This window comes from Schistocerca nitens, chromosome 9 (genome assembly GCF_023898315.1).
Source record: "Schistocerca nitens isolate TAMUIC-IGC-003100 chromosome 9, iqSchNite1.1, whole genome shotgun sequence".
NCBI lineage: Eukaryota > Metazoa > Arthropoda > Insecta > Orthoptera > Acrididae > Schistocerca > Schistocerca nitens.
Genome location: NC_064622.1, coordinates 350042130 through 350186308, shown reverse-complemented (window position 1 = coordinate 350186308; position 144179 = coordinate 350042130). Strand labels below are relative to the sequence as shown.

Below are 144179 nucleotides of genomic sequence, written 5' to 3'. Positions count from 1 at the left end.
AGACAGAAACCGTGGGAAGGAACGAATGAGGTAGTAGCAGGAAGAGAGAGCAAGAGGGAGACACTGACAGGGTGAGGGGACATTAGTTGTAGGATAGAACGAAAGAGATTGTGGCTATGAGACAGGAGACAGTGGCAGTTCGAGAGACACAAAAAGTTAACGACAATGAATTAGACGGAATGAGTGAGAGAGAATGGGCAAGTGGGAATGGACGGGTATGAGTGACTTACAGCGATGGATTAGTGGGGTGTAGGCGAGTTCAGTTGGGTGTGACATCCGAGTTTCGTATTGAAAAGAGCGCGAATACATTCGCACGCAAAAATTTATGGGGGAAAAATGCTGCTGAGGAAGGTAGAATGAGGCAGCTGGTTCCCCACTTTCCAGTTAGAGTTTGACTGGAACAGTTGAACATAAAGAGCTCAGACGGAAAACCAGTCCTAAGCAAAGAAGGGAAAGCAGAAAGGTGGAGAGTGTTATAGAGGTTCTTTACAAGTGCGATGTACCTGAGGGCAATATTATGGAACTGGAACAGGATGTAAATGAAGATGAAATGGGAGATATGATACTGCGTGAAGAATTTGACAGACCTAAGTCAAAAAAAGGCCCCGGTAGTAGACAACATTCCATAGGAACTACTGATAGCCCTGGGAGAGTCAGCAATGACAGAACTCTTCCATCTGGTGAGCAAGACGTGAGACAAGTGAAATACCCTCAGACTACAAGAAGAATATAATAATTCCAATCCCAAAGAAAGCAGGTGTTGACAGGTGTGAAAATTACCGAACTATCAGTTTAATAAGTCACAGTTGCAAAATACTAACATGAATTGTTTACCGACGAATGGAAAAACTGGTAGAAGCCGACATCGGGGAATATCAGTTTGGATTCCGTAGAAATGTTGGAACATGTGAGGCAATACTGACCCTACGACTTATCTTAGAATATAGATTAAGGAAAGGCAAACCTACATTTCTAGCATTTGTAGATTTAGAGAAGGCTTTTGACAATGTTGACTGGAATACTCTCTTTCAAATTCTGAATGTAGCAGGGGTAAGATACCGGGAGCGAAAGGCTATTTACAATTTGTACAGAAAACAGATGGCAGTTATATGAGTCGGTGGATGTGAAAGGGTAGCAATGGTTGAGAAGGTAGTAAGAAAGGGTTGCAGCCTATCCCCGATTTTGTTAAATCTGTATACTGAGCAAGCAGTAAAGGAAACAAAAGAAAGGTTTGGAGTAGGAATTAAAATCCATGGGTGACGTTTGCCGATGACACTGTAATTGAGTCTCGGACAGCAAAGGACCTGGAAGAGCAGTTGAGCGGAATGGACAGTGTCTCGAAAGAAGGGTATAAAATGAACATCAATAAAAGCAAAACGAGAATAATGGAATGTAGTCGAATTAATTCAGGTGATGCTGAGGGCATGAGATTAGGAAATGAGACAGTAGTAGGTGAGTTATGCTATTTGGGGAGAAAAAAACCTGATGGTGATCGAAGTAGAGAGGATATAAAATGTAGACTGGTAATGGCAAGGAAAGCGTTTCTGAAGAAGAGAAATTTGTTAACATCATGTATAGATTTAAGTGTCAGGAAATCGTTTCTGAAAGTATTTGTATGGAGTGTAGCCATGTATGGAATTGAAATATGGACGATAAATAGTTTAGACAAGGAGAGAATAGAAGCTTTCGAAGTGTGGTGCTACAGAAGATGCTGAAGATTAGATGGGTAGATCACGTACTTAATCAGGAAGTACTAAATAGAATTAGGGAGAAGAGGAATTTGTGGCACAACTTGACTAAAGGAAGGGATCGATTGATAGTACACATTCTTACGCATCAAGGGATCACCAATTTAGTATTGGAGGGAAGCGTGGAGGGTAAAAATCATAGAAGGAGACCAAGAGATGAATACACTAAGCAGATTCAGAAGGATATATGTTGCAGTAGTTACTCGGAGATGACGAAGCTTGCCCAGGATAGAGTCGTATGGAGAACTGCATCCAATCAGTCTCTGGACTGAAGACTACAACAACAAACAAAACAGAAACATATTAGCATTTTCCAATATGAGCATTTTCCCGAAGGTTTTATATAATGCAACAATTTATGCATTGAGAAACAAAATTTAAACAAATAAACACCTTATGGATTCAGAGTATTTGTATTCATATGTTACACACTAGATTCTGTGATATGTGATTTGCTTCAAATTTCGTAAAATTCAAATTACTGAAACGCCAGAAATGTTCTTATCTTTTTCTTCCTCCTTGCCCTTTCTCGTTTCTCTACGGTGTCACCATCGTCACATGAGTTTTTGCAATGTCAGTGATGACGTGCACCAGGCTGTAGCCAGCCTCGTGTTTCATTCAGCTATTTACTCACAACCAAACCTTCAGATGTCAGGCACTGAGATCGACACCAAACGTTGTATGTCGATAGAATATTAACCAAAATTCCGATTTAGTTCGTACTATGTGTTGTCGTCCAGCAGAACGGGCGTAAACATTAATTAAAAGTAGCGCCAGAACTACGGAACACAGGAAAAGGTAACTGTGAATGACAAGTGGGAAAGTTGGTAGAGCGATAAATCATCGTACGAAGGGTCCTGGGTTCAAACCTAAATGATGTCTGAAGTGTTATATGGGACTATTAATACCTCCGCACGTGTAATGCAATTGTCTATTTATGTCTAGTCTGTAAAACTACAAATGCACTAGTTGCTTTCATCATGAATGATGACTGTTCTGTCGCACATGTCCGACAGAACACCACACCTATCTATACAAATTTAGTCTATAGGTTATTACTTTCAACTAACAAAGCCAAAAAGGAGACTGCCAAAACAACATTGCTAGGAAATCCGAAAAGTCCGTTTACATGCCAGATAAATGTTCTCCCATATAACGGTTCTACGTGTAAACAGTTAATGTCATCAGCGTTTTTTTAAATCTCACGTTGTTCGTTAGCGTTCGTTATATTTGTTTGGAGCGGACATACCATGACGCTTCTTCAAGTTCATCGGTGGCCCGTAACCTCAGTGCTTTTTTTTTTTTTTTTTTTTTTTTCAGAGGGCAGCTAACCCTCTGACCGAACACGCTGAGCTACCGTCCCGGCCTATATACACAGCAAATACACACATCAAAAAAAGTTTTGAATGTTTTGAATCGTTCAGGTTCCCAGAACTCCTGAAGATAGACGTTAACTGTGGATATTGCATGACAGACACAGTTCCTTTGACTGTTCAGAGATGTCACTAAAATCGCCCAAAGATGTAAACAACCATGCATGAGCAGCGCCTATTAGACGGAGGGAGTCCGACAGTCGATCAGTTCCGGTCATTCCACCAGGAAGGTGGTACACTGCTCGCGTTGTTTTTAGTTCAACCATGCCTAGACGGTCAATACCGCGGTTCGATAACATCGTCATTGTTACTTAGTGCCAGGAAGTGCTCTCAACAAGGGAAGTGTCCAGGCGTCTTGGAGTAAACTAAAGCAGTGTTGTTCAGACATAGAGGAGATACAGAGAGACAGGAACGGTCAGTGACATGCCTTGCTCAAGCCGCCCAAGGACTACTGCTGCAGTGGATGACCGCTACCTACGGATTATGGAGCGGAGGAACCCTGACATCAACGCTTTTTGTGCAGCCACAGGACTTCGTGTTGCGACTCAAACTGTGCGCAATAGGTTGCATGATGCGTAACTTCACTCCTGACGTCCATGGTGAGGTCCATTGTTGCAACCACGACACCATGCAGCACAGTACAGATGGGCCCAACAACATGCCGAATGGAATGCTCGGGATTGGCATCACGTTCTCTTCACTGATTAATGTCACATATGCCTTCAACCAGACAGTCGTCGGAGATGTGTTTGGAAACAACCTGGTCAGGCTGAACGCCTTAGGCACACTGTCCAGCGAGTGCAGCAAGGTGGAGGTTTCCTGATGCTTTGGGGTGGCACCATATCAGCAGCATATTAGCAATGAACCCTATCGAACATGTCTGGGATAGAGTGAAAAGGGCTGTTTATGGACAATGTGACTCACGAACCACTCTGAGGGATCTACGCTGAATCGCCGTTGATGAGTGGTACAATCTGGATCAACTGATGAACCTGTAGATAGTATGTCGCGACGAACACAGGCATGCATCAATGCAAGAGGACGTGCTACTGGGTATTAGAGGTACCGGTGTGTACAGCAGTCTCGACCACCACCTCTGAAGGTCCCGCTGTGTGGGGTACAACATGCAGTGTGTGGTTTTCATGAGCAATAAAAATGGCGGAAATGATGTTTATGTTGATCTCTATTCAAATTTTCTATAGAGATTGCGGAACTCTCGGAACCGAGAAGGAGCAAAAAAATTATTTTTATATGTGTAGAACACCAGAACTATCTATACAAATGTAGTCTATAGGTTGCTACTTTCAACTATTGAAGGTAAAGGAGACTGCCAAAACAACATTGCTACAAAATCCGAAAATTCCGTTTATATGTCAGGAAAATGTTTTCCTATATAATGGTTCCACACATGAACTGTTAAAACAAATTGTCATCAGTGGGGTTTTAACGTGGGACCATTGGAACGACGGTCTCACGCGCTACCAACTCATCGATGCGAGATCGACGAAACTAACACTCACTGATACGCGTTTCATGTGCTCCCTCGTTCTGGTGCTACGTTTAAATACCATTTACGCTTGTTCTACTGAACGACAGCAAGTAGCAGAAATTAAATCGGAGTTTTATTGATACTCTATCAAAAATGGCTCTGAGCACTATGGGACTCAACTTCTGAGGTCATTAGTCCCCTAGAACTTAGAACTAGTTAAACCTAACTAACCTAAGGACATCACAAACATCCATGCCCGAGGCAGGATTCGAACCTGCGACCGTAGCGGTCTTGCGGTTCCAGACTGCAGCGCCTTTAACCGCACGGCCACTTCGGCCGGCGATACTCTATCGACACACAATGTTTGGTACCGATCTGAGCGTCTGACATCTGGAGCCTCAGCCGTCAGGACACTTACATCAATTAGGTGGATGTAATTAATCAATCAGTTCCGGTGTGTATGCAAAAGAGCGGTATTGTCCTTGGGAGTGGGCGATGATTATAGAGAATTTCCTTTAACTTCTCTTAATTCAAAAGTGCATGCTGGATTCATTCTGGTGGTTAGCGAGGTGTGACAATATGGCCCATGCAGTTGGTGCCTGCCTTCAGCGGACGAATTGGCTGTAACACACGAAGGGGTGGTGGTTGGAGGGTTCAAATGGTTCAAATGGCTCTGAGCACTATGGGACTTAACTGCTGTGGTCATCAGTCCTCTAGAACTTAGAACTACTTAAACCTAACTAACCTAAGGACATCACACACATCCATGCCCGAGGCAGTATTCGAACCTGCGACCGTAGCGGTCACGCGGTTCCAGGCTGTAGCGTCTAGAACCGCACGGCCACTCTGGCCGGCGGTTGAAGGGGAGAAGTGGGAGGAACGGGGTATAATGCCGTCCACCTGTGAGCTGCCACACGCCGTCACATTTCCGCGCAGAGGACGGTGTGCGTCTCTGACAAAATTGGCCATGCTAGGGAAATAATGCATCTGCGTGCTGACTGCAGTGAACTCGCTCACTCCTCGACAGTTGGCGAACATAGATAGAGTTTCCTCCGAATTACAGACCACTCACGTAAATGGCGTGTCCGGTGCAATAACATTGCTATATTGTGCAGTAACCATGGGGTTAGGCAAAAAGGAGTACAAACGTCTCAAAAATGAGAACGACAGGAAGTGCAAAATGTCTAAGCAGGGATGGCTAGAGGACAAATGTAAGGATGTGGAGGCTTATCTCACGAGGGGTAAGATAGATACTGCCTACAGGAAAATTAGAGAAAGCTTTGGAGAAAAGAGAACCACTTGCATGAATATCAAGAGCTCAGATGGAAACCCAGTTCTAAGCAAAGAAGGGAAAGCAGAAAGGTGGAAGGAGTATACAGAGGGTCTATACAGGGCGATGTTCTTGAGGAAAATATTATGGAAATGGAAGAGGATGAAGATGAAGATGAAATGGGAGATATGATACTGCGTGAAGAGTTTGACAGAGCACTGAAAGACCTGAGTAGAAACAAGGCCCCCGGAGTAGACAACATTCCATTAGAACAACTGACAGCCTTGGGAGAGCCAGTCCTGACAAAACTCTACCATCTGCTGAGCAGGATGTATGAGACAGGCGAAATTCCCTCAGACTTCAAGAAGAATATAATAATTCCAATCCCAAAGAAAGCAGGTGTCGACAGATGTGAAAATTACCGAACTATCAGTTTAAAATACTAACTCGAATTCTTTACAGACGAATGGAAAAACTGGTAGAAGCCAACCTCGGGGAAGATCAGTTTGGAACACGTGAGGCAATACTGACCCTACAGCTTATCTTAAAAGAAAGATTAAGGAAAGGCAAACCTACGTTTCTAGCATTTGTAGACTTAGAGAAAGCTTTTGACAATATTGACTGGAATACTCTCTTTCAAATACAAGGAGCGAAAGGCTATTTACAATTTGTACAGAAAGCAGATGGCAGTTATAAGAGTCGAGGGGTATGAAAGGGAAGCAGTGGTTGGGAAGGGAGTGAGACAGGGCTGTAGCCTATCCCTGGTGTTATTCAATCTGTGTATTGAGCAAGAAATAAAGGACACAAAAGAAAAGTTCGGAGTAGGTATTAAAATCCATGGAGAAGAAATAAACACTTTGAGGTTCGCCGATGACATTGTAATTCTGTCAGAGACAGAAAAGGACTTGGAAGAGCAGTTGAACGTAATGGACAGTGCCTTGAAAGGAGGGTATAAGATGAACATCAACAAAAGCAAAACGAGGATAATGGAATGTAGTCGAATTAAGTCAGGTGATGCTGAGGGGATTAGATTAGGAAATGAGACACTTAAAGTAGTAAAGGAGTTTTGCTATTTGGGGAGCAAAATAACTGGTGATGGTCGAAGTAGAGAGGATATCAAATGTAGACTGGCAATGGCAAGGAAAGCGTTTCTGAAGAAGAGAAATTGGTTAACATCGAGTATAGGTTTAAATGTCAGGAAGTCGTTTCTGAAAGTATTTGTATAGAGTGTAGCCATGTATGGAAGTGAAACATGGACGAGAAATAGTTTGGACAAGAAGAGAATAGAAGCTTTCGAAATGTGGTGCTACGGAAGAATGCTGAAGATTAGATGGGTAGATCACATAACTAATGAGGAGGTATTGAATAGAATTGGGGAGGAGTTTATGGCACAACTTGATTAGAAGAAGGGATCGGTTGGTAGGGCATGTTCTGAGGCATCAAGGGATCACCAATTTAGTACTGGAGGGCAGCGTGGAGGGTAAAAGTCGTAGAGGGAGACCAAGAGATGAATACACTAAGCAGATTGAGAAGGATTGGGGTGGTTCCACAGGCAAGTTTTTAGTGTAGTGCCGATGGGCCGATGCCTTGAATGTAAACACTGAGATGACAGAGTTACGCGAAGTTTTTGGCGAGATGCTGTTTGATAGGTCGGCAATCGGAATCTTTAGGAACAGCCGCCACTTCCGAAACGCCCCTGCCTCTGGTCCGAATTCGTGTACCGTATCTGCTTCCGTACAGGGTGAATCTCATGTTCAAATGCAACAACATTTACTATATGTTTGCGTAGCATGTAGCTGAAGTGTTACGTGGGTGCTAGTCTGGTACTGACCTAGATGGATGTGGGAAACCACGTAAAAGTCACATTCAGGCTGGCCAGCTCACCAATCCTTGTCGTTAACCCGTGAGGCAGATTCAATCCCGGGAATGACGCATAACTCACTTGGCCTTGAGGATAGGTGCCAAAACTTTCATATATCAGGCACAAAAATGATAAATCACAATAAATACACACATTTGGGGTACATATTAAAACAATTCAGTTGCAACAGGAGTCAAGGCGCGTAGTCTGGTCGTAAAAAATAATATGTTAAAGAATAGTTATACTAATCTTCATAAATCTTCTCACCACATTTCAATAGCTTTTGTTGTCTTCTTATCAATACTGCATGTCATCCACATTTCACTTCCACACAAGGCTACATACTAGACACTTTCAGAAAACATTCGTAACATTTAAATTCGTATTTAAATGTTGAAATACACAGCTTGGCAAAAAAATGAAGCAACGCAAATACAATCGGATGTCAATATCTTTTCTTTGTACACATTCAGAGTGCACATGAAGTCCGAGAACACTTTCAATTATTTATTGCACAAGAATTAAACAAATGTCATACATATTGCATTTTGAAGAGAAACTCTGAGTCAATACGGTAATTGAATTCTTGCCACACCCTTCCCAGCATGGCATTGTCGACTGTGGCAGTCGCTTCCCATATTCTCTCCCAGAGCTCTGCTACATCACGTGGTAGTGGCGGTACGTACACCAGATCTTTAATGGGTCCTCACAGAAAAAAACCACACGGAGTGACATCTGGTAATCAGAGAGGCCATTTCATGAAACAGCTGTCCCCTTCTGTAGCACAGCCGATCCATCATGCGGCAGCTCCGTGTTCAGGTACCCACGAACTTCACGATGAAACTGGGGTGGAGCCCCATCCTGCTGAAAGATGAATGGAGAGTCCGATTGCATTTGAGGCGTAAGCCACTGCTGCAACATGTCTAAGTAGGAATATCCAGTGACAGTGCTCTCGGCGAAGAATAATGGCCCGCACAGTTTTCGACGTGACAAGTCACAAAAAACATTTACCTTTGGGGAATCACTCTCAAATTCAATGCATTCGTGTGGATGCTTTGTACCCCAGATTCGACAATTATGCCTGTTCACTTTCCCATTAGTGTGAAAAGTGGCTTCGTCGCTAAAAATTAAGCGATCAACAACGGCATTCACATCTTTATTCAATTGTTGCAACTGCGAACAAAACGCAAACGCTTGTCTTTGTCGTCGTCATTGAGCTTCTGCACTAGCTCCAATGTGAATGGTTTCATAGACAGCTTCTGTCACAGGACTTTCCACTCTGTCATTGGAGCCATTTTGAGTTCATGGACTGTACGACGCACCGATTTCTTTGTACTTCTTATGAATGTCTCTCGTACGCGCTCCACATTCACTTCACTCCCACTACGACGTCCGCTTCTCTTTGCCGGGCACAAGCAACCTGTCGTAACGAATTTGTTGTGCCAGTGGTAAATGGCCTCCCTTGTTGGTAACTTCTTACAGTACTTGGTTCTAAACATCTGTTGAAGAGCTGTAGCACACTTGTTTTTGTCGAACTCCAACACACAGAAAACTCGCTCCACACCTCAACTCGCCATGTTTGCGACTATCGGCAAATTACCAAACTACGCTGTGGCGGTATACATGAAAAAAAAAAAAACTTTCGAGGTTTCTCTTAAAAATAACATAGGCCTATGTATGATATCTGTACAATGTTTGGTTCTTGTGCAATAAATAATTGGATCAAACGGCTCTGAGCACCATGGGACTTAACAGCTGAGGTCATCAGTCCGCTAGAACTTAGAACTACTTAAACCTAACTAACCTACACACATCCATGCCTGAGGCAGGATTCGAACCTGCAACCATAGTTATCGCGCGGTTTCAGACTGAAGCGCCTAGAACCGCTCGGCCACCACGGCCGGCAATAAATAATTGAAAGTGTACCCGGACTTTATGTACACCCTGTATATATACACAACTGGCCATTAAAATTGTTACACCACGAAGATGACGTGCTAGAGACGGGAAATTTAACCGACAGGAGGAAGATGCTGTGATATGCAAATGATTAGCTTTTCAGAGCATTCACACAAGGTTGGCGCTGGTGGCGACACCTACAACGTGCTGACATGAGGAAAGTTTCCAACCGATTTCTCATACACAAACAGCAGTTGACCGGCGTTGCCTGGTGAAACGTTGTTGTGATTCCTCGTGTAAGGAGGAGAAATGCGTACCACCACGTTTCCGAGTTTGATAAAGGTCGGATTGTAGCCTATCGCGATTGTGGTTTATGGTATCGCGACATTGCTGCTCGCGTTGTTGTTGTTGGTGGTGGTGGTTAGTGTTTAACGTCCCGTCGACAACGAGGTCATTAGAGACGGAGCTCATGCTCGGGTTAGGGAAGGATTGGGAAGGAAATCGGCCGTGCCCTTTCATAGGAACCATCCCAGCATTTGCCTGAAGCGATTTAGGGAAACCTAAATCAGGATGGCTGGAGACGGGATTGAACCGTCGTCCTCGCGAATGCGATGCTCGCGTTGGTCGAGATCCAATGACTGTTAGCAGAATATGGAATCGGTGTGTTCAGGAGGGTAATACGGAACGCCGTGCTGGATCCCAACGGCCTCGTATCACAAGCAGTCGTGATGACAGGCATCTTATCCGCATGGCTGTAACAGATCGTGCAGCCACGCCTCGATCCCTGAGTCAACAGATGGGGACACTTGCAAGACAACAACCATCTGCACGAACAGTTCGACGACGTTTGCAGCAGCATGGACTATCAGCTCGGAGACCATGGCTGCAGTTACCCTTGACGGAGCATCACAGACAGGAGCGCCTGCGATGGTGCACTCAACGACGAACCTGGGTGCACGAATGGCAAAACGTCATTTTTTCGGATGAATCCAGGTTCTGTTTACAGCATCATGATGGTAGCATCCGTGTTTGGCGATATCGCGGTGAACGCATATTGGAAGAGTGTATTCGTCATCGCTATACTGGCGTATCACCCGGCGTGATGGTATCGGGTGCCATTGGTTACACGTCTCGGTCACCTCTTGTTCGCATTGACGGCACTTTGAACAGTGGACGCTACATTTCAGATGTGTCTCGACCCGTGGCTCTACCCTTCATTCGATCCCTGCGAAACCCTATATTTCAGCAGGATAATGCACGACCGCATGTTGCAGGTCCTGTACGGGCCATTCTGGATACAGAAAATGTTCGACTGCTGCCCTGGCCAGCACATTCTCCAGATCTCTCACCAATTGAAAACGTCTGGTCAATGGTGGCCGAGCAACTGGCTCGTCACAATACACCAGTCACTACTCTTGATGAACTGTGGTATCGTGTTGAAGTTGCATGGGCAGCTGTACCTGTACACGCCATCCAAGCTCTGTTTGACTCACTGCCCAGGTGTATCAAGGCCGTTATTACGGCCAGACGTGGTTGTTCTGGGTACTGATTTCTCAGGATCTATGCACCCAAATTGCGTGAAAATGTAATCACATATTTGTGCAATGAATACCCATTTATCATCTGCATTTCTTCTTGGTGTAGCAATTTTAATGGCCAGTAGTGTATGTACGTTCAGTGGGTATGTAAATGATTATAGAGCCGGATTTCTCTGTGACAAGTAGGAGTGCCACCAGACGACATTGGTGTTATTCGTATTTATTGTTGTTACCAGGTCTGATAGAGTTCACAAGGCGCCAACACAGTTTGAAAGTGGCCTCATTATGGGTCTTCATTTGGTCAACTGATCAAATCGTGCAATACACATGTGACAGAGGCCTACTGTTGGGCTGCAAGAGAGTGTGAAGGCAGGTATACTCGTCAAGACTCCAATCAGCCATATCTGACATATGTGCCTGACATCTGAGAACAAGTAATGGACTGCCTACAACATCCTGTGTTACCCTGCACCATTGATCAGAGATTAGTGGCAGTCATTGTGTTCAGTTATCAACTGTAGTTCCGCATTAGGCTGACCATCGTCAGCGAGTATGGTAACGATCTGAGGAGAGGTCGCATTCTTCAGGGTTTTGGAGAGCCACAGTGGTGTTTTTCCTGGTATCATGCTGTAAGAAGTGATTGGGTGTGAATTCGGGTCACAGCTGGTAGTGACTAGGAAGCTCTGACAGCACAACAGTAAGTCACGGACATCTCGCATCTTCACGTGTTACTTCTCATACGACTGTAATGTGGTGACATTTTTCATTGTTCGTCCATACACGACATGTGACTCTACAAAGTGTCTGTCTTACGTTGAGGTACTCCTGTGGCCAGCAAGATTCTTTGACCAGTCCCTGGCAGAATATGGCTAGGACCAATTCGGACATCAACACCATCCCAGTGCCAGTATCTAAGATATCAAGGACAAAGCTACAACAGTTGTGCACCACATTGCCTCACGAGATGGTACAATGGCTTTATGGTTCCATTCCCAAACGTATCAATACTTGCTTCCAGGCGAGAAGAGGTACAATGTCATACTGATAACTGCGGTCATACTGTTGAGTTTTTTGTAAATCAGACACGATTTCGTAATCACTGAAATTACAAGAGCCGCTCGATAAGTAACAGATTTTTTCTTGAAATCACCATATTATTCCCCACTCTTTTGGCTACAAAAAACAGTTTTGCAACATAACCTTTGTTCAGTGTGACAACCGTACGCCACCTTACTGGGAGAACCTGTACGCACGCCTGCATGATACCATTATGTTGGTGGACGTCTTGCTACATAAAGAACCTCCCCATCATCCATATGTCGCTTCCCATGAAGTGATTCCTCCACTGGACGAAACAGATGGAAGTTGGAAGGTGCGAGATCTTCATCTACATCTACATGGATACTCTGAAAATCACACTCAAGTGCCTGGCAGAGGGTTCATCTACCCAACTTCACAATAATTATCTGTTGGCCGGCCGGAGTGGCCGTGCGGTTCTAGGCGCTACAGTCTGGAGCCGCGTGACCGCTACGGTCGCAGGTTCGAAACCTGCCTCGGGCATGGATGTGTGTGATGTCCTTAGGTTGGTTAGGTTTAAGTAGTTCTAAGTTCTAGGGGATTTATGACCACAGCAGTTAAGTCCCATAGTGCTCAGAGCCATTTGAACCATATCTGTTGTTACATCCCTGAACATCGGTATCTTTCCGTGTGAGCTGTGCCTTCCCTTATTTTATTATGATTATCGTTTCTCCCTATGTCAACAAAATATTTTTGCATTCAGAAGAGAAAGCTGATGACTGAAATTTAGTGAGAAGATACCACTGCAAAGAGAAACACGTTCGTTTTAATGATGTCCCCCCCAAATTCTGTATCATATCTTTAGTTCGGCTTCCCCACAACATTTTCCGTGTTATTTCCAAATTAAGTTGTTCTTAATTGTAATTCCTAGGTATTTCGTTGAATTTAATGTCTTTAGATTCGATTGATTTATCCTTTAACCGAAGTTTAACGGATTCCTTTCAGCACTCATGTGGATGGCCTCGCTTTTCTAAATCTTTTTGCAGTTTGTTTTGATCTTCTGACGGCTTTACTAGGCGATAAACGACAGCATCATCTGCAAACAACATAAGACAGCTGCTCAGATTGTCTCCTAAACCGCACAGATAAGGAACAGCAGAGGGCCTATAACACTACTTTGGGGAACGCCAGAAATCACCTCCGTTTTACTCGATGACTTTCCACAAGTTACTACGAATTGTGATCCCTCTGACAGGAAATCACGGAACCAGTCACATAGCTGAGACGATATTCCATAAGCATGCAATTTGATCACCAACCACTGGTGAGGTACAGTGTAAAAAGCCTTCTGGAAATGTAGAAATACGGTATCAATTTTATATCCCTTGTCGATAGCACTCAGCACTTCATATGAGTAAAGAGCTAGTTATGATTCACAAGAACGTCGGCCGCGGTGGTCTAGCGGTTCTAGGCGCTCAGTCCGGAACCGCGCGACTGCTACGGTCGCAGGTTCGAATCCTGCCTCGGTCATGGATGTGTGTGATGTCCTTAGGTTAGTTAGGTTTTAGTAGTTCTAAGTTCTAGGGGACTAATGACCACAGATGTTAAGTCCCATAGTGCTCAGAGCCATTTTTGATTCACAAGAACGATGTTTTCTAAATCCGTGTTGACTGTGTGTCAATAGATGGTTCTCTTCAAGGTACTTCATAAAAGTATTGGGACAACCTGAATACGAGTCCACATGTATCCAAGATGGCGGCGATGGCTCAAATGGTTCAAATGACTCTGAGCACTATGGGACTCAACTGCTGAGGTCATTAGTCCCCTAGAACTTAGAACTAGTTTAACCTAACTAACCTAAGGACATCACAAACATCCATGCCCGAGGCAGGATTCGAACCTGCGACCGTAGCGGTCTTGCGGTTCCAGGCTGTAGCGCCTTTAACCGCACGGCCACTTCGGCTGTGGCGGCGATGACGTCATCCAAGATGGCGTCGTGTAGACTTGGCAACACCACATGACATCATCCAAGATGGCGGCCATGACGTCATTCAAGATGGCGGGAAGTTTGAATTTTGGCGGGAATGTGCCACGTCGCCCCTCCCCTAGAAAAATGGCGCGAATTTCAAATTCCAAAAGGATAATGCACCACACCTCGGTTATCTCTACTAAGCAAAGAAAATGGCGGGAAGAAAGGTCACTTGGGCAAACCTAACTCACTCGATCGCCACTTCATCCTACGAACTTGCGCCAAGTTTGAATTTTGGTGGGAAAAAAGGACCTGTCTTTATTATTTTACCAATTGTGTTCGCCACTGGGTCTGGACTCCAGCTGGCTTTGTACACATGGCCACCAGCACACGGCACTCTCATGACGCCAGGTAATGACGCAAGTACCGTAATCCAAGATGGCGGCAGTGTGTTCACCACGATGTCCAGACCCCAACTGGCTTAGTTCATATCGTGCCACTAGATGTGCTACCATGATGTCAGGTGATGATGCAAGTACTGTTATTCAAGATTGGTGCATACATTTTGTTGTCCATGTGCTCTAGGACATACCCACTGCACGATCCCATTACGTAATACAAGGTCGCCTGTTTTCTCTCACACGTTTATAATGGGATACGCGAAGCGTGTACGGTCAGCGAACGCGTGACTGATGACGTCACAGCCTCCAGCCAGCACGTTCATACTCATGTCACAGATAGTCTTCTGCAAATACCCTAACGAATGTAACTGAACACGTGACACCCACAGAGTGCACCTAACGTATCAATTACCTAAGTACTTATTTCCAATTCAATTTTAATTATATTCCATAAATGAATGTACGATTTCGATACTCATTATGAAATGAGAATTTTCGCCTTTTCCCACTAGGAGCGCAATGTTCATTTATTCATGACGTAGCACGCCCCCCCCCCCACACTAGAATGCTGCACTCCTATTGGCTACTGCATTAGTCACGCGATTCTGTGTCACAGATGGTGGTCTGTAAGGGGAAAATGGCGCGACAGTGACTCAGGTTGCGCTGGGCTGCTGGGGTGAGTAAGGAAGGAGTGCACTCTATTTATTTTTGAACATTTTATTTATCAAATGGTTCAAATGGCTCTGAGCACTATCGGACTTAACATCTGAGGTCATCAGCCCCCTAGAACTTAGAACTACTTAAACCCAACTAACCTAAGGACATCACACACATCCATGCCCGAGGTAGGATTCGAACCTGCGACCATAGTGGTCGCGCGGTTCCAGACTGAAGCACCTAGAACCACTCGGCCGCAACGGCCGGCTTTTATTTATCACACTGATACAAAATAAATGCTTGGGGCCATCTCACACAGCCCACAGACCTGTAAATTACTTCTAAATAACGCTCTCCAGACACGCAAACAACTCCTAATTTTCGGAAATAATTTCATTACACACTTGCAGAGTCCTCCTAAATAATGCAGCACAGGGATGTGTAGACACGCGCAGTACTCGTAAACTGTCCAAATACGGATAGCATAGCCTACAGACCTGCTCGCAGAATAATGAAATCAACCCACGCAAGCACCTTCCGCCAACCCAGTCCAGTAGAGTGCACGGGCAACCCCAATGAAGTGGCGCTTCCGTCAGCTGTCAAACTATACACAGGTGCGCTCAGGCATGAGGTGGCCACATCCCTTTTCATACTTAACGCCAGAGAAATTCCTATCGCAATACGTGGTCACCTGGACGCCGATGATGATGTGATTGGGCAGGAGTGAAGACTTATTTACAGAGTGCAGACGTTCCAAACTGAGCCGCATGTGCGTGTGGTTGACACGGCCGTTGTGAACGGGCGGGAGCCCAGACCCGAGCTGCCGCCGTACACAGGTGAAAGTTGCTTCTACACTCCTGGAAATTGAAATACACTCCTGGAAATGGAAAAAAGAACACATTGACACCGGTGTGTCAGACCCACCATACTTGCTCCGGACACTGCGAGAGGGCTGTACAAGCAATGATCACACGCACGGCACAGCGGACACACCAGGAACCGCGGTGTTGGCCGTCGAATGGCGCTAGCTGCGCAGCATTTGTGCACCGCCGCCGTCAGTGTCAGCCAGTTTGCCGTGGCATACGGAGCTCCATAGCAGTCTTTAACACTGGTAGCATGCCGCGACAGCGTGGACGTGAACCGTATGTGCAGTTGACAGACTTTGAGCGAGGGCGTATAGTGGGCATGCGGGAGGCCGGGTGGACGTACCGCCGAATTGCTCAACACGTGGCGCGTGAGGTCTCCACAGTACATCGATGTTGTCGCCAGTGGTCGGCGGAAGGTGCACGTGCCCGTCGACCTGGGACCGGACCGCAGCGACGCACGGATGCACGCCAAGACCGTAGGATCCTACGCAGTGCCGTAGGGGACCGCACCGCCACTTCCCAGCAAATTAGGGACACTGTTGCTCCTGGGGTATCGGCGAGGACCATTCGCAACCGTCTCCATGAAGCTGGGCTACGGTCCCGCACACCGTTAGGCAGTCTTCCGCTCACGCCCCAACATCGTGCAGCCCGCCTCCAGTGGTGTCGCGACAGGCGTGAATGGAGGGACGAATGGAGACGTGTCGTCTTCAGCGATGAGAGTCGCTTCTGCCTTGGTGCCAATGATGGTCGTATGCGTGTTTGGCGCCGTGCAGGTGAGCGCCACAATCAGGACTGCATACGACCGAGGCACACAGGGCCAACACCCGGCATCATGGTGTGGGGAGCGATCTCCTACACTGGCCGTACACCACTGGTGATCGTCGAGGGGACACTGAATAGTGCACGGTACATCCAAACCGTCATTGAACCCATCGTTCTACCATTCCTAGACCGGCAAGGGAACTTGCTGTTCCAACAGGACAATGCACGTCCGCATGTATCCCGTGCCACCCAACGTGCTCTAGAAGGTGTAAGTCAACCACCCTGGCCAGCAAGATCTCCGGATCTGTCCCCCATTGAGCATGTTTGGGACTGGATGAAGCGTCGTCTCACGCGGTCTGCACGTCCAGCACGAACGCTGGTCCAACTGAGGCGCCAGGTGGAAATGGCATGGCAAGCCGTTCCACAGGACTACATCCAGCATCTCTACGATCGTCTCCATGGGAGAATAGCAGCCTGCATTGCTGCGAAAGGTGGATATACACTGTACTAGTGCCGACATTGTGCATGCTCTGTTGCCTGTGTCTATGTGCCTGTGGTTCTGTCAGTGTGATCATGTGATGTATCTGACCCCAGGAATGTGTCAATAAAGTTTCCCCTTCCTGGGACAATGAATTCACGGTGTTCTTATTTCAATTTCCAGGAGTGTAAGAACACCGTGAATTCATTGTCCCAGGAAGGGGAAACTTTATTGACACATTCCTGGGGTCAGATACATCACATGATCACACTGACAGAACCACAGGCACATAGACACAGGCAACAGAGCATGCACAATGTCGGCACTAGTACAGTGTATATCCACCTTTCGCAGCAATGCAGGCTGCTATTCTCCCATGGAGACGATCGTAGAGACGCTGGATGTAGTCCTGTGGAACGGCTTGCCATGCCATTTCCACCTGGCGCCTCAGTTGGACCAGCGTTCGTGCCGGACGTGCAGACCGCGTGAGACGACGCTTCATCCAGTCCCAAACATGCTCAATGGGGGACAGATCCGGAGATCTTGCTGGCCAGGGTAGTTGACTTACACCTTCTAGAGCACATTGGGTGGCACGGGATACATGCGGACGTGCACTGTCCTGTTGGAACAGCAAGTTCCCTTGCCGGTCTAGGAATGGTAGAACGATGGGTTCGATGACGGTTTGGATGTACCGTGCACTATTCAGTGTCCCCTCGACGATCACCAGTGGTGTACGGCCAGTGTAGGAGATCGCTCCCCACACCATGATGCCGGGTGTTGGCCCTGTGTGCCTCGGTCGTATGCAGTCCTGATTGTGGCGCTCACCTGCACGGCGCCAAACACGCATACGACCATCATTGGCACCAAGGCAGAAGCGACTCTCATCGCTGAAGACGACACGTCTCCATTCGTCCCTCCATTCACGCCTGTCGCGACACCACTGGAGGCGGGCTGCACGATGTTGGGGCGTGAGCGGAAGACGGCCTAACGGTGTGCGGGACCGTAGCCCAGCTTCATGGAGACGGTTGCGAATGGTCCTCGCCGATACCCCAGGAGCAACAGTGTCCCTAATTTGCTGGGAAGTGGCGGTGCGGTCCCCTACGGCACTGCGTAGGATCCTACGGTCTTGGCGTGCATCCGTGCGTCGCTGCGGTCCGGTCCCAGGTCGACGGGCACGTGCACCTTCCGCCGACCACTGGCGACAACATCGATGTACTGTGGAGACCTCACGCCCCACGTGTTGAGCAATTCGGCGGTACGTCCACCTGGCCTCCCGCATGCCCACTATACGCCCTCGCTCAAAGTCCGTCAACTGCACATACGGTTCACGTCCACGCTGTCGCGGCATGCTACCAGTGTTAAAGACTGCGATGGAGCTCCGTATGCCACGGCAAACTGGCTGACACTGACGGCGGCGGTGCACAAATGCTGCGCAGCTAGCGCCATTCGACGGCCAACACCGCGGTTCCTGGTGTGTCCGCTGTGCCGTGCGTGTGATCATTGCTTGTACAGCCCTCTCGCAGTGTCCGGAGCAAGTATGGTGGGTCTGACACACCGGTGTCAATGTGTTCTTTTTTCCATTTCCAGGAGTGTATTTTCGAGTTTACATTTATTGTTATATACCGACGTCACAGAACTCCAAGGTGCAGACCCAATATGCGAGACAACTCAGGGCAGCACGTGTCTTTACCACTGATGATAGAACAGCACAGCCTGCTCTCCCCATAACGGAACATAAGAGATTCATACCCGCCCCAATGTCACTGACACCTTGATGCGAAACGTCCGCGTGGTGACTCGCCATCTAAAACGCTCCCAATGTTACTCTTATATCACATGGCTATTTTTAAAAAATCAGACCCAAGACGACCTCTCGGGAATTTTATAGTGTCCCAGAAATAGTTAACGCTCGCTTTCTAAACGCCTCAGCTTGCATGCACAAAAATTCTTATCCTAACAGAACTTGTTTTCGAAAATAGCGCCGAATGCAGTCTTCCTCGTGGGCCTAACGTGGTACCCAGTCCACCACTTGTTACCCTTCATGTTTCCAACATACGCAGATGCTCCCTCCGCTATATAGAGGCTCCTATATCCCAGCACAAATGATGTGAATGAATCGAGCATTTTGATTGGCTGTTATCGAATTTACCCACCGATTTACTGATACCGCCAATATCGAAGCACTGTCTGCCTTTTTTTCCTTCTGCAGACGAGACTTTCAGCGGTTATTTTACACAGATCGTCATATTGCACTGTCAATTAAATCATACAAACTACCATACATATCGTCAAATATGGAAATACTCTTATCATAGGACACACTCGTCCTCTCTAGTCGTGCCATAACATAAACCATATTAACTTTACAATGCAATATATACACATTTTACACGTTAGCCACACTAACTTTACAATACAATATATACACATTTTACACAACCAGTCCAGTTATGTTTTATATCTCTACAACACCAGAAAAAATTATCTTATGCATACACTCACGCCGGCTGTACATCACAATGCTACCCAGTCCTAGAGAAGTGCCGTCTGCACCGACAACTAAACTTTGCAAACTGTCATACATATCGCCAAATACGGAAAGACTCTTACTCAACTACACTGTTCTCCCACTGAGTACAGGAGCTACTTGAATTACAACAGATACATGATAGAATGAGCTCCAAGGGGAGAGTGTCACATACATTAATGTACATTAACGTGTACTAACGTGCACTCGTTTACCCTCGGCACAAATGCGTTACTGCTCATGCGTCCTTGCTTGCTCGCTTTTTCCTGCACACATCTCCAGACTCGGGGATTACAAGAACACGCATATTGTCGCCATAATATTATATCATTTTCGCGGTACTTCTCGGTATCAAGCATCAGACAGCACCCTACCGATTAATAGCACAACATATTGCCCAAGATATAAACAGCAAATTATTTCTCTACAACCCCAAACTTCAACGAGGTGCAGCATGCGGTAAACCACTGAGTAACTAGAAACAAATAGAGGAAACTTATTTCCCCTCTCGAATACTGATGTCGGTAATGTAACAGGTCCCAAATCAGCCCTATAATTTACAAGCCAACTAAGCTCTTTCCCATGTCTAGAGAAGAGGCAAACGTGTCTTCCATACATCACAATTTATCTTCTCTCAACTAAACAAAGGCGCGAAATGTGCAGAAGCAGTCAACCGAACAAATTACATGGGAGGGAATAAGGGTCCAATGCAAAAGCAGCATCTTCTCAAATTTCCACGTGATCACGAAAGCCTCCCAACACATACTAACTTTTAATTCACTATTCGGACGTCTAGAGGACTGCAAAGTTAACACAGATACATTCCTACACTCCCACAGGCCTATGCATTCGGACGGATGCTGCCGTTATGGGGAAACCTGAATCATTAATATGGCTCTGAGCACTATGGGACTTAACATCTTAGGTCATCAGACCCCTAGAACTTACAACAACTTAAACCTAACTAACCTAAGGACATCACACACAACTATGCCCTTTGTTATCACAGTACTCCAAATCAAATCCATACCATCCTTAACACAATACATAGTCATTTCCTTCCCACAAACACATACTTTATAAGACCTGATACTCAAATGTGAACATATGACGCATCCCTTACTACTAAGCATAATACTCCGTCAATCACTGATTGCCTACGATTCCCACAAACACATACTTTATAACACCTGATACTCAAATGCGAACATATGACGCATCCCTTACTACTAAGCATAATACTCCGTCAAAAACTGATTGCCTAGGATTCCCACAAACACATACTTTATAACACCTGATACTCAAATGCGAACATATGACGCATCCCTTACTACTAAGCATAATACTCCGTCAATAACTGATTGCCTACGATTCCCACAAACACATACTTTATAAGACCTGATACTCAAATGCAAACATATGACGTACCCCTTACTACTAAGCATAATACTCCGTCAATAACTGATTGCCTACGATTCCCACAAACACATACTTTATAAGACCTGATACTCAAATGCGAACATATGACTCGTCCATTACTACTAAGCATAATACTCCGTCAATAACTGATTGCCTACGATTCCCACAAACACATACTTTATAAGACCTGATACTCAAATGCGAACATAAGACGCATCCCTTACTACTAAGCATAATACTCCGTCAATAACTGATTGCCTACGATTCCCACAAACACATACTTTATAAGACCTGATACTCAAATGCGAACATATGACGCATCCCTTACTACTAAGCATAGTACTCCGTCAATAACTGATTGCCTACGATTCCCACAAACACATACTTTATAAGACCTGATACTCAAATGCGAACATATGACGCATCCCTTACTACTAAGCATAATACTCCGTCAATAACTGATTGCCTACGATTCCCACAAACACATACTTTTTAACACCTGATACTCAAATGCGAACATATGACGCATCCCTTACTACTAAGCATAATACTCCGTCAATAACTGAGTGCCTAGGATTCCCACGAACACATACTTTATAAGACCTGATACTCAAATGCGAACATATGACGCATCCCGTACTACTAAGCATAATACTCCGTCAATAACTGATTGCCTACGATTCCCACAAACACATACTTTATAAGACCTGATACTCAAATGCGAACATATGATGCATCCCGTACTACTAAGCATAATACTCCGTCAATAACAGATTGCCTAGGATTCCCACAAACACATACTTTATAAGACCAGATACTCAAATGCGAACATATGACGCATCCCTTACTACTAAGCATAATACTCCGTCAATAACTGATTGCCTACGATTCCCACAAACACATACTTTATAAGACCTGATACTCAAATGCGAACATATGACTCGTCCATTACTACTAAGCATAATACTCCGTCAATAACTGATTGCCTACTATTCCCACAAACACATACTTTATAAGACCTGATACTCAAATGCGAACATCTGACTTGTCCCTTACTACTAAGCATAATACTCCGTCAATAACTGACTGCCTACGATTTCCACAAACACATACTTTATAAGACCTGATACTCAAATGCGAACATCTGACTCGTCCGTTACTACTAAGCATAATACTCCGTCAATAACTGATTGCCTACGATTCCCACAAACACATACTTTATAAGACCTGATACTCAAATGCGAACATAAGACGCATCCCTTACTACTAAGCATAGTACTCCGTCAATAACTGATTGCCTACGATTCCCACAAACACATACATTATAAGACCTGATACTCAAATGCGAACATATGACGCATCCCTTACTACTAAGCATAGTACTCCGTCAATAACTGATTGCCTACGATTCCCACAAACACATACTTTATAAGACCTGATACTCAAATGCGAACGTATGACGCATCCCTTACTACTAAGCATAATACTCCGTCAATAACTGATTGCCTACGATTCCCACAAACACATACTTTTTAACACCTGATACTCAAATGCGAACATATGACGCATCCCTTACTACTAAGCATAATACTCCGTCAATAACTGAGTGCCTAGGATTCCCACGAACACATACTTTATAAGACCTGATACCAAATGCGAACATATGACGCATCCCGTACTACTAAGCATAATACTCCGTCAATAACTGATTGCCTACTATTCCCACAAACACATGCTTTATAAGACCTGATACCAAATGCGAACATATGACGCATCCCTTACTACTAAGCATAATACTCCGTCAATAACTGATTGCCTACGATTCCCACAAACACATGCTTTATAAGACCTGATACTCAAATGCAAACATATGACGTATCCCTTACTACTAAGCATAATACTCCGTCAATAACTGATTGCCTACGATTCCCACAAACACATACTTTATAAGACCTGATACTCAAATGCGAACATATGACTCGTCCATTACTACTAAGCATAATACTCCGTCAATAACTGATTGCCTACGATTCCCACAAACACATACTTTATAAGACCTGATACTCAAATGCGAACATCTGACTCGTCCCTTACTACTAAGCATAATACTCCGTCAATAACTGACTGCCTACGATTTCCACAAACACATACTTTATAAGACCTGATACTCAAATGCGAACATCTGACTCGTCCGTTACTACTAAGCATAATACTCCGTCAATAGCTGATTGCCTACGATTCCCACAAACACATACATTATAAGACCTGATACTCAAATGCGAACATATGACGCATTCCTTACTACTAAGCATAACACTCCGTCAATAACTGATTGCCTACAATTCCCACAAACACATACTTTATAAGACCTGATACTCAAATGCGAACATATGACGCATCCCTTACTACTAAGCATAACACTCCATCAATAACTGATTGCCTACGATTCCCACAAACACATACTTTATAAGACCTGATACTCAAATGCGAACATATGACGCATCCCTTACTACTAAGCATAATACTCCGTCAATAACTGATTGCCTACGATTCCCACAAACACATACTTTTTAACACCTGATACTCAAATGCAAACATATGACGCATCCCTTACTACTAAGCATAATACTCCGTCAATAACTGAGTGCCTAGGATTCCCACGAACACATACTTTATAAGACCTGATACTCAAATGCGAACATATGACGCATCCCGTACTACTAAGCATAATACTCCGTCAATAACTGATTGCCTACTATTCCCACAAACACATGCTTTATAAGACCTGATACTCAAATGCGAACATATGACGCATCCCTTACTACTAAGCATAATACTCCGTCAATAACTGATTGCCTACGATTCCCACAAACACATGCTTTATAAGACCTGATACTCAAATGCAAACATATGACGTATCCCTTACTACTAAGCATAATACTCCGTCAATAACTGATTGCCTACGATTCCCACAAACACATACTTTATAAGACCTGATACTCAAATGCGAACATCTGACTCGTCCATTACTACTAAGCATAATACTCCGTCAATAACTGACTGCCTACGATTTCCACAAACACATACTTTATAAGACCTGATACTCAAATGCGAACATCTGACTCGTCCGTTACTACTAAGCATAATACTCCGTCAATAACTGATTGCCTACGATTCCCACAAACACATACTTTATAAGACCTGATACTCAAATGCGAACATATGACGCATTCCTTACTACTAAGCATAACACTCCGTCAATAACTGATTGCCTACGATTCCCACAAACACATACTTTATAAGACCTGATACTCAAATGCGAACATATGACGCATCCCTTACTACTAAGCATAACACTCCATCAATAACTGATTGCCTACGATTCTCACAAACACATACTTTATAAGACCTGATACTCAAATGCGAACATATGATGCATCCCGTACTACTAAGCATAATACTCCGTCAATAACAGATTGCCTAGGATTACCACAAACACATACTTTATAAGACCAGATACTCAAATGCGAACATATAATGCATCCCTTACTACTAAGGATAATACTCCGTCAATAACTGATTGCCTTCTATTCCCACAAACACATGCTTTATAAGACCTGATACTCAAATGCGAACATATGACGCATCCCTTACTACTAAGCATAATACTCCTTCAATAACTGATTGCCTACGATTCCCACAAACACATCCTTTATAAGACCTGATACTCAAATGCGAACATATGACGCATCCCTTACTACTAAGCATAACACTCCGTCAATAACTGATTGCCTACTATTCCCACAAACACATACTTTATAAGACCTGATACTCAAATGCGAACATATGACGCATCCCTTACTACTAAGCATAATACTCCGTCAATAACTGATTGCCTACGATTCCCACAAACACATACTTTTTAACACCTGATACTCAAATGCGAACATATGACGCATCCCTTACTACTAAGCATAATACTCCGTCAATAACTGAGTGCCTAGGATTCCCACGAACACATACTTTATAAGACCTGATACTCAAATGCGAACATATGACGCATCCCTTACTACTAAGCATAACACTCCGTCAATAACTGATTGCCTACGATTCCCACAAACACATACTTTATAACACCTGATACTCAAATGCGAACATATGATGCATCCCGTACTACTAAGCATAATACTCCGTCAATAACAGATTGCCTAGGATTCCCACAAACACATACTTTATAAGACCAGATACTCAAATGCGAACATATAATGCATCCCTTACTACTAAGGATAATACTCCGTCAATAACTGATTGCCTACTATTCCCACAAACACATGCTTTATAAGACCTGATACTCAAATGTGAACATATGACACATCCCTTACTACTAAGCATAATACTCCTTCAATAACTGATTGCCTACGATTCCCACAAACACATCCTTTATAAGACCTGATACTCAAATGCGAACATATGACGCATCCCTTACTACTAAGCATAACACTCCGTCAATAACTGATTGCCTACTATTCCCACAAACACATACTTTATAAGACCTGATACTCAAATGCGAACATATGACGCATCCCTTACTACTAAGCTTAATACTCCGTCAATAACTGATTGCCTACGATTCCCACAAACACATACTTTATAAGACCTGATACTCAAATGCGAACATATGACGCATCCCTTACTACTAAGCATAATACGCCGTCAATAACTGATTGCCTACGATTCCCACAAACACATACTTTTTAACACCTGATACTCAAATGCGAACATATGACGCATCCCTTACTACTAAGCATAATACTCCGTCAATAACTGAGTGCCTAGGATTCCCACGAACACATACTTTATAAGACCTGATACTCAAATGCGAACATATGACGCATCCCTTACTACTAAGCATAACACTCCGTCAATAACTGGTTGCCTACGATTCCCACAAACACATACTTTATAAGACCTGATACTCAAATGCGAACATCTGACTCGTCCGTTACTACTAAGCATAATACTCCGTCAATAACTGATTGCCTACGATTCCCAGAAACACATACTTTATAAGACCTGATACTCAAATGCGAACATATGATGCATCCCTTACTACTAAGCATAATACTCCATCAATAACTGATTGCCTACGATACGAAATAATATTGAACGAAAATCAACGATGAGTGTGCATGTCTCTTATGTTTTTCTTGCCAGTTCTAGCCATGTGTCTTAGAAAGAGAGACGTAACCGGCTAGATGTTAAAGAAAAAACCTATCGCATCAACTACTGCATGTTACTGTCACAAGCAGTCTTAGTTTTACAGGTGCACACAAGTATCCTTGTTAAAAGTTATACCCGCTTTACAAATCGAGGTACAACATGACCTCTGAATGAGATGGTTTTTTTTTTTCGGACAAATACTGTGACGGTGATCGTACGAATGCGTATTATCCGTCCACGATGCAACCTTGTGGTATAATCACTGAACTTTGAAAATGATTCGGCTAAGGACCGTCGTATGTAAGCGGTATCTGCGACTCCCTCACACCGCCCCAACTAGATAATTCTATAGTATTTGTATCGCATTCTCTCTTGATACCATATCAGAGCTTCGGTGATATATCGACTGATTGAGAAGGAGCACAAACAGTAGTAGTAAATGATGTGCCGACTGAGGTCTTAAGAAGAAAAATGTGCACTAGCTTCTCAGATCTCTAGTGTTACGCTATCTGCTGGAAATGATGTCAATGATTTGGAATCAGGTCTCTCGATTCAAGCACATACCTGCATCGGATCACACCCACAAGTGAATCATATTTCTCACTCTCTCATATCTCGAAACGAGTCACCTTCCTCGAACTTAGCTGCTATAGTAAAATTCCAACCTGGCTTCAGCCAGGTCCTACCCATCTTGCACCTGATCACATTTCTACAGCTGTGATCGTTCCATTTTAAGTCGGAACTGAGCAGAAGTCAGAGAAAATCATACCCACCACCTTCTGCAACCCGTGTAGAAACAGAACGACTTGAGTTAGTGCAACAGGACCGTGTTTTGACCATTCGACGGAAATGAGCGCATTGTGCTACTTCCCCAAACTACACCCATTCAAATCAATCAGCCCAACATGCTATCATCGTTATTCTCTATCCCCCAAACAGAGAAAAAATTACGAAGTATAGAACTTCCACTAACCTCATCCGATATATAAGTCACCTAGACACCGATAATGGCGCTATTACGCAAAGCTGCGGTGGGGCTCCAGCGCGGAGTAAGAGATTTCGCAACGCTCCCCCAGAAAACCGCAGCATGCAGCCATCCATGCATTCCTAACGGTTTACCAAGTCCATCATCTCAAACTGCTACTGCTACTGCCGCCTGTTAAATATACAGGCGCCGCAAAGGCCGCTTTGAAGTTTGATCACCTATACTCTAGGCGAATGATCGTATGAGACGTCCCCTCTGGTCGTGTTTAGGTGCTTCAAACACTGTTTTATAACACGCCTTTGTACAATGTCAAACATTTCCTTTTTTCTGCCACGACTTGGACACCTGGGCCAGATTCTAAACTGACATTAAGAAGTTCTGATCCACGGCCTCTCGCAGGAAACTAGACGTAGCACATTGTAAGTCATATTCTTACGGGGGATAGCATAACACTGGATGATTTTAAATAAAAGACAGTTACAACATTAGCAACCTGCAACTGTTTTACGGCGTTGACGTAGGTCACCAAACTACGGTCCGCAGTTGATTCATGAGCTACACATTTAGACTCGTCTCTCACACCGACGGAATAGCTGACGACTCTACGTTCCCTTTCGACTGATTCCTCATATTGCTATCATGTACATGATCACTGTTTCGCTGTTAGCAATTCCCCAGATGTTGCTGCCCATCCACCAAAACGTGTTCCCCAACTCAAACAAGCGATATCAGTCAATCATTATGTTGTAACCAGTGCACGGATGGAATGGAAAAGACACCATCGATGTACTTTAATAATAAACATCACATTTGATAGTGTGAAGAATTTTAAATTAACTTCAACAGCGGCCAATCATGTGACAGCAAGTTTCCCCAATTTCAGTATGTACTGACTTGGCAGAAAATCAAAGCGGTAGGTGGATCAAAACAAAATGTCTAGACACTCTGTGACCAAAATGGTACTGAAACATAGGGTGACAGACTAAAGGCCGAAATACTAAATGTCTTTTTCCAAAGCCGTTTCACAGAGGAAGACTGCACTGTAGTTCCTTCTCTAGATTGTCGCACAGATGACAAAATGGTAGCTATCGAAATAGACGACAGAGGGATAGAGAAACAATTAAAATCGCTCAAAAGAGGAATGGCCGCTGGACCTGATGGGATACCAGTTCGATTTTACACAGAGTACGCGAAAGAACTTGCCCCCCCCCCCCCCCCTTCTTGCAGAAGTGTACCGTAGGTCTCTAGAAGAGCGTAGCGTTCCAAAGGATTGGAAAAGGGCACAGGTGATCCCCGTTTTCAAGAAGGGACGTCGAACAGATGTGCAGAACTATAGACCTATATCTCTAACGTCGATCAGTTGTAGAATTTTGGAACACGTATTATGTTAGAGTATAATGACTTTTCTGGAGACTAGAAATCTACTCTGTAGGGACCAGCACGGGTTTCGAAAAAGACGATCGTGTGAAACCCAGCTCGCGCTATTCGTCCACGGGACTCAGAGGGCCATAGACACGGATTCACAGGTAGATGCCGTGTTTCTTGACTTCCGCAAGGCGTTCGATACAGTTCCCCACAGTCGTTTAATGAACAAAGTAAGAGCATATGGTCTATCAGACCAATCGTGTGATTGGATTGAAGAGTTCTTAGATAACAGAACGCAACATGTCATTCTCAATGGAGAGAAGTCTTCCGAAGTAAGAGGGATTTCAGGTGTGCCGCAGGGGAGTGTCGTAGGACCGTTCCTATTCACAATATACAGAAATGACCTTGTGGATAACATCGGAAGTTCACTGAGGCTTTTTGCGAATGATGCTGTGGTGTACCGAGAGGTTGTAACAATGGAGAATTGTACTGAAATGCAGGAGGATCTGCAGCGCATTGACGCATGGTGCAGGGAATGGCAATTGAATCTCAAAATAGACAAGTGTAATGTGCTGCGAATACATAGAAAGAAAGATCCTCAATCATTTAGCTACAATATGGCAGGTCAGCAACTGGAAGCAGTTATTTCCATAAATTATCTGGGAATAGGCATTAGGAGTGATTTAAAATGGAATGATCATATAAAGTTGATCGTTGGTAAAGCAGATGCCAGACTGAGATTCATTGGAAGAATCCTAAGGAAATGCAATCCGAAAACAAAGGAAGTAGGTTACAGTACACTTGTTCGCCCGATGCTTGAATACTGCTCAGCAGTGTGGGATCCATACTAAATAGGGTTGATAGAAGAGATAGAGAAGATCCAACGGAGAGCAGCGCGCTTCGTTACAGGATCATTAGTAATCGCGAAAGCGTTACGGAGACGATAGATAAACTCCAGTGGAAGACTCTGCAGGAGAGACGCTCAGTAGCTCGGTACGGGCTTTTGTTGAAGTTTCGAGAACATACCTTCACCGAGGAGTCAAGCAGTATATTGCTTCCTCCTATGTATATCTCGCGAAGAGACCATGAGGATAAAATCAGAGAGATTAGAGCCCACACAGAGGCATACCGACAATCTTTCTTTCCACGAACAATACGAGACTGGAATAGAAGGGAGAACCCATAGAGGTACTCACTCAAAGTACCTTTCGGCACACACCGTCAGCTGGCTTGCGGAATATGGATGTAGATTTACATGTAGATCATAGCTAAACCAGCCCCTCTCTACTTTGCAAGTGTGATTGCGAACATGGATAGATGACTGTGCAGTACGTCCATTTAGTGTTAATTATCGAACACATAAATCATCAAAGTATACCAGACAGCGGTCCACATATTTCTAACACCTCGAATATAGTGTTTAATTTACGACCTATCTGTCTGTGTATGGGAGGCACAGAGCATTCTCGCTGTCTTAGGGTAAAATTAGAGAGTGAAAGTCCCTCCTCACACTGTCATTGACCAACCAGCCATGTACCACCGTTACCGAATTAATCTCCAACCGTCCAGAAGAAGATCTCTACACTCCATGTCTCTTGAATGAATTGAGCTTTCCGAATCCTCACTGATCCAAGTCCATTAGATTTCTCGAGATGCGCCCATGTCGAGGAGCTTAGCACTCCTTATCGATGTATAGTAACAGATTTCAAAGTGCCGTGATTTAATAGCAGACAGTTACGAAGAACAAGAAAGGAATTATTTTTATAGGCGATGGAGCTCCAGACGGGTGGAGTTCGACGCATTTTTCCGTAAATCAACCAAACTATCAACTACAAAGTACTGTTCGAGAGTCTAGGATCGGTACCTGGAAGGTATTGGTGAGAAAGAACATAAACACATGCATGCTAAGGTTACAACGTTCTGCACCTAAAACGGGCCTATAATATTAGATCACATGCGTTTACGACCTATCAGACGTATGGAATGTAGCGTCGTTAATATTTCTTTGTGAGAAATTATCTCAAGCGCATGACGTACATCCTCCATCCCGGTTTCTCTACCAAAAACTATCGTATCGAACCGTAAAACACTTGCTCTGCTTGATACAAGCACAATATATCTTTCCGGAGACGTATCGTATCCACTGTTCACATCTGCACACTGTTCAGAAATTATACCATGCCTGCATGAGACCTATATAAAATGATCTTTAGTAGCGGGGGATACATCCTACAAGGAACCAAATAAACGAATAGCAGCAGCGTCCGACATGTGAGAATTACAAGTCATTCCATCACTAACTCTGTAAACAGCACATCTGTCGGACAAATGTGTACATGGAGATTGCAACGCCTCACAAGCTCTTATGCTAACTTAGTTATGACGCTGAAGTCTCGATTTTACACCCAGGATGCTATAGGGGGTATGGAATACATCACATAAATCAAAGTTCGTTTAGAGGAACGTGTCAAGTTTCATCACACATGAGATGGAAGTCCTCTGATGACCAACAGGTTTACCGTTAACGATCGCAAGTAGACAGTGCTTTGAACCGCATACAGAACACGAAGCTGTATACGGGTAGAACGCAGGCTATGTCACGTGACTGATGCATCCGGACAGAACACTGGAAAAAAATTGACCTGCAGCAACTTCTACTTCTCTAGAATGAATCAGTCAAGGATTAAATTGTACCTTGTTACAGCTATATCTCAGTCGATCACCCCATCCACTCCCAGTTATCCTTTAACGCAGATGCAAGTAAGTTTGGAGGTAAATGGTTCTCTCTCTTCCGGAAAAGCATCAAATACAGTAGTCAACTCGCTTGTATCGCTGATACCTCAACAGACATACAGTATAATACTGCCTCGAGGGAAAAAAATTGAATACCTCCCTGATTCCCTTCGTTTCGATGTCGACGTTTTCCTTGATTCCTCGTGTTGCCACATACTTGTTCCCATGTACAAACTGTTCTGTGTGAACCAGAAGATACGCAAGTACTTCCTCAATTTCACAGCATTTCGGCGTATATTCTGTCAATTTATACCTATTCCCTCGTCATTTTTCGCAATTCTATCGATTTTAGATTAGATCTATCCGTGCGATCACGATATAACATCTCGCTCTGTGTTCTAAAATTGCCTGTAAATGTAGCACAGCTGCCAACACATAGCCCGAATGCACTGATCGGGAGGCGTAACATAGCACTGTACTCGGCTGTATCCAGCCACCTCCACATTCGGAGGGCGTTTGCCGTGTTTTCTGTATGTCTGTGTATATGCACACCTCACAGAAGGCTCCCAGGACGCGCAGTAGTCCCAAGTTAGTGTTCGAATGTGGATCTGCCTCGTGTTATATCCAGATCGGTGTTGAGATGCGGATCCACAATATGCCACACATGGTGAACCATGATTTTATTTTCAAAGAATATACTTAAGAATTTACTTTATTTACTAGCGATTCATCAAGAACATTGACACATTTAATCACACTATGTGAGCGTGGAAGTAGTTGCCAGGGAGTAACTGATGAAATCAAAATCAAATTGCTTTTAACAAATGGGAATTTTATTCCTAAAAGCTTTTTCTTTTTTAGAAACAGATTAAAAATTATAAGCAGAAAGTACCCTCTAAATATCAAGTTACAATTTATTCAGAGGCAGAAATAAACAAATTTCTGAGTGTATGAGCTTTCGGGCTGAGAACCTTGCCGCTCCCTTTTGATCCGGCCGGAGTCATGACCGCTCACAACAACCTCTCAGAGACTACACAGGTGCAAATCTGCAACACACCGGATTACCTTAAAGTAAAAGTTTTAACAATTCACACAAGCATACAAACTATGCACCCCATAGGAGGGATGGAAATGGTACAAAACACTAAAATTAAAAGATTAACTTTGCCACCGTAGGTACAACTTGATTTTAACTTCTAAGAAAAGTCTTACGGTGAAAGTGTGGCAACTTTATGTACTAAAATGATCATTTAAATAAAAGCCCATAAAATGCAATTTTATATAAAATCCTACAAGGTTGGCCAAACAATTTAAAATGCTCTACAGTACACAGATACCGTCTCTCAAGGAAAGATCAAAACATATTTCAGGGATTAGGCCGTTACACTCCAAGCAATAAATTCGTTAACACGCCAGATCCGACAAACATGACAGAGGCGGCTACTAACGTACGGCAGACCGACAGACAGACACTAACTGCCTAACAAATGCGGACGAGAGACAGACGAGCAAGCTGGGGGCGAGAGACTGACCAGGAAAACAAGTAGAATTTAACAAGTAAATGAAACAACATGTCACCAATCACATAACTTCTAATAAATTGCGATTTCTGGAGAAGACCTGGCACAGCACCCCAAAATCACTCTCACGAACCGTCCGATGCCAGCCGCTTCAGTGGACGTAGGAAGGCGCGCCGATCTCCCGTCTCTCCTGGTCCTCACCAACCGACCGACTGCCCGCTGCTCCGTCCGCGACTGCTGTTCCGTAGCGACTGCACTGCTGGTGCATCTCCCACAACGGCGGACATACTGGCTCGGACCCAACCACGCAGAGGAAACACGCCCACTGGCAAAACGACAACCCTGCACCAGGAAAGGACCGAGCCAAGCTCCACAAGATGGTAACTGAAGGGGCCCAGAAGCGCCCAGAGAACCATTTACACCACGGCGTCGCCGCTCGCACCGGCCAGACCGATGTCGTGGGTTGACTCCTGTTGCTCACGTGTCGATCGCGAAGCCACTACCCCTCGCTATACGGCGCAGCCCACTGGACTCACGTGGCGTCCTCACATGCGCCGACGCTCAAGGCGGACAAGTCATCTTGTGTCTCAGTGCGCGACCGACCAACCGAACGATCCAACCGCCAATGACCGTTGCCTGAGCAACTCGAGCAGACTCGCGGCTTCACGCGCAGTCTCAGATGCAGGGACTAAGCCCCCGACCAGGCAGCCACTCGTTGAGTTCTCTCACTGCGCCACAAATTTGGTCGAGACAGACTAGCAAGCTGGGGACGAGAGACTGACCCCAGACTGACTCCAGACTCACCCAGACTAACTGAGACTCTCCACTTAGTGGCTCTGAGCACTATGGGACTTAACTTCTGAGGTCATCAGTCGCCTAGAACTTAGAACTAATTAAACCTAACTAACCTAAGGACATCACACACATCCATGCCCGAGGCAGGATTCGATCCTGCGACCGGAGCGGACGCTCGGCTCCAGAATGTACCGCCTAGAACCGCACGGCCACTCCGGCCGGCTGAGACTCTCCACTGGCGAGCTCATAGCGCCCCTTAAATGTGCATGAACAGGCAACCTTTCCCCTTTCCCACCAGAGGGAGACACCAAAGCTGCGATTGCCACAGCGGCGCCACCACCAGAAACGGAGGGCGACTGCTTCACACAAAGCGCTGCAGCGCGCTCTTCAGAAGAGCATGTTTTACCACAGCTTATACGGGATAGGGTTTGAAGGTGGATCCGTCGCGCACTATTTCCAGAGCAGTGTTGAGAAGCATATACACAATATGAGGCGCATGGGATGGGGTTTGGAGGTGTATTCGTCACACGCAATGTACGAAGCGGTATTGGGATGCAGTTCCACAATATACCACATCCAAGTTAGGGTTTGAGTGTGGATCTGCCACAGACTATATAGTACAGACCTAAGTTCGGATCCACCACAAGTCACATCTGCGATAGGGTTTGCAGGTGGACCAACCATGCGTTACGTCCGGACACGTATTCTATGTTTGAAGTTTGGTCCACCAGCGAACCCTATCGCAGATGTGGCATGTGGTGGATCCGTCTCCTAACATAGGTCTGTGTATATAGTCTGCTGCAGATCCACACTCGAACACTAACTCGTAGTGGTATATTGTGGATCTGCATCCCAACACCGCTTCGTATATGGCGCGTGACGGATCCACCTCCAAACCCTATCCCATGCTCATCATATTGTGGATCCGCATCTCAACACTGCTCCAGAAATAGTGCGGCCCAAGTCTAGTTGTTCTATGTAAGACCCCATCCTGCAGACAAAACTGTCATTGTGTCACATATCTTTTGCAATCTGCATCTGAAGCCAGTGCCTATTGCCATTCTTCTGCTTCGTGACCTACTGCTTCTAATATCACTATCTACTAAGACAATATGTGTTGGAATGTTTTTTCCCTGGCTTATGAATGACTTCAAAGTCCATTTTGGAGAGGTATAGGGACCAATGCGTCAGGGGATCTTTTAGCCCAAGTAACCAATTGAGAGTAGCATGGTCCATGAGTATCTTGAATTTATTCCCATACAGATAGCACATAGAAATCAGTATGCTGACAGTTCCTGCAGCGTTGACCACTGCTGTTCGAACAGGGCTGGTCTTTGTTCTCCTTGGAAGCATTGTCGGTCTGCTGGGTCACTGATCTGTTGAAGTGCTGACTGCTGCTGCGCAAACTCCGCTGCTCACCGGCCTTCTCACGTTGGGCAGAAACGTGACCAGTGTCACACATGTGCCAGCTTTCCTTGTTCGACTGCTGCCACTCCCGAATATTGTGGCTTAACATGTCAAAGTCTCTAAAATGTTCACTTTACGTGTAATAAGTCTTTATGTAATTTTCTGATTTGAACAACAATAAATAACACGTAATTATTTTGCATAATTATTACACACCCTACAGGAATAATGGTTGACCCCATGCCTCTTCATCAGCTCACTAAATTCTTTGTTGAAGAACTCTCTACCATTGTGTGTCTGTAAGTTTCTTGGTATTCTCACCATTCAAAGTTTGTTCTAAGGCGTCAGCCAGATTTTTGCCCGTTCTGTTCTTAACTGGGATGGCACGTGCAACGACAGTCAATAAATATTTGTACCCTTGGTTCATCTGAGAGATGCCCTACAACTTGGGTGAATGCATCTCTACTACATTTGGTTGCCGTAAATTGTCTACACAAATGGAAACAACACTCTTCTCTTGAAACCCTTTCTCATTGGCTTGTGTAGTTCATTGATGATCTCTTCTCAAATGTGTCCTGAAATATGAGTACACTTCCAGTGTACACATTCAGAAATTTTTTAAAACAAACTTACTATGGTTTGGCTTGTATACTGTGTATAGACCCTAAATCCCTTGTCTTCAATTTTTTGCAGTCATGCATTGAGGATGATGAGTGTCAGTAAATGTTTTGCACTTTGAACACAAAATATGATTGATGTTATGGATTTATATACATTAAATTCTCAATTTTTTATTCTAAATATTCAGTATTTCTATACCCTTTCCAACTTTTGTATATCACTGTCTGTTAATTTCTGGTCGAAATTCTTTGATTTTTGATTGAAAAGATTTCAGTTCCGTTTCTAGCATATTGACCCCATCTAATATATGCTCAAGACTCGTTTTCATATTATTTGTCTCTGTATTAAGCTCTTCATGACACCATCAGTAATTCCATTTTGTTTATTACAATTTTCTAGACATCTCTTAAATTCAGCTTTCGTGACACGATGCTTTACTTCTTTTTCTAGATCTTGCTTGTTGATATAGTAGCTGAATTGTGTGAGAATACTCGTATATTCTGCGCTCATGGTACGATTTTTTAGTTCTTTTTCTAAATATTTCTTTGTGATTGCATCATATCCACTTACTGGGTCACTCACTTATACTAACCTTAAACTGTTAAAAGTGACGTAATTATTTCCCAATTCCTTATAAAACTAATTAATCATGCCTTCAATTTTCAGTGTGCTTGTGCAGATCGACTGTGTTGCAACACACAGCACAGAAATATTTCGCTGTTTCCAGAACGAGATTTTCACTGTGCAGTGGAATGTGCACTGATATGAAACTTCCTGGCAGATTAAAACTGTGTGCCGGACTGAGACTCGAACTCGGGACCTTTGCCTTTCACAGGCAAGTGCTCTACCAACTGAGCTACCCAAGCACGACTTGGGACCTGACCTCACAGCTTCAATTCCGTCAGTACCTCGTCTCCTACCTTCCAAACATCACAGAAGCTCTTGTGCACAAAAGAGCTTCTGTGGAGTTTGGAAGGTAAGAGATGAGGTATTGGCAGAAATAAAGCTGTGAGGACGGGTCGGCAGTCGTGCTTGTGTAGCTCAGTTGGTAGATCACTTGCCCGCAAAAGGCAAAGGTCCCGAGTTCAAGTCTCGGTCCGACACACAGTTTTAATCTGCCAAGAACTTCATTAATTCCTTCTTAATTTTCGGTTCTAACGATACAAGATCATTGATTTTTCCTTCTAAAGCCGATTTTGTTTCTTCCAATTCTCCAGGCTTCGACTGCAATTCTTCAATTGTTATCTCTAATGACGGTAATATTGCCTCATTTTTCCCAATTCTGAGGTCAATTCCTTTTTAATTTTTGATTGAGTATCACGCATCATGCTCATGTCTTTAGAAACATCTCGAATTTTTGAATGAAAATCTTCGATTTTTGAAACTAATTCTTTCTTAATTTTTGCTTCAAACGATCTAATATCTTCGATTTTTACTTCCTATTCTTCTGACTTTTCTTTCATCTTTGTCTCTAGCGACTCTAATATTGGCCTTATTTTCTTCAGTTCAGAAGTCAATTCTTTCTTAATTTTCGGTTCAGCTGAAAGAAAAACTTCGATTTTTTAGGGGAAATCGTCGAGTTTGGAAGCTATTTCTCACTTAATTTTGATTCAAACTATAGAAAACTACTGATTATTTACAAAACCGTCCATTTACTAGGTTTGAAATTTCACAAAACTTGCAACCAACTGACAAAAGCTTCAGAACAAATACACACAAGTGACCACATATGGCTTTATCATTGTTTTGTATTATCTCAACGTTGTAGTACAGCTCACTTTAATCTAAGTAATCAACTAGTTCTCTTCCTATATGGCCACCAATCGAGTCGAACACAAATTTACTGTCGTAGGCCTTATCGAAACATACCCAGTTTGCGCCTGCATTGTCAGAAATGTCTAAATTTACTGCCTCACACTTGTGCTCCGTAGGATGAGTAGGTAGTTCATCAATGCTTGATTTTCAACTGTTTGACCGACTTTTCTACGTCAAAATGTGATAAAGATTTGTTATATTCTCCCGTTATTTCTTCGAATTTTTTTTTGTCTTCACTGTAGTTCCCTTCTTCTCTAGTGCAAGGTTATGTCTCTTCTGTTCCACTTCTTTATCTTTTTGTTTTTTGTTTATGAGAGCATTTACAACAGCAGTTACTCCAGCAGCAAATGACCAGCAACAGCCAAGTATGGTAGTGTAACTAATAGTAATGAAAGAAAACCATCTGATCCTTCCTTCTTCTTCATGAGATATTCTATATCTTTTTCACAACAGGTACACCTATTGTTATGAGTAGGTTTTCACCAGTTTTCTCAGCGTGTTTATATGTATGTGAGCGAGGTTTCTACGATTGCCGCCGACTCTCGCATCTCAATCTCCATCGTTCACGGTCATTTCAGTCCTCTTCATAAAGACCTCTCGCTGCCATTGCTTCGTTGATGTTCTTTCCAACATCTCGTAGGCCTACCACGCTTTCTTCTTTGATGTGGAGTCCATTCCCATACACGTTTTCGCCATCTTGTGTCTGGCATACGCTCTAAAGTGACCATACCAGAGTAGGCGCTTCCTTTATATGTAGTCTAGGACTGCGCTTTCGACATTAATAACCTCTCTGATCCTATCATTTCTAATGTGATCAAGCCTGGAATATCCACAACTCCGTCTCCAGAAATCCATCTCGATAGCCTGAGCATGTTTGTCTCTCCATATTTTGAGTGGTAGTGAAAATATTGTCGGTACTGTACAGTTGATCGTTATTGAGTTTAATTTTAATTGCTTTTGCCTTGGTCTTCCGTTAGGCAACACACACTGTAGTCAATCGTTAAACTGTTCATTTACAGAGAATAAAAATTTGATGAGGATGAATATACACTCCTGGAAATTGAAATAAGAACACCGTGAATTCATTGTCCCAGGAAGGGGAAACTTTATTGACACATTCCTGGGGTCAGATACATCACATGATCACACTGACAGAACCACAGGCACATAGACACAGGCAACAGAGCATGCACAATGTCGGCACTAGTACAGTGTATATCCACCTTTCGCAGCAATGCAGGCTGCTATTCTCCCATGGAGACGATCGTAGAGATGCTGGATGTAGTCCTGTGGAACGGCTTGCCATGCCATTTCCACCTGGCGCCTCAGTTGGACCAGCGTCCGTGTTGGACGTGCAGACCGCGTGAGACGACGCTTCATCCAGTCCCAAACATGCTCAATGGGGGACAGATCCGGAGATCTTGCTGGCCAGGGTAGTTGACTTACACCTTCTAGAGCACGTTGGGTGGCACGGGATACATGCGGACGTGCATTGTCCTGTTGGAACAGCAAGTTCCCTTGCCGGTCTAGGAATGGTAGAACGAGGGTTCGATGACGGTTTGGATGTACCGTGCACTATTCAGTGTCCCCTCGACGATCACCAGTGGTGTACGGCCAGTGTAGGAGATCGCTCCCCACACCATGATGCCGGGTGTTGGCCCTGTGTGCCTCGGTCGTATGCAGTCCTGATTGTGGCGCTCACCTGCACGGCGCCAAACACGCATACGACCATCATTGGCACCAAGGCAGAAGCGACTCTCATCGCTGAAGACGACACGTCTCCATTCGTCCCTCCATTCACGCCTCTCGCGACACCACTGGAGGCGGGCTGCACGATGTTGGGGCGTGAGCGGAAGACGGCCTAACGGTGTGCGGGACCGTAGCCCAGCTTCATGGAGACGGTTGCGAATGGTCCTCGCCGATACCCCAGGAGCAACAGTGTCCCTAATTTGCTGGGAAGTGGCGGTGCGGTCCCCTACGGCACTGCGTAGGATCCTACGGTCTTGGCGTGCATCCGTGCGTCGCTGCGGTCCGGTCACAGGTCGACGGGCACGTGCACCTTCCGCCGACCACTGGCGACAACATCGATGTACTGTGGAGACCTCACGCCCCACGTGTTGAGCAATTCGGCGGTACGTCCACCCGGCCTCCCGCATGCCCACTATACGCCCTCGCTCAAAGTCCGTCAACTGCACATACGGTTCACGTCCACGCTGTAGCGGCATGCTACCAACCAGTGTTAAAGACTGCGATGGAGCTCCGTATGCCATGGCAAACTGGCTGACACTGACGGCGGCGGTGCACAAATGCTGCGCAGCTAGCGCCATTCGACGGCCAACACCGCGGTTCCTGGTGTGTCCGCTGTGCCGTGCGTGTGATCATTGCTTGTACAGCCCTCTCGCAGTGTCCTGAGCAAGTATGGTAGGTCTGACACACCGGTGTCAATGTGTTCTTTTTTCCATTTCCAGGAGTGTATTTGTGTAGCATTGCAACGGAAATTTTTATAACCTCCAACCATTATCATCAATATTTGTGCCCATGCCCAGTTTTCTATATCCATACATAATTTCTCTTACTGCTGTTGCACCAATTTTTCGCCAAATGAAGCGACTTCTCCATGCATTCGTTCTCTGTGGCCAGTTGAAGTTCTTTGTCAGCTTCATGTCTTTTATCCAAATCTTTGTAGTCTCTGTAGACAATGTCATGTATTCTACGTGCTTCATCCAACGAATTTATTCCTTGGTCTCCTCGAGCTAGTCTTTCCCACGTTTTTCACTCGCCCAGACGTGTGAGGAAGATGCTTCAAACATCTGATCAAATATGCTATGCCCTTGGGATTGTTGATAATTAAGCCACTGGATTTATTCATCAGTTCCAGTGTTATGGGAACTTTTTTGTTGCCAGCCATCTCTTCACTGTGGATAATCATTAATCTGTCGATTATGTCACATACATCCCACTTCACACAGTCTCTCCAATGGCTGATCGGTTCTTTGCGCCAAGTTTGGAAAGTATATGCCAATGATTTCTTTTAACAAACAATTGTACTTGATGCCTACACTCGACTTGATTTTATAGGATTTTTATCGGAATACAGCACTTCTGAATGGTACTAAATATCTGCATAATTTGTAAATCTTGTGTTCACGTCATCCATAGTGATGCATTATTTGTCAAAAGATTCATCGATCCATCTGTTTCCTTGTATGTCCATTAACAAGCTGTGAGTCTGTAACCATAAAATTTTACTAGCAAATCATCCAACATATTTAAAGGTATCAATGGACCTTAACCCAAAAACTTTGTCTTCACTATGGTTGCTATACTCCAACATTTTTGAACTCTTCTTCATAATTCTTCAACAAATTGCCTATTTCCGATCCAATGTGAAGTCGTTTGGGACCCTCAAAGTGTTAAATTGCTCGTATGTTGTTACATTCTACATTTTCTTTTCAGCTTAATGATTTACTTCGAAGGCCTTCAGTACATTGTCACCAAGCACTTTATTCCTTGCTTCACTTGGTCGATGGCATCGATAACGCATTGATCTTCTTTATTGTACTTTTCGAATTCTGTTTGTGGTTGTTTCTTCCATGTTTGGAAGGCTTTCATCAACTCTTCCTTTTTTCTGCTTTGTTTGGCTTTTTCAACAGCCACAGGATCATACTTCACTAGCATTTAATTAGGATACAAAAACATAAATTTTTGTTAGATGCCTATGCTCAATGTGTTCAATGTCTATGTTCATATTGTCAAAAAAGTTTTGATTTTGTTGCTGTCCTTCCCATTGGTGGGCTTCCTTTTCATGTCTATCATCGAAAAACCAAACTGATCTCCATTCCAACATGTACTACATATTTCTTAAAGTCATTAAAATTTAGATCACTACCAACAAAGTCATGGCAGATATGATTTAAATTTGTGTCATCTTGCCTAAAGATGTTAAAAAAATTTAGGTTGTATCTCACGAGTTGATTTGGTATCTTCAAGTATGTTTAATCCAAACATAAACACTCTATCGCTTTTGTGTCGTCATCTAGTGAAATAATCTCTAACGATGTCTTGGTTTTCGAGGATGAAGTCATCAAACACAATGACTGAGTTTTCTTCACACTCATCTAACAGTATGATATCGTCATTATCAACAAAAATGGCAATTTTCTCATCATTTTTGTCTTCATGCAATTTTGTCATATGATGACCTGATGGAGTTCGTGGCTGTTGTTTGAAGACAAATGGTGATGATCTTGGTTCTTTGTATGTATCAAAACATGTAGTGCGTCGTAGCAATCGGTTCAGTGACAACTCTTAAGTGTTCAGTGAGAACAATTTACGTGTGCAACAATAAAAATGCGGTGGGAATGCATTTACATCTGTTGGACGGATTTTATGAAAACAAACACTCGAAACCGACGTTTCACGACAATTAATCTGTAAAAAACACACCACATGTCATAAAGAAAGCATGTAAACCGTCTGAGGATGAATCACAACGATTCGAAACTGGTAACGGTACCTTTTGAATAAAGGAACTGAAAGTAAATTTGTGGCTGGTTGCTGTCCTAACACCATCAACATTTTTGTCTTCAACCTTTTTACACATTTTCAAGAATTCTTCATATTTTGGCCGATCTAACTCCTACAATAAACATACAAAATACTGATTTTTTTCTCAGTTCAACCATCTTGGAGCTAGGACGTAGTTGTCTATCATTAATGTGTTTCTCTACATTTGCTTGGCCCTATGACTGCACATTGAATGGAGTTGGCCAAGAGTTGACCATGCTCGTTTTTTATTTTTTCTCAGGAATTTTCTCATTTGATTCTTAATTTGTTTTCATTCAATTAGCAAATTTTCTAGTAGTAGATGGATCGATTGTTTCAATTTAGTGGCAAGTCCTCAGTACTCAAGAAGAGACTGGCTGTGCCTATGATGTATAGAAACGTGCATGTTGCACTGGTAGATTTCTGTAGAACCTTTATAGCTCTAAATATCACAACAACAAAAAACACAAGGTGTATTGTGATAGACGAACATTAGTGATTCCTGTCAGACAGTATACCTTGAAGAGTTTGGCTGAATTTGTTCTTGCATGGAAGCCTAACAAACACATAGAATCCTTCATACAGTTGCTATCGAGAGTGACGTTAAATTGTATAAGGACCCAAAATGTGGTTTTCATACTGTGTTAGGATTTAATAGTCAAATACTTGAAGCTAATGGAAAAATTGTCGCTCCTGACCTACCAAAAATTATACCATTTGAGTTAATTAATACTAATTTTAACAATGCTGATGACATATTCTTGAAGCACAATGACCAATCTCATCGAGAACAAACATTATTGCTTCATTCAAGCCATATGTCGAGTGTTGTGCACCAATAATTTTTCTTTGTACCAATTCACAACAGACAGAAGTAACCATAACCGTCGAAAATGATGAGCTGATTGATTTTGGTGGTGCCAGCATGGCAGTTGTTTTCGAATTGATGTAGTAAAATTTTATCCTTCATAAATGAATAACATCCCAGTGAACAAGAAGACAAAAAGTAACCTAAATACTCCTAACAAAGATGTGGTGATTAATATCTACATGTGTGATGGTTGGGTTCATCCCAGTGATGTCTAGGTGTACATGAACTTTAGTGCTGTCCATGCTGATAGCACAGATTATCCAATGTATAACAGAAAATCTAGTAAAAAGTTGACTGAGAACTACGCTGAGGTGACAAAAGCCATGGGATAGCGATATGCACATATACAGATGGGCGTTGTATCATACACACAAGGTGTAAAAGGGCAGTGCATTGGTGGGGCTGCTCTTTGTATTCAGGCGATTCATGTGAAAAGATTTCTGACATGATTATGACCACATCACAGGAATTAACAGACTCTGAATGTGGAATGGTAGTTGGAGCTAGACACGAAGTACATCCTATTTCGGAAATCGTTAGGGAATTCAGTATTCCAAGATCCACAGCGTCAAGAGTGCGCCAAGAACATCAGCTCTCACCACACGCAACGCAGTGGCTGACAGCCTTAACTTAACGACCAAGAGCAGTGGCATTTGCATAGAGTTGTCAGTGCTAACAGGCCAACAGAACTGCGTGAAAAAACTGGAGATATCATCGTGGGATGAACTATGAACGTATCAGTTACGCTGAAATTTGGCATTAATGGGCTATGGAAACAGGTGACCAATAAGAGTGCCTTTGTTAACAACACGACATCGCCTACAGCGCCTCTCCTGGGCTTGTGACCATATTTGTTGAACTATAGACGACTGGAAAACTGCAGCCTGGTCAGATGAGTCCCAAATTCTGTGGTAAGAGCTGATGGTAGGGTTCGAGTGTGGCACAGATCCCACAAAGCCATGGACCTAAGTTGTCAACAAGGCACTGTGCGAGCTGGTGGTGGCTCCATGTTGGTGTGGGTTCTCATGGAATGGACTGGATCACCTAGTCCAGCTGAACCGATCATTGGCTGGAAACGGTTATTTCTGGTTTCTTGGAGACCATTTGCAGCCATTCGTGGATTTCATGTTCACAAATAACAATGGAATTTTTTTGGATGACAATGCGCCATGTCACCATGCCACATTTGCTCGTAATTTGTTTGGAGAAGATTTTAAACAATTCGAGTGAACGATTTGCCTGACTGAGATCGCGCAACATGAATCCGATCAAGTATTTATGGAACATAATGGAGAGGTCAGTTTGTACGCAAAATCCTGCACTGGCAACACTTTTGCAATTATGAACAGCTACAGAAGTAGCACAGCTCAATATTTCTGCAGGGGACTTCAAGCGACTTGTTGAATCAACGCCACGTGAATGTGGCTGCACTATGCCAGGCAAAAGGAGGTCCAACACGATGTTAGGAGGTATGTTTTGGTCACCTCAGTGTATGTAACGAAGCTGTTCAACCTTAATATAAAGAAGGGCAATAATGTTTCGTCTCGAATGGAGTATCTGTTTATTTCTTCATTAGTCTTGTTATGTTTTGCTTTGCCTCTTGCTGATGAGCTAGCCATGGAAGGCCATATCCTCAACACAGGGAAAATAAAAAGTAAGAAAAATGTTTTCCACCAGATGTGCTTGGTGGGATATTCAAAGATTATAAATAAGTGATGTAGGAAGGTGATCTAACAGTATGTTTCACACATTGTTCAAGTGTAAACGATGCCGTTCCTCATTAGGCTGACCACAACGAAGCTGGTGTTGTGGGAAATGATATACTCCGAAAAGAAGGCAGAATTATTGTAGAAGCAGGGAAATCCGTATTCCTACTGACAGATACGAAGCTGAGTGTATGCTCGAGCTAGAGCAAGAAAGGCTTAAAGTACGAAAATTCCCATATCTTTCTTTCACAACTCATGTAAGTTGTAGGATTGATTAGTAAGAGAAATTTTGAGCTCAGTGTCAGGAACTTTTACAGTTCTGCAGAACGTGACATGCCTTACTTCATCGTCATTGTGTTTTAGATCAAGCACAAAAACAACCAGTTGGTTGACTCTTCCTTGTTCGATCACTTCAAACTACAGTCTGTCTACCTGAAGAATAGAAGAACTGAAGTTTTTCGTGAAGAAAAGTGGACCGCTGACCCACCTTCTAGCATTTAGAAGGCTTACGATGCTTTTCACGATTTCAAACGTATCGCACAGTTGAGGGGTAACATTAACATACATCCATTCCGTTTCATTGAAAATAGCCACATCTCCATCATAAACATGTAACATAGCATGAATCTGTTGGCAACACAAAAAACAATGAAAGTGTGTGCCATATTGAGTGATAAAATTCCGAAAGATAAACTTGTTTATACAGTCATGTATGGCAAGAAAAAATTGACATATGATGATCAGCATAGAATCTTGAGTGAAAATGTTTAAAATTTCTTTCTCATTTTCCTGTATTTCTACCTGTTTTTGTGTCTGGCTGATAGTAAATGCTATCTAAAGATACATCTACATACTTCAGTTCCACATCACTTTAATATTTGCATAATCTTGATAATAATTTTTGCATTTGCTTATATGCTCATCCCCAGATTTTGGATTTTCATAAAAACAATTAAAATATTAAAATTAATGGCATTTGATATATTTTTTCTTGTTTTGTCACCTGCAGATCGAAGCATACATCGTCAGCATTTTTCGCAGATGGTGATAATTTCTTATGAGATTCCCATCAACAGACCTTGAATTTAACTGTATGTTTGTTCTTAGATCCCTGCTTGCACAAAGTCTTAATCTCTAAATTTTGGCCACTTTATTCATTAATTTGTTATTATACTAGATTCAGTTTGTTCATAATTTTTCATGGATGTCAATAGTGTTGTGTGTTCATCATTCGAGATTAGTTTTAAAAGTTCCTTGTAATAAGCAGCTGTGACATATTTTCCACATGGGCAAAGCACTCTGCCACTGCTAACATATCCAATTTTGTGATTGTTTCTAGTACATTCTTTTCAAATATGCAAATGCTTATTCTTTGTGTACTTGTACGAATAATGCTCACCAAGTGACTTCTCCACTCCACATTTTTTGCATTCTTTAGTATTAGTTTTCTCCATTTATTTAGAGAAATGTTTCCTATGTAAATGGACCCACAAAGGTTGTTGCAGATGGTCATGCAAAAACCGAGATGATATAACTTAAAACAACATCATTACATGGCTGAAGGAACAAAAATTAGAGCACGTTTTGAAGAAAAATTTACCGTGGATATACAGGGTGTCTCACCTAACTATGCCACCTCAAATATCTCTGGAACAATAATAGATATCGAAAAACGCTTTTCACCAGCATGAACGCACGACAGGGGCTTAGGAAACCAAGAAACTGTGAAGCGAAGTTGACACTTGAAACAAACAAAGCGCACAGCTAGCACACATCCTGAGACTCAAGCATGCACCTCACACTGCCAGTAATCGTGATGTGATTGACGTACTACGTCAGTGGAGTGTTAATGTATGGTGTGGTATTGTATGACAACACATCATTGGCCCATATTTCATTGATGGCACTCCTAAAGGGGGATAGTTTATCGCCTTCTTGAGCTGTACCTCTTATAATGTGTCAAATAATGCGATATCAGAATCATGGATGTCCTGCGCATAATGTTTATTGCTGCAAAATGACAACTAGAGGCAGAATTAGTGGTAACACACTTGTTTTCACGTTTCTAAACCTCATACGTTCCGAAATATGTGGCTTGTAAAAGATAGCAACAGCGTCACAGTTTCTGACGCAATGCGTCGCATGTAATACTGTGCTCAGGGCAGGGGTTGCCTGCACTGGCGCCTGTATCCTGCCATAAACATACCAATACCACAACGGCACGCTCTACCTTCAGTATACAAATGTCTCCTAATCTGGTCTGCTGAACTGCTCTCATACTGTACCGTAATCCATATACGTTGCCACATTAAAACCTATTTGCTTGTGACTTGTTACATTTGCTGTCATCTAGTCGATATGCCGGCCTTCAGTAATGAAGAAGAACTAGATATTATTTTAATTTACGGCTAATATCACAGAAATGCAACCGCAGCTGTGACACTGTATGCTGAACGCTACCCAGGTCGCCAGTGTCCGTCATGTCGGACCATTGGCAACATCTGCAAGACACTCACGGAAACAGGAAGCTGGGCTCCCACAAAACGTCGACGTTCAACGCCAGCGACTGGCAATGGAAACGAAATTGCTGTTCTGGCCGTTGTAGCACACAATCCTCAGGCGGGCGTACGAGAAATTGCACGAGGTGTAGGAATAAGCCACAGTAGCGTGTGCAGAATCTTGCATCGGCATCAGTTTCATCCATTCCATATCCCACTACACCAAGAACGTTACGGGAATGACTTTGAATCCTGCATTGTATTCTGTCGTTTTGCGCTTCAGCAGTTGCAAGGTAATCCAGTATTCCTAAGCAATACGCTGTTTACGGGCGAGGCTTCATTTACAAATCACAGTAATGTGAATTTGCGGAACATGCACTACTGGTCCATGCAAAATCGCCACTGGATTCACCAAGTTGCTCATCAACGACAGTGGAATTTCAGTGTTTGGTGCGGTATCTGTATTGTAGGTCCCTATTTTTACCGTGGAACGTTGAACGGACAGTGATATGTATCACTTCTTCAACACACATTAGCGCTCCTCATGGAGGATCTAGGATTGGAAACTCGTCTATGAATGTTGTTCCAACATGATGGATGTCCCGCACACAATGCAAAAGTTGCCAGAGACGTTCTAGATGCGACATTTCCAAATAGGTGGATGGAGTGGGGAGGTACTGTGTGATGGCCAGCATGGTCCCCTGACTTGACGCCATTAGACTTCTTTCTCTGGGGTGCAGTGATAGAGTGTATCAAGAACCCCCAACGACAGTAGAGGATATGCAACATCGTATTACTGTGGCGTGTGCGGCAATATCTGTAGAAACTCTACAGTCTGTGTGTCTCCTTACCCATCTGCAAATGTGCATTGATGCAAACGGATGGCACTTTCAACACATGTTGACGTGACAGTTTCATTGGTCAAGATGTGGGTGTATTTTCTATTCTGGATGTAATGCACAACAATACAGTTTCTGTGGGCGACAGGGCCTAGTAAATGTATTTAGCAAAGTGAATTCAAGTGTGTTATCTCTAATTGTAGCTCTAGTTGTCATTTCGCTAGAATAAACATACATTTACAATTTGAAAAACGTAACTTTGGGTTGTACGTGTTCATTGTTTATTTTTATGGATTGTGCATACCTTTCCATTGTGTGAGCCCCTGACACAGGCAGCGTGAGGTACAAGCTTGAGTCTCAGGATGTGCGCTAGCTGTGCGCTTCATTTATTTCAAGTGTCAACTTTGCTTCGCAATTTCTCAGGATGTAATTCACGTATTGTGATGCAACCAACACCATTATTTTTGTGATTTTTTATGCTATTGATTACATACGAAATAATAGTGGGTGTCCATTTAAAAATACAAAAGTTTGTGTTGAAAATAGCATTTGTTTACATTTTAAAACTTAGCACAGTATTTGGTTTCCTAAGCCTCTGCCGTATGTTCATGCTTGTGTGAAATGTTTTTGAATATCTATTGTTGTTCCAGAGATATGTGAGGTGGCAGAGTTAGGTGGGACACCCTTTATATTAATCACTCATCAGGATAACATTAAATGCTATGAAGAACACATTAAATTTTGGGAGGAAGAACATGAGAATTATCTTTGTGGTGGCAAATCTGTCTTTGCTTTGGCTGTGTCTTTCCAACTGGAGCAAAATTGTGTCAAATGCAAGAAAAGGTAAAATTTTACAAAATATTGCTGTTTGATCAAGGTCTGCACAAAGAGTGAAAATTTTTGTAGGAATTGTTGTTCTTTCCCCTTGTGAACCAGGTTTTCCCTCTTTTTCCAAAAAATCACTGTTTTTGGTGAGAATCATGTTTTCCCTAAATTTGGCAATTTTCCCTTGATTTTTGCCAGATTTTTGCTTGAATTTGATGAGTCAGGAAAATGTGCACCAAAATCAGCCTTTTACATGCACTATTTTTTTTTGATTCTTTGTTGAATGTGATCTTTAAATTGTGGCTAACTGATGTTCGTTTTTCTTCTTTTGTCTCTTCAGGGTTAGGCCTAGGGCCTGCTCTGGACTTACCATCTCATCCTCAGTCTTCCCACGCTTCTCTTGCCCCTGGTTTATAATCTGCTGCTATTTTAGGAAGTCTTTGTGGTAGTGTATGAAGTACATGTTCTCTCCATTTTTTTAATTGGATTGCCTTTTGAATGATTTGTTGTAATCCTAATTGTTCACTAATTACTTTGTTTTTACTTTTGTCTTTCTGAGTGCAGCCTTTCACAGATACTAAAAATTTAATTTCTGATGTTCTGTATTAAACTGTATTGATTTTCATAAATTATATTTTAACATATTGTATTTCTTTAACAAAATATTTTCAACAAGTTTTACAGTTTTTGTTCTAACATACATTTTGCCTGCTGGAGATTTGAATGTCATATTATATCACAGTAAGTAAAAAAATGTAATTTGAGATGGAAAACAATTATATGAGGGTTTGTCCATATTACTCTTTTATATGATATAATGGAATTTATCGCCAAAACTACTTCCTTGAAATTAAAGGAAGCTTATACCATTTCAGTATACTACAGAATACATTATGTAGATTTTTTCTTTTACAAATATTGCACTTTGGTTTGTGTCATTGTTCTTAACAGTGTGCAATATGAGCCAATCTGTCCTTCCATTCACATTTCTCTGTTATGTAGAACTAGACACAGTACGACAGAACTAGCCAAACAGCACTCAGTAACCGTGAACGCTCCAACTGTGCTCCTGCCTAGCACTTTGATTGCAGCATCAAGGGACTGCAGGGTGGGGAGGAAGACAAAAAGGCTGCATCAAGATGCAGCTGGAACAAAGTAGATGCCAAGCAGAAAGATGTGACACTGATGCATCAGGGAACATTGAAGAGTGGGAGGAAGACAGTAATTGAGCAGAGCTGCACAGATGTGAGACTTGCAGGAGAAGAAGAACAACAGAATTTCTGTTTGACGCCAGAATCAGGGGAAGAAGATAACAAAAACATTTACTTGGAAAAAGACTCCTTACCATCAACAGTACAATCTAACCAAGCAGCATTGAGGCAATAAATTGAAAGGGCTGAATTATTGATAAAATTGTGGACATTTGGAAGTGTCTCATTGATGATGATATGGGAGATAATATGATTGTTAGATATTCAAGTCATACATTGACATTCAAATTATTTGCAGCCTAAGTTTGCACACCATACTGATTGAACTGCAATACATGCCTTCATAGACCCTTTATGCACGGCAGGACTTCATAAAGATGGAAGAATCAATCTTGAACATTTGTGAGATAGAAATGGAGTTGGCGTAGAAATTTTTACCCCACAAATCTTCAAGATTGATTCCTTCACCTTCACATGTCTTGCCATGTATAAAAGGCCTATGAAGGCATGTATTTAATTTTGATCAGTATGGTGTGCAAACTTAGGCTGTGAAGAATGTGGGCTTATGCTGTCAATATACTGATTTGGAAGTCTAACAATAATATATATGAGGGTGGTTTGAAAAGTTCTTGGAATCACCACAAGAGGTCAGTGCTAGTGCAATGAGTTGTTCACGTGATTTCATTGGACTGTTGCCTGTAAACATGTGCGACGTCAGTCCTCTTGGAAGAGTGTTCTGGCAGTGATGTGGCTCTGTTGTAGTTCCCGCATAGTGATTTTCGAAAATGGAAAAAAATAGAGATTCGAGCAGTGATTAAGTACTTTGCTATGAAAGGTATGAAAGCCATTCATGACGATTTCCAGAATACACTGGGGGACTCTGCTCCTTCATATTCAACTGTTGCCAAGTGGACAAATGAATTTAAATTTGATCAGGAGAGCTTAGATGATGATCTGCACAATGGTAGGCCAAGAATGTCACTACTCCAGAAATCATTGCAAAAGTGCACAGAACGGTCATGGAGGATCGCCAATTGAAAGTGTGTAAATTGCTCATGCGTTCCAGATGTAATCTGAAAGAGTATATCACATTTTAACTGAAGAATTAGAAATGAAAAAAATATCTGCAAGATGGGTGGCACGACACGATGCTGGAGAAACGAACAAGATTTTTTGCGCCGGTTTGGTGCACTACTATACCCCAGAGACAAAACAACAGTCAAAGCAGTAGGAAACATGCTGATTCTCCGTCACCAAAGAAAGCAAAGACAATTCCTTTGGCGGTGGCATCAGTGTTCTGCTACATGAAGGGGATTCTGTTTGTAGATTATTTACCCACTGGGCAAACAATTATGGAGAATACTATGCTAACCTCCTGGACAAATTGTAACAGAAGATATGTGAAAAAGGCCTCCTTTAGCAAGGAAGAAAGTCGTGTCCCATCAAGATAATGTGCACCTGCACACATGTGCCGTCGCCATGGCAAAGTTACATGAACTAAGGTATGAATTGTTGCCACACCCATCTTATTCACCTGATATGGCTCTGTCAGACTTCCATCTCTTTTCAAAACTGGAAATTTTTCTTGGTGGAGGAAGATTCACTTCAAATGAGGAATTGATAGCCAGAACTGACAACTATTTTGCAGACCTGGAGGAAACTCGTTTTCGAGATTGGATCAAGGCACTGGAACATCGTTAGACCAAGTGCGTTAATCTATAAGGAGACTACATTGAAAAATTAAAAAAAAGTTTCAGTGATTTAAGTACTTTTTTTCTATTCTGTTCCAAGGACTTTTCAGACCACTCTCATATCATGTCATGATCAATTGGACACTTCCATGCGTCCACAATTTTATCAGTATTTTGAGCCTTTCCAGATACACTTGGATGCTGTGCGATTAGTCTGGGCTTGGTGGTTTTCCTCTGTCAACTGTAAGGAATTTTTTTCCAAGTGTATGTCTCTATTACCGTCTTACCTTGCTTCTGATGACAAACATAGAAATTCTGCTTTGATTTTTTTTTTCTGAGAGCTCACATATGTGATGCTGCTCTACTCTGTTTCTGAGTGTTCCTCCCACTCATTAATGTTCTCTGATACATCAATGTCTTCCTCTTCTAAATTGTAAGAAGGTGCTCGCACTTTATCCTCATCCATACCATCAGACAATATTTGGTGGACTCCTTCTACGTCAGCTGAGCTATTTAAGTCAAAAAATGTTCTTGTAATGCCATTCTGAGTCTGTAATGAAAAAAATACTAATAGTTAACTCGTATTTTGGTAAAATAATTAGAGTAAACGCAAATAAATAGAAACAAGAAAAAAATTATAGATTCAGCAAATATTCTTATTCTTACAAATTCGCTGTTATTGTATTCGAGAGAGGCACAGGCTTCTGATCATGACGATCTTCAGTTCAAAAGGAAGAAAAATAACAGTAAGTTCGCATGCTACTAAAATAATTATAATCATACCACAATAATACAGTTAAGAACAAAAGTATAGACTGGTCAAACATTTTCTGTTGTTATGTCTCAAAGATACAAAAGCCACTCAGAGCAAGAAGCTTCACTTAGCAATGGTTGGCACTATACTGTTGTCAGGTGGCACATGGATTAGGAAGATAGGTTGGGGAAGACTACAACCGCTCTACAGCCACATTTGCGTTATTGTGTATCTTGAGATATGAGAATATTATTCTAGTGTTAAACAGCTCTGTATGTGCTGTAATTAATCTAATCTTGTCCTCGTGATTCCTATGCGAGCAATATGTAGGGTCTTATATTATACTCCTGCAGTCAAATGTAGGTGGTTGTAGTATATTCCTACAGATATTCGGTACATCTGATTCTTGAAACTTTGTAAGTAGACTTTCTTGGGATGATTTCCATTTATCGTCAAGAATAAGCCAGTTCAGTTCTTTCAACATTCCTTCCCACAAGTCAGAGACACCTGTGACTATGCATACTGCCCTTCTCTGTATATGTTCAATATCCCTGTCAGTTCTATTTGATATGGGTCCCATACACTTGAGCAATTTTTTAAGATGGGTCATATGAGTGGTTTGTAAGCAATTTCTCTTGTAGATTGATTTCATTTCCCTAGTATTCCACCAATAAACTTAAGTTTGCTACCTGCTCTACACATGACTGCGCCTAAGTAATTGTTCTATTTCATCTCCTTACTAAGCATTACACTCAGGTATTTGTATATGTTTACTGATTCCATTGTGAATCACTGATATTGTAGTCATAGGATACTACGTTTATTTTTTTTTGTGAAGTGCAGAATTTTACTTTTTTGAATATTTACAGCAACTTGACAATTTCAGCATCACTTTGAGATCTTATGAAGGTCTGGCAGAAGCTTCATTCACACTGTACTTCATTGTAGTAACTGCACCATCGGGGAAAATCCTGAAGTTAATCTTAATATTGTCTACAACATGAACAGCAAGTGTCCCAAGACACCCAAAGTCGCTTCCACAACTGTCGATTACTCTCCGTCCAGCATAACTTGTTGCATATGTCCTACACAAAAATCCTAAACACAGTCACAAATTTCGCTTGATACCCCATATGATTGTACTTTTTATAATAAGAGTAGTTGTGGTACCATGTCAAATGTTTTTCGGAAATCGAGAAAAATTGCAGCTACTTGACAACCTTGATCCATGGCATTCAGTAAGTATGCCATGTGTAAATTCTAACCTTTTTTCCAATGGTCTTTCGTCACAACGATCTTCAAAATTATAATATTCCTTTTCTAATGTGGATAGACTAGAATCTAGTCTACATATTCTTTTCACGTTTCTTTAATTTATCTAATGGAACTACAAGTAGCTTACACAGTTTAGCTAGATGTGCGCTAAAATCTTTTGTTTCATCGCACTTGACTCGAAAATCACGCATGTAATTATTCCACATTTCTTTAACTTAGTGCACGTCACCAGAAGTTCACAAATTTGCTATCAGACTTGCTGCTTTCGCGTCAACCTTTTGTCATTCTGCGTACGATGCCTTTTGTTCACGCGGTGTTGCCTGTGGCACTGCCACACGTTCACACATAATATCTTCAAGTTCTTATGAAAAAAGCACTGTAGGGATGAATCATTCTACACAATCATTATGTCCTTCAAGTTTATTAATAATCACTTTATAATCGCCATTTCATGTTCTTATGGAAAGTTTCCCTCTACTGTATGACCTTACGGGCAAACTTTGAATTTTTCAGTCTTCTTTAATCATGTATTTTCCAATTTCTTATGGCTTGGCCCATAACCTATAGCAGACGTATCAAGTTTCACCAACAGAGTTCCACTTGCAAACTATTTATTTACAGGGTATGGATTATTCAGTAACTAAACGAATTACAAAGAGGGTTTTATATAAAAATCAAGGATATTTTAAAATATCATGGCACAGCAGTTTACTGCGAATCCAGAAACATTTTTCTTGTTATTACAACAGCCATAAATAAAGATATATAAAAAGTAGCTGTTTGCTATATTTCTACACGTAATTTAATCCACGTAGTTCAACCACCAATATCTTTGATAAGTTAATGTCAAAATTTTTTTGTGTTTCGATGTTAATGGATGTTTCTTATTATGAAAACTTCTTCTAAAATTTTTGCTACACTATATCTTTCTTACAGCTCCACCTCATTGATGTAGTAGCCCTTAAAGTGTGGTGTTTATGTTATAACTATTTAGCAGCCATAATTGCACAATTGTTGTTGCGAAAGAGAATAGTTTTATCTTCGATCTACCTACATATTGTCAGGATTTGGGCGAATGTCCTCAGACGTGTATACCACTTGCATGACATTTGATGCACTATCAAGTAACAAAAAGTTTTCTAGGATCGTATCGATAGATCCCAGAGAATACTGGTCGATCCACAATGTTTACGAAGTACTCTGAAATGTTTCCACCAGGAAGTACTCTGCGCATAGGATATGACATGTTGGCAATGATAGAGCGCGCTAAACCAAAGACTGTCAACGCCCTGTATTTGTTTAGGTTGTAACAAGAGTGAGTGTGTGTAAGTGTTGTGATAGTAGTGTTCGTTGATACAAAGTAGTATATTATGTCGAACGAATCAGTGAAAACAGTAAGTCAATCAGTTATAGTGCTTGCATGGCGATAAAGTCATTTCTGAGTGGATTTCTGTACACTAATGATTGTATTTCCGTTTTATAGTTCGCAAGTATCGAAACGCCGGGATATGTAGGATTCGCAAATTTGCCAAATCAAGTTCATCGTAAGTCAGTGAAAAAAGGATTTGAATTTACGTTGATGGTGGTAGGTGAATCTGGTTTAGGCAAGTCAACTCTCGTTAACAGTCTGTTTTTGACAGATTTGTATCCAGAACGAATTGTACCAGATGCTGTCGGTGAGTAATTTTCCATCATAAGCAGTGAGTAAGGGAGATAGATGACTCCTTTAATGTAAATGTAATACATACATCTTAACTTGATAACACGTTATTTGCGTTTTCAGTACCACGAAGAACATATATCTTCCACCAGAAGTTTGTGAACTTCTGAACTACCGGAGGATTATTAAGCGTAACAACCGAAAAAACCAAATTGTTTTTTTTTTTTTTTTTAACTGAATAACACTGTCTTCATTGCAATGGGGGCAACATCAAATGACTGCACTGTCATCAGGTTGAGACCACATTTGAGAGCATGAAACACTTTGCTTAGGGGGATTTATAAAAGCAGTAGTAACAGACAGTATCTCTATTCATTCAAGATATCTGCCATGAAGTACTACAATTTTATAAGTCCATAGAAGAAGATGGTGATTCAGTGGTTTCTTTGGGAACACTGATAAAACAACTATCACACAGTGTGGTTAGTCACTTCCTGACATAGTGCCCTACAAAAAGATAAATAGCGTGCACCACTGAAATAAAATAAAGTTGTGGTAATTCCCTGATGGGGGTTTGCAGTGGACTTTCGTGTATTTTAATCTACCAGTATCATCACAAATGTTAGATAATGAACATGAGTGCCGATTGGATCCCCTAAATTGCTTTGGTCTTTAGTGAATTGCTCCAGGCTTAGCTGTGATGCATTAGAGGATTTTGTTTTGAACTAAGATAATGCTGCAAAACAAATCAAAAGGGTGATGTATCCACCAATGTAAATCGAGTATTGAACCAAAAATATGAAGCTATATAAGCAGAGGGTTCAATATTTAGAAATGTATTAAGACTGTAGTTACAGCTTTCGTAAGATATTGAACTATATAGGTATGTTGGTATATCATCTATCCATTCATGGTGATAACTGTCATAAAGATATTAGTGGTGCAAATACTGGTCTGCTTATTTCAGCAGTGATAGTTTGAAGTTTCAAGGTTAAATTTTGTAGCTGTTTCTGCCAGTTTTGGTGTTAAAAGACTGGATGCAAGTGCCTTAGTGTGTGCTAAAAGACTCATAACTTTTTCCTGTCATGTACGGCAATGTCTTTGTTGCGTGCACACTTCAACCTTCTGATTTCCGGGTCCTAAGTAGTGCTTAGCTGTAGGCCACAGTCTTTATCGAATGTTTTGTCACTCATTTTTATTTTGATTGCTTCTTTTATGATGTTTTAGAATAAATAATTTAGTAATTACAGATGTCACATAGACTGCAATATGGTGTCTGTTTACTGGAGCGTACTCCGCTGCTGCTAATTTCTCTGGGTACTGAGAGTGAAAACATCCCTCATTCTCTACACAGTGATGTTCTATAGTGCATACAGTCTGTCCAACATAAACTTGTCCACACCCACACAGTATTTTATATACTCTTGGCATTCTGAGGCCTACATGGTCATTCATAGGCCTCACAAGTTGTCGAATAGATGCTGGAGCCCTGAAGTCTGAGTCAATATTGTGCCTCTTTACGAACTGGCTAATCTCTCCTTTTACTGAGCCACAGAACGGCAAAAATGTGGGGGCATTCTACTTATGTGTCTTCATAAAGATGGGTTGCAAAATATGGCTGTTGTTGTAGCTGTTTTCCTTGAATTCTCCCCATACACGGCTCAGTTACTTTGGCAGGTTGCAGCATATGAGGCAGCTTCACTCAATAAGCCTGGATCCTCAGAACAGAACATTTCTGCGGTGGATGGTGGTAGCTGCCAGCATAGATATGGATGGGATTTTGGTAAACACTGTGGCTGAGATACCCATTTGTTTTACAGCAGACAAGGATGTCAAGGATCAGTAAGGACCATCTCTCTCTCTCTCTCTCTCTCTCTCTCTCTCTCTCTCTCTCTCTCTCTCCATTGTGACGAAGTTGTCATTGATATAGGTGATATGATTCAAGATTTCTCCCAACTTTTCAAGTCCATAAGATCAGACAGTGAATGTGTCATCAGCATAATGATAAAATTAACTAGGCTTTGTAGGAGCCTTGTGTAGGGCAATGTCCTCAAGATAGGGTGGCTTTAACAGGAAATACAGAAGTGTCCGATTTCATCTGTCTACTTTGACCCATGATGTCACAAATATGGTGGAAACGACCATACACTATGACTCCAATATGGCGCCTATGACGTCATTACGTAAACATGACAACAAACATGAAAATACATTGAAAAACCAACACACACACGTTCCACAAAAAACGTAATGAAACTAGTAGGACAAGCGTGGGAAATTGGGGGTTTTTGGGTGGGGACAAAGTAAATGTAAACAAATGTAGACACACACCACCATACCAAACCACACAAAACGAGGAAAAAAAACTGCCAACACAAAACTCCCCATAAACACAATATCCTCTGGAATCGGACACTTCCCTTGACCTGTATAGCTCAACAGCAACTCCCGGTACCGGAACACCCACAACCACACATTGGAATCGAACACTGTCCTTGACCTATATAGCTCAACAGCAACTCCCGATATCAGAACACCCACAACCACACATTGGAATCAAACTCTTTCCTTGACCTGTATAGCTCAACAGCAACTACCGATACCAGAACACCCACAGCCACAACCACACATTGGGATCAAAGAGTTCCCTTCTCCCACATAGGTCAACAGCAACTCCCAATACCAAAAAACCCACAGATACGACCACAAATTGGAATCTAAAACTTCCCTTCAACTACATACCTACAAACCAACATACAATGCCAAATCACCAATACAACAAACCACACAACTCCGAACCACCCCACCAGCCACAACACCAAACAACAAATACACTAAAAACAAGAAAAATAAAAAACACACACACACACACACCAGTGAAATAATACACAACCAAAAGAAAGACCCAACCCACCCACACCCCAACCCAACCTCCCCCCTCACCCCAAAATAAAATACCCATAAACAAAAAACAAATGCAAAATAAAAAATCTCAATCTCACACTACAACTCGACAAAAATTGCAGCAAAATAGATCCTCCACAGCTAAATCACAAACCAACACACTCACCCTCCCCCCTTGCAAACACTACGAACAGCTAACCCCCGCCCCCCCTGAGCCGCAGCCACCCACCCACCACCTGTACATCTTACTGATAGCCCCCCCCCCCCCCCCCCCCAAGGTTATAAGAGCACCTCTTTCCCCTCCCAAGAACTGACTTAATGGCCCCCCCCCCCCCCCCCACATCTCATCTATAGTATTCGTACAAGCCCCCATCTCATAATTTTTAAACTCTAAACTATGATTCACAAGTAAATGATTATACCCCCCTCACACCCAACCCCCTATATGAGGAAAAAGCATCAGAAACTACAGTAGAACTCGGTTCTATAAACTCCTCAATCAACCTCACTAATTCCCTTTTAGTCAGCCCCCTTCATAACCCTAAAAACACATACTGAACACCAACCCCCTGGTACAACAGCCTCCCACGCCCAGAGACCAACCACAGACTTACCCCTCCCATACTTCCTTTTCTCAAACTGTGACTCTTCCACCTCCACCACAACCCCAGTCCCACCCAACTTACTTAATCAACTCAGAACATACTTCACGACAAAACAAAAACCAGTCAAGCACACTCCTCTCACTCACACCAGTCTCGTGCCCGCAAATACTGTGAGAGGATTTATAACAAAAGTAATATGTCAACAACACAATCTCGCGCATGCCCAACCTAGACTTCTCGAACCAGGAACCGCAACATATGGAGTGCCATAGGTTATCCCTACGGCACCGACACATATAACTGTCCCTGGTCCAAGATGCTGGAACTTTTGCCAATGTCATTTTATGCCCACAAACAGCGCACTTCACCACCTCTGCAATCAACCCAAACAGCTTCAGAAATTTTATCAACTCCAATGGAGTCGCACCCTTCATAGCATGCAAGCGCACACTATTAATTTTATCCGTCATATCCATACCTAACAAGAGCAGCAACAAATTAATTTACTCAAATTAACACACAACCTACAGTGAACAGCACTACAATAACTTTCACACAAAAACACTAAATCGTTAACTCACTGAAACCAATTCCGCTCCACACACAGCCAAAATGAGAACCAGCCAGAAGGAGCAGTAACACCAAACTGAACCCAATACACCACACAACACGAAACCCCTAAACACACCACTAGAGGGCACCACAAACAGCAACACGACCTACAAACGTGCGACACTCACAAACCAAACTCCACGCCGTCGTGACGTCACACACAACAGTCGTCTTACCTCACGGGTCAACGCCGATGGGTGGGATCGGATGCTTTGGTCAACCCCTTTAACAAGAACTAATGGGCTTCCCATCTGATTAAGATATTCTCCATCCCACAAAAAAATATGACGACATTGTCAGAACTTGCTTAAATATATCCAAAGAGGTGTCATCAAGTAACTGGGAGAGCAGATCTATAGAATATTTGATGGGAATTCACATGAATAATAGCACTACATCAAAGCTGATGATCATATCTCCTTCTCCAAGTTGCAAGCATTTAATTCGGCTGGTTGGTTGTATTCATGATGTGGTGCACATAGTGACCAATGTTCAGAATAAGGAGGTTGGCCACATGTTTCGCAAGTCTGTAAGTCAGTAGTCCAATTTTTCTTTCGATGGGCTGTAGGGGTGTTGTTTTCTTGTGAACCTTTGGAAGACCACAAAATGTAGGTGATTGTGGTTCCCAAGAGAGAAGTTTTTTAGTGAGAGTCTCTTCCAGTGAAAACTGCTCGAGAAGTTCCAACATCTTTCTCAACATTCTGGATGTTGGGTCTCTCAATAATTTTTATATGTCTCTTCCTCCTGCATCAGCTGAATCTTTGCATCATAGTTGGCATGTTCCATAATGATGACTACATTCCCTTTGTCAGCTGGCAGGACTATGACGAGAGGATCATTGTGAAGTTTGTGAAGGCCATTAAGCCCAGCTCTTGTCACATTTTAGGTTGGCAGCTTGGATTTTGAGAGAAAACGGCTTGTTTCTCAACAAACTTCATGTTCCACACAACTTATTGTGTCAACAAAAGGGATACTCCATAGTTATGGTGCAAAACTGAGTCAATTTCTAAGAACTGACATGGCACCTGCTTCAATGTTTCTCATTGCCTCTTTGATAATGATGCGTCCTGTTCTACATTCTGCCCCATGCTGTTGCTGCGAAAATTGGCTGAATTTCCCTTTCTGTCTCTCCACGGTTTTGCTCTGTAATGACCTCTTTTTGTACCACTGTGCATGCATCACTACAGTCTGAATCCAAAGTGACTCTGTCAGCTGCGGGTGGACAGCCATCAGCCTGCGGCCCTTTGTTTCCATCTATTTTCTGGTGTGATGAATCCTCTCTCACAGCAGTGCAAAGCTGGCACCACAAAAAATTCTCCTGACACTAGCATTGTTGATATGACCCGCCATCTAGAACACTGAATAAATTGTTCGAGCTTCCCAAGCAACATTCACTGGAAGAGAATGCCATTAAAAATGTTCTCTTTTGGGCATCACGACCATATACATTGTATAGCCTCCCAAAAGTTCACAAGATGAACACAACCCTATTCCCATTGTAAGCACCATTGTACCACCAACTTACAAAGTCATGAAACATGTGGCCAGTCTCCTTACTCCAGACATTTGTCTCTGTTGCACCACATCGAGAATATGACAGATTTCATCAGTTGAATTAAACGCTTGTGTCTTGGAGATGGAGATACGATGGTAGCTTTGATGTGGCATCATTATTCATGCAGGTTCCCATCTAAGATTGTATAGATCTGCTCTCTCAGTTACTTGACGAGATGGTTGTGGATTTATTTAAGCACACTCTGACAACAGCACCATATATTTTTGTATGGTGGAGAAAATCTGAACCAGATGGACGGTGTTGCAATGGGAATCTCACGAGCTCCTGTTATAACCAACCTGTTTTGGAGTACTTTGGGGACAGTGCCCTGGACATAGTTCCTGCAAAGCCTAGTTGCTTTTATCATTATGCTTACAACACAATCATTGGGTAAAGGGCTTGAATAGGCCAGGGACATACTTGTCATGAAGGAATGTTGCCAGCCAGCACTTGCCATGAGGTATGATGCGAACAAAGAACGGTTTTCCATCTCTTTGTGTTATGCAGCCAATGAGAGAGCAGCAGGCAGATGACATGTTTTAAAAATAGTACATTCGGAATTAACAAGGATTATAGATTTAATTGCTCCTTTTTTGAATCACAGCTGTTTAAATCATGCTAGTATCTGCAGACCAAGGACAGCATTGCAGCCAATGATATATTCGAAAAAGCAGTGAAATGAAACTTCCTGGCAAATTAAAACTGTGTGTCGGACAAAGACTCGAACTCAGGACCATGCCTTTCGCGGACAAGTGCTCTGCTGACTGAGCTACCTAAGTACGACTCATGACCTATCTTCACAACTTCAATTCTGCCAATACTTCATTTCTTACCTTCCAAACTCCACAGAAGCTCTTTTGTGCACAAGAGCTTCTGTGAAGTTTGGAAGGTACTGACAGAATGGAAGCTGTGAGGACAGGTCCTGAGTCGTGCTGGGGTTGCTCACTTGGTAGAGCACTTGCCCGTGAAAGGCAAAGGTACTGAGTTCGAGTCTTAGTCTGGCACACAGTTTTAATCTGCCAGGAAGTTTCATATCGGTGCACACTCCGCTGCACAGTGAAAGTCTCATTCTGGAAACAGTGAAATATTTCTGTGCTGTGTGTTGCTACACAGTCGATCTGCACGAGCACACTGAATAAGTGGATCATTGTTTATTAATGTACCAAACATGTGACCCTGCTATTGATAAACATTAATCCACCTACCTTTCTCCATTACTGAATTAAAATGTTGGTCCACTTACTCAAAGTGACAGCTTTTGCTGTGCTTCCAGATGATTACATCCATACAAACCCTTGACCCTTTAAGAGTCATCTCACCACCACATTTGGTACTTTATGTCTCTGTAATTAATCCATGAGAGATGCACCAGTCAACGACATCACTGTGCCAAACTAAATAACTTAAATCAGTCCACTTTATAGCACTTACTGCCATAATCACAAAATATTTCTCTTGAAACTCACTGATACAGCAAACAAGCCAATGGTTTCAATTTTGGCCCTAGAAATACGTTGCCTCTGTTCTCACCTCTCATTGTTTGTTAAAGAATTGACCCATTCAATATGGAAAACTGACACATTGCCAACTTATGGACTGTAGGTAAGCACCATCATGGCTACTGCTGGCCCTAATCTAGACTTTAGACCATTGTTTTCTGGTCTCATGGACTTGAAAATTCAGGAGAATTTTTGGACAACTTCTGGTGGTGCCTTACCATTCCTTGACATCCTTGCCCACCAAAAAAGCAAATGGAAATCTCAGCCACAGTGTTTATCAAAGACCAACCCACATGGAATGATATCAGCATGCTAACAGCCATGACCATCCACCACAGAAACGTTCTGTTCTGAGGACCCGGATGCATCAAACGGAAGCAGTCTCAGATGCTGAAAACATGTCAAAGGAACGGAGCCACATACAGTAAGTATTCAAAGTAAACAGCAACTACTGATTTCGAAAGCCATTCCTGAAGACACATAAGCACAATGCACCCGAGGAGGCACGAAGCAGCTTCTTTTCTTGCCGTTCTGTGGCTCAGTAACAGGAAGGATTAGTTGGGTCATGTATGGACTCGATGTTCAGGACTCCAACAACAATTTGACAACTAGCAAGGTCTGTAAATGACAATGAAGGCCTCAGAATGTCAGGAGTATGTAAAATACTGTGTGTGCATTTGGACATTTGTAGATCATACAGACTGTGTTTACTATTGAACAGCACTTTGTTGATTACGAGAGAGTTTTTTTGCCTTTGGTACCCTGAGAAATCGATAGCAGAGCATGCTCTAGAAAACAAACCTTTTATTGCACTCAATGAGACGTCTGCTACTTTGTGGACTAATAGTTTGTGAATAGTGTCATAAAAGAAGGCATTGAGATAAAAGATTGTGACAGTGCCCTCAATAGACAGTGGCCTGCAGTTAAGCATAGCTTGGAACTCTGCCGTTGGAAGGTTAAAGTAGGAGTGCAACAGAAATGGTGCCACATATGGTGCTGGAGTGAGCACCAATGGCGTCAATGGAGGCAGCGCAGCTGTGTAAGGACAGCAGCAGCAAGCAGAAGACAGTCACCACTTGAGAATGGCTGAGGAGTACTCAACTGAAAGCTCATAGATCTTAAACAACTTAACAAAGCTGGAATCTCAAGACAATTTTATCAGTATATATCACCTTAAAACCATGCATTCACAGATCATCATCTCAGTTAACATATTCACACAAAGATTGTGAGCTGGACTGGCATATGTGATACACTACTATATTAAGATGAGAAGTTGTGCTAGTAAAACCTGTTAGTGTATACATTCCTTCTTATTTACATATTCCTCGTTTGACCTCCCAGCACGGCAGTATAGGACATACAAGATACATTACAGATATAATATATTCAGGTAAATATGTAACACATATGCTAGCTTGCATTGGATAAGGCAGGGACTGAGTAGGAAATTGGCCATGGCCTTTGCACTGGAATCATCCCAGTATTCATCTTAGCAATTTGGGGAACTATGGAAAACTTAGGTAAAGACGGTCAGATGAGAATTCGAGCCCCAAGCTCCCAAATTTTGGTCCAGTAGATTAACACTGTGCCATCTCGCTTGGTATACAGTTTGGTGGGAAAACATAAATAGGACCAGAGTACTGCCAAGGAAGTGTGATAGGACCACCATTTTTACATATAAATGATATAGCAGAAAGTGTCAGATGCTCTTTAGGGCTGTTTATAGACTTTGCAGTTGTCTGTAACAAAGTAGTAACACCAGAAGACAGTATCAATTTGCAGAATGATCTGCAGACAATTGATGAATGGTACAGGCTCTGGTATTTGACCCTGAACATAAATAAATGGAATATTGTGTCTACATAGGAAAAGAAGCCACTACTATCTAGGAATAACTATCCAGAGTGACCTTAAGTGTAATGACCATGTAAAGCAAATAGTAAGAAAAGCAGATGCTAGACTGAGATTCATAGAAAGAATCTTAAGGAAATGAAACTCATCCACAGAGGAAGAGGGTTACAAGGTGATTATTCGACTGGTTCTTAAATACTATTGATCAGTATGGGATCCTTACCAGGGAGGACTGATGAGAGAGAGAGAGAGAGAGAGAGAGAGAGAGAGAGAGAGAGAGAGGAGATCAATGAAGAAGAGCAATGTGTTTCATCATGGGGTCACTTAGTGCACGAACGTTTCTGAGGTAATCAACAAATTCCATTGGCAGACATTACGTGAGAGGCATTATGCATCATGGAGAGGTTTGTTATTAAAATTTCAAGAGTGCACTGCCCGGGAAGAATTGGACGACATATTATTCTCCCTAGATACTTTTTGTGTAATGACCCCGATAACAAAATTCGAGAAATTAGAACCAATACAGAGGCTTACTGACAGTCACTGTTCCCTGTGGCATCGTGATGTAGAAGGTTAGGGGGATCAGTTAGTGATACCAGTTATTACCTTCCGCCACTTATCATTGGGTGGCTTGCGGAGTACAATGATGATGTGGAAGGGTGGCTTGCGGGGTACAATGATGATGTGGAACCACATGTTTTTACTTGACAATTAGCTTACATCAAGCACAAGAAGTATGTAATAGAGAAGGAATTAACATATTTCATCAAAAAATATAAGATAAAGTTAGTGAACTGCTTATAGATATTGAGTCTGACATTATTGTTATATCGGAGCACCACTTAAATAATTTGACAATTCAGAGGCTTCCTTTACCAGGATACAGATTAGTTGGTTTTCTTTACGGAGTGGGTAGGGAAAAACCATGTACATAAAAAACAGTATTCCATTTGAGTTTGTAGATGTATCACGGCACTGCACTGAGCAGGTATTTGAATGTTGTGCAGGGGCAGTTGAATTTAGTGAAACTAAACTTCTAATTGTTGTTGTTTATAGGTCCTTTAGCTTTGACTTCAGAGCATTTCTGCTCAAGCTATGGAGGGTTTGTTTCACTTTACAGGAAGTACCAAAAATTAGTTATATGTGGTGACTTCAATATTAATTTTGTATATGATTATGCAAGTGAAAGGATGTTGGTTGATCTCCTAAGCTCATATGACCTGATGCAGACTGTATTTTTTTCAACCAAGAGGCAGGGGAACAGTAGCACAGCCATAGACAATATTTTTATTCTTTCTTCATTACTAGCTGGGTATTCTGTCAGTAAAACGGTGAATGACCTTTCAGACCTTGATGCACAAATTTTAACACTAAAAGGCTTTTGTACTCAAACAAATGTCACGCATAATTACAAACTATGTAGGAAAGTTAATCCAACAGCAATAGAGAGTTTTTTTAAACCTTGTCAAGGAATGAGAGTGGCAGGATGTTTATTGTGCTGATAACATAGATGACAAATATAATGCTTTCCTTAACACTTTTCTAATGCTCTTTGAGAGTTGTTTTCCATTAGAATGTAGTAAATGGGGTACTAACAGTAAAATGCAGCCTGGGTTACTGACTACTGGGATAAGGATATCATGTAGAACAAAACGGGAATTATATCAAAATGTTAGAAAGAGTCATAATCAAGCTACTGTAGCCCACTGCAAACAGTGTTGTAAGGTGCTTAAAGGCAAAGAGTATGTTGTACACAAATAGAATAGCTAATTCACAGGATAAATTTAAAACCATATGGTCAATAGTGAAGGGAGTGTCTGGTCAGCAGCACAAGGTTGATGATATAAAGTCAGTTTGTATTAAAAATATTTCTGTTTCTGATAAGTCAGATATATGTACAGTATGTAAGAATCATTGTCTGAGAATTACTGGTGAATTTAATAAAAATTTTGTTTCTACAGGGAATCACATAACTCTGTTGAAAAATGGCTTTCCGAGATTGATGTCGGAAATGCTTGTATGTGATACAGACAAGGGGGGGACTGAGTCAATAATTAAATCACTTAAGACTAAGGACTCTCATGGATATGATGGACTGCCTAGCAGAATATTAAAGTACTGTGCTGCACATGTTAGTGCTGTACTTGGCCATATTTGTAATTTTTCCTTTAAAAATAGTCAGTTTCCTGCGCAATTTAAGTACTCACTAGTAAAGCCACTTTATAAAAAGGGATAATGTAGACAGTATTAGACCTGAAAAAACTAAATGCTGCCATTTTTACTATTCGAATGGTATCTGAAATAAATGATCTTACAACACAAAAATTAGTCTACTTTGCATATATTCATTCGCTTATGTCATATGGTATTATATTTTGGGGTAACTCTTCTCATTCTCAAAGGATATTTTTGGCTCAGAAACGGGCTGTAAGTGGTCTAAGTTCACGAACCTCTTGTCGACCCCTGTTCACTAGTCTGGATATTCTGACATTGGCCTCTCAGTATAAATATTCTTAAACATAAGTACCACCAGACAACGCACAGCTGACCAAGACCGCCATGGTAAAGCACAGCATCTCACATGGACATGACATGAACTACGATGGCACAAAGGTGTTGCAGCAATCGAACAACTTCTGGGACTGTATCCTCAAAGAGTCAGTGGAGATGCGGCTGGATGACAAACTTTATAAATAAAGACAGTGGTTTCCAGTTAAGCAAGGCCTGGAATTCAGCTTTGACTATGATTAAAACACAACAACAGTCTACATGGAAATCCGCTCCTGTCAGGACACCTGAAGAAGAAGAAGAAGCATTGTCACCATGACAGCAGAGTTCTGCAAGCGACCATGGCTGCGGAAGGACTGCGGCCCATGATCTATCGTGGGGCGCCGCACTTTCCCCACCACCCAGCCCTGCCCTTCCCCCACCATTGGCTGCGGACCGTTTGGAAGCACCCAGACGGAGGCTGTGGGAGAGGGGTGGAGATTAAAGTCGGCATCCATCAGAGATCAATCAGACTCCAAGAACACCTGACGATGGCAAGAAGTCAGCTTGTTGAAATATCACGCCTTTTGGATGACGCTACCCGGCTGAATACCTGAGAAATTTTCAACATTTCTGTATGCCTGGAAAACCTCAGATCACACATATATATTCTTTACTGTCATTTTTTAACAGTATCGGTTTATTCCCAAGAATTAGCAACTTTCACTCGGTTAATACTAGGCAGAAATCCAATGTGCATTTGGATTGCACTTCCCTAACTCTTGTGCAGAAAGGTGTGCAGTATACGGCTGCATCCATTTGCAATAAGCTGCCACAAGAATTAAAAAATTGCCGCAGTAATCCTCACACTTTCAAGTTGAAACTGAAGAGTTTCTTCATGGGTCACCCCTTCTACTCTGTTGAGGAGTTCCTCGAAAAATCAAGCCGATTCCTATGTTATATTGTAGATTGCGTTTACTTAAGCTTATGGCTTGACATTTTTTGGATTGATAAACATTTTATTTCATCTGTTATTACTTCTGTTTTGTAATTTCATGTACAGACATGTTACATGTCTTTCAAGATTTGCTACTCAATTTGGTCCTCCAGAACTAGACGTGTAAATAAATAGATAAACAATAACATTATTAGGGCAAGAAGCCTTGTTGTATTACACTTCTGAAAAATACACGGGAACACTTGCCAGTTCTACTTCCTCCACTATTATTCTTGTAACAGATTTCCTTCACTGAGGTCGTTTACTGCACTGCATCTGAAACAGAGGAAACAGGAAAACAACAGCAGAAATGTTCGTGTGCAAAGACACACACAGCAAAGTTGGTAATCTGTTAATGGATTAAAAATATACAGAATAATAAATGAAGGCTTGATGTTTCTGGAAGTTAATATATTTTCTTGCATTGTAGAAACATTTCTCAGGAAGTGCTTTTGTTCCTTTTCAGTGTAGAAAGAGGTTATTAACTATATCTGTGTGAATCATGTAGTGATTATTTGAAAAAACTGAATATCATAAATGTCGTGTCTTTGGCATCTACATTAGTATTTTGTTGAGAGGTAAATGCATGTTATTTATTTATTTATTCACATAGGAATCATCTTACGGTGATGTAAGACTCGTCATTACAAAGTGAAAATAAATAGCATAAAATATGCTTAGTATATTTTTATGAGAATAGGGTAGGTGGTTGGCCATGGCCTTGCTGGAGGAACCATCATAGCATTTGCCTGAAATGATTTGGGAAAACAAATAAAAATGGCTGGACAGAGCAAACTCTGTGCTTCCAAATGTGAGGTCAGTGTCTTGAGAATTGCGGTGCCTTATATGTACCTAATGTGCAGTGTTCATGAGTACAACACATGAAACATACAGCCAATACTCATAGTTTGGTGAGCATTCATGGTAGCTAAAAAGTACCTCCTTATTAACTGAAGTGTTCAAAACCGCTTCACCAACTCTCAACCAAACCGTTACCTTTCAGCAAAACCTACAAACTATCACCACATCCTACATTCCAAAAACTAACATAATGCAAAAGAAGTATTGACAGCATTCTCTTTCTGTTTGTGCATGTATATCATCACATGCCACAGTGTTATTACGTCAGCAACGAAGCTGACATCTAGTATTGCTAAGTTCATGTGAACTGTATTTTTGGCGATTGTCCACTTCAGTAATTTACCTAGTTTATTTATTTGTTCATCCTTAGACTATTTGGTGCAACAGTATCAGATGTGTCAGGTACATTACAGAAATGATATATACATAACTAAAACATAAACAAAGTAGGATACGATCTAAAACTGCCTACACAGTAGTGAAGGAGAACTTCTCAGTTGGCGTTGTGAAATACAGTGTTACCCAGAAAAGTTGTAATGAACTCTAAGGGATTGTGGAGGATCTCGTGAGGAACAAATCAGGGGTATGAACCTGTGTCTGGAAGCAACATCCAACAATGCTACATAACGTTGAAGTTATAGACACCGGTGCCTGACATTAGACCACTCCCATGGAAGCAAACATGATTTTGTATGTTGACAGGCTGTAAACAGAATGTTTTGCAATGTTATTTCTTATTCAGTGATGTGCAACTGATTGCCATAATCTACAGCGGAGAAGATGGAGCTAGCTGCTGCATAGATACACCTTGTCTCTTATGACTACAGTGTTCTGTTGCCTTGGTGGGTGATGATGGAAACAAGAGTTTACATCTGCAGTTCATTTTTATCCTGTATAAAAAGAAACATTGGAAATTCGGGGTTCGAGGAGAAAAATAAAATGTGGATGGAAACCTGTGTCTGAAACAGACATCCACCGAGCTAACAGAGCATCGCATTCATAGAAGAGAAGAATTTTTTATGCAGATGCTAACTCAATCTTCTCCACTGGCAATGGTGACAATCAGTCGTGATCACTGAAAAATTAACAACACTGTGAAATGTTCAGCCTATGATCTGTCAGTGTACAAAGTCATATTTTCTGCTGAAGGGGTGACCTAATAGCATGTGCCAACTCCTGTAACTTCAGCGTTCTGTAGCATTGTTGGATGGTGTTTCTACACATATCCTTGATTTGTTCTTCAAGAAACCCTCTACACCCCCTCGAAGCCTGTCAAAACATTTCTGAGACATCCTGTATATAAATACAAAACCACAGAAGGGTGGGTGTTAGGGGAAGGGATAAATGAGAGTTGGTAGGTACAGTCTGTATATATCACTGGGATCTGTATTTGACACTAGAATTTCTACTTATTATTGTTACTGTTTATTGATGAGTATAAGATTTTATGTAATTTGCAATGAGGGAGAATTAATAAACAGCTGTACAATATTTTGTGGTTTTATTATTGGGGAGGTGAATTTAATCTAAAATTGCGCCTTATGGCTACATATTTAATATGTGCCTCAAAACTTCATGTCACCGGTAAGGATAAAAATTCTCTGTAAGTCAGTGATTTATTTTTACCTTTGCTTTATAAATATATTTTAATATGTATATAATGTTAACCATGGTAGGTGTTAATCATTGAGCCTTCCAAAGAAAACATTTGAAGACATTTTTAAAGACATCGGAACCTGTGTCAGGTGCTTTTCAATAAACCTTGTACTAGTGCAACTGGTTTTGCTATTTTTTCATCTTTTCCTTATGATGAGTACATTGCTGTTGCGTCCATCCATGTGCAAGATTTTAAAACTTATGATTATTCAATACAGTGTGCTATTAGAAATATACAGGGTGATTATGATTAAAGTTAAACTTTCAAACTGCTGTAGAAATAACACCGCTGGTCAGAATAATGTCAAATTGCAACGGAATATTATCGGAGAGGGAAGAAAACATATGTCAGAAGAAAAATAAATAGTTACAAAATGTAGCAATAGATGGTGCTGTAAGCATCATAATTTAATAATGGACGAGTACAAATGGAAAATGAAAGATACAACAATGCCTAAGGTGTACGTTTGACGTTAAACGAACTGTACTAGACAGAGTACGTGGATATACAGGCATGATACTGTTAGTTACATTAAGCGTATCCACCATGGCAACTTTAATTATAATCACTCTGTAGTACAGATTAAAGTATTATATCAGAAATGTAAGTCAATACTTTGTTGCAGTCATTAGACATGACATCCTACATTGTAATAGTGACAAGATTGTGGCTCCTGCAAAAGTCATGTAATATTTTATTTCTCCTGGTATATTAGTTTTATCTGACAATAATGGCTGCATGTGAAGGTGTTTCGAAGTTGAAAGTATTCTGTTCTGTTGTAGTTTTAGAGGGTACATTATCAGTATGTGAATGTCATCACATGCAAATTAAAGACAAAGTTATTGTAACAAATGGTGTTTCAAACATTAGCAGATTCCTGTCTGACCTTAATGTTTAACTAATATATGTGTTTTAATCTTTGCCCGAGTTTTGAAGGCGATGAATCTCATTGACATTTTTACCAAGCCAGGTGATGCATCAGTTACGACATTGCACTTAATCTTGGGTGTAGGAGACCTCAGATCCCCATCCAGCCATACTGGTTTAGGATTTCTTTGGTTTCCTGAAACTGTGTAAAGCAAGTGCTGTAATAATTCTTTTGGAAAGGATTCTGCCAAATTCCTTCTCCAGTAAGAGCTTGTGCACCATCTGTAATGACCTTCTTGTGATTAGGATGTTAAATCATAATCTTCTTTCCTTCCTTGTTACACTTAATACAGTACTAAAACAGCTTTGTCAAACGCAATTTGATGAACACTGTTCAATATTGCAGAAAAAACACACCAGACTGTGAAGCTAGATGCATCAACAGTGGAAATAGAAGAGAGAGGTGTGAAGCTCCGGCTTACTGTTGTTGATACACCAGGATACGGAGATGCAATTGATAATACAGATTGGTAATACTAAAATTTATGTTAGATCTTTCTGCTTGCCATTTGTATCAATATTGTATTACTTCATGCATTTTATTTTCTCAGCTTTTTTTTTTTTTTTCTTCTAAACAAGTTCTGTTTAACATGAAAAGTACTAATTAGGAATTTGCAGGACATTCTTCAATAAATTTCTTACAAAACAGTGATCATTTCATATAATTAAAAATTAATTTCAACTTTCTTGCTAACGACAATATTTTTGCTTGAACTTCTTTTTTCCTTCTGTAGTCTATTTTAATAGTAGCAGAGAAATGTCAAATCATTAATTACGTAGTACTGCATAATAAAAGGTTTTAGTTTTGATGCTTCCTCATTAGCTGAATAGATATTCTACCTCTACCATTGGAAATATATTAATTTTTTATTTTTCAGTTTCCATGAAATAATCAAATATATTGATGACCAGTTTGAGAGATTTCTTAGGGATGAAAGTGGTTTGAATCGCAGAAATATAGTGGACAACAGGATACATTGTTGTTTTTATTTCATATCTCCATTTGGCCATGGGTAAGCAAAATAAAAAGTAACTGTGATGATAAAACTTTTATTTTAAGCTTGTGTGTTTTTATTATACGTTTTTGGCTACAGATTTGCATTCTTATACTGCAAAAATCATATGTAGTTTCAGTTTCCTTTTGTGAGGTTTATTCTGGAAATTTTCTTCACATCTCACAAAAGCAGTCTCCATATTTTATGCAATAGTCCACTTTCTTGAGCAACTTGGATAATGCTTGGGTAGGTTATTGTCGTGCTTATTTAAGTGTGGCAGTAGTGACTATTTGCAATTATGAAAGTGTATGTCATTCTTACAATGATGAATATCAGTTTTGATTTATTGTAATTAGAGTTGCATTGGAAAAATGTTGTGTATTGTTATATGTTTATTGCAATGATTTCGTCTTTTACAGATTGAAGCCTCTAGATATAGAATTTATGAAACAACTACACAATAAAGTCAATATAGTGCCTGTTATTGCGAAAGCTGATGTATTGACAAAGAAGGAAGTTTCACGTTTGAAAAAGAGGGTAAGTGTGAATTAGTAATTTCTTTCAGAACACGTCTGAATTTTTCAATCTGCTTCAATGTTGTGTGATTGATGCGTGGTTCTTAGGTTCACAAAACAATGCACTACATCTGCATCTACTTGATTACTTTGCTATTCACATTAAAATGCCTGGCAGAGGGTTCAGTGAACCACCTTCAAGCTGTCTCTCTACTATTGCACTTTTGAACTGTGTAGGGGAAAAGCAAGTGCTTAAATTATTCTGTGCGAGCCCATATTTCTCGTATTTTATCGTGATGATCATTTCTCCCTATGTATGTGGATGCCAACAGAATGTTTTCACAATCAGAGGAAGAAACTGGTGATTGAAATTTCATGCGAAGATTCCGTCGCAACAAAAACACTTTTGTTATAATGATCGCCACTCCAATTCACGTATCATGTCTGTGACACTATCCCTCCTATTTCGCAATAGTACAAAACAAATTGCCCGTCTTTGTACTTTTTTGATGTCATCTATCAGTCCCACCCAATGCGGATGCCACACTGCACAGCAATACTCCAGAATAGGGCAGACAAGTGTGGTGTAAGTAGTCTCTGTAGGAGACCTGTTGCACCTTCTAAGTGTTCTGCCAGTGAATCACAGTCTTTGGTTTTCTCTACCCACAGCATTATCTATGTGATCGTTCCAATTTAGATTATTTGTCAATTGTAATCCCTAGGTATTTAGTTGAATTTACAGCCTTCAGATTAGTGTGACTTATTGTGTAATAAAAATTTAGCATATTTCTTTTAGTACTCATGTGAATTCTTTATTCAGGGTCAATTGCCACTTTTTGCACCATACAGATATCCTATCTAAATCATTTTGCAATTCGCTTTGGTAATCTGATGACTTTACAAGTCAGTAAATGACAGCATCATCTGCAAACAATCTAAGACTGCTACTCAGTATGTCTCCTATGTCGTTAATATAGATCAGGAACAACAGAGGGCCTATAACCTATCTTTGGGAATGCCTGATATTTCTTCTGTTTTACTCGATGACTTTCCATGTATTTACTACGAACTGTGACCTTTCTGACAGGAAATCGTGAATCCAATCATACAACTGGGGTGATATTCCATAGGCACACAGTTTGGTTAGAAGACGCTTGTGAGGAACGGTGTCGAAAGCCTTCTTCAAATCTAAAAATATGGAATCAATTGGACATCCCCTATTGATAGCACTCATTACTTCATGAGTATAAAGAGCTAGTTGTATTTTGCAAGAATGATATTTTCTGAATCCATGCTAACTATGTGTCGATAAATCGTTTTCTTCGAGGTACTTCATAATGTTTGAATACAGCATATGTTCCAAAACCCTACTGCAAATTGACATTAGTGGTATAGGCCTGTAACTCAGCGGATTACTTCTACTTCCCTTTTTGGGTACTGGTGTGACTTGAACAATTTTCCAGCCTTTAGGTATGGATCTTTCTGTGAGCAGGCAGTTGTATATAATTGTTAAATATAGAGCTATTGTATCAGCATACTCGAGAGGATCCTGACTGGTATACAATCTGGATCGGAGGCCTTGCCTCTATTAAGTGATTTAAGCTGCTTTTCTACACCGAGGATATCTACTTCTGTGTTTCTCATCTTGCCAGTTGTTCTTGATTGGAATTCAGGAATATTTACTTCATCTTCTTTTGTGAAGAGTTTTGGCAAACCGTGTTTAATAACTGTCATCATTGACTTCACTGTTGTTATCACACAGTGAAGATATTGATTGTGTCTTGGCACTGGTGTGCTTTATGTTAACCAGAATCTCTTTGGGTTTTCCGCCAGATTTCAAGACAGAATTTCATTGTGGAAATCATTAAAAGCATCTCGCATTGAAGTATGCGCTATATTTTGAACTTCAGCGAAACTAGGTTTCAAGACATCAATTTTTTACAGTTTAATTACTGTGCACCCAAGTGGACTCACCTGCAGTGACACCTTGGAAAGAGGGGATGTGGAGTGGAAAGGCCGGAGGGATTATGGCAACTGGGGCCACAGTGGGAATGGAGGGCAAGAGAGAGGGGAGAGATGATGTGTAGCTCTTAGTGTTGGTAACAGTATGATTTTGGAATGGGGCGGGGGGCTTTGAGAGAGAGAGAGAGAGAGAGAGAGAGAGAGAGAGAGAGGACTACAGTGTGTAGATGTGGCAAGAGGGGATGGATGGAGAGTGGAAATTAACAGGAGCAAAAAGCAAGTGGATAATGGAATAAGAAGAGAAAGGAGACTAACAGAGGTTTAGACCAGAGGTATTTTGGCAACTGTATAATGGTAGAGGCACAGTTATCATCTACATAGTTCAGAAATTAAGCTTTGGAGGGGGGGGGGGGGGGGGCAGAGTGTGTATCCAAATGGTATAGGTACTGAATAATCTTTTAAAGTCACTGATGTGCAGCCAAGTTCAGTAACTTGGAGGCTGACTGCATTGTTGGCCATTGTTTGGCCGTGCCCATTCATGCCAGTTGACAACATATTGTCACAATAATATTGAAATGTTGCATGATTGTTACAGAAAAGCTCATACATGGCATGGCTGCTTTCGCGCCTGGAGCTAATTGTGGAAAGGCGGGAAATGCCTGTGACTGGACTGCAGTTGTAAGAGGTTGGTGGGTGTATAGGACAGGTCTTAAACTTTCATCGTTAACAGGAAAATAACTAGGTGACAGGGCAACGTACATTCACAAGATTTCATGCAAACGTGACGTCATTTTGATGTCCCACACAGTTATCAAAGACCACAGGAACTGCTGTCAACTTTTATTAATGTTCTGTGCGGGTGCACGGGAGACACCATATTGGTTTTCATAAATGCATATCATAACTTGTATCATTAAAATATGCCATTTCAAGATAATGGCACTCTACATATTACAAAATTGTTAAGGCTTTTGTGGTCACTAGTTGACAAACTGCCTATTGGCTTCTGTCTCGGGTTCTTCTGTTGACGTTATGTGGGACAGGTGGAGAAATCAATATTGGCAGAGCACGCACTGTGTGAGGCCAACCACGTAGTAAAATTCGCCAACATGGAAGTTCTGGCTGTAGTGAAGCACTGTCACACCTGCTTGTTCAGAGAGGCTATAGAAATACAAAAACACGGGAATAGCTTCAACAAGAAGGAAGAAAGCATAAGGTAAAGGGATCATGGCTTCCCATGCTGCAGTGAATGACTGTCGCAGGTAACAAGAGGAGAACCGAACTGGAAATGGCCGCAGAGAAGCCCTTGGACATTGGCACACCAGGTACATATAGTCTGCAGCTGTGAGCTCAGCTCCAGTTCACCACCAGCATTGTAGCGTAAAGCTTTGACAATGTCAGCCACTCATGCTGGCAGACCTTCAGTAAAATCATCAAATGAACGTCGACCGAAGAACCTGAGACAAAAGACACTAGGCAGTTTGTCGACTCTACATATTGATTAAAATATGTTCTTCTTAGTGTGATTTTGTTATAAATCAACATCTACATGACTACTCTGCAATTCACATTTAAGTGCTTGGCAGAGGGTTCATCGAACCACAATCATACTACCTCTCTACCATTCCACTCCCGAACAGCGCGCGGGAAAAACGAACACCTAAACCTTTCTGTTCGAGCTCTGATTTCTCTTATTTTATTTTGATGATCATTCCTACCTATGTAGTTTGGGCTCAACAAAATATTTTCGCATTCGGAAGAGAAAGTTGGTGACTGAAATTTCATAAATAGATCTCGCCGCGACGAAAAACGTCTTTGCTTTAATGACTTCCATCCCAATTCGCGTATCATATCTGCCACACTCTCTCCCCTATTACATGATAATACAAAACGAGCTGCCCTTTTTTGCACCCTTTCGATGTCCTCCGTCAATCCCACCTGGTAAGGATCCCACACCGCGCAGCAATATTCTAACAGAGGATGAACGAGTGTACTGTAAGCTGTCTCTTTAGTGGACTTGTTGCATCTTCTAAGTGTCCTGCCAATGAAATGCAACCTTTGGCTCGCCTTCCCCACAATATTATCTATGTGGTCTTTCCAACTGAAGTTGTTCGTAATTTTAACACCCAGGTATTTAGTTGAATTGACAGCCTTGAGAATTGTACTATTTATCGAGTAATCGAATTCCAACAGATTTCTTTTGGAACTCATGTGGATCACCTCACACTTTTCATTATTTAGTGTCAACTGCCACCTGCCACACCATGCAGCAATCTTTTCTAAATCACTTTGCAACTGATACTGGTCTTCGGATGACCTTACTAGACGGTAAATTACCGCGTCATCTGCGAACAACCTAAGAGAACTGCTCAGATTGTCACCCAGGTCATTTATATAGATCAGGAACAGCAGAGGTCCCAGGACGCTTCCCTGGGGAACACCTGATATCACTTCAGTTTTACTCGATGATTTGCCATCTATTACTACGAACTGCGATTTTCTTGACAGGAAATCACGAAACCAGTCGCACAACTGAGACGATACCCCATAGGCCCGCAGCTTGATTAGAAGTCGCTTGTGACGAATGGTGTCAAAAGCTTTCCGGAAATCTAGAAATACGGAATCAACTTGAGATCCCCTGTCGATAGCGGCCATTACTTCGTGCGAATAAAGAGCTAGCTGTTTTCTGAAACCATGCTGATTACGTATCAATAGATCGTTCCCTTCGAGGTGATTCATAATGTTTGAATACAGTATATGCTCCAAAACCCTACTGCAAATCGACGTCAATGATATAGGCCTGTAGTTTAATGGATTACTCCTACTACCCTTCTTAAACACTGGTGCGACCTGCGCAATTTTCCAATCTGTAGGTACAGATCTATCGGTGAGCGAGCGGTTGTATATTATTGCTAAGTAGGGAGCTATTGTATCAGCGTAATCTGAAAGGAACCTAATCGGTATACAATCTGGACTTGAAGACTTGCCCGTATCAAGCGATTTGAGTAGCTTCGCAACCCCTAAGGTATCTACTTCTAAGAAACTCACGCTAGCAGCTGTTCGTGTTTCAAATTCTGGAATATTCCATTTGTCTTCCCTGGTGAAGGAATTTCGGAAAACTGAGTTCAATAACTCCGCTTTAGCGGCACAGTCGTTGGTAACAGTCCCATCGGCACTGCGCAGCGAAGGTATTGACTGCGTCTTGCCGTTTGTGTACTTTACGTACTACCAGAATTTCTTCGGATTTTCTATCAAATTTCGAGACAATGTTTCGTTGTGGAACCTATTAAAGGCATCTCGCATTGAAGTCCGTGCCAAATTTTGCACGTCTGTAAATTTTAGCCAATCTTCGGGATTTCGCGTTCTTCTGAACTTCGCATGCTTTTTCCGTTGCCTCTGCAACAGCGTTCGGACCTGTTTTGTGTACCACGGGGGATCATTCCATCTCTTACCAATTTATGAGGTATGAATCTCTCAATTGCTGTTGCTGCTATATCTTTGAATTTGAGCCATATCTCATCTACATTTGCATAGTCAGTTCGGAAGGAATGGAGATTGTCTCTTAGGAACGCTTCTAGTGACACTTTATCCGCTTTTTTAAATAAAATTATTTTGCGTTTGTTTCTGGTGGATTTGGAAGAAACGGTATTGAGCCTAACTACAACGACCTTGTGGTCACTAATCCCTGTATCAGTCATGATGCTCTCTATCAGCTCTGGATTGTTTGTGGCTAAGAGGTCAAGTGTGTTTTCGCAACCATTTACAATTCGTGTTGGTTCGTGGACTAACTGCTCGAAATAATTTTCGGAGAAAGCATTTAGGACAATCTCGGAAGATATTTTCTGCCTACCACCGGTTTTGAACAAATATTTTTGCCAACATATCGAGGGAAAGTTGAAGTCCCCACCAACTATAACTGTATGAGTGGGGTATTTATTTGTTACGAGACTCAAATTCTCTCTGAACTGTTCAGCAACTATATCATCGGATTCTGGGGGTCGGCAGAAGGAGCCAATTATTAACTTAGTTCGTCTGTTAAGTATAACCTCCACCCATACCAATTCGCACGGAGTATCTACTTCGAATTCACTACAAGATAAACCACTACTGACAGACACTCCACCACCAATTCTGCCTAATCTATCTTTCCTGAACACCGTCTGAGACTTCGTAAAAATTTCTGCAGAACTTATTTCAGGCTTTAGCCAGCTTTCTGTACCTATAATGATTTCAGCTTCTGTGCTTTCTATTAGTGCTTGAAGCTCAGGGACTTTCCCAGCACAACTACAACAATTTACAACTACAATTCTGACTGTTCCTTGATCCAAGCATGTCCTGTATTTGCCATGCACCCTTTGAGATTGCAGCCCACCCCGTACTTTCCCTAGGCCTTCTAACCTAAAAAAACCGCCCAGTCCACGCCACACAGCCTCCACTACCCGTGTAGCTGTCAGCTGAGTATAGTGAACTCCTGACCTATTCAGCGGAACCCGAAACCCCACCACCCTATGGCGCAAGTCAAGGAATCTGCAGCCAACACGGTCGCAAAACCGTCTGAGCCTCTGATTCAGACCCTCCACCCGGCTCTGCACTAAAGGTCCGCAGCCGGTTCTGTCAACGATGCTGCAGATGGTGAGCTCCGCCTTCATCTCGTAAGCAAGACCGGCAGCCTTCACCAAATCAGATAGCCACTGGAATCCAGAGAGAATTTCCTCAGATCCAAAGCGACACACGTCATTAGTGCCGACATGTGCCACCACCTGCAGCTGGCTGCACCCTGTGCTCTTCATGGCATCCGGAAGGACCCTTTCCACATCAGGAATGACTCCACCCGGAATGCACACGGAGTGCACACTGGATTTCTTCCCCTCCTTAGCCGCCATATCCCTAAGGGACCCCGTTACGCGCCTAACATTGGAGCTCCCAACTACCAGTAAGCCCACCCTCTGTGATTGCCCGGACCTTGAAGGCTGAGAATCATCCTCTGAAACAGGGCAGGCAGCTGTATCTGGCTCAGCCAGAGACAGTGCCTGAAACCTGTTTGTCAGATGCACCGGGGAAGCTTTCTGATTAGCCTCCGGGGACGTCTTTCGCTGCCTGCCACGCCTTGGAACGACCTCCCAATCAACCACAGGCGAGGGCTCAGCCCTACTGCGGGCAGCAACCGGGGCAACCACAGCGGCAGACCGATCTGGGGACAGACGGGACGAGGTTGACATCCCCGTGATACCCAAGTCCGGCTCCCCACAGTGGTGCCCATTGGCAACAGCCTCAAGCTGCGCGACCGAAGTCAGTGCCGCTTGCAGATGTTGAACAACAGTTACTGAAACACGAGTCCGTGCCTAGATAACGCAAGGGAAACACGCAAAGAATGTATTAACTAATCTGTACAAATATCTAACGACTGCATTACAATCTGCCTGAATTTACGATTACAGTAACTAAAACTCGAAATTACACCTCCTATACGAAACTCACACGAAATTTAAGTAAGAATCTACGAAGTAAACACTAAAGCGCGATGCTACAACTCTCAAATATTATAATACGCCCGAAATTTATGAATTAAACAATGCAAGTACCCAAAAACACGCAAAGAAATTAAAAATTAAACTATGTAACAAATAAGTAAGCTAGGGGTATACGACTTGCTGCTGCAGCTGCTTATCCAACGGCGGCAGGGAGCACGTTATGTAATGATGTATCAACAGTTAATGCCACCATGAGCTTTAAATTACTGTAAAAAGGCTGAATGTTCTCTAGTTCATTGTGGAGAAGTAGTTATGTGCATGGATTTGTGAACTGTTATGGAGACATGTAGCTGATTCACATCCTGCCAGATCCAATTTCTTTTTCTGGGATTTATTAATTTCATAAAAGTATGTTATGTAATATTTGATGTTATGTACATGTAAGAGTGCTCAGAAGTGAGTTGCCATTGTCAATAATTTACAAATTGAGCATGAAACACACAAATGTGAATAAGTATTCATAACACATTGATCATGTGGTAAAACAAACTAGTACTCAGAATAAAAAGCATAGAAAAAAAATGACAGATTTGCAAAAGAATTAAAATGTAAGTCCCAGCCGTCTATAAAGTATAAAAGATAATTTGCGAGCTAATTCTTTTAGGACACTTCTTTGCCAAACAAGTGTCTTCAATTAAAGTACATCCTTAACCACTAATATCACATTTTTTGTCATTTTATTTCAACAAATATTACCAATACTGATGGGTTTTCAAGAGATCCTCAGTGTGATGGGACCGAGTGAGGTGGCACAGCGGTTAGCACACTGGACTCGCATTCAGGAGAACGATGGTTTGATCCCGCGTCTGGCCCTCCTCATTTAGGTTTTCCGGGATTTCCCTAAATCACTTCAAGCAAATGCCATGATGATTCCTTTGAAAGGACACGGTCGACTTCCTTCCCCATCCTTCCCAAATATGATGAGACCGATGACATTGTAATTTGGTCTCCTTCCTACCGCAAATCAACCCAACTCAGTGTGATGGTGTTTTGAAACAGCATTTATACATAGGACATAAGATAAATAAGCTGCCCATCATTTCTGATTACAGATCGACTCCAGAAACAAGTGTTTGTAGTTTATAAAAAGTAAAATTATTTTGTTGAGACACATTAATGAAAACTGTTGAATAAATATGTTATTGGATTAAATGCTGGATGGCTTCAGCTGCTTCGTATTAGGAAAAATAGTTTGTACATCTTTCTCAGTAAGTTTGAGTTAATTCTTGTCAACACTTTATCTCCCTTATTCAGAACCAAGTCCACATGAATGCAGAACTTTACACATTTATAAACAATGTAACTTTGAGGTTAGCTATCCTGTAGTAAAGAAACAGCTTAACCTCCGGTTCTCGCTACATGCGGTAAATGTTATTGTTTTGAATGTGATATATTCTCACATGTTGTGAAATGTGAACCAAATGATCGTAAGTCGATAGACAGCTCCTTTTGTCTTCAATTCAGCATGTGATGTCAAAATGACATCAAATTTGCATGAAGTTTTGTGAACTGTAGGTTTCCCTATGGGGCAGTATTGGGAGTATGGGTGGAAAGGGGTGGAGTAATATATAGCATAGATGGATAGGGAAGATATAGGAAAACTGCAAACAGTTGTTCGTAGGTGCAGGTCAGTGAAGATAGATTGCCCTTTAATGGGAGTATCGCAACTAGCCACGTTGGGACTGCCTGTAAGGAAGCCACTGGAGTTGATTTTGTAGAGACAGCTTGAGAAAAGGCAAAGTGAGTTTAATAAGGATATATGGAAAATCCTTATGTTCTAGTATTTTCTGTGTTGTTATGCAACCACTGTATCATCTAAATCAAAGAGAAATCCCTGCAGGCACAAAAGATATGGGATTTCTCAAACTTTTATGTTGTCAGTACTGATTTTAAAACAGAGAGAATAATCAATTTGTATCTATAAATGACCAGAAAATGCATGGCCTAAGGCGACTTTACCATTCCTACCAAGAGAAGAGGTCATCCAGCACTTGGACACAGTCACACTCAGTTGGTAAACATGGTCAAAGAATGAAAATTATGTAGAATTACATAATATTGAGAAAGCCCATATGTTCACTACATACAATTTAACATAATTCAAGAAAACATATCGTGATCGTCCAGCGTGCATTGAGGCTCTTCCCTCTACGTTCATTTTAACAAAAAACGAGAAGAAAACCAGAATTTCAGCATAATTTTAAGACTTGGAATGCTTTTTGTATCTCCTGAAAAGTTGAGTGTTTTGGGCAGGTGGGTATTGTCAGTATTGCCATTCAATTTGTGTCACATTTTTCAGATGGATGTATAGTTTTTTGGAGACACTGGAGGTAATGGACTTCAGCAATATGTTTTTGATAGTGTGGTTTGTAAGTGCGAATGTCGAATGGCTAGTAGACACTTTCAGCCACATGTCACCTTACATCATGACCATGATGGTAGAGTCCTTGTCCGGAAGAAGTATAATGAGGTCAGGATTGGTTTTACGATCATGAATAGCTACTCATTCCATAGATAGGATTTTAGTTTCTGTGGATAGGAATTTTGGGATAGAAAGTGAAGCCTGGTGGGAAGTGATAAATTCCTAGATAGTTTTAAAATGTTTGCCCTGCGAATGACCAAGGTGTAAGACATCTAATGCACACCAACCTGGTATCTCGTACTGCAGTCCAGTCACATACATTTCCTGTCCAATTAATGGTAGAGACATGTGAAAGCAATCACATTATTTATAGTTGTTCTGCAGTGGTCTGCTTGAATGTATTGCAAGCAGGCTAACTATAGAAAAGAGCACCCAGTCTAAGAGTGTAAACATTTAGCGTCAACTCAACCAGTTGATACTGATCTATTCATAATTTTCAGAACCTGCCCCCACACTCACCCACCAGTGTCGTGCAATTGTGTATTGTGCATGGTAAACGCACAAGTATCATGAACAGAAAGTGATGTGGTGTGTCTGCTAGTCATTGTACGTGAACTAGACGGGAGCCTCTGAAATTATCAAGTAACATACAAAACTTAAAAGTTTCTTTGAAAGATGCCCTGAAGCATTGTTCTTAATGAATGTTATGTGTTCTTGTGATAAAAAGTTGGCAGTCGTTGAAGAAGACTCAGAATGAGCACATCTACGGTATACTTTGTTAATAAATAATTAATTGAAGAGGTTAAACAAATGTTTGAGTGGAAGTATTACTGTTAGTGACTGTTAAGTGTAGGGGGGTGGGGGGGGGGGGCGGTGCTCTGGTGGAGAATGGTGGGACGGGGTGAGGGTGAGTAAAAAGCCACTTAATGGCAGTAGAATACCTTTATTACTTTCAAACAGTTTATATTAGTAGCTCAAGCCCACATCTGATGGCCACTGCAAAGCAGCCATCGAATCACAGACCTAGTTGTTGAAGCGTTATTGTGAAGATGCTTGCAGCACCTACACCCAGCACCGACCATTTGTGGCATGACTTTGCGTGATAAGCAATCTCGGCTGGTGGCTGAACAACATCAGGAGCTGATACGGCAGACTGATACGGTCAGGCCAAATGCGGTACAGGTTGGTGGCATCTGATGTTAACAGACACCTTGTGTCTCAGCGCTGTGGTTGGACCTCCTGGCAGGTGGTCGTGCCAGGATGCCAGTGCAATTGTAGCACAGTAGCGACATCTCAAAACCGGACACTGGATGCCAACATGATAACTTGACTATTCAGTGGCCTGCATGCCTAGATGGCCAAATTTTACACATGTCAAAGCAGGTTTGTTGTAGTGTTGCTGCTGCAGATGTTGTGTATGTCAAGTGGCAAAGTGTTCTGGATTTCGGTAATTGGACGGGCACAGACTGATAGGTGGGCAGTGGCGCTCAGTGGGTGACATGTTGTAATGCTCTGCCATTGTATTGTGTCAAGTATCCTTTTTATGGCACCAAACTGTCATGTTTCGACTTGCATAGTTAAAAAAGAAAAGATACTTGTATGTTGAGGAATATTAAATTCAATGTGGAATGTGAAGATTGTATGTAAAAGATTTGAAAATAATCACAAAAGAAGAGAATAGTAAATTGAAAGTTCATAGTAATACAGGAAAATTTTTGAAGAATTGATTCCTTCACACCAGTTTCAGATACTACTGAACGTCTCACAACCAACAAATTCATTTGCTGTGCCATTTTGGGTCCCACACCTCTCTTGTATCCAGCACTATCTCTCTAAATTACACAGGTGGAAACCATCCCTTCAATTATATCTCCATGTCACAGTGCTGTCACCCTAAAACTACACTAATTTGTTCTTCAGCCCTTATCCTCTCTTTCCTTTGCTGCCATAAGCTTTCCTGGTGGTCATGTGTGTCTTCTGTGCCTGCACATGTGTGTGAATGGTGTGTGTGTGTCTATTTTAGTGGTGAAAGCTGTGGTCACAAGCTTTATGTACATGTCTTTTAATTATGCCTGTCTGCAGCTTAACGTGTCTTCTTTACAGTAAGTAGCAGTCTATCTTTTCCTACATTATATGGACTACACTGAGGTATTAAAAGTCATGGGATACCTCCTAATATTGTCAGACCTCCTTTTTCCCTGTGTAGTGCAGCAGCTCGACATGGCATGGACTCACCAAGTCGTTGGAAGTCCCCTCCAGAAATATTGAGCCATACTGCCACCGTAGCCATCCATAATTACGAAAGTGTTACTGGTGCAGGATTTATTCACAAACTGACCTTTTGAGTATGTCCCATAAATGTTAGAAGGGCTACAGGTTGGCTAGTCTGGCTAGCCAAACTATTCCCTAAAATTGTGGCTCAGTGACATTACTTCATTGTTTGGGAACATAAAATCCATGAATGGCTGCAGATGGTCTCCAAAGAGCCGAATGTAACTATTTCCAGTCAGTGATTAATTCATTTGGATCAGAGGACCTAGTCTATTCCATGTAAACAGCCCACACCATTATGGAGCCACCACCGGCTTTCGCAGTGCCTTATTGGCAACTTGGGTCCATGGCTTCATGGGATCTGTGTCACACTTGAACCCTACCATCAGCTCTTATCAACTGAGATAGGGGCTCATCTGATAAGACCATGGTTTTCCAGTCATCTAGGTGCAACCGATATGCTCACGAGTCCAGGAGAGGTGCTGCAGGTAATGACGTGCTGCTGGCGAAGGCACTAGAGTCGGTTGTCTGCTATCTTAGCCCATAACACCAAATTTTTCTGCACTGTCCTAATGCATACATGTGTCGTATATCCCACATTGATTTCTCTGCTGCCGGCCGTGCGGTTAAAGGCGCTGCAGTCTGGAACCGCAAGACCGCTACGGTCGCAGGTTCGAATCCTGCCGCGGGCATGGATGTTTGTGATGTCCTTAGGTTAGTTAGGTTTAACTAGTTCTAAGTTCTAGGGGACTAATGACCTCAGCAGTTGAGTCCCATAGTGCTCAGAGCCATTTGATTTCTCTGCTTATTTCACACAATGTTGCTTCTCTGTTAGCACTGACAACTCTATGAAAATGCTGCTGCTCTCGGTCATTAAGTGAAGACCGTTGGCATCTGCGTTGTCTGTGGTGAGAGGCAATGCCTGGAATTCGGTATTCTCGGCGCACTCTTGACACTGTGGATCTCAGAACATGGATTTCCCTAACGATATCCTAAATGGAATGTTCCATGCATCTAGCTCCATCTACCATTCCATGTTCAGAGTCTTAATTCCAGTCATGTGGCCGTGGTCATGTCAGAAACCATGTCACATGGATCACCAAGGTGCAGATGTCAGCTCCACTGATACACTTCTCTTCTATACCTTGTGTACATGATACTACCACCATTTGCACATGTGATTATCACTATCCTATGACTTCCGTGACATCAGTGTATATTAATAGCTTCATAAACTTTCCTCAATATTTTATCAAAGTTTTGTTTGCATGATCTTGTAGCAAATTGTACAGTGCTAATACCTTTCATTTTTGCAGGTACTGGAAGAAATTGAAAGCAACGGCATCAAAATTTATCCACTGCCTGATTGTGATAGTGATGAAGATGAAGATTACAAAGAGCAGGTATTACTGAAGCCATAAGCAGTTTTTTTTGGATTCACGTAATCAATGTATGTACACACTTTACCACCATATGCACCCTACTATCCAAAAGTTATCGTATCAGTAAAGGAGGAAAATGGTAGATCATTTTAAGGTTGCGTTATGCTGCCCCCTCAATATTTGCCCCTGGCCGGCACGTCCTGCTGATAGTGAAACAAGTACACAGAGTCTTACCTCTGCATTTAACTTGCACCATCGCTGCTCGCTACGATCATTGCCTGGTGAGGATATCGAGCTGTTTTGTGTTTAGAGCAGTAACCATTACCATCCATCCTGAATCTTGAGCCGTGGTTGACTGCTTCAAATTCACTCTAGCAAGCTCCTTGTTTTGCGGTTTCCCACATATCATACTACTACTACAGCTCCATCTGCATCCATACTCTCCAAACTTCTGTGAAGTTCAAGGTAGAGGGTGCTTTTCCATTGTACCATTTATCCTTTAAGTTTCTTCCCGTTCCATTCACATATGGAGTGTGGGAGAAATGACTTCTCAGATGCCTCTGTGCATGCTGTAATTAGATTATTCTTCTCTTCACAATCACTGCAAGTGTGATACGTAGGTAGCTGTCATACAATCCTAGATTCCTCACTTAACACTAATACTTGAAACCTGCCAACTCTAGTTCTTCTGCATTTCTGTTAGTGTCTCTTGTGGATCAATCAAATATGTGACCAGTGGATCAATCAAATATGTGACCAGTGATGCTGCCCCGTTATATACTTCCATTGTCTGCAGATAGTCTTATTTGGAATGGATCACACACACTTGAGCACTGTTCTAGTAGGTGCGAGCAAATATTTTGTAAACAATCTCCTTTGTGCTGATTGTATTTTCCCAGTATCTTATCAATGAAGCCACAATATGTAGACAGTAGCCATGTGAGAACAAGTCATGATTTTAAATGTGCACTTACTTCAGCCATTTTTGGATGCAAAGCTACCTGGGACCAAAGGCATATAGATAACCGCTTCTTCTTTGTGAGAGATAATATTAGGTGTAACAGTTTTTGGTAATTAGTCCCTCTGTTTCAACTAATTTATAATTTTTTCATCAGAATATCTACATGAAAATGTGCAAGTGGCACATGCAGTACATGAAATAAATGTGGATAAAAACTGATGAAATATTGCCTCAGAGTGAGTAGCCCTCCAAATTGTTTTCAGCAGAAATTACATTAATAATTTTGGATCAGACCATCATATCTTAAACAATTCTGGTACAATAATATTTAAAATAAACTGGAAAATATGTTGTGACATTTGTAAATGTCTGAAAAAATGCTCTGTTTAATTTTTTAGTTGTTATTAGAACTGATGAAAGCATCTGCAGTGTGGATGGTCTACATTCAAAGGATGCATCCACACCGATTTTTATTTTTCACTGTCATTAACCACATTTCTGGCATGAATCAACCACCATTGTCACGTGGTGATGCAGAGAACATAGTTTTTGTTTCACACCCTGAAAATAATCCATTCATAATATGGATGTAAAACAAAACATAGTACTATAGGTAGAGAGATGCTGAATAAAACGTGTTTGGGTAAAGGCTGTTAGTAGCACCAAAGTCAGTCAAGTCATTCATAGATGAGACATAAACTGAAATTGAGGATGACAAAGCAGAAGCAAAATGCTCAACTCTTGTTTTCAAATGTTCATTTACCAATCAAAATCCATGGGTATTGCCCCAATTTAATTCTCATGCTACTGAAAAGATGATTGAAATCGATATTAGTGCCAGTGGTGTTAAGAAACAGCTGAAATTGTTAAAATTGACCTAAGCCCCAGGGTCCAGTGGAGCCCTGATCAGATTCTATACCCAGTTTGTGCCTGCGTTAACCCCTCTGTTAACTACAGTCCACAACTCGTGGTCTAGTGGCCAGCATTGCTGCCTCTGGATCGCGGGGTCCTGGGTTCGATTCCTAGTCGGCTTGGCGATTTTCTCCACTCGGGGACTGGGTATTTGCTTTGTCCTCATCAGTCCTCATCATTTCATCATCATTCATGAAAGTGGCGAGATTGGACTGAGCAAAGACTGGAAATGTGTACGGGTGCTGATAACTTGAGTGCCTCAAAAACCAATCATCATCATCATCTGTTAAACTACAATCTGTTGTAGATCCCTTGAATAAAAAATGATGTCCAGTAGTTGGAAGAAAGCATAGATCACACCTGTCTACAAGAAGGATTACAGATGTGATCCACAGAACTACCATCCAGTACCCCTAACATTAATTTGTTGTAGACTATTAGAATGTATTTAGAGCTCAAACGTAAGGTAATATCTTTTAGAGAATGACATCCTCCATGCCATCCAGCATGGATTTGTAACCATTGAATATGTGAAACCCCACTTGCTCTTTTCTCACATGATATACAGAAAGCTATGAATCAAGGGAGTCAGTTTGATGCAGTATTTGAAACATCCTACCAGATTAAAACTGTGTGCTGGACCAGCACTTTTAAACCATACAAAAATAGACTCAGTCTCATTAGTCTTAGATACATTCCGTGTCCTTATAACTAAAGGCATAAGTGAACCGGGCCAATGTCCATATTAAAAATCTTCTGATGCCTGAAATGTCCAATAAGCACTAATGTCATGAGCATTCAAAGATTCAAGACCAAGCTTATTGTTAATGTTGCAACAACTAGAGGCATGGCAGGTGCGTGGGGGTCCCTGCATGCAGACGGCTCAACGTTGTGCAGTAAATCATCTCTGCAAGTCTTGGCTTATGATTTGTTGTGCAACTCTGAGCCATACTGTATGTAGTAACCCTTGTGTGTCAGCGGTGCCCCTGGTTTTACTAGGCACTGCGCGCACTATTGCTGACCGACTGAAAGTTCCTTATAATACATTGTAAAATCAGCTACAATTTTTTCATTTGCACATAAGGATGACAATTACTGAACTATAAGAAAAAAAGTAAATTAGTTACAGACTATGGTTTGCACACACTTTATTCAACGTGTAAATGTTACTACAGATATTCGGATCTTGGTTATGACATTTTTGATATGCCTGCTATCATCGATGATGATGTGATGCAGACAAGTAGCACAATTGTGCATGACCCGTTAAAGTTTTGGAACATCAGTGCTGTTGATTATATCCTGAATGGGTCAGCAATGGTTTTGAGGCTATTGCTGTAGACCTTGTCTTTAATATAGCCCCACAAAAAGGAATCACATGTGTTCAGATCTGGAGAATATGGCTGCCAATTGAGGGCCATGCCAGTGGCCTCTGGGTGCCCCAGAGCCAGAATGTGGTCCCCAAAGTGCTCCTTCCCTGCTTTGATGAGGTCGAGCTCTGTCTTGAATGAACCACATCTTGTCAAAATCAGGATCACTTTGGGTAATGGGGATGAAATCATCTTCCAAAACCTCCACGTACCGTTGGGTAGTCATCGTGCTATCGAGGAATACCGCACAGATTATTCTGTGACTGGACATTGCACGCCACACAGTCACCTGTTGAGGGTGAATAGACTTCTCGATCGTGAAATGCAAATCCTCAGTTCCCCAAGTGCACCAATTTTGCTTATCGATCGATGCATCCAAATGAAAGTGGGCTTTGTCACTAAACCAAACAGCACAGCACATACTAATTCCCATCATGCACAGTCAACCGTGTAATTTGAACTTCCTAACGCAAACCATTCAGAAGTTGTGATGGTTTTATTTCGTATAGTTCAGTAATTGGCACTCTGTACAACAGAGTCTTTAAACCATACAAAAACAGACTCAGTCTCAATAGCCTTAACTACATTCCAAGTCCTTGTAACTAAAGGCATACTTAAACTGAGATATGATGTTTTGATGTCCCTATTAAAAACTTATGATATCTGAAATGTCTGATAAGCAATAATGTCTTGGGCATTGAAAGATTCAAGGCCAAGCTTGTTTTTAACACTACCATAACATACAATTGTGGCTATTGTCCAACCCAACCATGATAGGCAGTATTCTTCTTTGTAAACGTAAGGTTCAAAAGTCCTCCAACAAAAACAGACGGCCTGCGAAGAACAGGTTGAGCACCTAATTGGCTCTGTGTAGTAATTGATATATTTTGAACAGACTTGTAAACATACCACAGAAATGCTTTCTCCTCCTATAATAACACGGCATCATGTGATTCGTCTGCTGCATTGCAGTTATAAGGATTTGGGAGGTGTGTAAGGCTAATGAGACAGTCTTTTTTTGTATGGTTTAAAGGTGCTGGTGTATGTGCAAATGTAAAAATTGTGGCTTTTTTACAATGTATTATAAAAATTGAGATAAAGAGCCTTGCCCTAATTTAGAAAAAAGATACTATACATTGATCTTGTAAAAGCCAAGAAATGATTGTTCTCGGTGTTGCAGCTCTCGGGGGAACTCTGGGATGCTCTCTGTGTGAGGCACCTCTGGATATTTCTGTGAGTTGTGGCTCATGATTTGTTGTGTAACTCTGAGCCTTACCTTTCATGGGTAATTGCTGTACTGACTGATCGACCCAAGAAAGACTCACAATTCGCTCTCACAGCTTCACTTCTGCCAGCACCTCAAGATTAGATTAATTGCAGCACATACAGGCATTCTTCTCACAATCCATATTTTGATGTGACGGGGAAAAAACTGTAATAACTGATACAGTGTGATGTGCCATTCATTTCACATTAGTTTGCAGCTCATGGATGTAGATGTAAATTATTCTTATTTCTGGTGTTGATTCCATGAACTGAGCTGTTGACTTGAAAAAGAGATATATTCTAATAAAAATTTCATTAAAGAATAAATATATTGGAAAGCAGTAGTTAGTTATTTTAGTTGCATAAGCAGGCCTCTGCAGAACGTTCTTGATTTCACACCACAAATAATAATTCTTTTTACACATATTTGGGCCCAGAACACTTTACCTTGGCTTGATTAATTACTCCCAAAAAATAGCCCCATATGACATTATAGAATGAAAGCAAGCATTGTATGCTATCCGTTTTTATCACCAATGCCTGACAACATTCAGATTGCAAATATAGATTTTTTAGGCACTTCAGCATTTCTGTGGTACACACCTCCCTGTTGAATTTATTATCGAGCTGTAATCTCAAGCACTTAACACTGTCAACTTATTTTATCTATTTGTCATCATATTTTAGATATACCAGGTGGGAAACCTCTGAAAAGTTATAAACTGCATGTAGTGTGTTTTTTCAATGTTTAGTGACAAAGAATTGGCTAGAGACCATTTGGTGTTGGTGTTGTTGTTGTTGTTGTTCTTGTTCTTTACTTTCTTTTTTTCCAACTGATTATATGAATTAAGAATACTATTCCAGGTGTGAAGAATCAGAATTTCCTACTACTCCAGGTCTTTCAAAGCAGCCCACTTGTGCTCTGAACTAAGTTCACATTTGTTTCTCTTCAGTATTTCTATATCACAAGACGGCATTCATATTCCATGCTCCACAATTCTCTGCTTTTTGAATCTAGCTGTTGCTTTTCGGAGTTGCAGTGTCAATGTTAGAGAGAGAGAATAATTAAATTATGTTACAGTAGTAGTATTAGTAGCAGTAAGAGGTTGATGTATGTATTTTTTTTATTTAACAATTATTATTTATAAATCCCATTACTGTATACATTGACTTGTTATTGCAATAATTTTTGCAATTTCTGATGTCACTTTGCCATTTCTGAATTCCTGGAATCTGTTGGGAAAAGATTGTCATATTTAAAAGTGCTGTTTTGGAATGGCAAATGTTGGTATTAGAATATTTTTGTAATGGTATTTAAACAGGCTTTGAAAGTGAATCAAAATTTTTCTTCAGAATAAAGACCAAAATGATATAATTAGTTCTCAATGAAACAACTTCATCTAACATCAACAAATTATCACCTTTTCCCTGCGAATTTAAATAAGACATTATATCTACCACGAAATAAAATTTCTGGATGCACTGATGGTTCAGTAGTTCTGAATAGTGATCATCCTTCTCAAGAAGAAATGCTAAACTAACAAATAGAAAAATTTGATTTTTTTTTTTTTTACATATAGAGTGGTTTAGTATTGCAGTTATGACAGAGGGAGTTTGGAGTATCTTTTCTAGTTTCCTTCCAATTATTTTTTTTATTAATGACCCAAATTTTTTTACAAATAATTGCTTTATAATTAAACTGAAATGAAACTACTGAACATATTGCCAAATGGCTGTGTTACAATGTAAGTTTGACCACTAGGAGTGTTGTATAAAAAGTTCATCTCTCTAGCTTGAGTGGATTTTGAGAAAATGTTCCTTATATTCGAAAAATTCTAATTTACGGGAAATGGCTATCAAAGTTTCTCAATACATTCCTGCACTATAGGATGGATTATCAGGGTCTTCTTCTTCATCCTCCAAAAGCTTCCTCCTCTGTCTTCTTTTCTGGCCTGTTGTTCCATCATACTTCATATGCCTTTTCTCTTCTTTCTGCTCCTCTTATCCTTTCTCTGTCAATATTTCTTAGTGCTCGTACAGTGTTCACCCCAGCTGTAAATCCTGATGCCTTCAGAACTTCACACTTCACACTGTTCCCTTGGTTGTAGGTTGCTATTGCATCATAAATGCCAAAGTGCAGTGTTTTTATGCTTACAAACACCCTTTTAGGAATCACTTTCCAAATCAAATTGTTTACGCTCTCATTAGGATTCTGCGTCTTTCCGTGTAGACATTTGTGTAACAATTCTGGCTGTGCTAAGTCATGAAAAATTGGTTTTATTGCATTTATCACAGCTGCTGGCAAACCATGTTTGTGATCATAGTCCTTTTTTGCATTATATTTGCTCCAGGAATCTTATGGCCACAGGCTGTGTTGAGGGTATTCATTGGAAGAGGCAGTACGAAGGAACAATGCCCACACTGCTTTTCGCATGTCACTAACATTACTAGTATTTTGCCTTATAGCATACCCATAGTATCTCTGTTGGCGTTCAATCACCTCATCAGTAAGCCTGCCTCTCCCTCCTATTGTCTTTCCATCACTGAGCTTACTTGAACCCAAAGTTTGTTTGAGCCTTCGAAGCCGTGCACCCATACGCTTTTGCACATGCCCAATGCATTCCAACTTTTCAACTACAAATTCATTTCCATATGGTTTCAGTTCCTCTATAGTCTTGAAACCTTTGGAGTCACCATCCCCAAGGTAGTATTTGTACCTAACGTTGTATCTGGGAACTGAATGTTCAAAAATTTGTTTCACTCCATCCACTTCCATTGCTCCACTTGATCCACTAAAATTTGCCTCACAGGTTCCACTGTGCTCTCCTTTGATTTTATTTTTGCACCTACCATGTTTTGATAATATTGCAACATCTATCACTTTTGCACTATCACCACAAGTAGCAGTTACAACCCCATTCAGGGATTTATGACCCCTCTTTTGCCCCCCATGAACCATGGACCTTGCCGTCGGTGGGGAGGCTTGCGTGCCTCAGCGATACAGATGGCCGTACCGTAGGTGCAACCACAACGGAGGGGTATCTGTTGAGAGGCCAGACAAACATGTGGTTCCTGAAGAGGGGCAGCAGCCTTTTAGTAGTTGCAGGGGCAACAGTCTGGATGATTGATTGATCTGGCCTTGTAACATTAACCAAAACGGCCTTGCTGTGCTGGTACTGTGAACGGCTGAAAGCATGGGGAAACTACAGCCGTAATTTTTCCCGAGGACATGCAGCTTTACTGTATGATTAAATGATGATGGTGTCCTCTTGGGTAAAATATTCCGGAGGTAAAATAGTCCCCCATTCGGATCTCCGGGCGGGGACTACTCAAGGGGACGTCATTATCAGGAGAAAGAAAACTGGCGTTCTATGGAACGGAGCGTGGAATGTCAGATCCCTTAATTGGGCAGGTAGGTTAGAAAATTTAAAAAGGGAAATGGATAGGTTAAAGTTAGATATAGTGGGAATTAGTGAAGTTCGGTGGCAGGAGGAACAAGACTTTTGGTCAGGTGAATACAGGGTTATAAATACAAAATCAAATAGGGGTAATGCAGGAGTAGGTTTCATAATGAATAAAAAAATTGGAGTGCGGGTTATCTACTACAAGCAGCATAGTGAACGCATTATCGTGGCCAAGATAGACACAAAGCCCATGCCTACTACAGTAGTACAAGTTTATATGCCAACTAGCTCTGCAGATGATGAAGAAATTGAAGAAATGTATGACGATAAAAGAAATTATTCAGGTGGTGAAGGGAGACGAAAATTTAATAGTCATGGGTGACTGGAATTCGTCAGTAGGAAAAGGGAGAGAAGGAAACATAGTAGGTGAATATGGATTGGGGGGAAGAAATGGAAGAGGAAGCCGCCTTGTAGAATTTTGCACAGAGCATAACTTAATCATAGCTAACACTTGGTTCAAGAATCATAAAAGAAGGTTGTATACCTGGAAGAATCCTGGAGATACTAAAAGGTATCAGATAGATTATATAATGGTAAGACAGAGATTTAGGAACCAGGTTTTAAATTGTAAGACATTTCCAGGGGCAGATGTGGACTCTGACCACAATCTATTGGTTATGAGCTGTAGATTAAAACTGAAGAAACTGCAAAAAGGTGGGAATTTAAGGAGATGGGACCTGGATAAATTGAAAGAACCAGAGGTTGTAGAGAGTTTCAGGGAGAGCATAAGGGAACAATTGACAGGAATGGGGGAAAGAAATACAGTAGAAGAAGAATGGGTAGCTCTGAGGGATGAAGTAGTGAAGGCAGCAGACGATCAAGTAGGTAAAAAGGCGAGGGCTAATAGAAATCCTTGGGTAACAGAAGAAATATTGAATTTAATTGATGAAAGGAGAAAATATAAAAATGCAGTAAATGAAGCAGGCAAAAAGGAATACAAACGTCTCAAAAATGAGATCGACAGGAAGTGCAAAATGGCTAAGCAGGGATGGCTAGAGGACAAATGTAAGGATATAGAGGCTTGTCTCACTAGGGGTAAGATAGATACTGCCTACAGGAAAACTAAAGAGACCTTTGGAGAGAAGAGAACCACTTGTATGAATATCAAGAGCTCAGATGGAAACCCAGTTCTAAGCAAAGAAGGGAAGGCAGAAAGGTGGAAGGAGTATATAGAGGGTTTATACAAGGGCGATGTACTTGAGGACAATATTATGGAAATGGGAGAGGATGTAGACGAAGACGAAATGGGAGATAAGATACTGCGTGAAGAGTTTGACAGAGCACTGAAAGACCTGAGTCGAAACAAGGCCCGGGAGTAGACAACATTCCATTAGAAGTACTGATGGCCTTTGGAGAGCCAGTCATGACAAAACTCTACCATCTGGTGAGCAAGATGTATGAAACAGGTGAAATACCCTCAGACTTCAAGAAGAATATAATAATTCCAATCCCAAAGAAAGCAGGTGTTGACAGATGTGAGAATTACCGAACAATCAGTTTAAAAAGCCACAGCTGCAAAATACTAACATGAATTCTTTACAGAAGAATGGAAAAACTATTAGAAGCTGACCTCGGGGAAGATCAGTTTGGATTCCGTAGAAATACTGGAACACGTGAGGCAATACTGACCTTACGACTTATCTTAGAAGAAAGATTAAGGAAAGGCAAACCTACGTTTCTAGCATTTGTAGACTTAGAGAAAGCTTTTGACAATGTTAACTGGAATACTCTCTTTCAAATTCTGAAGGTGGCAGGGGTAAAATACAGGGAGTGAAAGGCTATTTACAATTTGTACAGAAACCAGATGGCAGTTATAAGAGTCGAGGGGCATGAAAGGGAAGCAGTGGTTGGGAAAGGTGTGAGACAGGGTTGTAGCCTCTCCCTGATGTTATTCAATCTGTATATTGAACAAGCAGTAAAGGAAACAAAAGAAAAATTCGGAGTAGGTATTAAAATTCATGGAGAAGAAGTAAAAACTTTGAGGTTTGCCGATGACATTGTAATTCTGTCAGACACAGCAAAGGACTTGGAAGAGCAGTTGAACGGAATGGATGGTGTCTTGAAAGAAGGATATAAGATGAACATCAACAAAAGCAAAACGAGGATAATGGAATGTAGTCAAATTAAATCGGGTGATGCTGAGGGAATTAGATTAGGAAATGAGGCACTTAAAGTAGTAAAGGAGTTTTGCTATTTAGGGAGTAAAATAACTGATGATGGTCAAAGTAGAGAGGATATAAAATGTAGACTGGCAATGGCAAGGAAATCGTTTCTGAAGAAGAGAAATTTGTTAAAATCGTGTATAGATTTAAGTGTCAGGAAGTCGTTTCTGAAAGTATTTATATGGAGTGTAGCCATGTATGGAAGTGAAACATGGACGATAACCAGTTTGGACAAGAAGAGAATAGAAGCTTTCGAAATGTGGTGCTACAGAAGAATGCTGAAGATAAGGTGGGTAGATCACGTAACTAATGAGGAGGTATTGAATAGGATTGGGGAGAAGAGAAGTTTGTGGCACAACTTGACTAGAAGAAGGGATCACTTGGTAGGACATGTTTTGAGGCATCAAGGGATCACAAATTTAGCATTCGAGGGCAGTGTGGAGGGTAAAAATCGTAGAGGTAGACCAAGAGATGAATACACTAAGCAGATTCAGAAAGATGTAGGCTGCAGTAGGTACTGGGAGATGAAGAAGCTTGCACAGGATAGAGTAGCATGGAGAGCTGCATCAAACCAGTCTCAGGACTGAAGACCACAACAACAACAACTTTTGCCAGGAACCATCTAATGCCACTACCAAATCCCTAGAACCACCGTTCATTTCTACAGATTCCTCCACTGCTTCCTTCATGGTTTTCAAAGCCACATCTTCAACAGGGGCTCCTACAAGTTCACAGTAGTACCCAAATTTGCTTGGAGGCGATGGCAAGTTCATAATACTACAAAACAGTTTACCAGCAGCAGACCCTTTTCCAATGGATCGAAGACCATACACAAGTTGAACATTCACATCAAACACTAGATCGTCCATTTTCACCAAAGAGACTGGCATGTGAATTGTAGAAAGTCACTTGATACTTGCAGCATGCACAGATTATCTTCATCTCACAAGCTAAACCAAAGTGCGTTGTTATCTCTAGTCCCACTCCTACACTTGAACACATTTTGCACAGAACACTTTCTTTCAGCACAGAAGATAATAATCCAATATTCAGTACTTCATTAATATCATCACTGTCACTAACATATTCACGAAATCTGTCACTTCCACCAGTCAGCTTCTTGCTAGAAGATGTCACAGGGCTATGGCCGGCCATGTGTTGCTTAGCAGAAGAACGCACTGTTTCAGTAATTGTAGTATCACAACTTGGTATTAGTGTTAATTTTCTTTTCCCTACGTTCTTCCTCTTCTTATATACACGGTTACTAAAACGTGGCATCGTAACCAGAACAACGCTTTACACAAGAAGTATAATACTACCAACAACAGGTGCAACACTGAACTAATTCAAAACAGTAAACAGCAAAGAGACGATGTTCCGCGCTCTTAGCGCTTCATTTGTCACAGAAAACAATGTAGCCAACCCTTGCACACTCGCTGTATGCGTAACAGGCCAAGAAAATCCCAAGCAGTTCGCCAGGAAGTCACGAGAGGGTGTTAGATGCATTCAGCGGCCGCCCATTTCCTCTGCAGGCCTGGGGGAAAATGGTAATAACTCCACTTCTAGGGCGAGTAGAACAATAATTCAAAGTTTACATTAAAGAGGAATGTTCCAATTAATTTTCGGTAGCAAAAAAAAAAATAAATAAATAAATAAATAAATAAATAAATTAAAAAAAAATCATAATTTTTTGGATTTGACCACCTCCGGCTCCCCTTAATTTCTGTTCTTGTGTACTCATTCTCCTGTACTCACTCTCCATTTCAACAAAAAAATTCTGTAATTTGGCAGTCATTAAGAGCTTTATCACTGAGTGTGCATTCTAGCATTTGATATTTTGTAGCAATCACTCTCAACTGGAGAAAGATGCATATGTGGTTTATGAGCCACAGTTTTCTGACTACTAGTGTAAAGTCGTCACTATAAAGGACAGTAACTGGTTGTAAATGCATGGCAGAATACATTGATGATTGAAGACTTCTGTGTTCAAAGTTTTCAGTCACAGTTTCTGAAAAATTAAGTGTTTGAGGGCAAGATCAGTTGGTTTGTATGTCAGACATCTCTCCCTCTTCTCCTCACTCTCTCCCTCCCCCTCCCTTTCCCCCTCACTCTCCCTCTCCCCCTCCCCCTCCACCCATGTGTTGGGAGGGAGGGTGAGATGATGGTACAGAGGCATGCCTGTTCAGAGTGTGTGTGTGTGTGTGTGTGTGTGTGTGTGTGGGGGGGGGGGGAGGGGGGGGGATGGTGGTGCAGACACAAACCACCTGTTTATTATGTCATCTAGATTACATAGTGCTTTTTACTGATGAATTCTGGTTGTTGTAGGATTCTAGTCACACATGAATTTGTAAAGAAAATACATTTTGGTGGATACCATATAGCAATTAGTAACTGGAGGAGTATTGTTAATGATCATAAGTACAGGTATGGGTTACTGCAACCAATGTGTCTTTTCAAAAGTGCAGTTGGTCCAGACTTTCTCTTGATGAACATCCTAATTGAGTTGAGTTAATAGATTAACTTAAGAGACTCACCACATGGATTGACCACAATCTTCCAGGATTGTACACATTTCTTTCTCAGGAAAAGCTTACTGTTAATACAAGTCTTGGGCCACTTCTTAGATAGTCTATTGCCCTTGCCAAGCATGTGTAATACTTATTCACTGTTTTTGATATTACTGTAAATTTTGATTTTTTTTCATTCACTAGCTGCAATTTGCAAAACAGAGCCAGAGTTATTAAATTATGTTTATGAAAATGTCACATGTGTGTATGCTGACCTACAGAACTCATCTTTTGACAGTTAGAATTTTTTTAATTTGAATACTTGTCCTCGATCAGTGCTAACATTGATAAATATTTTATAATGATAACTAATATATATTATTTTCCGTAAGGTCCGGCAGTTGAAAGAAGCAGTTCCTTTTGCTGTATGTGGTGCAAATACACTTCTGGAGGTGAGAGGACGAAAGGTGCGAGGCCGTCTCTATCCTTGGGGGGTGGTGGAAGTGGAGAATCCAGACCATTGTGACTTTATCAAGCTGCGCACAATGCTTATGTATGTCTTTCTATTTAATTTCTCTTATAATCTCACACTTCATTTGATTGTGTGATTTATGAAGATTGTAACATTATTAAGTATAAGGAGACGTGAACTGTGTGGCTAGTTTGTGTATTAACAACACACACACTATTTGCTGTAATGAGGCTAAGAACTGATATCTCTTACACACACACACACACACACACACACACACACACACACACACACACCCAAACACTGCATATCTAGGAATTTATTGGGAAAGGAGACTGGAAGAGAAAAACTAAAAAGTGAAAGCAAATTATAAAGAAAAGGAAAAAAGCTGTTCATGAGGATTGAGAAGAGATCATATATAAAAAATACTAATGTGATGGATAGCCAGCTGTATGGTAAAAGCTAAATGCGGTAGTAAAAGAGAAGAAAAGGGAAGGAAGAAGTTTGTACTGTAATGTTTCAAGTGTATTTGGGAATAGAATGTTCAGTGCTGCTGTAAGAGGTAGTTGATATATGAGATTAGTTGTGTTCATTTACTCCAATTAAACTTCCTTTGTGACTGACAGTTTGCAGTGGAGAGGTGCAGTGTTGCTGGCATGCAGCCAGCCATGTGTCACAGGGCACTGCTTGTAATATGCAAAACAGGCAACACAGTGGGCATATGGCACTCAAGCAAAAACTACAATTGGATGGTGGCTGGCACCTTCCACTCAACTCACTGAAACTTCAGTCACAGAATAATTTTAATCAGAGTGTAGCAACACAAAATTCTTTGCATAACTCTCAGGATAGTGGATAAATGCCATCTCGCTTGCCACGCCCGGGTTCCCGGGTTCGATTCCCGGCGGGGTCAGGGATTTTCTTTGCCTCGTGATGACTGGGTGTTGTGTGATGTCCTTAGGTTAGATAGGTTTAAGTAGTTCTAAGTTCTAGGGGACTGATGACCATTGATGTTAAGTCCCATAGTGCTCAGAGCCATTTGATAAATGCCATTTGCAGGGTGTCCAACCTAACTCGTGCATCTGCAAAAACCATGATAAGTTTTATTTGACAAGGAATGGGTCAAATAAACATTATTTGGCTGTAAAAGCCCTAACTGGTCCTGCCAATGAAAATTGCTTGAATGACATATTCTAAAAAAAGAAAGATCAGTGTCATTTTTAAATACAAGATGTGATTAAAAAGTAATGGCATTTTTTTAATTTCATGGGGTTTATACATTAGATTTTCAGTTTTTTATGTTTTTGGTTCACACTTTCCTGATGTATGTTTGCATTTTGGCTGTTCTGAATATTTAGTTCATTATTGACATTCGAAAAGATTTGTGTGTCTTCAAGTGCTTTGCAAATTTTTGCTTTCAAAAAAGATGGATCAAAGAATTTGCATTAAATCCAACAGTGTGTTGTAAAAAATGTCTGTGACTTTTGGAGAATCCACTGAGTAAGAAAAGAGTTTGAGTGGCGTAAATGTTTCAAAGAGGATCGAGAAGACAGTGAATTTGATGACTGCTCTGAACACCCTAGCACATCAATTATTGATGACTGTATGGAAGAAGTAGTGACAGTTGTTCTGGAAAGTCACTGAATCAGCATCAGAAAGGTTTCTGACAATGTTGGCATATCCTTTCTCTCATGCTGCGCAAATTTTTCAGACATTTTGGGCATGAAACGTGTAGCAGCAGTGTTTGTTCCAAAATTGTTAAATTTCGACCAAAATGATGTCACATAGATATTGCTCAGGAATATTTGAATAAAGTCAACAATGATCCAGAACTTCTAAAGAAAGTTATAACAGGTAATGAAACATTGGTATACTGGGATGACATCAAAACCAAGGCCTAGTCATGCCAATGAAAACTGCCTGAAGACCCAAGACCGAAAAAAAAAATTGACAAATTTGATCTCTTGAAAGTTCTTCTGACTGGTTCCTTTGGTTACAGTGGGGTAGTGCATCACAAGTCCCTGCCTTATGGTCATATGAGAAATAAGGAATTATACCTGGGAGATACACACCGTTTGAGTGAAGACAATGAGCAGAATTATTGTGAAATTATGTGGAAATTGCATCATGATAATGTTCCTGCTCACACCTCAATGCTTGGTCACGATTTTTTGGCAGAAATCAAAACTGTTATGTTGCCTCAACCACCGTATTTGCCAGGCATATCCCCGTTTTGACTTCTTTCTATTCCCTAGGCTAAAGAGGACCATAAAAGGACATAATTTTGTCACCATTGATGGGATACAAACAGAATCGCTGAAGAAGCTCAACACTGTAATGAAAAGTAAGTTCCAGAAGTGCTTTCAAGATTGGAGAAAGAGTGGGATTACTTTGAAGGGGACAAATTTGATGTTGATGAATAAGGAAAGATTCGTTATGAAAAACAGAAATTCTAATTACTTTTAGATCACACCTCGTATTCACTGAGTGACAGGTGATTTCAGCCAATTCCAGACATGTATAATGTGACTACCTTTAAGTGTGATTAAATGTAGAAACTAGTTTCTAGTCTTTTTACAACTTAAGTGATATTTCTCAGCACAGAAAGAGTTTTACTGTGTAAATTAAGAATAGTGAGCTACTTTTTTGTTTATTTTATTAGCTGCTCAAAGTGAAGTTATCTGATTTGATACAATTTTGAAATCATTTTATCATAATATTCCATTATGATTATGTCACATACTTTAAGAATACTTTCTCACATATTTTCTTGGATTATTGGGGGATGGCAGTAGACAATGTACTTAAGTAGAAATCATTCAGTCAAAGAGCTCTGCTTGATAAATCCATTTGTTTGGATACTTTCTTTTCTGGACAGCACTGTTGGATGTGTAAGATGTGATAGACAGCCATCATTTTGATACTGAATACTTTGTCAACAGTGCAGTGGAATATGTTCCTGCAATTCTAGTAGTGTGCAGCTGAGGCTTCCATCAGTGAAATATAGTCTAGTAATTTTATTTTTCCAAGTATCACACCAAACAACTATGCAACAGCTATCTGTCACAACTGTTTCACATTTTCTTCTGCCCCATAATGCATGTTGTATGTGTTCCTGCCTCCCCAATTTGTAAAAGTGGGATAGTAATTTTACTGACCTACCAATCATGTTCATCGATAGCCTCCTTCTTCTTAAAACTCTATGTGTTGATTGTAAGACTCTTTGCAGACAATGTTGTTGGAATAGATTTTTCACATTTACACATGTCCATTACTGTTGTCCATCACAATTATAATCAGTGATATATTACTCTCCCTGTTTCTACAAACAAAATTACAGTGAGACTGTTAAAAGGAACAATTAATAATTTTCGTTGAATTATTACATTACTTCCAACCGATTTCCTTTTATGATAATGTGAATGTTGGACACTCTAGTACCTTCCGCCGCGGAAGTCGAACACGCGCCAGAACAAATGGACGTGGTCAGCCCATAGAGGGCTCCGCCGCCGCGGCCGCTATTCCGCGCAGCGAGGGCAGCACCGCTACACCACATGCAGACAGCGGCCAATAGCCGCTCCCTCCGGTTTCGTATATAGGGACCTGCTCTGCCCTAGTCCAGTCAGTCTGGTACTCACTCTGGATTTCGTTTCTATCTCGGCGGTACTGCGTTCTGGTCATTGCTCGTTGTTGACATTTGCCTGGCTCTGGTTCCGAGTGGATTTACTGTTGGTGTTTGGTGTTGTGGTTTCCACAAGCCTCCGTTGTTTATCTCTTCCTTGTTGTGTCAGTCGTGGTCGGTTGTTGTCAGTTGTCGTTGGTCTGTCGTCCGACTCGTCCTGTGTTTACCTGGTGGTGCGTGCTCCACCGCCGGCGGCTCCGATCTGCAGCCCAAGGCGTTCCTGCAGTTGGTTTTGGTTTCTACAGACACCAACCAGATGTGGCTTTGTGCAGCGAGACCTATTTAGATGCATTTAGCATAGTTATCATAAAATGTTAAAATGCAATGTCCTTCCATTTTAGATAGTAACTTAAGACATACTCATGCTGTAGGCAGAGAAATTCTTTGAATGAACCATTGGCTCAATGTCCTTAAAATGGTACAAATGGTAGTGCTATTTTATACTGTGGAAGTATTGGCGCATACGAAAATTTACCAAAGCTTACCAAGAAACTCAAAATTCTCTAATTGGAATATTTCATAAACTTAACATGTTATTTGAAGAGACTTCCTCGTTTTTTGAATCAGCAAAATTTGGGCTACAATACTATGACAATGAATTTTTGAAAGGATTACCCTGTCAAATTGAAAAACTCTGGAACACTTATGATGATAAAAGTTTTAATTGGGATAACTTTTGAAATGTATAGTTTCCAGAAAAGATAGCATGGTCTTTACAAAGATGGAAATGGGGTCTTTTAAGTAAGTTATGTCAGTCCAAAAACATGATGATTAGTAAGGTCGAATTTTAGCAGTGCATGTGGTCCCCACGAATTCTTTAACTAAAATATTTTATTTTTGTTGCAGGTTTCTGCTGCACTATTGATTTATTTACTTTTAGGTATTACAAATTTCCATGGTGAACTTGTTTCGGTGTTTTATATTATCAGGTGTACTTGTAAGATGGTACAATACATATAATATTGTTCCTAATGTCTGTGTTAGATTCTTTGTCCGTGTATGGTACATTATGCTTACATCTTGGCTGGTATGTCATGATCAATCTTGCATCTTGGAGCATAAGTATCGGTTACCTTTCTTTTATGTTTGATGATGTTATTTTTATATACTTTTGTATAATTTTAGTATAATTAATTTTGACAGCGTTTTGACCGCAAAAGGTCCAGTGATGCTATATGTTTACAGTGAAATAGTGTTTTGCGGAAATTTGGTGAGTACATTTGATTATCAGAGAAGGTATTTTTTGGTTTTATGTAAATAATATTCTATTGATTTGTGTTTGTTGTGCTAATTTACATTTTTTTATGATATTAATAAAATTTTCCTGGTATTTTTGATATTTAAAATCTGTTTGCTCATAATTTTTCTGTATGATCATAAATTTCCATTTCCCCAAAATATCCAGAAGACAAACTTAATCAGAAACAGATTTTAAACACAAAGAATAAGTGGAAAATTTAATTGGCATTATAAAAGAAAAGAGAGTAAATTATCATGACACAAAACAATAGAATTTTTTTGCGTAAAACCCAAATATTCTGACTTTCCACAAAATATGATTTCCATTGTAAACATATAGCATTTCTGGAGTTGTCAATGCTGTCAAAAACAATTTTACTGAGGAAAATCCAGGATGGAATGTAACAATATTATGAGAAGGAAAGTTGCTGCTCACCATACTGGGCAGATGCTGGGTCGCAGATAGGCACAACAAAAAGACTCTCAATTATAGCTTTTGGCTGTTAAGGTCTTCGTCAACAATAGACAGACATATACACATGCGCACACACTCGCACAAACGCAACTCACACACACACTACTGCAATCTCAGGCAACTGAAACCTCACTGTGTCGTGTGTGTGTGTGTGTGTGTGTGTGTGTGTGTGTGTGTGTGTGTGTGTGTATTGGTGACAAAGGCTATAACAGCTGAAAGCTGTAATTCCAAGATTCTTTTTGTTGTGCCTACCTGCAACTCAGCATTTCCGCGATGTTACAATTTTACTGAGGTAACACAAATAAAACTAAGTAAAAATAACATGATCTTAACATAAAACAACTGATACCTACACTGGAAGGTGCAGTATATGCCACAGTATAATCCAGTATTGTCCGTTGTGGTGGGGCCATCATGTATCCATTTGGTGGTAGCCCGCTGACAACACAGGGGTCGCACTGCTGATGCCTGAGCTGTAACATGTATGCCAAGGAGATGCCTGTCTTCCTGGGGTGTTGGGACTCCTGGCAACAGCCATCATGCCAGTTGGCCTTTGCTGTGGCTGGGCGGCGCCCGTGGGGAGAGCCCCTGATCGGAGTGGGTGGCATCAGCGCAGATGACCCGCAATGAAGCGGACTATGGCATCTCTTGCTGGTGACTGTACGGCACCAGTAATCTGTAAGAAGGGCAAGATAGAATACAATGCCAACAGGTATGACCCTAAATCGTTTCCCTCTCTTGTTGCACCATGGGAGGAACGTAGGGCTACAGAATGGTAAGAGCCATATTCTCCTCAGTTTTTAATCTGTAGAAGAACTGATGGGGACTCTTTTTCTACCTACAAACCCTCCATTTTTTGTTGAACACCTTGAGGATAAGTTTGGAGAAGTGACAGCATTGTCCAAGATGCGAAATGGTGCAGTCTTGATTCAGACAGCATCCCCAGCCCAATCCTGAGTGTTACTCACCTGTGACAAGCTGGATGATATTCCTGTTTCCATCACTCCCCATAAAAGCCTCAACATGGTCCAGGAAATAATTTATCATTGCAGTCTCCTCTTGCAGTCTGACGACGAGCTCTGTGCCAATTTAGAACGGTGGGGTGTTCATTTCATCCGGCACATTTACGGGGGACCCAAAGACAACAGGGTTGCTACCAGTGCCTTCATCTTGGGCTTTGAGGGTGATTTGTTGCCTGAAAACGTCAAGGTGATGGTTTACCACTGTGACGTTAAACCATACGTCCCTCCCTCTAGGCGGTGCTTTAAGTGCTGGAAGTTCGGCCACGTCTTCCCACTGCACTTCCAGCACCACATGTCAGGACTGCAGATGTCTACAGCACCCAGATATTCTATGTGCGCCACCTCCCACTTGCATCAGCTGTGGAGAGCACCACTCTCCCTGCTCGCTGGACTGCCCAGTACTCCAAAAGGAGCGTAAAATCATGGAGTACAAGACCCTGGACCGGTTGACTTATACAGAGGCTAAACACACTTTCAAAAGATTACACTCTATTTGGTTGTTGTCGACATATGCTGCAGCTACATCACTATCGCCGTCCCAAGTCCCAGTGGTTACTCACTCTGTGCCAAGAACAGTGGGCCCTCCGGGCCACCAGAATACATCCACCCCCTTCGTGGTAGGGGGAAAATCTTCCTCCGTTGCTCCCAAAGCACCTACTTCAGGAGCAAGGCCCCCCCTCCCCAAACGCAAGTGACATTGGTCCCCTCTCCCCTGCTGGAGAAGCAACAGCCTCCTTTCGTGCAGAAGGGGTCTCGTGGGGCCCTCTTTCTCAAGGTCTCCACTAATGCCACTGCGGACACCCGCCAGTGGCTCAACCTGAGGCATAATCTGCCTTCTTGCATGCTTAATGCCTTCCCAGCCTCACGATAACGTTATCCTCCAGTGGAATTGCGGCTGTTTTTCCACCACCTGGCTGAGCTACAGCAATTGTTAAGCTTTATACCTGCTTTCTGCCTTGACCTCCAGGAAACCTGGTTCCCGGCAATGCGAACCCCTGCCCTCCGTGGCTATAAGGGATATTACAGGAACCGTAGTGACTATAATAGAGTGTCAGGTGGAGTTTGCATCTATGTCCTGAACTCAGTATGCAGTGAACCTGTGCCCATTCAAACCCCTCTTGAAACTGTGGTTGTCAGGACAAGGACAACGCAGGAAATAACTGTCTACAATGTATATCTTCCTCCAGATGGTGCAGTATCCGTGGACACATTGGTTGCACTGATTGAGCAACTCCCTAAACCTTTTGGCAGATTTTAACGTGCATAAACCTTTGTGGGGTGGCACAGTTCTTACTGGCCACGGCAGAGATGTTTACTGTCTCAACTTGACCTCTGCTTCTAAACACAGGTGGCCCCATACATTTCAGCGTGGCACATGGCACATATTTGGCCATTGATCTCTCAGTTTGCAGTCCTGGCCTCCCATCTATCCACTGGAGAGCACATGACGACCTGTGTGGTAGTGGGTAGTGACCACTTCCCCATCTTGCTGTCACTGCCCTGGTGTCAGGCCCATGGATGCCTGCCAGATGGGCTGTAAACAAGACGGACTGGCAAGCCTTCACCTGTGCTGTCACTGTTGAATCTCCCCCACATGGTAGCATAGATGTGGTGGTTGAACAAGTACCTATAATGATCATTTCTGCAGTGGAAAATGTGATCCCTCGTTCTTTAGGGTGCCCCCCCGCCAGAGGTCGCTGAGGCAATTAGGAGTGTCGGCGAGTTGCACAGCGACATAAGCAGTACCCTTCCCTAAAGCACCCAATAGCCTTTAAGTGGCTCCATGTCTGTGTTCACCAGCTCATCAAAAGCAGAAAACATGAGTGTTGGGAGAGATACGTTTCGACTATTGGGTGTCATACGTCACCTTCCCAAGTCTGGGCAAAGATCAAATGAGTTTTCGGGTCCAGACCCCAGCAGGTGTTCCTGGTGTTAACATCGCCCCGACACAGCACCTGGGCTGGATCAGATCCACAGCTGGATGATTAAAAATCTCTTGTCTGACTACAAGCGACATCTCCTCGTAGTCTTCAACGGGATCTTGTGCGATGGCATCTTTCTATTGCAATGGCGGGAGAGCACCATGCACCATCATTCTGGTGCTCAGACCCAGTCATAACCCGCTTAATGTGGACAGCCACCAGCCTATCAGCCTTGTAGCTTTGTAATCTGCTGCAACGTATGGTGTATCATCAGTTGGGTTGGGTCCTGGAGTCACGTGGCCTACTGGCTGCTTGTCAGGTCGGCTTCCACCAGGATCGCTCTATCACTGATAATCTTGTGTCCCTCGAGTCTGCCATCCAATCAGCCTTTTCCAGATGCCAACATCTGGTTGCTGTCTTTTTTGTCTTACGTAAAGCATATGACATGACCTGGGGACATCATATCCCTGTCACATTGTATGAGTGGTGTCTCTGGGGCCCACTCCCGATTTTCATCCAAAACTTCCTGTTTCTCCGTACTTTCCGTGTCCAAGCTGGTGCCTCTCCTAGTTCCCTTCGTATTCAGGAGCTTTTAGGATGAGTCCAGTGACCAGCATCATGGTGGAGGCCAGAGTCCCTCCATTGAAGGTTAGGCGTGCACAACTGCTTGCGAGTTACGTTGCACACATTAGTAGTTCTCTTGTGCATCCGAATTACTGTCTCCTTTCCCAACTGCGGCCCAGGTCAGGGCGTACTGTTGCGGTTCACGTCCAGTCCCTTCTGTCTGAACTGGAGTCCTTCCCGTTACCACCTCTCCTCGAGGGCCATGCACGTACATGTCCATGGTGTACACCTAGGCTGCAGATTCTTCTGGACCTTTCGCATGGCCCTAAGGACTTCGTTAATCCTGCGGCTCTCCGCTATCACTTCCTCTCGATTCCCGACATGTACCAGAGCCATGAAGTGGTTTACACTGACAGCTCAATGGCTGATGGTCGCATAGGCTTTGCGTATGTTCATGGAGGACATATTGAACAGAACTCTTTGACAGATGGCTGCAATGTTTTCACTGCAGAGCTGGCGGCCATATGTTGTGCTCTTGAGCACATCGGCTCATGCCCTGGTGACTCATTTCTCCTGTGTACTGACTTCTTGAGCAGCCTACAAGCTATCAACCATTGCTACCCTCACCATCCTTTGGTAGCGTCCATTCAGGAGTCCATCATGCCCTGGAACGGTCCCATCATTCACTGGTGTTTTTGTGGACTCCAGGACACGTTGGAATCCCAGGCAATGAAGTTGCCAACAGGCTGACTAAACAGGCTATGCGGAAACTGCTTCTGGAGATGGGCATCTCTGAAACTGACCTGCGTTCTGTCTCATGCCACAGGGCTTTGTGGCTTTGGGAGATGGAATGGCATAACAGAATGTACATCAAACTGCGTGTTATTAAGGAGACTACAAATGTGTGGCAGTTTTCCATGCAGTCCTCTCGTAGGGAATCAGTTGCCCTCTGCTGGCTCCACATTGGCCATATGTGGCTAATGCATGGTTACCTCCTCTGTCACGAGAACCCAACTCGGTGTTGCTGTGGCTCACAAATGATGGTCGTTCACCTCTTGCTGGACTGCCCACTTTTAGCCGCTCTGCGGTGGACTTTTAACTTTCCCAGCACCCTACCTTCGGTGTTGGGCGACAGTGCCTCAACAACAGGTTTAGTCTTACATTTTATGCATGAGGATGGGTTTTATAATTTGATCCTTTGTTCATCTGTATCCTCCACCCTAGTGCTTTTAGGGTGGAGTTTTTAATGTATTGCAGAGTGGCTGGCTTCTCCTCATTATTCTCATGGTCAGGCAGACATGGTAATCTGCTCCCTTGCTTTGATCTCTTGTACATGTTTCTTGCATCTCTCTGTATGTTTCTTGTCTGATTTTGTCCATTTTAATGTTTGTTGCCCTTCTGTCATTCTTGTGGTTTTCTCCTTTCTTCCAGCTGTGTTTTGTATGTCTCGATTATTTTACTCCTACCCTTGTAGAATTATTTTAATCGGAATGAGGGACCGATGACCTAGCAGTTTGGTCCCTCACCCCCTCTTTTAAACAAACAAACCAACCAACCAACCAACACAGTTGGGAGGTAAAGTGTTGCTAGACAGCTCAGTCCAGGATTTGTCATGGCCACCAACAGCAGTACTGTGAGGCCTAAAAGAATTTCCTTTCCAAGTTTAATCTCATTTAATTTTCATTGTATCATACTAGTTTGGATTTGTGTGAAGGGAACAAATATGTAATGCTGTTTTAAAAACTTATTGCGACCATCATATTTTTTCGAATATGCTAATCTAGTGATTTTCAGTAGTGTAAGCAGGCAAGGCTTTAGAAACCGAAGAAACCACTTACTAGTCACATCAAAATTATTGACATAACTCTTGCAGATGTCAGAGTTGCATGCTTCCCTTCATTTTAAGTATTCGTTAATCTACAAGATTAAAATATCTGATACCAATTGAGGAACCTGTGCATTAGGAAGATTTTCATCAAAGAGGGTCACGTGAAAAGAGAATGAAAAATGTAGACATGTGTAGTGTAACAAAACCGACAAATTTTGTTACAGAAGTTTGTTGGATAACATAACACTTACCCAGACATAAAGAAGCATTTTTGGTACTTTAGGCCAGAGCTTGGAAATCTTTTAGCCGTTCATAAACAAGTGCTGCCCCACTGTGACATGTAATCTGAACCTTCTTCTTTCATTGTTCCTTCCTTTATATTTACCACATCATATAATCTTCTTATTTTTCGCCTTTTCACCATTATTTCTCTTTTATTGTTTTTCTGTTGGTGCCAGTTCATCAGCATCTGTGGTACCTTTTGACTCTGTTCTTATGAGTGTCATTTAAATTTTGGCTTTACCAGTGCCGTTTAATTGGTTTTAAACGGTTAGGTGTCAAATTTTTTGGAGTTAGTTGTGTGCATCTATCACGAAAATGAAATTTTCTTATTCAAAGCTAAAATTAAAAATAAAATAACCAACCATCTACACTTGAAGTACAAAGGAGGAGGAGGAGGAGGACCATCATTCAGTCTATTCACTATTCAGGGTGATTCTCTCTCTCTGTCTCTGTCTCTTTCTCTCGTGTCTCATCTGCAGTTAGTTTTGCAGGGTTTCAAGTTGTATTGTGCTAAAAATTGCCAACTGAGAAAATCTGATAATTGATGTAAGTTTTGAGCTTCTAAAGCTTTTGGGGGCATTGACAGTTTAGTGATCTTAAGGAAAAATGGAGGGATTTCTTATGGAATATTAACAATCTCATTTGTTTGCAGAACCCACATGCAGGACTTGCAGGAAGTGACACAGGAAGTACACTACGAAAATTACAGATCTGAGCGACTTGCTAAAGGAGCTTCGGTACCGAAAAGGCAAACGTAAGTGTTTTATAGTTTCTGTTATGTTGAAACTGGAAGTATTCAATAAGTGATATCTAAGGCATGAGAAGTGTTATTGATAAAAAATAAATTTCTTGGTTTTGAGTCTGGCTAGCAGGCCATCGATTGTCTGGATAAACAAAAATGTGTTTTCTATTAATCAGTTTGGTGAAACACAAAAAATTAACACTTTGAAACCAGAGTAATAAAATTACATATGGACATTGTATTTGAACAATACACTGCGGACATTGTATTTGAACAATACACTGCGGTGATAAGGCGTGGGAGACCTCTTAATATTGTGTCTGACCTCCTTTTGCCTGGTGTAGTGCAGCAACTATTGCGGCATGGACTCAACAGCTCTATTAAGTTTCCTGCATAAATATTGAGCCATGCTGCCATAATTGTGAAAGTGTGGCCGGCGCAGGATTTTGTGCATGAACTGATCTTTCGATTACGTTCCATAAATATTTGATGAGGTTTATGTCGGGTGAGCCAAGTGGCCAAATCATTCATTTGAATTATCCAGAATGTTTTTCAGACCAGTTGTGAACAATAGTGGCCCAGTAACATGGCACATTGTTATCCATAAAAATTCCACCATTGTTTGGAAACAAGAAGTTCATGAATGGCTGCAAGTAATCTCCAAGGAGCTGAAAATAACCATTTCCAGTCAATGATTGCTTCAGTTGGACCAGAGGACCCAGTAAACATAGCCCACGCCATTGTGGAGTCACCACTAGCTTGCACAGTGTCTTCTTGACTGTTTGAGCCCATGGCTTCATGGGGTCTGTGCCACACACTGACCCTACTATCAGTTTTTACCGACTGGAATTGGGACTCATCGAACTAGGCCATGGTTTTCCAGTCAGAATGGTCATGAGCTCAGGACAGGCACTGCGGGTGCTGTCATGCTATTAGCAAAGGCACTCATTTCAGTCATCTGCTGCCCCAAATTTACTTGCTCGTTCCTGATGGATATGTTTGGCATATATCCCACATTGATTTCTCCAGTTATTTCACACACAATTGCTTGTCTGTTAGCACTGACAACTCAGTGAAAATGCCACTGCTCTCAGTCATTAAGTGAAGTCTGTTGGCCACTGCGTTGTCTGAGGTGAAACGAACACCTGATATTTGGTCCTCTTGACACTGGATCTCAGAATATTGAATTCTTTAGCGTTTTTTGAAATGGAATATCCCATGCATATAGCCCTAACTACCATTCTGCATTCAAAGTCTGGTAATTCCTTTGATGTGGCCATAATCTCATTTTCATATGCATCACCAGAGTATAAATCACAGCTCCGCCAACACGCTGCCCTTTTGTACCTTGTATTCCTGATACTACTGCCATCTGTATATGTGCGTATCTCTGTCCCATAACTTTTGTCAAATCAGTGTAAACAGATGCATAAGTTATATATAGTATAGATGTTAACAACTTTCAGGCCAGGAAGGATTAAGTATGATTGTAAAATTCACACCAAACAAAGTGACACAGGTCATTAAAATGAGGAATACTTATGCATTCTGTAGAGTCACAATACTATAGGGCATTGGTGGTGATAAGATTAAATTTTCGTAACTCAGAAGGAACAAAAGAAACTGCTCTGTCAGACACACATCAGTTATGCTGCAAACAATAAATATAATGAATTGGGTGCATGGCCATTCATAAATATGCATTTATTTGCCTCTAAATAGCTCAGTGCTAGTCTCAAGGTTTGTCATTTAGAATTTATATGTATTGTTTTCAAAACAGAGAAAAATATCATCGTAAGTGTTTATCCTGTAAAGAATATTCAGTCATCACAACTATTCCAGGCCATTGAAACCTTACTCATAGTGACAAATTTCTTGTTTTGAAAGCTGCATTCTAACAAAAAAATACAAAGGGCATTCAAAAAGTTTTGCACAGTCGTCTCTATTTTTTTATTTTTGCAGGAGGAGAATGAAATTTTTTGTGAACATACTTGGAACATTTAGCTACAAATTGAGCCTACTCAATGTAGCCTTCATCAGCTATGATGCATCTGGCCCAATGTTTTTCTTTCCATGATGTAAATGCACTTTGGTAAAATTCTGGGGATTGACTTTTACACCATCGCTTGACACAGGAAATAAGGTCTTTCTCACTATCAAATGTTTTACCGTGCAGGTGGGCCTTCAGACGACCAAAGAAGTAAAAATGAAATGGAGCTAAGTCCGGACTGTAGGGAGGATGAGGAACAATTTTCCAACCCATTCTCTTGATTTTCTCCTGCGTTATAAGGGCTGTATGGGATTTGTCATTGTCATGGTGTAGTCTGATGAGCTCACCCTGAAGCTGTGGTCTGCGAGTCTTGATGGCACATTGCAGCTTGTCCAATGACAAACAATAACGGTCCCAGTTAATTGTGTTGCCAGGTTTCAAAAAAATCAATGAAAATGACACCACACTGATCCCAGAATAAGGAGGCCATCACCTTTCAGGCTGCTGTTCGTGAAAGTCTTTGTTTCTTCTTCCGAGGGGAACCCAGAAGATGCCACTCCGTGGATTGGGTTTTCCTCTCAGGTTCGGACAAAAACAACTATGTTCCATCCTGGGTAATGACGCTGTCAAAACACTGTGTCCATTCTTTAGTAAAGGTCTTCATGAGACCCTCGCACACATTCTTCCTCATCATTTTCATTTCTCTTGTCAATAATCTAGGCACCCAAGATGCACAGATTTTTCTGTAACCTAGTGACTATACCAGTGATACCACACAACCCAATGACAAAAGAGTCACTTCAGCAAGCTGTCGTGTCATCACACAATCTGTCATTTTGGATGATTTGATCAATGGTCTCCATATTCACGTCACTCACTGCCGTCGATGGTCTACTGCATCGTGGATTGTCAAGTTGAGAGAAATCACCATCTTTAAACCTCTGCAACCACTGCTACTGGATACTGATGCGATCCACTGTGTCCTCCCCATAAACAGGGAGCAACTGTGACTCGATGTGGCAGAGTCATCGCCGGTCTTGAAAAGCAACTCCATCACCGACCGTTGTCGCAACCTGACATCTGATTCACGGTCCATTATGACTCACCTGTAAATAAAAGAAAATACTTTTATATACCAACTTATAGCCAAATGTTCCAAGTATCTTCACAAAAAATTTCATTCTCCTCCTGCAAAAAATAAAAAAAAAAAATTGGAGACGACTGTGCAAAACTTTTTAAACACCCTTTATAAGTGATTTATATTTGTTTAAAATCAGTGTGTCCTTGCATGAAATCGGTGTGTGCGTGTGTGCGGCGGGGGGGGGGGGGGGGGGGGAGGGAGTCACATTTGGCAGGTAATTATGATATAGTATTGAAGACAATTTTATAGGTCTTGCAAGGACTGTATTTTTACTGTACTGAACACCATCTCAAACAGTACTGAGTTGGGTGAGGGGATAGAATAACTGGAGATGATTCCAAGTGGTGGTTTGCAACCCACTTCAGCAAAGAATGAAGATGTGTTGCTGACTGAAACCTTACAGGAGTGTCCTTATTTTATTTCTCTGGAGTTCCAAGAGCATTTGGTAATGACTGAAGGAAGCTACATTGTCCTGTTGAAAAGCATCTTCAAAAGACAGGACTGCAAAATATACCACCACATGCTTTTGTCTTTAATGAAAAGTGGAGACAAATAATATTTAATGATGAATACACGCTTTGAATAGAAAAAGAAGTCATGTTAAGTTGTATGCATACAAACTTAGAGGGGGTTAGTTTCACCTTTATTCAGTATGTATACATTTGTTTCAGGTTGATATGGAGATTGTCATGAGCGTTTGAAATACGTCATTGATTTGATTGTGCCCTTACTGCCATTCAGGATCTTTTGTAGCAGGTAATCTCCAGTGTTACCCTTTGTGATGGTACGATGTCCAACAGGTATGATTCCAAGATCATCATTGCCAGTAAATGTGTAATGGCTAGGTTTACTGGGAGCTGTAAAACCAGACTCCTCTGTTAGCCTGCAAAGGATCTCATCTTGAATAGCATAGAGAACATAAGAGCCAGTGTGAGGAAGCTGATAAGATGGGACTTGCAATTATCTCCTACTGACACTCTAGGACTGTGTGTTCCACATTTGGAAGACATTAGCACAAAGAAGGGTCTTGCTCTGGACTAGTGTTGCTTAAACCTGATATTAAATGCTAGCCTGCTCTCCAAACCAATCTATGTGTACATCTATAGTCTGCCTATAGTCTGCTAACCAGTGTGAAGTGCGTGGAAGAAAGCATTGTATCACATGTCTTTCCTATATAGAGTATGGGACGATTGTTTGCTTAAATGCTTCTTTGTTCACTGTAATTAGTCTAATCTCTTAATTGTTTTTGCAGTCTCCACTAGAGCAATATATAGGTAGCCATAGTATATTTCTAGATTCCTCAAAGCTGGTTCTTCAAACTTTGTAAGTAGGCTTTTGTGGCATAATTTACGTATCTGTTGAAGTGTTGGTCATGTAACTAGAAATGAAGAGCATTGAGTGATAAACTTCAGATTTTCAGATCTAAATTAAAAGAAAATTACCAAGTAACCCCCATTAATACTATTTATTGTTGACACCATTTCTCTCGTGATGGTATGAATAACGCTCATAACTCACATCAATGATCCAATGAAAATCCACATGCCTTCGTGGATACATATTTTCAGTAACACTTCTCTGTATATGTACAATCTGGTATGACAGACAGTCACTGGATTTGGCCTGTTGTGTTACTGCATTGTCTTACAGGGCCCAGTTATCTAGCCCCCTGAGAATGAGCTTCCAAAATTATTCGAAGAGGTTTTTTGGGCTGCAAGGATAGGTACATTCTCCCAGCATGATGGATCTCCTGCACATTCTAGTCATCAGGTAGCACCGTATCTCCCCAGGTAGATGGATCAACAAAAATCATCATATTTCTTGCCTGCATAGGTCTCAGGACATTACCTCTTCAGATTTTTGCCTGGGGGCATGGTTTGAAAGGTGAAGTCTACAAATTAAAAGTAAGCAAAATACAGGAATTGATCATTTGAATAATGAATAATGCTTTTCTCATAAAAGAATGCCAAGATGACCTCAGAAAAACTACTCTCGAGAGTTTGAAAGTGCATTGAAGTTGGAGGTGTGATTTATGGAAAACAGCTTCAAACTTAATCATTCTTATTTTTTAATGAGATTATGTTGGGCATTGGTTGTACATTTATTAACAACATCCACCTTTGAAAATTCAATCTTTCAAGTGCACAGGTGCGGAAAACGCAGCATCCTGTGCATCAGATTATTATTATCCATGTGACAGAGGTTGACACAAGCCATAGAAGCTCCTGTCATTTTTATACTTTTTTATTAACACTGGCTACTGCATTGTTCTGAGCACCAGTAACCACTTGAATATGACCAAAATATCCGAATTGCTGTAGTCGATATCATTAATAAATGGACGGTCAACATAAGTCATTTAAAAATTCTGGGACACTGTGAGTCCAGAACAAGTATTACTGTGTTAATTATTTGCCTTTATGTAGCACCACCTGTGAATATTTGTATGGGTTAGAGTCTAAAATCTGTATCTTAATAAGCAATAAAAACTGGACACATTTTGTATGGAACGATTTGTTCAAATTGGTCTGTAGTACACCACCTAAAATATTTACTATTCTTCCTGAAATAACCTGTAAATAAAACTGGAAACAGTGTAGTTCAAATATTAATGCTGATCTTGCTTGTGGCCTGAGCTTAGCACACTTTCAAGTCTCGAGAGTAACACCCTGTAGTATAAAATGGGAAATCTGTAGAACAACACAATTAAATGTACTTTGCTTAAAAATTGAAATAATCCTACACAGCCCTAAAACAATTAGTTCATTGCACTGTTTTTACATCCAGCTTAAATATTAATGATGAGATTATAATCTCAGAAAGCATTCTCTGAATGGTCCACTATCCACAACCTGGAAAGTTCATGTTTTGCTGCTTCTAAATGTGTCTGAAGAATACTGATTCTCTTTTATTCCCTTAACAGTGTACTCAGATTAGCCACTCTGCATTTCAAGAGAAGGGCTTCACTGGTTTCTTCATTATTTTTGTGCATCAATAAATAAAAACTCGTATCATACCCCTCTGCTAATGGACCTCCATTAGTTCCTACAACCATCACTCATGGTCAGTTTGTCTCTGCACAAACTTAAAGATAAATAAATAAACAAAAAAGTAGAGAAATTAGTTATAGCTCCTGAAGTAAATTAAACAGACTTATGAATCAGTTATTATGCAAAGACACAATAAATGCTAATGCTACAACATTTAACTGCAAATACAAAAATATTTTGTTGCTTACACCTAATAAATGTAAGGTGAATAAGCACTTGCATTTTCAATTATCCACAAACAAAATAAAATCTTCCGGTACCAATATAACAGCACATTTGTGTACAAAACTAAAGGAGGAAAGTAACTTTCGCATAATGTGTCACTGCCGTGTATGGCAGCTCAATGAAACGTGGACCATACATAGAAAAAAACTGCTACAGTGTAGTACAGAAGGTGACTGAAAGAATTGCGAAATGAGATGAACAGAAATTACACCCTTATTTAAAGACAGTAATTACACTGAAGCCACTGCAATTTATGATGGTTGTCTAGGGTATCCATTCTTTCACCAGCACTGGATGGTCGTTGGTACTTGTGTGCTGCAGTACGTCTCCCCAACACATTCCACAGCTTCTCAGTGGGATTTAATTCAGGGGAATGGGCAGGCTAGTCCAATCATTCAATATACTCTTGTTCCAAGAGCCCCTCTACTTGCACAGTTTGATGCGACCGAACAATGTAATCCATGAAAATGCACTACTGAAATGACACACATGGGGAAGGAGTACAGTGTCACAATAACATTGACCAGTGAGTGTACTGTGTTCAGAGATTTGGAGGTTAATGCACCCATGCCCACCTTAGCACCTGCACCACCAGAACAGTTATGTTCGACAGTGTTATTGGGTGCATTATGTGTTCCCACCTCTCGCCATGTGACAGTACGTCATTAAGTTTTGCACACAAGTGTGTGTGTGTTATTTAAAGCTTTATTGGGACCTTTTTTTATGGTTTTACTTGTACATAAATGGATACCTATTAAAACATTGGGCTCCATAGTGGTTAAGAGGAAGAATGAGGATGACATTCCTCTTTACAGCTACATCATTTTCCTGTGTTTTGCCAAAAGAGGCATATTGTTCAGTATTTATCCAAATGAGAGTGTTAAAAACAGCCCTATAAAGATCTCTTGCTGAAATGATACTGAGCTATCACTCAGGATGAGTTCTTTGGGTGACAACGTGCACAAGACTGCAGAGACAAGTGAGCTGGTATTTCATAACAAGGGAACTCTCAAAGTTGTTTCGTTCTAAGTATCACACATAGACATCCTCTCCTACACAAAACTGACCATCAATAAATCACTATTTTGCACATGCAGTGAAACTTGTCATAATATCCCAGAGATGTTTCAGAACTTTTAATTGCTGACCACCTTTGCTTTTAAACCCTCCCCCCCCCCCCTTGCCCCCCCCCTCTCTCTCTCTCTCTCTCTCTCTCTCTCTCTCTCTCTCTCTCTCTCTCTCTCTCTCTCACACACACACACACACACACACACACACAACACAACTACTACTGCTGCTACTACTACAGGATTCGTATTGATTTATCCTTTTCTTCAGAACACCTGCATACCCTCTGCATATTGTATTATCTTCTTTTACCAAAGAAGAAAGGAACATTAGAATTAAAGAGCTTTTCATTTGTCTTTTCTGTTTAGAATATTTAGAATCTGCGTTTAATTACTCTCGTGCCCAGTTCGCATTTATCTGTGTGTGTATTGCCCAATGTCTCCACTATACAGTGAGTTGGTTATTGACTCGCATTGTTGAATTCTACATTACTATGTGTGTCTTTTTTCTGGGTAGGGTCTTGCCAGAGGAGAAAGTTGGTGCAGGTGAGAAGGATCGTATCCTGCAAGAGAAAGAAGCAGAACTTCGACGAATGCAAGAGATGTTAGCCAAAATGCAAGCACAAATGCAGCAGCAACAGCCTTAGTAATGTCATGTGTGGTGTTTTTTTCATTTTATTTAATGAGTAATGAGAAGAGTTATTAAGTCAATTTCATTACATTGATTTAATTTTTCAAAATTATAATGAAATTATGTTGCATAAGAATATAAAGGATAACCATTGTTGATGTAGGAACATATGCATACAAATTGTTGGAAACATTCTTTTTGTTGGATTGGTGGCTGCATCCATAGCCAGTACCTTCAGTAGGTACAGGAAAGAAACGCCTTTGCTGTGAATGTACTTACTTCAGTTAGGAATGTCACAGGTTGAACTATAATTTTAGAAATGAATATGTACTGTTTGAATGTTGCTAGTAAATTATGTTCCATGCTGATATTGCTTCTACAGGAAACATAGTTATTGTGGATAAATGCCTCCATTGTCTATCAGTATTACTTTCCCTTGACTGTGCAAGTGATTTCTGTTGAATTTAAGACACACCAGTCCATCTGATTACTCTACTCTTTCCCGCAAAGGAAATGAACAGAAATTTACAACGTACACAGTGAACAAAAATGTTTTGGCAGGAGTGTCACTATGATCCTTACAATAATTTGCACTTGATGCAGCATAATAAGGTTTAATCACTAACATTATTACATGTCTGATAAATGCACTGTTTCCAAACATTTTATAGTGCAAATATGTGTCGGAGAACACCCACAACAGTTAGACAAAATGTGGAAGAAAATAATTTATTATTAACAAGAACAACTTAACTGTGCATGCATTAGAATTTAAAACAAAATTCTAGTAAATGTTCCTGGCACAGTTGTATCTTTGAAATAATACTTTATTTTTCTCTTATGTTCAAAACAACCTTATCGGAATTTATTTTATTATTAGTTATACAAAACAGTATAATGGCAGTTAGATGAGGTATATCTGCTTGCTCTTCTGTCAGTCAGTATAATTTTTTTACCATAAAGTGGCACATTCCATAGCATAATGGATATTGTTTTTTACAGAGCAGTCATACAGATTTGTTACCTCATCTAAAATGTGCTGTACTTTATTAGTAGCTCCCTCCTGGTGTGTTAAATGTCTATTCAGTATACTGTAATCAGAATTTTGTAGTTTGAAATATATGTCCTCCTCTGAATTCTTTTTCAAATAAGATTAAGAACTCTTTGTCCTAAGCTGATTGTCTCTTCATGCTGAAATTTTTACATTACTCTTGTGCTAATTGATATTAAGGCCAGCCAATGATCTGATTCTTTGTCCTCGCATTATTTATGTGACATAACAATGTCATATTTCATGTTCATTATAAGACCAGTTTTTTCCCCTAGTCTATGAACAAAAAGAACTTATTATTACTTGTTATGTTTCAATGCATATTAGTGAGGAAGCATAATAAATGGTTAGTGGAATGAGACTGGTTTCCCTTCTCATTTTTCACAATCATAACATTTGTACTTAGATATTTTGTTCCTGATGACTAATGACTGTTAATAGTTTTGACATGGATAACTTCACATTTTTTTGTGATAGGAGTTAGTTGTAATTGCTTTAATATTATAAATTAGAAAATGTGTGAGTGTAACAGTTTTATAAATCTGAAGATTTTATTATTTTTTGTTCTGATTCCCTAAGCAGTATGTGTAAATATTGTGGTACTGATATAAAGCAGAAATAAATTACCATGTGAGAAGGTATTTAAACAAGAAGAAATCCCTTTTTTAATAAACATTGTGCCTAAAAAATACAACTATTTAACTTTTAATGTGTCGGATATGTTCATCTGCAGAACAGTCACTTTAATGTGGTTATTTATTTTCTATTGCCTCTGCTGTTTTTGAACTAGATAAACTTTCATACTCTCAGACTGCATTTGCAAATTATATGCACAATATTTTGTATAAGATGTTGGTTTTTTTATGTAGCTATAGCAGTATATTGAGTTAAATTGTCATGTGCCATGTCATATTCTTTTTAAAACATTGTACATTTTATAATTATCAACAGAAAATGTGAAAAAATTGTGAGTTATTGGAGATAAGCAGAACAAATGTATGAAGAATTTGAAAGTGTGTCTGTAAACTATATTACTCACTATTTTTTAATATTTAGAAACATATTTGTCATGTATGAACCAGATGTTTATTAGTCGCTAAGATGACTGTATGTATGTTCCAGTGATGGGATAAAGTATTTTTATGAAAACTAATAGATAATATCTCCCAGTCACTGCTTAAAAAAAATAAACAAATAAATAAATTTAATTTCAGAAAGATTTTAAGCAATTAATTTTCTGCAAAATGTATATCCTGTTAATTTAGCATGTTTTTATTCTATAATTTGTATAAGCTGTGCTCTTATAATCATCAGGAAATACAATGCACATGCGTGAAGGACAAGAGGAGCAGAGAGGCAGAAGTAAATGAATCATCATTTTCAGTATAACCTTAGGGAATTTGGAATACATCAGAAATATGAGAAAGCAATTAAAAAAGTTTCAGTCCTATCTCTATATGCACAATGTAACATGGTACTTAATGGGAAGTTAAGGAATCTATGGAACTTTCATTACTCAGTGCTGTTATGTATTGTTTCCGCCTGCTGCCAACCTTGGTTAGGAAACAACAAAACACTCCATAGCAGTGCAGCACTGTAATAGGTAATGCAAATGCAATGTTGATTTTGGTTTGCTGCTTCCTCTCCCCCCTGGAGGAGGTGGAGCTTATGTGCCCCGCAGTTTCATTCCCTTCGCAGCAACCACAGTGCTTGCTGGCAATCGCATGCTTCCAGATGCCTACACAAAAAGTGCTGCCAAGTTACACTGAAGAGCCAAAGAAACTCTACACCTTCCTAATATTGCGTAGGGCCGCTCGAGCATGCAGAAGTACTGCAACATGATGTGGCATGGATTCGACTAATGTTTAAAGTAGTGCTGGAAGGAATTGACACCATGAATCTTGCAGGGCTGTCCATAAATCCATAACAGTACGAGGTGGTGGAGATCTCTTGTGAACAGCATGTTGCAAGGCATCCCAGATATGCTCAGTAATGTTCATGTCTGAGGAGGTTGGTGGCCAGCGGAAGTGTTTGAACTCTGAAGAGAGCTCCTGGAGCCACTCTGTAGCAATTCTGGGTGTGTGGGGTGTTGCATTGTTCTGATGGAATTGCTCAAGTCTGTAGGAATGCCCAATGGGCATGAATGGATGCAGGTGATCAGACAGGATGCTTATGTATGTGTCACCTGTCAAGAGTCATATCACTCCAACTACATGTGCCCCACGCCATTATAGAACCTCCACCAGCTTGAACAGTCCCCTGCTGACATGCAGGGTCCATGGATACAGGAGGTTGTCTCCATACCCGTACACATCCATCTGCTTGATACAATTTGAAAACGAGACTCATATGACCAGGCAATACGTTTCCAGTCATCAACAGTCCAATGTCGGTGATGATGGGCCCAGGCGAAGTGTAAAGCTTTGTATCGTGCAGTCATAAAGGGAACATGAGTGGGCCTTTAGCTCTGAAAGCCCATATTGATTATATTTCATTGAATGGTTCACACGCTGAACTTGTTGATGGCCCAGCATTGAAATCTGCAGCAACTCATGGAAGGATTGCACTTCTGTCATGTTGAACGATTCTCTTCAGTTGTTGTTAGTCCCGTTCTTGCTGGATCTATTACCAGCTGTTGCAATGTTGGAGATTTGATGTTTTACCAGATTCCTGATATTCACAGTACACTCGTGAAATGACCATATGGGAAAATCCTCACTTCACTGCTACCTCTGAGATGCTGTGTTGCATTGCTCGTGCACCGACTATAACTCACTTAAATCTTGATAACCTGCCTTTGTAGCAGCAGTAACCAATCTAACAACTACACCAGACACTTGTCTTGTATAGGCACTGCCGATCGCAGTGCTGTATTCAGCCTGTTTGCATATCTCTGTATTTGAATATGCATGACTGTACCAGTTTCTTTGGCGCTTCAATGTATCTTGTGTGTACAGTACAAATGCATGCAATTGCATATCATTGGAAAGGATACTTTCAACAAAGCTGCATCTATGAAAGGTTTGGCTGCTATAGTTAAATTTCTGTCTTTGAAAATATACGAAAAATTGGTTTTGTGATATATGTTGCATTGCTTGACAAGCAGTGAGACTTTAGGAGGGACAAGGTTACTACTGCCACCTTCATGTGTATTATAACTAGTATTACTTTCATGTTCACATGTGTCCAGACATTTGATAAGGAGATTCTGCATGCTTGTTCACATCGAACGCATTCAAGATTAGACTCTTGTCACCTTGGTTAGGGCAGCTGGACTACTACTTTTAACATATTTTTAAAAAATCGTCACTTAGTAACTATGAATACAATAAATACATGCAATGTTTCATTTGAAATAATGAAATCTTTTCCTACAAAACTTATGAAAAATTAAACTTAATAGATGTACAAAATGTTTTACTGAATCATGTCTTTGTTCTTGGGGGGATGCCTTGTACACGTCAGTTTTACGCATAATTTGTCTGAATGTAGTATGTCTGTGCCCAGCTGTACCGAGAGCTACATTACAGTATGGACATTTCTTTTTGGCACATTTTTGTCTTTTGGCTTGTACAGACACTGTAATGTACTTTGCAAATGTGTGGGATGCAATTGTATCTCAGTAGGAGGTATCTTTATGTTAAAATCTCACCCGCTCAGTCTAAGAACTGGAGAAAGACTTGGGGTGCCATTCCCCTGAATAACTGTTGCTGCCCGAGTCCCACTCAGGGTCCACAAGACGATATGGTAGTGCTTGAAAGGTTTGTATGTTTCATTTTCTTCATAATGGGTACTGCAGCAATGAGTTTATTAAAAGAAGGTGGCATTTTCTACTTTTGCTGTAATAATTTTATTAGTTCATAACTAGTTTGTCTTCTAAGCAATTCTCAAGTGATTTTATGATTCTGCAGTACAACACTATGTCATGTACTGAAATGGCAGCATCTTTAAATTTATGTCTTTTATTTGTGTTGGTTCACAAATGACTAGAAGAGCAAAACTGGTTGTGAACTAATAAAATTATTACAACAAAAATGCAAAATGCTACATTCTTTTTTGTGTTTGTCCACAGACAACTGGTAAGTAAAGGTTTCTTTCTTTCTATTTGTTATTTCAAATGGGCATATTTCATTTCATAGCTAGCAGTTTTCTACAACATTTACCATAAGCAAAAGATGGAAGCTGTATGCAGGTGATCAGGTAGACACTGACACTGATCATACATAACGCAGAAACAATATACAGAATTGTTTTGTGCAATAAACTGCTTCAATCTGATGTGGCATGGATTATACAAGCCCTTGAAATTTGACAAGTGATTGCCTAAGAGTTCCACACAGATTTCTGGTGAGGAGATAGTTGACTAGATCTTGAGTTGGAACTTATTGGTGTTACATTAATGACCAGCGAATCGTTTTAAACATGTCAATAATAAGGTTGTAGGAGTTTATATAATTGGTGTGATAAGCTGTTGCAACTCTCATTGAGTGTCCAACTGCACCAAATGAGGCGACATCAAGGCACCAGATATCATTCAGCAGGATTGGGGCTTAAGCACATGACCATTCAGTTCTCTTCTTAAATTGATTAAGGTGAATGTCAGGACCAAGTTTTCTCCCCTGCATTTCTCCATATTAAGCTTGTGCTTTGTCTCCGATCTTCTTTTCAGTCTGTGGGATATTAAACCCTAATCTTCCATGAGCTTCAGATTGTAGAGATGCCACTAGCTGCAGTAATTTAGTGCCCAATTACCTGTTCTGTCTTGTTATGTACCATAATTAAGGCCCACTCAGCTAGCCGTGCAGTCTAACGCACTGCTTCCCAAGCGGGAAGGCATGCCGGTCCTCGGCATGAATCTGTCTGGCGGAGTAGTGTCGAGGTCCAGTGTGCCGGCCAGCCTGTGGATGGTTTTTAAGGTGGTTTTCCATTTGCCTCAGCGAATGTGGGCTGGTTCCCCTTATTAGGACTCAGTCACACTATGTCTGCGATTGTTGCGCGAACACTGTTTCCACGTATGTGTACACCACACTTACTCTTATCACGCAAACATATGGGGTTACATTCGTCTGGTATGAGACATTCCCAGAGGGGGGGGGACTTGGGACCAAATCGCACAATAACCCTGGGTTCGGTGTGGGCGGTGGTGGGGTGGGTGGACTGCTGTGGCGTTTTGGGGGATTGTGAACCGCTGAGGGCTACGGTGGGACGAAGCCTCTCTGTCGTTTTGGGGTCCCCAGTTCAATACACAAAACACTATAATTAAGACACATTTAAATATTGAATTATTGGGGAATAAGTTGTGGAGACTGCCGCATGAGGAGAAATCAGATCTTACTTGTACTTCTTGAGAAACGTGTCACTGAAGAAGGCATTATTTTTCTATTACCTCGTAACCAGTTTAATTTCTGTATGGAGAAACAAACAAAGAAACACCATAACTCTTCAATGCTTATGAATATCCACTGGCCAATATGCAAATTTTGCCTGCCTTAGTTTTCACATTCAGAAATATTTTTACAGCACTGTAATCTGTCTGGTCTTATATTAGCTTGCAGAAATTTTTCTACTTTAAACTTAAAGTAATCCAGTGTCAAATTTCCACCAGGCGGAATGACTACACTGTTATGTCATCATCACAATCACCTCCAAATTTCACTTCCTGTTCTTCTTTCTCTCCTTAGAGATCTCCCTCCCCATGTCCTCCTCCTGTGGGATTTAATGCACATAACCATCTGTGGGATGGTACTGTGACTACTGACTGAGGCAGGACTGTTGAAGTCCTGCTAGCATAGCATGATCTCTGCCTCCTAAACACTGGAGCCCTCTCACACATTAGTGTAGCATGCAGCACTTTCTCAGCCATTATTCTTTCCACCTGCAGCTCTGGTTTCCTCCCCTCTGTTCAATGGGGAGTTAATTACTATTTGTGCAACAGCAATCACTTTCCAATCATCATATCTTTTCCTCAGTATCACTCGCCTGGACATCGTGCCAGGTGGACCTCTGCCACTGCCGATTGGGATGCCTTTTCCTTGGTTACCACCCCAACCACTTCACCACATTATGGCACTGATAAGTCCATATGGAGTTCGATCAATGCCATCCTTTCAGCAGCTGCATTGGTGATTTCTTCCTCCTCGGGTTCTCCCCGACAGAAGAGTATCCCTTTGCGGACCCCCAAAATTGCTGCAGCTATGCCATTGTGCCCTCCAACGCTACAAATGGTGTCTATCTCTCAACCACCTTGTGGCCTTTAAACAGTTGTGTGCCTGGGCCTGTAAACATCAGAAATGGATTTATTGGGAATTATATGTCAGTGCCATAGGACTGCATACTCCTTCTTCTGCCGTCCTCCTACTGGCGTCCTGGATAATTCCCTGAATGGCGTTATCCTCACCAGTCTGGATTCTATTGTTGATTGTTTTGCCCTGTCCTCAGTGTCGGCCCGCTATCTGCCCGCATCCATATTAAACACCATCTGGAATGACTCCGTTTATCTTTCCTTCCCCCCCCCACCTGTAGCCTTATAATACCCAGGTATGAGACATTCCTGGGGGTCCACTATTCACTGTTGCCCTTGCTCTCTGCTCTGACATGGCTCCTGGACCGGACTGTTTGCCCAACCAAATTCTTCAACACTTATTGGTGTACAGTGAACGTCATATTCAGGCCCTTATCTCTAGAGCGAAAAGGAATTTGTTTCCTAATGTCAAGAAAGCGTTGTTATTCCAGTTCTGAACTCAGGTAAATCACCTCATCGTATGGAAGGTTCTCATCTGATCACTTTAACCAATGTCCCCTGCAAGTTATGTGAACATATGGTAAGTTGAAGCCTGTACTGGATCCTGGAATCTCGGGACATTTTGGCTTCGACCCAGGATGGTTTTCACTGAGGCCAGTCAATTGCAGATAATTTAAGCCACCTGGACTCTGCTGCCCAAACTGCTTTCATCTGACAACAACTTGCTGCAGTCTTCTTATGATACCACATCGCGCCACCACATCCTTGCCACCTTACATGAAGGGGATCTCGAAACAGAACATTGCAGAACCCCATTCTCCTGCTTATGGAAGGTGATATGGGAGGCCTGTATCTGAAAAGTGTAACATGAAAGTAAGTTCTGGATAAAAATCGGGAGCATACCACAGTTTTGAGTGTCCCTCTCCTTTTAGTGGCTAACAATGGTCTGGTGGTGGCTGTGGGGCTTACGGTGTCCTCCACTTTGTAGGCTGATGATTTTTGCATTTATTTCTGTTCATTTGTGATAGGTATTGCTGAATGCAGAGTGCATGGGGCAATATATCAAGTTCAGTCTTGGGGTCTCATTCATGGCTTCCATTTTTTGGCTGCCAAGACCAGTGTTGTGCCTTTCTGTCGTCGCCATACAGTCCAACCCCATCTGGATCTGTACATTGATGGCCAATCCCTCAATGTGGTGAATTCTCATCTTTTTTTGGGACTGGTCTTTGATGCTTGATTGACATGGCTTCCTCATCTTCATCAGCTAAAACAGACATGTTTGTCACAGTTCAATGTTCTTCGATGCCTCATGAACACTAGCTGGGGTGCAGGTACAGCTCCACACAGCATTGGTCCAGTCCCATCTAGATCATGGGAGTCTTGCATATGGCTCGGCATCAGCTTCGATGTTACTGATGCTAGACCTGATATACTGATGGGGGATATGACTGGCAACTGGTGCTTTTCCGGCTAGCCCTGTGATCGACCCCCTAGCGCAGGCAGAGATTCTATCATTGCAAGTTCTGCGCCAACAACAGTTGATCATTTATGCGTTACGCATCTGCTGCTCCCCAGAGCACCTGAACTATCATCTCCTCTTTCCAGATATGGAGCTCCACCTGGGGTTATAATTGCTCTCCACATCTGGTCCCTTTTTTCTGAACTCTGGCTTTCCCCTTTACCACCACTTCTCCAGGCCTGCTCATGTACATCTCCATGTTGCATCCCCTGTCCATAGCTCTATCTCAACCTGTCACAAGGTCTGAAAGACTCAACTTATCCTGAGGCCATTCACCAGCAGTGCATTTCGGGGTTCATAAGTAGTCTACATTGATAGCTCGATGGTTGCCAGTCACACAGGCTTTGCTTATGTTCATGCAGGATGTAATGAACTCCACTCCTTGCTGGATGGCTGCATTCTTTCAGTTTGGTGTTGGTAGCCATCTCTCGTACTCTTGAGAATATTCATTGCTGCACCAGTGAGTCGTCCACCATCTGTAGTGACTCTTTGAGCAGTTTACAGGCTCTTGACCAGTGTTACTCTTGCCACCATTTGGTCTGACTCTACAGGATTCCCTTTTTGCCCTCAAACAATGTGAATGCTCGGTGGACTGTGCCTGGACACCGGGTCACATTGGGATCTGGGGAAATAAACTTGCTGATAGGCTGGCCATATTGGCTACTGACACGCTGCCTTTTGAAATGGTATTCTGGAATCAGACCTTTGATTGGTATTACGCTGCAAGTTCTGAGGATCTGGAATGAGTGATGGCATACTCCGACTTTGCTGGACGAACTACATGCGATAAAGAAGACCACGAATTTATGGAGGTCCTCCACGTGCACCTCTCGCAAGGACTCCATTGTCCTTTGCCAGCTCCATCAATACTTGGCTGATTCATGGTCATTTACTCTGTTACGAGGGTCTGTTCCACTGTTGTGATGCCTGTTCGACAGTGGTCCACATTTTGATGGACTGTCCTAATCTAGCTGCCCTGCTGTGAACACTTTATCTTCCTAACGTGCTACCCCTGGTGTTACTGGATGACGTCTCACAGGATGACTTGGTTTTACAGTTTATTCGTGGAGGAGGATTTTACCATTATCTCTAAGGGAGGGCGCTGCAGCCTTGTTGGACCATTGAGGGGTTGGCAGGATGTCCTGTTGCTTCCTCTGCCCTGAATGTGCAGCGGCTGTGTGGGCTTGGTAGTCCACCCCAGACAATGCCACAACCATTCTTTTGCTCTTCTTTCCCCTTCTCACATGTTCTGTTTGACTTGGTCTTCTTCCTCTGTTTTTCTGTGCTTCTCCCACTCTGTCCATGTCATTTATCTTTTATGGGTATTGTTAGGTGTGGTGTCTCTGGTACATGGGAAGGGGTATGTCTCCCATGGCAATTTGTGCTCTTGGGGGCTGCTGGCTGCTCCTGGACGGGGTGTCTCACCTACCTTTCTTCCTTTGCCCCCCTTTTCTTCTTCCTTGTTCCTTCCTCTAGGCTTTGCTGACCTTGGAGTGTTTTTTCCTTGGGTTTTGTGCAGTAGGCCTTTCTGTGGTATGTAGTTTTGCTGAGTTGCCTGTTCCAGATAGGAGAGGCTGATGACCTCTTAGTTTGGCCAGTTTAATCATTAAACAAGTCAATCAACCAAAATTCATTGCCTCTGTCATAAGATAATATTTCTGTTCCACTGTCAGAATGATTTTTAACTGCCAGTTGCTTAGTGTTTTTTTTTCTTTTGCAGCAATAAATAGCATATTTTAACTTCAATAATGGAAGACTGTGGAGGAAGAAGGGGGTAAGTCCATGTCAATGAACTTTACAGGGAAGTAATTTCAAAAAATGAACACACACACTCATACATCAATATTTTGATCCTGAAACCGTCCTTTATTTTCATTAATATATACTTATGGGAGGAACTGTGCATTTTTATAATAAACACAATTGAAACAGGTATGACACGAACCTGTTCACAGGCAAGATAGGTAATACCACAGTAGAACTACGAAAACACGCTTTGTTCATTCTTTGGTTAACGTTTACAAAAACATGAAGAGTTTATTCACTTGCTTGTTGTACTCCACTTATTAAACAATTTTGAAGCTCGGGTCGTTAATGCATATTTGTGCAGTTGCACTTGACTCATGAGGTAAGCTGGTTGAAATCCAGTTGGTGGATGAAATTTTAACTGCCAGTATTTGGTTGGCGAGGTGAGGAGAGAGAGTGGTGTAAAGCTCCTTATCACCAGTCTTTGTGCCTATGTCCTGGTTTAGATACTAAAACTCTCTGCAGTGTCTGATGAAGTGAAGGCATGTGACACTGCTGATGGTGATCTGTTCACCCGGATGGGGATGTTAAGCTCAGCAGCACCTCAGTGCTATTCATGAGGACTAGGCTGTGTGTTGGCGTCGGATTTCACCCTCTCCCTTCCTTTCATCCATAACAACACTAACACAACACTACACTGTGCAAACATTCATCAGTCATCCACGAGGCACAGATACACACTTAACATTTCATAACGGGTTGGCGGAAAGCAATGGCAAGCCACATCCACTAGGACCTGGCCATGGGCGGTAATGCAGGATTCCTGCATCTGTTCTCTTTAGCTCATATCCTGAGTACTGGATTATTAATTATTGGAAACAGTACATATCACTCATGGTAGTGAAGAGTAGGAGTCTTGGGCTTTAGGGGTGCCAAAGTATTAAAATGTTCAACATGTTAACTGCCATGAGGCCACAGCAGAGCCTGACCCATGATGCCATTTGCCCACCAAAGGCCACAAGCTCCATCTTCGGATGGCATGTTGGTAATACAATCAGTCACATGCAGCTTGTTGATGAAAAACATGCTGTAGATGAATGTGGCCTGGAAATGTGTTCTTAGGTTGGTGATGTATTATCAGTTTAGTCTTGGTCACACTTGTAGCTTCTTAAAGTTGTACTTGCTGTAGATTCCTTGCAGTATGATGTATTAACTTGTATTTATTGATTGCACCAGTGTACAAAAAAATCAGATACATCTTGCTCAACATTCTCTAGGCACCACAAAAATTACTACAATCTCATGGTCCAATATCGGTAACAAGGTCACTGCCTAGCAGTTTCACAAGAAAAAAGATAACAGAAATAGAAAAGTGTGAAAGAGATGCCACAAGAGTTACTAGAAGAACTCTGAAACTCATGGAGGGTCTGAAGCTTTGCAATGAGTGAAAAAGGTAATCACATTCTGTGAAACCTGCAACAAATGGCTCTGCCCACCTTGTTATTCACAGATGCACAGATTGCCAAGTACCCGAATGCTCAATTCTACTCAGCTACTCAAAAAACTGCATACTACGTATGTGATTGTTTCCTTTCTTCTTGTTCGTAGTTTACTTCTTGTTTGCAACTAATTTTTGTTTCTGATCCTTGTTGTGAAATAACTAACTTGAATTAGTTAGCATCCTCATTGCACACTAGTTCATAGGTTACACTGAAACATTACTTATCTTCAGGCATCTGAGATGATGTTACCAAACCCCCCCCCTCCTCCCCCGTCATCAAAAAATGTTGCCGTATGTGGGACATTTATAAGTAAGGGTAACTTCCCAAGCCAATCTTCTCATGTTTACTTATCAGCTTTGCATAATATTCTTATTGCTTGTTTCTGTGGAATACCCCCCCCCCCCTCCCCACACACACACACACACATACACAGAGTTTGACAATAATTTTCAATAATTTTTTTCCACTGCAGTATTTACTTTTTCTATTTTTTATATACTGGTACTCCTGGACTCGCTGCCTTTCATATTACTCCCATTTAAGTATTTAAAACATGTATATGCCTTATTTTCATTTATATTTTTCACCTTCCCCTTAACACAATGAAACCCGACCTTAAAAGTTTGAAAGACTGTCGTATTTATGCAACTCACTCCCTGAGGGGTTTGAAACTAGAACAGACCCACGATAACTCATGCCTGCTGCAAGACGCGATAAATGAAGTCCTGTACCTAGGTAAACTTCCAGGTTGATGACTAAGCTGATACCAGGACAACCTTCATATTAGTTCCTCTCATAAAACCTCCATACTTTTTTGGCTTAACTACGTATGATCCCCTTTTAGGGACTGACTCATTTTCTAAACAGAAGTGCCGGTCATTTGGAGGAGGACACTGTATGTAGTGCATAATCCATGCACTGAGCATGAAGATCAGATGCAACTCTTGTTCAAATGGATTTACTTTCACACCCATAATCCAGTGCAGCTGCCACTCTGTCATTCATTGGGTCATTATGTACCATCATAGTTATATCCCTTTGACAATGCAGGGATCAAATTGCTGATAGTTGAGCTGCAAACTCCCCAGGTATGCCAAGGAATAGGTGCCTGCTCAATCCAGGACTCCATGCAACAGTTACTGTGCCAGGTACCCTTTCCCGTGGTGGAGTCATGGAATGGCACACATGGGGAGAGGTGCACCTACAGTGAGTGGCATTCAGGGTGAACAAGCTGCAATGAAACAGATAAAACTGGTGGCCATGCCAACACAGCCATCTCATCAGCAAAGACACAACTCCGAAGTTACAACCCACAGCATTCACCTCTTTGGTCACACATTGGGATGACAACAATGGAAGAAGAAATGGGGGTCTTGGTATGCTCCAGAAACAATGAAGAATCTTTCGCAACATTTAAGTCATTGTTTTTCATTAAAAATATTCAGATAAATTTGGAGAAGCAGCTGCAAAAAAAAAAAAAAAATCTTATCTTTCATCAGGCCCTAACATTACAAACACACAAGGAACTATACCCTAACATGGAGCAAAGCAGAGTACATTTTGTTTGCCACATTCAGCAAAGAGCTGGACACTGGTACACTTATCCTAGCCTTCAATGGAAATCTTTTACCTGATAAGATGAAGGTTGTGGCTTACATGTGTGATGTCAATTATTATTTTCCCCTGTGTATGAGATAATTTAGGTGCCTGAGGTTTGGACATAGGTCCTTCTGCTGTATTAACGACTCTATCTGTGGGGTGTGTGGTAGGGCATTGCAACAGACGACTGACCTTGCAAACAACTGCCTTCATTCATAAAACTGTGCACAACACCACATGATCAGTGTTCAAGGTGGAGAAGAAGATTAAAGAATTCAAAACACTACCCTGCCTATCATATGAAGATGCTTGAAAAAGTGTGGACAACTCCATGCTATACACGTGGCATCAAACTTTGTAAACATAGTGACAAAGTCTGCACCTGACAGCAATGCCAAGCTCTCAAACACAAATTGCCGACACTAGCAACATCTCAAATCCAGTTGTCTAGCTGCGGGAGAGGCTCGGGTTACATCAGCCTCCAGACCCACAGCACTAGTGGTAAGCACCCCCCCCCCCCCCCAACCCAAGTACAGCTGAAGGTATCTCACTTTCCTCTGGCACCGGCAAAGAGCAGGACACCTCTCAGAATAAAATAGTTAAGGAACTTAACATCAACCAGTGGCTGACAGAGCCATAGGCTGCAGGTTGTAGAAAAGAACTGTCATCTTCTGTCCCAGATTTAAAACAGGAAAATCCTCACAGAAATTGAAACCTCACAGGGACAAAAAGAAAACATCAAAAGTGAAACTTAATTTTGCTGTTCTGCCTTCACCCTTCCTGAGACTGAATCTATGAAAACTGATGTGGAACCATGGTCTTATGTGTAATCTGACTTCTAATAAAATAACTTGTACTCACTATACACTTCACAGCTCTTCCAGACCAAACTCTGGCATTCCTTCAATGGGATTGTAACAGCTACCATCCCACTGTCCAAGCTCAGTCAGCTAATAACTACTCTGTGTGGCTCTACATTATTTTTGAAACAATTCTCCCTATAACACCTACATAAATTATACTCATATCTAGAGGGTGTCTAAGAATGCTGCCATGCTCATATGCTTGGTTGCCTTTAAAGAACATTTACGACTGAACAGCGTATTGGAGGCTTCGGCAGCTGATGTGCACTTGTCCATTGTGGTAACAATACTATAAAATTTGCCTTCTCCCTGACTGAAACACGCCATATCACAAGCCCTATCATTCCTTCTAATGGGGGACCTAAATTGCCCACAATCACCTGTGGGGCAGCAAAAACATATCTAGTAGGGACAAAGTAACAGAGCAATTAATTTTTGAGCTGGAGCCCTCCCTACTTGACATGAGAGATCCAACACACTGTAATACAGCACACAAATCTTACTCTACCATAGATACAAGCTACAGCATGAGCAGTGCATGAATGGCATTCTCTACTGAGTTCATGCAACATGTTCACCACAGAGTTGATAGTTAGTGGCCACAGCTCACGACTTGGAATACATAAAAACTTTCACAATGAAGAACATCCTGGTTTTTAGTGACTTCATGAGCTGTCTACAAGGAATACATCAGTGTACCCCAAAACATCCTGGTTTCCGATATGAGACCTCTTATCGGTCCTACACACTACTGGAACCACTATAACATTCATCTGAACACCATGCCACATTTTAGTACTAGGAAATGAATGTGCTACCAAATTAGCGAAAGAAGCAATGAAAAGACAAAAAAATTTAGTTTGCAGGATCAGGAATGAACTTATAACTGCAACTGATGCACCAAATTTGAGGGTGATCAATGGGTCCACTTAGGCATGGCATACCTCTCTTCAAGCCTCTCACAATAAGCAGTCAGACTGTCCTCTAAATTTCTCTTACGGCAAGAGGATCCACCCTTGTGCAGTTGTGGTAGTCGACATTTTCACCAAGTGTGCCCCTCTGGCTACCGTAATCTGAGACAGTGCTTTTCTTACTGTTGATATTTGACAGTGGGATAGCTGCTCAACATGTTTCATGAGAAAAAGTGAATATTGTAACAAAATTTAATGCACCTAACAGTTTTGTGCCAGTTCCCAGGGTGGGTGTGGAAGGAGCACCTTAACAGTCTTTGGCTGCATTGAGCCCCCACATTGTCATACACTACAAACATACAAATTCTAAAAATTGTTTAAGCCAATAACCTCTACTCCCTGCAAGTCTTCATTTTCTCATCCATTTTAGAAAAAATGAATGGGATGACCAGTCTTAATACAGTCTTCACTGATTGGTGTGGGACTTACACAAATTTTGGAATGAAACTAACTTCTGTGCCACATTATGATGTATTTTGTATAGCAAGTGTGTGTCAGAAACATCATAGATAAACTGCCTCTGGAACTGGCCTGGCGCTACTCCTTAAATAATCAAATAATTACTCTTCATTTTAACTGATATAACTGCAGGGTTTTCATGGAATATTATACGTTGTACTAATGAAGGGAAACACATTTTTTAACCTTGTTCCACAAACTTTATTATTACAACAAGACCTACATTTCACATTATAAACCTGTTTTATAGTACACAACTGGTCCCAAAGATGAGAACCGAGCAAAGATAAACAGGTGAAATTTTTAATTTATCAATTCTTGGCTTAAAGTATAAAAGTTATCGCTGTTGACAATTTTAACACAGTTACATATGGATATACAAAATTCATTATAGCAGCATTTACAATAACTATGTCTAAACATAGATTAGAGGAGAACTACACACAGGAAATGGAACCTTTGTCATTATTTACTACTGAATGGAGGCACCAAGGTTCTTCTCCTACATGAAATTTGTAATATTGTCTAGAAGTGGTGCAAAACTGAAATGAGTTTCCTCATTCAATAATAAATGAACTTCATAAAAAAATACAGCATAAAGAACAGTTTAGATTCAGTAAATAAGTTACAAGATGTTAAGATTCCAACAACTGCAAAATCAGCCTCTTTTATGGACACAATTTGATACCCTGAGTTCCTATGAAATATTGTATAGAGTATATGACGTCAGGAAGAAATTCCGCTCACAGCTGGTAAAATTGTTGTTTATTAAAAGACTGTCAGTTTTGTGGCTTTAAGCCACATCATCAGGTGTGGGTATGCCTATGATCTTTTAACATTGTTCACCTGATGATGTGACTTAAAGCCGTGAAACCCATCATGAGCAAAATTCTTCCTTACATCATGCCTTGCAACAGCTGAGGTTGCCCAGAATATAAAATTGTGTCACAATCATTGTATTTACACAAAAGTAATTGAGAAGAACAGCTGAGCATAATTAGTACAATGGGTGTTGCTTAAACAAAAATTTTATCTGCTTTCAATATTATAAGCAAGCAGATGGTATCGCAGTGGGCTCACCTTCACCCTCCTTGCTAGCAAAAATGCTCATGTCACATGGAAGAATGATTTTCTTAAGAGTGTAACATTGGCAAAAAATTTATCATAGGACTGGAAGGCTGGATTATTAGGTGTTTGAGCCTGAAATGGAATCAATCTTTAAATGGGCTTCAACAATTAAAAAAAAAAAAAAAAAAAAAACAGGCTCTCCTGGATGATCAGCACCTGTCGCCCATTGCATGATGGCAGGAAGCAAACACTGTCTCGGTCCTGATTGAGCTCTGGGATCTTCGCTCCCCCCCCCCCCCCCCCCCCTCGCTTCCCTTCCCTTCCCACAGGAAGACCCCTGCAAGATTGGATGATGATACTTGAATCCATGCCGAACATGCTACACACTAGCTTCACCCTGGAAGTAACTAAGCACAAACATAGCAGTAGGCTTAACAGCGTAAGCTTCCAATGAACAGTTAAATTTCTTTTATCAGCCCTTTTCAGCTCCAATGGGTGTGGCCCGAGCCCGAAGCTCAACTAATTAGTCCCAGAATGAGTATAAATAACACACAACAAGAAAGGGCAGTAGGCAGGTTCAATACTACGGTACAGCTTTAACCATCAAACACGTAAATGGCACGCAAAACAGAGTCAAACTTTAGCAACAAGGTTCTTACAACTTAAACTTAATAATGGCCAAATGTATAATTAAGCTAACAAGCTTTTAGAACTTACTATGCTAAAAAAAGCTTTGTACTGGTCAAACATATGATTACCACATTCAAATAGAATACACTAACAGAGCTTAGCAACATGTCTTTTAAAACTTATTACACTAAACTTAATTCTGGCCAAGCTCAATGACCACTACATTCAAACAATAAGCTACTGTCACCCAGATGCACTACATGCTCATGGAGCCACAACCGCAGTGCAATAGTTTAACCTTAACAGGGTATAGCCATGCAAGCCAGGTTGACCACTGGCCACGCTTTGCAGACACTAAGATGCTGTGAAAAACAATGTTAAATAACCAGTGCAACTGTACTCAGCTCATCAGTTGCAGCCAAACACCCTTACTTAAAACTTACTAACTGCGGTGGTGCACCACTTTATTATTCTACAGAAGCAAAGCATGTTACTTCAAGAACACACTCTGCAATACAACCGCTCCATAGGGCAACATAAAAGCTTTATAACAAAAACTTTAGACCAATTCAAAGGAACAATATGATAAAAGCCCTGATCATACAACACTCTGCACTTCCAGGGCATTGTGACACATAAAACAGATTTTCACAGTCCACGCTCCAGTTTTTTTTTAAAAAAACATAATGTACCCACACAAAAGACCACCATTACCTCCCCCTTTCGATTACATCGATAGTGACAACCTGATATAGGTGATCCTATTTGTTTTCTACGTCCCACAGACATTAGGTAGATGCTTCTTCAGTCCAAAAAATACTGGTAGACAAGCAGCCATCATAAAAAGTGGGGTGTATGAGATCATATGCTAAGAGTGTCAGTCATGCAATACTGGACAGATGAAGAGGCAATCTCTATTATGCCCAAAAAGCACTATAGAAGCTGGAGATTTAAAAAGCCAGATTCAATCTTTGACACACAAGGCTTAAACAAACACCACAAATACATAACAGACGTAAAAATGCTGAATACAAAGGGAAAGCGTGCAAAACTTACTTCATTAAAAATATTAATTAAGAAACAGATGTGTGTATCCCCACATTTATTATTGTAGGAACCAAGTCTCAGAACTCCAAAGGACACTGAACAGTGGTGTGCATGAAGAAACCTAGAAATACAACAAGAGATTCAGGCAGCGCTGCTCCACTGATATATTGGTGCAGGCTGCCAGTAGATGGTGCAGTGAAGATAGGCCTATGTGTGAGCTTCCTACCGGCGGTCTCTAATGCCCAGCCCATGCTAATACATTGGCAGGCGACCCACACTCAGCACACTCGCACTGACACATACTAGTAGCATGATACAGCACAACTCTTCCTCATGCAATGTGGGTGCCCAGTTGATGGAGGAGACACTAGTGGCTTGACTAGATGCACACCCATCGGAGCTGATGCCAATGAAGGGAATAGGACAATGTGCCAGGCGGGCACCGAAGTATAGGGCTGCACCGTGCAGGGATACTGGCACATCCGAGGGCGATGGGCCTGCACGGTGGCCGGTGACAGCACCAGAGAGGAGGGTGCCAACATCATCTTTGTGTTGTCATCAGCAAGCAGGCCCCAGTGCAGAAAAGACAGGGCTGGACCCACCGGCAACGAGGGCCAAGGCGATGATGACGAGGGGACCATTGGAGGCAGTCCAGATGGAACAGCAGGCTGCGGCAATGGACTCAATGCCAAAGATGGAGCAGCACCCGACACTTGGAAGCTGGAACACCAGGGCGCCGCACGTGATGGAGGCAACCAATAGGATGGAAGAATCTTGATGGCAGGCGCAAGGCAGTTGGCGACGGAGCAGGCTACGACGACGGGAGCTACACTCGTGAACTGGAAGCTTGCTACAGCGAGCTGAGGTGCAAATGATCAAAATGACACGCCACCAGCCTTCAGCCAAAATGACATGCCATCAAGCTGTCAGCTGTATGGTCATCACAAAGACGAAACCCTAGTGGTGGACAACACTGGCTGGTATCAACTTGGGCTGGAGAAAAACCCTCATGTCCATACTGGCAATCCCAGCACGAAGCGGCCGGATGAACCCGACTGTGGCAGGTGAAGAGCAGGCCACAGAAGGTGGAGTAGCAAGTGTGGCTGTTGGCAGTGAAGTATCTCAGCTGGGCTCTGCTTCCCCATAGGTGTGAATCAGTTGGTGCTCAGAAAATAGACAAGGGCATCGTCCGGCAAAGAATCCACAACAAAATTTTTCATTTGGGACTTGAACGTATGCACTAGTCATTGCATCTTGCCATCTGATTGAGGGCGGAATGGCAGAGCCGTAACAAGACGAATGTCATGACGGCAACAAAAAAACTGAAAGGTGTGAGAAACAAACTGGGGCTCATTATAAGAAACTAAGGCACAACGCAAGCCCACAATAGAAAATCTCTTCAAAAGTGTACGAAAGTCAATACACACCAAAGAATGTAAGGAAACCAGAAAAAGGCACCCACAACCAAGAGCCAATAGGAATTCAAGAAGGGACCCACAAAGTCTACATGAATGTGTGCCCTCGGCTGGCTGGGAGCGGCCCAGGGGGACAGAGATGTCCTGGGAGGTGTCCATTGTTGAGCAAACTGCTCACAAGCCGCAACAAAACGGACAATTTTGCCATCAATTCCTGGCCAAAAAATGGGTCTCCTAGCTAACAGTTTAGTGCACAAAACTCCAAAATGGCCCTTGTTGAGAAGCTTGTGCTGTAATGCAAAAAAATAGTTGTGGAGGGGCTTCTAAAGACTGACCTGGCAGTTTATATGGCAAGCCCTGTTGAAAAAACAGAACCACCTGGCGGAAAAACGGGTCAGCAGCAACGGCAGCTGCTATGCGTGAGTTCGTAATTGGGAAACCCTCAACCATGGCCTGTGTTTCAGTATCAAGATGGAAGCAAAGCAATTCTTTACAGTCAAAGTCAGGAACAGGATCCCAAGGAAGCTGGGACAAGGCATCTGCCTTGGCATGTTTGTATATAGGTCAAAAATGGATTTCGTAATTGTAGCGAAACAAGAACAGCACACAGTGTTGTAGATGGTGTGCTGCCTTGTCAGGCAAGGCAGTGTGAGGGTTAAACAAGGAAACCCAGCATTTATGGTAAGTGATAAGGTGAAACTTGGAACCATACAAAAAGCATGAAATTTCTTGAGAGCGTAGACTACGGCAAGAGCCTCTTTTTCCACCTGAGAGTAATGCTGCTGGACCAGAGCGAGGGATTTAGAGGTGAAAGCAACAGGTCATTCAGAGCCGCTGGCATATTGGTGCGCTAGGACCATGCCAAGGCCATACTGTGAGGCATCTGCTGCCAAAACTGTTTGCTGGTCCAGAGGAAGAATGTTCGTAATACAGGCTCCAGCAAAAGGTACATTCTTGCATAACAAAGCATGGAATAGGTGAGCCAATGTGGCTGCCCCCAGCAGGAATTTATGGTAGTCAGCTGTCTTCCCTAGGAAGGCCCGAAGCTCCTTCATGGATGAGGGGCGAGACATAGACAGCGGAGATGTCGTCTAGCAGAGAGTGAACACTATCACACAAGACCTTGAGCCCCAAATAAACAATAGAAGGTTGAGAAAGTGAGGGTTCATGAGGCCACACTGTAAGCCTACAGACTGTAAAACAGAAAACAAAGTGTGCTAATTTTTTGGGAAATTGGTTGCGGAGGAGTCCATGGAAACATGATCATCCAGATAATTACTGCAACACAAGACAGGCATAATATATTGCTCTAAAACTCATTGGAAAATAGCAGACACTAGCCAGACCTATTAGAAGGTGCAAATATTGATAGAGACCAAAGGGAGTATTCAAAACCAGAATTAGCAGAAACTCTTCACCACAGGAACATGCAGATACGCTTCAGACAAACCAATTTTAGAAAAGCACTGCCCATCTGATATTTTCACCAACAGTTTCTCCTGGCATGGGAAAGAATATGTATCTACGATCAACTGTGTGCTGACAGTAGTACTGAAGTCAGCACACGTGAAGTGGCCCCGACAGTTTCCAAACTACAACCAGTGGAGATGACCATTCAGTAGCCAACAGATTGCATCACCGCTAGAGATTGAAATCTGTCCAATACGGCTTTCAATTGATCTTTTAGGGTAACACAAATAGGTTGCACATGTCGAAAAGTAGGCCGAGCTGTGGACCGTGTCACCGACAGAAAATCCAAAGGTCTGAGATGTGTCCATCCCAAACAAGTTCTTAACACCGACATAGGCAACCACAAAAAATGTAAAGGAACAAATCACTGACTTGTAAGAGGTGGATACCATAAATTGTCCCAAATGTGCGATGTTTTTCTTATTATAACTAACCAGCTTCTGCATGACTGGTGTCAACAGCCTAAATGCTCACAGGTTCGAAAATTCAACTAATTCATTGGACACCTGTGTTGACCTGTAGTTGGATCACTTGGTGAAAAACATTTAAATTGATAAACAACATGGGAGAAGTCACAAGCATTGGAGTCACACAGTTTACATCCCAGTCCATAACCTGAACAACTTTCAGCAAACTACACATGGAGGTGATGTACCCTGTCTTCTAGCATGCATTACATGTAGCTCAGCACATAGAGCACACCAAATATCTGTGCTGGACAAAACAGAAAGGGCAAGATGGAAACAGAGAATGCTGACACTGGCACTGTGGCAGTCACAACTGTTTGGCCCGGCCTTGGTCTGTTCAGCACTGGGCCCGCATGTTTACCACTGCCACTGCCACTTCCTTATGCAAACTATCTGTCGTCCTAGGGGGCATGTCTTGTGACATTACTGTGACATCACCTCATGCTTCAATTTGGTCACACGCTGTCCAAGAAATTTCAAAATGTTATACTGTTTGAAAAACTTCTGCGAAAGGGAGGGTTTCATGGAGTAAAGCCTTCTGGTGCATTTCCTTGTCTAGAGCTAACAGATAATTGCGTTGTGCACCACAGTCTGCATAAGAGTCATTATGGGCATCAGTAATGAACTGACATTTACTGTTAAGGCTGTGAAGTTCAGCTGTCCAGGCCCTGTGCTCTCACACTCACATGCACTAGTAAAGGGATACAGAAATTATTGAAAGAGAAAATGTAATTCAATTGTTCATGACCTTTAGACAAGGTTGCAAACTCCACATAGGATAAGAACCTTGGTGCCTTAATTCATGAGTAGATAATGACAAAAATTAAACAATGGTAAATCCATGTTGCATTATCAACAATATTAGGAAAAGGATACATTGGCACTCACTGTAAAGATGAAACGTTGAGTCGCAGACAGGCACAACAAAAAGACTGTTACAAAATGAGCTGCCCAGAGATAGTGGTCAAGTATGCAGGAGAGGTGCTTGTTTGTAAGAATTTATTGGTGCTCCTTTTCCTTTCTAAGGAAGAATTTGGCTTAAATTTCAATTTGTAAGTCTTTTTGTTGTGTCTATCTGCAACTCAACGTGTCGTCTTTATGACGAGTAACAATCTACCTAGGTTGCACAGTAATAATGTGTTTTTGGATCATGGCTAAAATGTGTTTCCTTTCATTCATACAGTCACAATTATTATTTACATTATTGGCATCAATACATGGAAAATTCAATGTGCACATAGCTTTTGGTATGTTTACACCATATAAATAAACAAAAAAGTCTGAGATGATAATTTTTAGATAAAATATCTACTCACCAAGTGATGGCAAGAGAACATTCATATAAGCAGTATTAAAGTTTGCCAGCTTTCTGTGTCAGTGACTTATTCTTCTGGCAGAAAGGTTGGTGAGGAGTCGAGGAAGAAGGGTGAAGGAAAGGGGCTGGGGAGGTTTAGGAAAAGAGGCAGAGTTTAGAAAAGTCACCCAAAACCCCTGATCAGTCCTAACTTGTACCTACATCTCAAGTTCTTGAGCCTGATAACTAAGTTATTTAGTCTCTTTAAATCTACAGCCATCACCACCAACATACATTGCCCTGTGAATAAGTTCTCCTTTACGATAACTACTAAGTGGCACTAGTGTCCACAAAGAATATACTGAAGAAGAAAAAACAAATGGAATGACAAAATGTGAGCAATCTTTCATACCCCAAAGATCTGACTGCTATTAGTTCCTGGTTTTAGCAAATAATCAATGCCCAGTGCCACTTATTAGATAAAGCAGAAAACTACTGATGGTATAATTACACGAACAGACATGACTGGAATTCCAGTTCCGGAATCATATTTGGCTTAGAAGTAATGTATAATACTAAAAAGTTCATTGTTTAATAAATCTGGCTGGCAGTGCAGAGATTTTTGTTTTTATTATTTTATTCTTTAAACATTCTTCTAAAGACTGAAATCTCTTGTTGGTAATTTGAAAGCAAGTGGCAATTTTTTATGGTTATTTATTTATTATTTTTTTGTTCAATACATAGAAATATCAGGTTGGATCCTTCAAATTAATCTTTTTTTTTATTCTTTCTTTCTTGAGTTTAATGTCAACTCTGATACATTTTATTACAGTATTTTGGAGATACTGCACACATGTACCAGTGCTTGAAAACACAAAATTGTTTGTTTGCATGTCAACATAAATTGATCAGTTATTTGTTTTGCTAGTACAGTTAACTTGTTGCTAAGGAAAGCTTCCATATAAACAGTGCATTGAACTATTTATAATATGAATAGAGAGAAATTTATTTACGAAAAGGCAAGAGAGGGAAAAAAATTTGAAATACTGTTAAAATTGTTTCCGTCCGTAGCTGTTTGGTGAGTAGATTTCTCCACTGTATTAACAAGCAGCATATATATGCTCTCACAGATGGCTGCACATCCTGAGTCAACTTATGATCCCATAATAAGCACGTAAATGAAAGAATGAAATAAATAAATAAATAAATAAATAAATAAATAACACACACACACACACAAATAAACATGTCTGTAAATAATAGCCCTTATTTGGCTG

At 41.4% G+C, this 144179-nt stretch overlaps 1 protein-coding gene across 1 annotated transcript; it reads left to right on the top strand.

Annotated features, from left to right (window-relative positions):
- The first annotated feature begins 55173 nt into the window (after positions 1-55173).
- On the top strand, positions 55174-121828 carry LOC126203117 (septin-1). Its single transcript, XM_049937361.1, has 9 exons — positions 55174-55344; positions 55434-55626; positions 71915-72038; positions 72447-72581; positions 72983-73100; positions 86521-86607; positions 99621-99781; positions 111367-111468; positions 119447-121828. Exons 1-9 carry the CDS (start codon positions 55321-55323, stop codon positions 119574-119576), a joined length of 1074 nt encoding a protein of 357 aa, XP_049793318.1. The 5' UTR covers positions 55174-55320; the 3' UTR covers positions 119577-121828.
- The last annotated feature ends 22351 nt before the right edge of the window (positions 121829-144179 follow it).

Coding starts and splice junctions, on each gene's coding strand:
- LOC126203117 (XM_049937361.1), top strand. CDS start 55,321: ATGTCGAACGAATCAGTGAAAACA. Junction 99,782..111,366: donor AAGCTGCGCACAATGCTTAT/GTATGTCTTTCT, acceptor ATTTGTTTGCAG/AACCCACATGCAGGACTTGC. Junction 111,469..119,446: donor TCGGTACCGAAAAGGCAAAC/GTAAGTGTTTTA, acceptor TTTTCTGGGTAG/GGTCTTGCCAGAGGAGAAAG.